The sequence below is a fragment of the Alosa pseudoharengus genome, unplaced genomic scaffold (genome assembly GCF_046254945.1).
Source record: "Alosa pseudoharengus isolate Yale_2024_CS ecotype anadromous, Long Island Sound unplaced genomic scaffold, YU_APseudo_1.1 YU_APseudo_1.1_scf_22, whole genome shotgun sequence".
In the NCBI taxonomy this organism is placed as follows: domain Eukaryota; kingdom Metazoa; phylum Chordata; class Actinopteri; order Clupeiformes; family Clupeidae; genus Alosa; species Alosa pseudoharengus.
This window is the reverse complement of record NW_027468680.1, coordinates 15143441-15287619: the sequence shown is the minus strand read 5'-3', so window position 1 is coordinate 15287619 and position 144179 is coordinate 15143441. Positions and strand designations below refer to the sequence as shown.

The window sequence follows — 144179 nt, the reverse complement described above, 5'->3', positions numbered from 1 at the left end:
GACAATTTCAGCTTTGATTTTGCAATCAAGTGTAGGCCTACGGCTAATGCCAAGCAAAGAACTTAAACCAATGTATTCAACTGACCACCTCATGTTAAACACATTTGATATCAATGATAATTTATTGTGGACTAAGAGAAAACATGGCTTTTATACTTTGTGTATGGCTGTGTGCACATTTTATTTGCACATTCATGCTTACAAAACGGTGTGCAGGTTCTTTGTATGTCCATCCATGTTTATTTTTGACCATGAACATTTTTTGGAATCGCACCTAGGTCTTGGGTGCAACAGGTTACACTACAGCATTAATTAGACATGTTCTTGTGCAATGCTGAAGAGTTGCTGAAATTCTGGTTTAAGCCCTACAGTTACACCTCTTAGGTTATAAATATGTACAACTACTGAGGAAAACATGGGTCTCTCAAACATCATAACACCTCCTCAAAACAAGTATCACTGGTATTATTTTAAAAGCATTAAAAGGAACATCAACTTCGTTTACATTTTTACTTTCAGTATTTTCACCAGAATAGAAAAGATCAGTGCTTATTGTTTTCACAGTAAGAGTCCTTTTGGCTAGGTTTCCAGATGCACATCCATTTTAATTTGCCACTTCTCTTTTCAAAGAAACCAACCTTGTGACTAACCACAACACAAGCTGTCAGGGCAATTGGGACAACTAATGAAACATTTTGAATACCCTGTTTATAGAAACAACACTTGACTAAGATAGAATGATACAGCTAATCCTCCTCATAGCTTCAGGTCTCATGAAGGTTTACACAATAGGCACCATTTTAGTCTCTGCAGCAGAAATGTGTCCAACTCTTGTGGTTTCCACACACAGCCTAAAATCAACAGCTGTGCCACTGCAAAAAGTGATATCTTACTAAGTGTTAAAAAAAAAATAGTATAAGCTAAAAAAAAAAAAATAGTATTGTTTTTAGCATATGGATAGTTTGAGCTTTATTGTAAGATTATTTGACTTAAAATAAGTCAAAATCTGTGCCATCTGTGACAAATTGTCTTAAATCTTATACATTTTCTCAATCCAATGGCAGATACATTTACTTGTTTTTATGTTTGAATTTAAGAATATTTTGACTTATTTTCAGTCAAATAGTCTTATAAAGGGTTTAAAGGACATATCTATTCGGACCATATGAAATCTATCAATCATTATCAACTATATGCTACAGATGTGGCCTAGAAGAAATCAGAATGAGAGACACCGAGATGTTGCTGTTGTACAATCAAGATTATGCATGGAAGCACAACACTCTCCTCACTCTTTCATACATGCTCAAGTAAAATGTTTGCACTCAAGGAACAGAATTTCCTAGGTTGAAGCCAACTTGCCATGTACCAGTTAATTTATAATTATGTAATTCATCTCCAAAATTATTTTATTCAGAGGTTGATTGTTAAACGATGTTCAATAGTTTTCTATCTGGCTTGCTCCATTTCATGATGGTCAAAAGTCATTCCCTGACCATTATAGGCAGAAGAATTCAAGGAATTACTTCTGCACCTTTCAACAGAGATAGAAAAAGAGAGAAAGGGAGGGTAGAAAGGAGTGAATGGTGTGTGTGAGAGAGAGAGAGAGAGAGAGCACGTGAGAGAGAAAGAGAGAGATCAGCCCTTTTCACCTATGACACACAACTATAGCCTTACAAAACATGATTACAGCACCATTACCTGCAATCAATATGGTCTTAAACCCCATTGCAATCAATTCTATGTGCTTCTGAAAGCCTCTGATAAGTGGCTGAAGTTTAGTCCTGGCATCCATCCCATAAATAGTGTAAACATTCAACCCGAGTCTCGATTCAAGGTGGTTTAAACTGCTTTAGAATGTGTCTTTTGTCAAATGTACTACTAACACATCTCACCACAATAGAGCCAACAGGTTACCTCTGAATTGGTCAATTCATGCTCTGTGCTTCTGCTGCTACAAGTGCCTGATTTTTCCTCTTGAAAGATTCAAGAAATAAAATGTATATCACTACATTGGCAACCTAGCTTTTGGCAGTTGAAATGTAGTCATGGCAATTGCTGCGCCTTGCTTTGGAAGTGATGGAACATGTTTTTGACACTGAGCTTTGCTGTTCAGGGTCCAGATGACTTGGGAAGGTCTTGGTTTTCAGCCAGGTGTAGTTTTTGTCTGTGTAAAGACCATTAAGGATGCTAACAAAGCAGTCACCACTTTAAGACACTCTAAGATCAAGAGGTTAAACAGTCAGCATTAGTGTGACAGAAAGCCAATTTTCCTATTGACTGCAGGATTGCATGGAGCAGAGGGCAGTTAAGGGAAAGGATACATTGAGCTGCTCAGTTCTTCTAGCTGCAAAGAGAGGAAAGGCAAAGTGTTACACAATGTTGTGGCTCATGTTACACACAGGGTTCCCACTCTATTCCATTTTCCCCTGACTTTCCCTGACTTACTATATAATTAATTGTACAATATACCAACCAATGATTTCAGTGCAGCTGCGTAGCGTTTAAGAATCTTTTACTTCTTTAGAGCGGGAGATAGATAAATGGGCATTGAATAAGCAAATTTGGGCTACTTAAGAAAAGCAGTAAAGCTAATAACCAGATATACTCCAATTCTTTGTGGAAATATTTGTATTAATGTATTAGTTTGGCAAGTAATTTTAAAACCGTTTCCCTGATATTCCATGACTTTGCCCCAAAAATTATAAAATTTCCTGACTTTCCATGTCTGGAATAGACTTTCAGAAATTCCATGACCCGTGGAAACCCTGTAGTATTTGTCAGCCACCTTCCTTTCACGTACATTGAGTTATGTTCTGCAGTTTAATTTACTTCCCGTCAAATTTATACTGTTTCAACTCCTAGTGTATTTATTTTTAAATATGTCCTATTATGTTGCGTGCATAGTAGAACAGTGCATGTGGACCCAACACCTGCTGTTGCTGTTCTAGAATTGGACTATTTGTCAGTTCACAAGGACAGAATGTATCCCAGGAATGAGGGGCTGTGCAGCTTTCACACAGCTCTGACACATGCCACACTGATCACCCACTTTGCCTCTTTCGCTCTCTCTCTCTCTCTCTCTCACACATAGACATACACAGAGATAACATAAAGACCATTTAGAGTACAGTAAGTAAGTTTGTTTCTTAATATGATAAACTTTGAATCAGAAAATAAATGGGTGAGTGTGTAACTAGCGATATGTAGGAATGGACAAGCTCCATCAGAGCAGGGAAGACACAACTCTTCCAAGAATACCTCTTCTCCTGGTGCTTCTGACACACACTTCCCCCTCTTCCGTCCTCCCACTTCACTTCCCTCTCTTCTCTTCTTCTACCACTTATCCTCTTTTCTTCTACTAGTACTTAATATACAGGCACTCCTATCCTCTAGCACTAGTATTGACAAATACAGCCATAACTCCTAGCTATATTCTCCTCTTCACTGTAGCTAAATGTTATTCTAACGCTGTAGCTGTAGCCTTTTAGTTTAAATTGCTTGAATGTTAATAGCATACATTTGATTACCGGTATATTGCTGTAGTGTAGCTCTGTAGCTTAAATCTAAAAATGCTTAAATGTTAATAGCCTAAATGTTATTCCACTGCAGTAAGTCGCTTTGGACAAATGCGTCCGCCAAATTAATAAATGTAAATGTGTGTCTGTATGCCAAACAGGCCACACTTGCTTGGAAAAAAATGTCTTAGTTCAGCATAAATCAACAATGTGTATAATGTGTGTGTCTGCATTACTGTATTGTGTGTGTATGTGTCCACTAATGCATTCTTACGTTGCAGAGCAGGTGTTCTAGGTTGCGGTCGGAGGCACATTTCCGCTGGTCCTCAGACAATTCCTCCACATGGCTGTCCAGGCTGAAGTGAAGGCGGGCCAGCTTCTCCTGCATCTCCCTGATGTGCTCCAACTGCTCAAACGAGCACACCTTCCCTGTGGGACCACACGAAATGGTGTAACCACCAGAGCACACAAATACACATATCTACAATACATGCACAGGACATATATATTATGCTAACCTGTAGGCTTCAATAAACACAAATACACATATCTACAATACATGCACAGAACATTATGCTAACCTGTAGGCTTCAATAAACACATACAAATTCCACCACAACACGAGTTGTAATGGTTGTTTGTGGAAAAATGCAGACACCAACACCCTGCCTCTACAAAAATGAACATCCAAACAATCACAAAAGATGAGATCAACACAAACAAATATAATCTAATTTATGTTGCAGAGAGCTCGATGTGGACTGCAAAGCCAAGCAACAGCCCAAATAGTGCACTCGCTGTTCAAGGACAAAGACCAGTTATACTAACTACATACAAAACATACAAATCATTGTACAAAATATACAAATCCTTGTCTTACCAAATGCCTGCAGTTTTCCCGAGTGAAAGTCATTGAGCAGATTAAGCAGTCCTCCTTCCATTTCTCTTACATCTGAGACATCCGTTAGGAATGAGTGTTGTAGTGGGGACGACTGAGTGACTTTACTGGGTCCCGCAGGCTGGGGGGCTCTGGGCTTCTCCTTATGGGGCCTGATAACATAACCAAAGCTATTTAAGCAACAAAAACTACTTTGCATGGCCAATTGGTTATTTTTTTAGCCTAATTGGTTTCCTCAAGGAGAGCGTTTTTTTATTTTCATGTACAAAAGCAGTCATAATTCTGTCATATTACATATTACTCTTATATACTCTTATGATTCAGACATAATTGTGTGACTGTGAGCAGTGATTCACTTCCATCGGTCATTTCAGTACACACACACACACACACAAAGCAACGCACCTGGGGTTCTTTGGCGGAACCAAAGGAACACTGAGGACCTCTTTGGACGGTTGGCCCACTGTCCCCACGGACCGCTTGAACTTGTTCCTGTTTTTGGGAGAGGGGGGCTGGGGCAGCCCCAAGGAGAAGGTGGCACTCTTGCTGGCTGGGAGGACGGAAAGTTTACGGGGGTTGATGGGAGGAGGGGGTGGCTGAGGTAGCGACACTTTGGGACTCCGCTTCTTCCGTTTGTCTTCCATGCTTGTGCTTTGTGTTGTCTGAGTAAATGTGTGTACGAGAGAAAAATAGTGACAAGAGAGGAAGAGACGGAGGGGTAGAGAGATGGTTCCAGCCGTCCACCAGCAGTGTTGGAAGGGCTTTCCTGAAACAACAAACACAGGAAGTAAGGCTGATCCTCTGATCCTTAGAGGTGTATTGTTCTGGGCATGTTATTTTGGTCGTGATTACAGGGTTTGGCTAGGCTATATGCATTAAGACCTTGTCTTCGATATAGACCAAGTTCCATCATTCTACCATTAGTGTAGACAGCAGATCAATGCTGCATTCTAAATTACGCATGAAATCAATATGCATCACAATTTCTAAGTTTAGAAGTTGGGCTCAGCATATACTCTCAATCCTTTCAAAACGTTTTAAGAACTTTATGCATAGTCCGTGTGCATGAACTCAGCTTCAGTTATGTCGCATCATGTGGGAAAACATTTTGTTGCTGCACCGCTGTGACAACTGACCGGGAGTCAGGGAATGACAATCTATCCATTTTAAACAATTAATTTTGTATAGTCTATCTGCATACAAAATGAATGCAAAGACAATTGCTTTAAATAAATAAAGATTCACTTAATTACTTTTTGCATCTGTTAACTACATGGGTGTAGCATATTTTGCGTTTCGCCAGAACAGCGAAATTAGTTATCTGGGTCAAATAACAGGATAGTGGAGGATTGTAGCAGCCCGGCATATGACGGACTCATCCAGCCACTTAATCACACTAGACGCATCTAGCAAACGCGCCATTACCGATGGAATATCCAAATGTTTTTTCAAACTGGATGATTTTCCAGTTTCAATAGATGACCACCGTGCACGAAGTGAGCAACAGTGAATTTGTAGATACGATTTGAGGCAGACGGATTGAAATCCTAGCTAAGTAAAAACAATAGCGTGCTTATAAAATGTTATGCACTATGCGCACGCCGCCATCAATTACCAATAAACAGACGAACATAAAATTCATTAAGCGCACTTACCTTAGTCCGCTACGTCGACTTCACGGGAAAATTAAGCTGCAGTCACGACTCCAAACCGTGGTGTCGATGGATATATTGAGTTTCCCATGGTCTGAACTCTTCTCCGAGGCAGGTTTCAGCAGTCAGTTATCACTTGGCGTTCCGCGCGCCTCTCCCCCACAAAGACTCTCTAGCTCGCCTACCATAGCGACCATAAATAATAACCCAGAGACCGTCATCATGGACAGCACAATCTCAGTCTTAAAGAGACAGGCTCTATTTTCCAAATGGTTTACAAATTTAATGCGAATTCAATTAAATGTAAAAATAGTCTTTTACACCGTGACTTGGGCGTCCATTAAAAGTCACGGCCTCATTAATGATTCTAAGAATAAAATTCAAAGGACAAGTCACTTTACTTGTGAACACCATTGTAGGGCCACTTATGATCAGTTACACTGAGACCTTCTGAATGGAACAGGAAGGCTGCCATCTGTGGGTAAATGTGATTTTTACACTGGTCTACTGAATTAATTATAGGGACTTCGAGAAACAGTAAAAGCAGTTAGCATCAAATATGCATATCACCCGTCAGACTACTATTAGAGCATCTGTTCAAATAGTGAAATCCCGTTGCAATAACAAATAAACAGACACTGTACACATAGAGGAATACAAAAATATCTTTCTGTTTTAATATGCAGATCAGAACAAAAACAAAATGCATTTGTAGAAAAAATAAAAAGCTCTCATGCATGCTGTTTTGTCTCTTTTCTTGTTGTGAAGACAGAACGATTGACTTGCTGAGTGAATAGCTGGCTTCACTAACTGACTTTCTGATCTGAGCTTGATGTGTATGAATACGCTTTCCCCAAAACTATTCTGTCACGTAGCAGTTTGAAGAAAGCGTAATAGTTGCTGAACAGGATGAGGGCTAATGATATTGTCTGGTGCCACTTCTCGGAGCACATTAGTGAGTAGAGCTGGTAAAATATCATGGATCCCTCTAGAATGATGAGGATATTTAATATTCGAAGGGGCTTGTTGAAGAAAAACTGTATGGAAAAAGAAAAAAAGAGAATGAAATGTTTGTTAATGCAAATACATTTGATATAAAACGATTAAAATCTAAAAATATTGTTTAAAAAAAGCAGCAACGCCAACAACAAAAAACATCCCAAGTTTGAACTAAAGGCAAGGCACACACTCATGACACCAAAACTAACCTGCATTATCTCTAGCATACCAAGGCGTTTCAAAAATGTTCAATATGGTCAGAAAAGTGTACTCACATAAAAGCGATAATGGGAAACGTCTGAGGGCACTGCTACATTGTAGTGGCCCATAGCTTTGTAGACGTTCTTGTTGTGTTTGACCAGAACCCCCTGTGGCCACATGTACTCCTCTGTCCAGCTGAGAACAGGAGATCATACATAGGAGGAGATGCGTTCAATTTCCACATATTTTCACAACATTCTCACAACAGGAGCACTCATTTAAATGACCACCAAACCATGAAGTTGGGCAACGAGCAAAACTGAACTAATTTGTTCATGACTTGGCAAAACCAATTTGCTAACCACAAATGCTCCCAAATGAAAACATGGTGGCCTTAGTTCATGTACAAGACACTTTACTTTTTGCCAAACTTGCAGTTTGCCCATCATTTCAATTAGGGCCCTATGAATATTATGAACAAGTATTTTTTAAGCAAAAAAAATAAAAAAATTATTAAATAATGGCACACACAAATGCATAAATCACATGGTGAAACTGCACTCCCCATGTCTTTCGTATGAGATTCCCCCCCCTTCCCCCAATCACTCACATGTGCTGCAGGACGTTGCTGCAGAGCGCAGGGTCCACCTTCTGCCAGCAGCCCAGGTGGGCGGCCGCTTTGTGCAGGAGGTCGCAGTAGCGGGGCGGCAGCAGGTGGCGCATGAGGATGACCGAGGTGCTGACCGACACAAGGATGAAGAGCTCACACGACCAGCGCTTGTCCACATACTGAGTACTCTGCAGGCAGGGGAAGACATACATTTACAAAAGATCTCGCTTTTCATTAACTGGAAACAAATATTTGTAGATCTCACAGACAAATTGGAGTGTTGGACAATGCCTACTAGACGTGCTCTGCATGTTTGTCAGAAACTGTTATATTGTATTTTTTATTTTTGCCTTTATTTGGACAGGACAGCAAAGAGTGACCAGAAGTAAGTGGGAGAGACGGGGTGGGAATCGGGAAATGACCGCAGGTCGGATTCCAACCTGGGTCCCCGTGGGCACTCGGACTAATGTGCCACAGCACCCCCCACTGTTGATGTTTGATAGTCCTCAGGTATGAAACCAGGTATAGTATAGGTATGAAACATCATGTACCTTTGCCTTTGGCAAGTCTTGGATTACAGATTGCAAACTAGTTTTATCTTGCAGATCATGGTTGCATTGTCTGTTTAATGGCTACACACTATACAGGTCTGAAAACTAACCTCCATGTATTTGTTGTAGCTGTAGGCACATGTGATGGGTAATCTCCTAATCTCTAGGTTGCCTTTTTAAGAAACGGGCTAAGGACCACAGATGGAAATTAGCCCATACAGACAATTCTGGCTTATTTACAGTACTTTTCTGTTGATCAATGAGCACTGTCCCTATCAAATAAATACATAAACAAACTAACAAACAAACAAATGAATTAATATCAGGTCAGCCAGTGTCAATAAGCCCGAGGCCAGGGAGCAGTTTATTTAGCTGCTTTGAACATAATTTACAACCGTGTTTACTTAAACCATCTCTTGACCCAGTCAAAGGATGTCTGTACCACAATGACCACAGCCAAATATGGAACACAGTGACACCAGGCTAACAGATTCGACCCACCTTGACAAACCATACGGGCACAAAGGCCACGTAGTAGGCACTGAGCATGGAGCTGACCAGCACCTCCTTCATCCGCCAGTTGAAGTCCACCTTCAGGTACTCCACCTCCTTGCGCACCAAGTCAGGGGACAGGCAGCAGGCGTGTGTGGGCATGACGGTCACGCCATACAGCTGGCTGGTGTGCTGCTTCCACGTCTCCTTCAGCACGGAGAGGTAGTCGCGCCCACGCGCCATGCTGCCCATCTCCTTGGCACCAATGCTGGTGATGGGCGAGAGGGGCCCGGCGCGGCTAAAGTCGCAGCTGATCCGGAAGAAGGGGATGTACATTCCAAATCTGCCAAGAGATGGGGTCATCGTTACTGTCTGTGTCTGTGTGTGTGTGCGTCCCTGTGTGTGTGTGTGCATGTGTGTGTCTCTGTGTGCGTGTGTGTCTCTGTGTGCGTGTGCATCTGAGTCTCTGTCTGCGCGTGTGTGTGTGTGTGTGTGTGTGTGCGTGTGTCTCTGTGTGTGTGTGTGTGTGTGTGTGTCTATGTACGTGTGTCTCTGTGTGTGTGTGTGCGTGTGTCTCTGTGTGTGTGTGTGTATGTGTGTGTGTCTCTGTGTGTGTGTGTGTGAGTGTGTGTGTGAGTGTGTGTGTGTGTGTGTGTGTGTGTCTGTGTGTGTGTGTGTGTGTGTGTGTGTGTGTGAGTCTCTGTGTGCACGTGCGCGTGCGTGTGTGTCTCTCTGTGTGTGTGTCTGTGTGTGTGTGTGTGTGTGTGTGTCTGTGTATCTGAGTCTCTGTGTGTGTGTCTGTGTGTGTGTCTGTGTGTGTGTCTGTGTTGAGAGACAGAAAGAAAGAGTGTCTGTTTGTGAGCCACAAAGAGAAAGGTGTCCTAGTGTCGTTTGAGTACTTACGGGTAACAAAGGAACAGTAGACTCAGCACTGAGTAGGTCCTGAAGAGGTGGATGAGGGAATGACAGAGGCTCCAGCCAGTCAGAGTGAGCACAGCGAAGCGAGCCGTCACCAGGAAGATGGAGTGAGGAAATGAGAGCTTCCCACTCTGAGACGCCTGGAGGGAAAACGAAGAAAGCCAAAGAAATGTCTCAACTGTCAACTGACGACTGGTTTCACCTTGCAGGGTCACATTTACAGTATACAGAAAATACAGGGAGGGGAAACAAGGGGTGGTGTGGGTGGGTGGGTTTCTCAGGCTTGGTATTCTGTTACTCAAACTCAAAGATCAAACACATGGATGTTACCCAACATTGACAAGAACAGAGTCCATACCTCCTTCACAATTGCTGCTATAAGTCTGCGTGCCAACACGATGATGGTAAATATCAACATGTTGTAGTCAATAAGATGGAAGTTCTAGAAGGGAACAAGGAAACAAAGTATTACAAGGAACAAAGTATTATGTGAAACACTCTCTTCAAAACAGAGGGTGTTGGTGCAGGCCTTATATGAAATGGTGTGTTTAAAGAGTATTACTGATTAAATGTAGCCTAGAAATCTAGACTCACCCTAGCGGCAGCAAATTACATTTGCTGCCAGGGCTAGATTAAAGGAATTATCCGGAGTAAAATGCACTTTAGATCAATTTACGGATGATTGGGAGTACACACGTTGAGTTGACATCAAAATCATGTAATTCGGATGTGTTTTGAGAAAGTTCGATTTTACCGTTTTTAGTCAAAACTCGTTAGCGTGGAAGCGAGAAGGGCATATTATTTCGCCGCTACAAAACGCTATTTTTATACCTCTTCTACAGTTCCAAACAACATTACACTTACGTGGTAGTGAGTAGAGGGTCCCTAAAGCCAAACCGAAGTATCCCTAGGTCTTTATGTGGTCGGATAGAGTCCAGAATGAATTTCATCAAGCCAGTACCTTTCCGGAAATGTTGCCATCTTTGTTGCTATCTTTGCTGCTATCTTTGCTGCCATCTTTAGGGGAAAGTCCGTAGGAGTCGATTGCCGAAATTCACAATTTCGTCGCCGTTTAAAAAAAAAAAAAAAAAAAAAAAAACATAGTCCAGTCCATACAACTTCATTTCAATTTTTTTTAAACGGCGACGAAATTGTGAATTTCCAGAGCGTGTTACTCCCATACTTGGCAATCGACTCCTACGGACTTTCCCCTAAAGATGGCAGCAAAGATGGCAACATTTCCGGAAAGGTACTGGCTTGATGAAATTCATTCTGGACTCTATCCGACCACATAAAGACCTAGGGATACTTCGGTTTGGCTTTAGGGACCCTCTACTCACAACCACGTAAGTGTAATGTTGTTTGGAACTGTAGAAGAGGTATAAAAATAGCGTTTTGTAGTGGCGAAATAATATGCCCTTCTCACTTCCACGCTAACAAGTTTTGACTAAAAACGGTAAAATCGAACTTTCTCAAAACACATCCGAATGACATGATTTTGATGTCAACTCAACGTGTGTACTCCCAATCATCCGTAAATTGATCTAAAGTGCATTTTACTGCATTTTACAACCATGAGGAGTAAAGGCCTAAAGGCCTAAATGCATCCACACAAACAGCACCAGACACCAGGCTTCACAGTTAATATAACAAGCAATAGGAACTCAAGCATTGAAGTATTTTGGCTAATGTTCATTTGGTAGGACTAGAGACAGTGCAGTGTGAAAGCAACAAAGCATTTGCTTTTGACAACCCATGACATTATATAACTGATTATTATGCTGCCATTCAGGTTCCGAGTGTACAACGCCCTGTGGGCCACTAGATCATCCGCCTTCAGGACACAGGTGCTACTCTGCATGCCTTGGCGTAGCAGCTTGTGGTGACAGACATACCCATGTTTAGTACCTAAACATAACTTATAATATTAAAAATTATAATACTAGATTTGTTATAGCCATCTATAGTCACCATGTGTGCAGTACCCAAATCCATATGTTTTGGCTCACCAGTGAGGTGTGGGAGGGTGGATGGTTTGGTGGGTACCACCATACTGTCTTGTAGATGTTTACATAGTGGACAAAGAGTGCGACGAGGTGGCAGAAGAACAGGTGGAGCTCAAAGAGCACATTCTTCTCCATGGAGAGTTCTGGAATCTTGCAGTGCTTCAGAGGGACAACTGTCTGGGCAGCCAGAGGAGGGCTGGACATGCCAGTGCCTGAGCCGTTCCTGAGGAGATGATGTGAACAGACCATTTAAATCATTACTTAAACTAGCAATGAAGAAAGCCTAATGGTTTGCTTCTAGAATTAGGTATACAGTAGTGACCTGATTTTCACAAAATGTATACACATTTTTGAGTGGCAAAATAGGACAGATGTTCAAACAAGCTAATATCTTGTCTTCGCTTTTTTAATGTCAATATAAGGTGGATGGTGGTTCAATGTTTGCCAGGGGCAGCATCTGCTCTTTGTCTCTCACTGTATGAGAGCATTTGCTTTACTCATTCTCTGGGTAAGAGGCCAAAGTCCATCAATTATACAGTGGGTTCAAAATACCAACTTTTTACTGATTCCCAGTGTGTCCTTCTAGAGGTTTAATGGCTCCCAATAAGGCTGATTTGTGTTTCATGTTCCAGTGTAGAACACTCAAACAAAAACATCTGCGAGCCAAGAGTACTCTGCGGAGGACGAAGCCATCATCTTGCTAACTGAAAGCCAGACACTCAATCTCTTACCTTGTCCGTGAACGCACCCCTGTAACTGGGGAGCTGGTGGAGTGACTTCCATTGCCGACAGACTGTTCACTGCCCAGTGGAGACCTGCAGTACGTGGTGCGGTTGGCTCCTCTCCGACCACCTGCCATTCCAGACAATCCTGCGGCTCCTCTTTGCCCTCTGATTGTGCAAGCCGTCTCTATCCTTGATGGTCACTGTTCACCTTCTGAGCTATGATTGCCTTGTCAGAGAAGAGGAAACTGCATAGAAAAAAAAATAGAAAACATACATTATGAATGAAGCGTACATGATGCATATCAGAGTTTGGGCTCAAGTCCACTTCCTCATAGATGTAAGATGCTAAACAGACAGTGTTTGACAGACAGTGACATAAAAGTGCTCAAAGAAATTCTGCTTCTTTTCAATTCAATCAACTGTAGAATTGTTTTCTCTCGCTTGTATTTAGTACATACACATCACAACTGGGGTGAAATACATGCACTATTATGAAACAAACTCAGATAAGATAAGACAGGTTAATAAAATGTCAGCAAATAGATCATGCTAATAAAGGCCATCTCTTCTCTGACAGGAAATCCCTTTAATCATCAATTAAATGTTTTGGTTCTATAACATATATTACACCCTTAATAAATAAACAAAATGGCATCACACTTATCTGGCCTCTGTTAACAATTATAAAATCCAGAAAGATCATATAATTGCTGAAGTGTAATGATAGGAAAGTAACAAGATCATACGAAATAGCCCTGTGCATTCTTTTTCATGCATCTTTGTTTTGGTTGGTTTAAATGCATTCTCTGAACCAAAATGCATCAAGCCCTTATCCTAAACGGAATCACAAAGTGCTTCTTACAACGCAATGCAAAACTTTTAACAAGACTTGTACTAGTTTTTGACTCTAAAATTCTCGAGTTTCATTTCAATTCAAACCTGCCACTGTAGACTACCACATGTCTGGTCCGCCATATGGACAAAACAGCTTGTTGCTACAGTGTTGCTAACACCATCAAGCAATCTGATCCTTCCAATCATTGTATTCAGTGCTGGCTTTACACACTTCAATAATACACTCCTGAGAATTATTGGAAGTTATATAATAACACTCAGAGACACACCCACCTAGTTCAAATGATCACTTGCCCAAGTTTACTCTGTTTTGTCTGCTGTAGGTGTTCTACTCATGAGGATGCATTTCAGCCCAGACGTATTCAGTAGGCCTGAATATCTATTCGCGTTACCCTTTAGAACTCTTCCACAGCTTTGCATCTCGTTTCAGGACGCGTCACAGCATCAGCAAACTAACATGATCTGTCAATAAAGGAAAGAAAAGCAAACTGGCGCTGTACCACATTATGCAATACTAAACCTGCTCTGACAACGTGTTATCTTGTCTACCAAAGTATCGAATGATTACAAATTAAAGGCATTCACACCAGCAAGTCTACAACTGACAACCCGTATGACAAGATAAATAGCCCACGGTCGTAAGAATGGGTCCTGAGTTTCCGAAGAGTTTAAGCTAACTTGTCTGGAAGGAATGTAAACCTCACGTTTGCTCACGTTAGGTTAGATTTTGCGGAAGCAACCAGAACGAATTGATTGCTAGCTACGCTAACTGCACTGTTTTTTACGCAGCGGTTATAATAATTTACTTTGACATGACTTTGTGTGAGGAAAATAATTTCCTGAAACATTTGCTTGCACAACAACCATATTTAATTAAGACAGCAAGACACATGTCCACAAAAAAACAAAAGACTGAGGCCTAAGTTTAACTAGCTAGTTAGCTAAACGGCTAACATTAGCCCCACATACCAAATCTTGAAAACGTCAATTAGCGAATGAATGCTTACCAGTTTCCACCTGGAGATTTTAACATCAAAAAATGGCAACAATGCATTAAGAGAAAACTATATTTGGCACCGTTTTGCGGTTTGGTTGAGCTCACTTATTATGAGAGGTGGGACTCATGATCTAAGTAAGATAGCAGTAGTCAGCTAACAGTTCGGTACTACAGATGTGTTGGGGTGGGAGGTGTCGCATAATTCATGAGGGAGGAGTGTAAGTTTTAAAGGGACAACCTCTTCAGACTTGGAAAAGCTTGCTTGACGATGAATAGTGCATGTTTTCATTCTGTCTGGTGATGTTGAAAGAGGGAGTGCTTTGCTTTAATCTGTGGTTTGTTTGCTTGCTTCCCAAGTAGGCTACATCTACAAATGGATTGTCAAGAGGAGAGTAGACCAAACCCAGAACATGTGATTGAATATGGAATGCATCATGTAGGCTAATACCATTGGCATACAGAAGTTCAATCACTGCTGTACACTGGCAGGATGATTGCTGCTCAGACACCATAATCAACTTGAGTGTAGGTAGGCCTAATTCAGTTAACTTCAAGTGCAGAGTTCCTGGACACCTCTCTGTCATTAGTAGGCCTACCTACACATTATGACTGGCCTAAGCCAAACAAACAGTTGATGTGTCCGTATGTAAATATGTATAAGTAAGTATAAGTATATATACTCTTTTGATCCCGTGAGGGAAATTTGGTCTCTGCATTTATCCCAATTCAGTGAGGTGAAGCACACACTAATCCCGGCACAGTGAGCTGCCTGCATCAACAGCGGCGCTCGGGGAGCAGTGAGGGGTTAGGTCCCTTGCTCAAGGGCACTTCAGCCGTGCCTACTGGTCGGGGTTCGAACCGTCAATTCCAACATTTGACCAGCAGAAGGCTGATTTAACTTTCTTCCAGACAAGCAATGGGACATTTTCATCATCAGAGCCAGAATCTGAGGCAAATAGCCATTATTTTGTAGATGGTGCAGGGGCTAGCCTGCACACTGCATTTTTACCTGTCTTGACGCATATACTTTGACGCATAACTGCTCTCAGCCAATCAATAGACTCTGCATGCCCAGACCACAATACTATGTTTTGCAAGAGCAACAAAGGCCATGTAGGCAAATCCTTAGCTCCGGTTGTCAGCATCAAAGCACAGCAGATCTGCAATTGTGCCAAACGATGATGTTATGAAGCATGACCCTAGATGTGCATATAACAGTTGACTGTGCAGAGGTTTCACTGCAAACCCAGCTCCAGGCGGGTCAAAAGCCAGAAAACAGACTGATGCTTTTGTAGTTTGGCCATTGGCATTAATTCAGATCAACCAAACAGCAATGGAGATTGTGAATTTAATGTAAAAAGCATGCCTTGTTCCTCATGGCATTCACCCAAAGTGAGACATGCTGTTTCAGAAACTTCTCTGTACTATTTTAATCCAAATGATCAACATTCTGCTGCTGCATTACTTGCTGTCTGACTTATGGCTTTTTTAACAGCAGCTCTTGGGCAATATGTGCTTATCTGTTGGGTCATTCCATGTCAAATCAGACAGAATCCAGGAGAATGGTTGCGTCATCATTGCAGATTTTGCACAAAGTTTGCCTAGATAATGTTTAGGTCCCAAAATGAATAAATGTTTGGGCATTAAAAATATGAGGATAAGATTACCAGACATCTTTTATAGACCTTGTTTTTGTAAGCCATTCATATACAGACCAGAGCGGTAGAGAAAACAGAGTGGCGACACTCCTATAAGAGACCGTGGAAATAGATGGCCACGTCAGTTTCCGGGTTATGGAAACAGTTTTGGAACTGAAAATTGCCAATCACTTGAGTTACCCAATTACGCCCTCCAGCATCCCACAATACATCCCACCCTTCTGCGATACAGTCATTCTGCACAGTTTTTTTTGGAAATGTTGATTGTGTGGCGGTGACATCAAAGAGTGTCACGGCTCTCTCTTTCTATGACTCTGATACAGACAAGGTTTGAACAAAATCTTAGATGCTGCAGCATCAATTTAATCTAATTGGACACAAAATAATCCTCATGCAATCAGCTGTGCTATCACAAGGCACAACTGAGCCCCTATGTGTATTATTTCACACCATTCCTGGAGGATATGAGTAACTTTTTCCATGAAGTAGTTAAATTCAACTTTGATATGTCCTTTTACAACTAAATGGTTATGAGATTTGCAGATGATCACATTTTGTTTTTATTTATGTCCCAACTTAACTGGAGAGCCGTGGCCTACTGGTTAGTGCTTCGGACTTTCGAACCCCGACCAGTAGGCGCTGAAGTGCCCTTGAGCAAGGCACCTAACCCTCACTGCTCTCCAGGCGCCACTGTTGTCGCAGGCAGCTCACTGCGCCGGGTGCTTCACCTCACTGTGTGTTCACTGTGTGCTGAGTGTGTTTCACTAATTCACGAATTGGGATAAATGCAGAGTATATACACTTCTTTGCAAATGGGGGTACTTATAGGGAAATGACAGAAAATCAAATACAAGCGGATTGAATTTGTGAGTCTGACAACATGTTGTTTCATTCCCTATAGTAGCCATTTTGTAAAATGCATTTTTTCATGAAATTGTCACTGGTGTTTCCATTACTTTTTCCTCATAAGTAACTTGTTATTGAGAAAGGAGCAAGGTAACGCCTGTGACATTATTACATGTGAACTTCAATGAATGCACACATAATATCTGTAATCTTTCAGATTTAATTTATGTGTATTTTTACAGCAAATTAGTTAAGTAATGTCAGGTCACTCTCAGCAGCTTCCTCTTCACCTGCCCTCACCAGAGACTTTCTAGACACAGCACTCAAAAAATCCTCAATAGAAATGCATGGGGTTAGTTTGTAACACCAATATGGGAGTTGTCTACACATAGCTCACCCCTTCCACGGCAATAAATTCGACATGTGAATACATTGTGCCAATCATGTGGTGTGTTGTGAATACATCGTGCCAATCATGTGCCGCTGGGTTGCTGTCGTAAAGCCTTGCACATGCGCATAAGTGCCCAAAAAGCATTACAATATGGCTGCAGAGTGTAGGGACTTGCCTGAAAGGACTTTGCCCTCACACACATGCCTGTGTGATGCCTGCCACATGACTGCGCAAGCTCCACCTGCATTGTCTACATCATGGGCAGCTCCAGCTGTCCTGCAGGATAACACCTCTTTCTCCAGTCACACTTTGAAATGACCCCTCCCCCACACCTCCTTCTCCATGACCCACGGTGGGGAAGTCTTAATAGGTGAAGGTACAGAGCACAGATGTATGCACAGCTAGAGAACCACAAGACTGTGCAGGTGAGCAGACTGTGCACTGTGAGGTGTCTGAGTTGGGTGAGCAGACATCTGCCCTGGTAAACAAAGGCCTTGTACAGATCGGAATGTATTTAACATGAGTCCTGACCATGAGTTGCATATGACTGAATGACATATCCATACACATTTGTATTTTTAAAATCACAAGAGAGCAATCTGAGAGCAATCTGGCCATAGACAGAGAATCTGCTGAGCTATACACAACGAATAAAAATGAGTGTCTTCATGATATCTAATGCCTGTTCTGGCATTGTTTTAGAACATATCAGGTTTAATGATAAACAATTAAACCCAGCACTACAAATCATCCTCAGAAAGGAAGATGCAGAAAAGGATAAATGTGGTTTGCCCCACCGACAATTACATTATATTGGCATAGCCATATCTATGCTGGTAAAAAAGAGACATGGTAGGTAGGGTATTTCAAGATAGAAAGAGCAGTAGTACATGGTAAACCTATGTGCCTTGTTTGCTTATAAGTGGGTGTAGAAAAGGAGTGTGTCATTAAACAACAACTGATACCCATACAAAAATGATAATGACCACGAGAATAGCCATGACAGCCCCCACAAGGTTTCATTCAAATAAATCCGACCCACTGTCTATGTCTGACACTCTGGTTTTAGATGGTTCTTAATAGCCCATTCAGGGTCCTCCCTGATAGCTGAAACTTGTTTTCTATGCACTGTCTGACCCAAATGACATTGTAACCCTAAAGGGTTTGCCCTGTCATTGTTCCTGTGATGAGCAGACCATTTGGCCTATTCAAGCCTGATAGCCCATTTCACACAACTGCATGACAAACCACATTTGTGAATGTTTTTCTTGAGAATACATTGTAGGCCTACATCTGCTCTGTATTGATATCCATATTTATTCTGTTTTCTTATATTATATTCTGTTACACTGAATACACTGTATCTATATTACTCTACTACTATTATAATATTAGGCCTACTGCTACATTGCACATTATCTGTACATGTTTTTCATACATTGTTCACATTACATAGCCATATTTATTCTGCTCTAAGGGAACTGCTAATACACTGCACATATTTACATTTAATTTATATATATATATATATTTATATATATATATTAATATATATACTACTAATAATAATATACTACTGCACTATATTTATTGAACTGTCTATGTCTGTCTAAATACTCTGTATCACATTGCACTTTTCTGCTTGTTTTGCACTTCTGCTGGTTAAACGCAAACTGCATTTTGTTATCTTTGTAATTAGTACTCTGCACAATGATAGGCCTACTAAAGTTGAATCTAATCTATTCATTTTGATATGTGCTTATTTCCTTTGAAATAGTTTTGAGTGAATTTCCTTATATGTCAAAACAGTGTCATTGGGAAGCAATAATGAAAATGCCACAAGAATTAACATCCACAACAGAAGACAGCAACCTCTTTGGGATAGACTAATAATATGGGGCCCTATGTATTTTTTTTACTGTAGGCCTTCGTGCTTGGACTCTCTTCTTAGATACTGGGTGAATAGAGTAAAATGTGTAACTAGAATATATCACTACAAAACGTGCCCAGTTGTTTACTCACATAAAGCAATCTGAACAATGGATAAATTCAGGTTCAAAATTATTGTTAGAATTTGAAAAAAAAAAAAAACAGGAATGAAGATGTAGGCTGAGTCTTCAAAAATTAAACAAAAATGACAGGAACCCCAAATCAGCCAAATTGCCAAGGTGATAATGGTAACTCAAGCTTGGACTTCTTGCGTGAGAGGCAGTGGCCATAGATATATACGCAGTAGTCAAGGCGACATCTAGTGTATATATCTGTGGGCAGTGGCTACCCTGGAAATCCAGAGTTCTCGCGATTTCCAGGCTAGATCACATGCTAACTAGGCCTAGGCTACACAAGGCTTCTTAACTGTCTTAAAGGCAGGAAACGCAAATCTACAAATAAAGTCACTGGAAACAAACTGTGTAGGCCTAGAACTACTACACTACAAAAGGAGAGGCAAAATTTACTTGCTTATTTTTTTTTCTTTATTTGAAGCACGCATGGTGCAGTGGGTAATAGATGAATAACATGACAACCTGTGATTTGCCACTTCTTGCAGCTGAGAGAAGCTGGCTTCTATTAAAAATGAACGATTTCCTGTATCTTTTGCAGCTCAAGTCGGCAGCGGTGTGTAGGGCTACGTATATGCTACGTACAGTAGGCCTAAACAGTAAAAGAAAAAAGACAGTATAAAACAGGTGACAGCCCACCGAGCCCACCCAGAGCCCGTCTACCCACCCAACGAGGATTTTTAAACTTTAGATGGGTGGAGCCAGAGGGGTGGAGCATGAAACGTGTGCCGTGACTTCACATCCGTCTAGGTTTTATATCTGGTCGGTCTTCGATCTCCAGCCTCTCAGAAAACTGCTATTAATGTTAACTTTCGGACGCGAAAACAAAACCTGAAAGTAGAGAGATATTTCAACATCAGTGATAGATAAAGACAAAGGACCAAGTTCGACCAGACGTGTGTATTATATTGTGCAGGGAAATTGATTTCGTTTCAGCAGACGTTAATACCAGATCAAAATGGATACCACACCAAAGGATAATCGCAAAGCTAAAAAGCCTAAAATGGAGGACGACAGCAAATATCTTCCAGAGCTTCTAGCTGAGAAAGATAGTCTTGATGCATCGTTTACTCACGCAATGAAGCTTCTAAATGAAGGTAATTTACAGTTAATTCACCGCCTTCTATCGACTTTGAAGCATGGCAAAGTAGGCCCAGTCGCATGGCAAATGCTAACGTTAGCGAGCTAACGATGGCCAGCTAGCTGCTACAAACGAAACCTGTTTTTGCGGCTATCCAAACTTGAATTCTAACCACGCGTTCATTAACGTTAGCATCCTTATGTGGCAATTTTGTATGTATGGAACAACGTCATGACTGTCGCAGTGGCTGTGAATGACTATGTTGTATGCTGTCCAAAGATTGTAGGCTAGATTATCGTTCCAATTGTTACATTTTAGCGCCAACCATTTGATAACGTTAGGTTTCGGTCTTGGCTTTTGTTGGAGCTAACGTTAGCTGCTACCGGATACGTTAGCGAGCTATCATTTCCTGAAGTGTGATGCGACTTTTGGTTGAGAATGTGTAAAATACCCATATTATATTGTTATAGTCCTATGACCGACATTAATGCAAGTAAAAAGCTGGCGTTTTTCGTTATGGCCTAGTTTTGTGTTGAGCCAGTGTTAATGAAAACACAGTCATTAGCGTTTGCTAAGATTACCCTTTGCTAAGATTAACATTTGTACATCTTCTGAATGGGTGCTAACGTTACATGTAGTTAACGTTAGCTTTTAATGCTTGTGTTAACTGTTAACGTTAACGTTAATTCCAAGGTCCTCTTTTTAAAGGTAATGTTACATTGCTAAAGTCAGCCTCCTAATGCCTTAATGCGGCCTCGTGCGCCACCTGGCCTGCTAAGGATAGTTGTATCGCGCATTTTTCTTTGTCCATAACGTACATCCTAGACATCATGTTTAATTAGTCTGAAGCATTCAATACAAGAGTAAACATTTTCGAAAATATCACGTTTTGGTACAAAAACGTTGCGATTTTATTTACTGTGACGATTGAAGACAATCGAAACATTTTTTTTTTATCATGATGCCACAGCTGGTACGTGGGGATGTAACGTGAAGACAATGAATGAATGGTCATTGGTATTCCTCTGGTCTTCTCATTTAAAACTCTGGTCTGCCCGTTTAAAAAAACATCAATGTTTGTAATTTTTTTATGTTTTATGGAAAATGTCGACTGCTTTGAGGTAATTAGTTACTGTTATGTACCCATTAATACCTTGATTGGATAATGCAAGAGTCCGCAAAAGAAAGGAGCATTAATTATTGTCGTTCATAAATTAAGCCAACAATGGTCTCTTCTACAGAAATTGAAAGGATCCAGAAAGGAGAACCCAAGAAAGAAGCAGAGACCTACTTGGACCTCTTCAGCACAAAGAATGTGAGGGTGAAGGAGAGGGTGTTGATTCCTGTAAAGCAGTACCCACGTGTAAGTGCATCTCAATTTCGGCCCAGTAGATAACTTTTTTTGAATTTGGTTTTTTTTTTGGTTGTAACTAAAGCCATAATATTACAGTGTGAGATTTGTCTTCTCATCCTCTTTTATCCTTTACCCCACCCAGTTTAACTTTGTTGGGAAGATCTTGGGACCACAGGGGAACACCATCAAACGACTACAGGAGGACACTGGGGCAAAGATATCTGTTCTGGGCAGAGGATCCATGAGAGATAAGAACAAGGTAAAGAATGCCTGTTTTGGTCTCTTTCTAAAACCTATGATGTATTTCCATACTGACTGTATAAAACCTTTTCATAAGGAACGGCCGTGGTTGTTAAATCATTGTGTTCTGACTCCCAGGAGGAAGAGCTTAGGAAGGGCGGAGAGCCCAAATATGCCCATCTGGCCATGGAGCTGCATGTGTTCATTGAGGTGTACGCTCCAATTCCTGAGGCATACCTGCGCATGGCCCATGCTATGGAGGAAGTGAAGAAGTTCTTGGTTCCTGTAAGTCTTAAAATATTTGTGCTATCTTACTTAACCTGTTATGTTTTTTTTGCTATGATCTGACATAACTGGTGACATTTTCTCTGATCAGGTTGATAATCTTGAGGACATCCACCAGGAGCCATACATGGACATAGGCGGCTACATTAATGGCTCTCAGGACCAAGGAGGCAGAGGCCGTGGCGGACCACCAGGCAGGGGGAGAGGAGCCCCACCACCCCCTATGTCTGTGCAAAGGTTGGTGTCAGACTCTGCCACTATTTCGACCATTTCTCACACTTAGAATCTTAATGAGTGTTAAGTCTCTTGCATTAACTCCCATCTCACACTTAACTTTAATGACGTATATTGTTTGTCCTTCACTTCCTTCCAGGGGTCGCGGCATGCCTCCACGTGGAGCAGGGCCCCGTGGTGGTGCACAGCGAGGAGGTCCTGGTCGAGGTGGAGCCGTGAGGGGGGCTCCCGCTGGCAGAGGTGGACCTCCACCTACTGCACCCCCAGGCAGAGGGGGCGCCGCCACACGGGCAAGGCCCTCTGCACCCCCTCCCCAGAGGATGCTGCCTTCCTCAGCACTCTCTCACCAGCACCACCAGCAACAGCACCAGCCTCAACATCAGCACCAGCATCCAGCAGCCCCAGAGTCCTATGAGGAATATGTGAGTTGTACTGTAACATGAAGATGAGTTGCTGTATTATAAGCATTGGAGTATCGTAATATGACCTAATTTGGCTGCTTTGTGCCATGGTTTCACCATATATATTTATTTGTTTATTATTAGTATTTTATTTATTTTTTTGCCTAAATGCGGTTCAAGGATTTATTGTTTAAGTTGGACATCTAGAGTTACATTTCAGTTTTAAAGCTGGTGGGTTTGGTAGATGTGTTGGTGTCCTTTGCCCCCTGGGTGGTTGCAGGGCTTAGTGTTCAGGCACCGTGCCTGAATTCAGGTGTGAGCTGGAATGCTTTAGATTTGAAAATGGGCAATGAGACTACAGTATATATGACATACTCATAAATGTCTGAACTTCACAGACTTTTTATTGCTTTAAGGAGAATTCCTGTGTGATATTGACCTAAACTGTGTTGAAACATGATACCGAGTGTGAACGTATGTCTCATAGCCCATCTCGGCTTGTCCCCTGCTTCTTAGCAGCAACTGGAATCCATGCATTTCCACGGAATTATTTTTGGAATCTGATCCCTTATCATACCTGTTCATTCTTACTCGTCGCTCGACTTATCGTGACTAAATTCAAGATGGCTGCAAACGCTAAATTTCGTGAAGATACTGTCTGTATAAATCGTCTTGTAAGTAAACTATCAGTGCTTTTTCAAAGTTATCAATGTCTCGTTTTAAATGTCAGGGCCCTCGGAAGTGTACCAATGAAGTGTGGAGATACATTGAGCCTCGTAAATGGTGTAAAACAGTGAGTTATTTGCATGGCTAGCCCGATGCCGAAGCGCCACCATTGAAAAAGCTGTTGGTAGCATCGGCTAACTAGCGCCAGATTTTGGAGTGCAGGGGACAAGCCGAGATGGGCTATGAGACATACGTTCACACTCGGTATCATGTTTCAACACACTTTAGGTCAATATCACACCGGAATTCTCCTTTAAGCCCTGTGGTTGTAAAAAGCGCTGATGGTAACATGCTTGCGGTTTCCTTTTTAGTCATACGATGAAACCTACCCCGAAGGCTCTTACGAAGGGTATGACTACAGCCACTACAGTCAGCCTCCCCAAGCGTAAGTTTCTGCTCCATCATTTTGTCCCTGCTATGTAATAGTTGCTTTCTGAGCTATTATTGTGAAAATGCAAATTGCATGTAACTGCAACACTGTTTATGTCTCCACAGAGAGACTGAATACTATGACTATGGGCATGGAGAAGCACAGGAGACGTATGAGTCCTATGGTATGGGTAAATGTAATTATCTGTTCCAAATATGTATATTCAATATAAAAAATCTTAAGTTCAGCTTTTATCTATGATCAGTGCTGTGTTTCAACTCTCTCTCTCTTCTCTCTCTTCTCTCTCTCTCTCTCTCTCTCTCTCTCTCTCTCTCTCTCTCTCTCTCTCTCTCTCTCTCTCTCTCTCTCTCTCTCACAGCTGAGGATGACTGGGGGGAAGGTGGATGGGCGGCAGGCCAGGGTGGTAAAGCAGCCGCTCCCCGACAGAATAAGAATGCCCCTCGGGCACATCCGTACGCACGGCCTTTCTGATCACTGAGCCAGTTTCCCGGGCAACCGCATCGAGTTCTAACTCCTTTTTAACGACTCAAAGTAATTTTTCACCTTTTCCATCCTCTTTTCTGTGCTTTTGATCGAGAGGAATACATGTCCCTGTAACTGTTAAAAGGGACTGTCATAGCCAGGACTGCACTGTTTGATTTTAATTAATTTAGTTGTCAACCCCCTGCTTGCCTTTTTTTTTTTTTTTATACTTCATCATCTGTATGGGTAAAATGGCCTGCTTGAAATGCCCTGTGAGCATTGTGGTTGGATTGTCAAGGTCACTTTGTGTTTGGTATTTTTATGATGTTTCCCCTTTTTAGGATTTTCCCCCCTTTTTTTATAATAAACACCACAAAACAAAAAAACAATCAAAAACATTTGCCGCCACTATATTTTATGATCAAAAACTGTAAATGGCTACAAAAAAGAAAGAAGACAACTCAGGATGAAGGAAAACTCAATATACTGCTGTCCATATAGCGATCATTCAAGTCGTTCAGTTCAATTTGAAATGTTTCAAAACCTGTATCTACTGAATGTTCTAACAATACAATTTTTTGTTTTCTCCAAACAAAAAAAAATCAAACTGTCCTTAATTAGCATAGAGCCTTTGTTAATGTCAGCCCAAGGTATGCAGGGCTTCTTATCTATGTAAAAATTTCAATAGATACACTTAATGAGGGATGTCTTTCTGACGCTTGAGTAGAATCTTCTCGGGCTCATCCAACTGAGACTGCAGCAGACCTAATAGCATGTATTCAGCATCTGGCTAATCTATAGATTGTCAACTGTACATAGCTTTTCCGTCTTTATTAAGCGTTGAGAAATACTTGTGTAAGCTTGTCTAAATAGGTGACTAAATATGACCTGTTTTGCTGCAGTATGTCAATAAACTAGTTCTTTTCCTTCGAACAAAGTTGGTATTTTTCTTTCACTTGTGACCTTTAAATGAAAATATATCGAACTAACCTAAAATGATGTTCAAAAGAAAAAACTGTTCTAGGTTTTTAAAATACAAACTTTGCATGCAGAATTGACATCCGAATGATGAGTCTTAACATTGTCTGTTCTCTTAAAAGAAAAATCAAATTAATTGTTAACTGTCCATAAATTGTGTATAAACCCTTATTGACTTGCATGTCAAAATTTTAAATGTATTGAGAAGAAATGTAATTTCTTTCTACAAAACAAAGTGTACATAGTTGCCGGAGGAGACAGTAGGACATCCCTTAAAAGATAAGATGTATTTTTATATTTTATTATGCACTTAGATTTTAATGTTCAAAGATGTGCTGGCTCTATGAGTCCTGATGACTGCAAAGATTTATAAAGGTTTATGCACAGTTTTCTGCAAATCCAAGTGCAAAAATGTCTGCTAGAACAGAGGCAGCCAAACAAATGTTTGTAAAGGTTTCTTTTTGTCTGAAAAAGTTTATGCATCTCCAAATAATTTCCAATTGCTCAAATGTTTTGTTTAGATAATGCCACAAAACTTGATTCTCACATGGTGTCATTAGGAGAGTAATCATGATCTCGCACCAAAGACCTGTATTTGCAGTGTGTGAGATTTTACTCCCCCTCTGTCGACGTAATTCAGACCTGCAGACTTGTACTTGAGTTTGATGCAAAGACTTGCTGGCTGCATTATAAAGTGCAAAGGAGAGGAGGCAAAAAACCTAGAACTCGCCGCAAACCAAAGGTAAACTAAACCCCAAATCTACCTCAGTAGTGCTTGCTGGCACTGTCTTTACATTCTTTGGTTCCCATACATGTAAGTATAAAAAAACACTAGTTTCTTGCACCATCAAAACTGTTGACATTAAGAGAGTGTAACATTAGCCAAAACAAAATTGCAACTAGAGTTCCAACTACAGTTAGAATGTACAAATTCAACTCTTGCTTGGAAAAAAAAAGTAGGTCAGTCATGACCAAATTTATAAAGATTAATGATAGTTACAGACTATATAGTTAACATTGTCAGGTTTTATTTATTATACATCAAACAATATTGGTTAATTAAAACAATTATTGCTTAAAACAAGTTGGATGTAGGTCGTTCCTGTAGCCTCTTGCAGCACATTCTAAGATGTATGGGCTATTGCTCATATATTTTGTGTTCTTTCTTTAGGGCTATCTGCAGGCAGTGAGCCGTAATTCTCAGCCAGGCCTCTGGATAACAGGCCACAGGTAGGTAGCAGGCAGGGGTTGGTATACTTTACCACCTCGTGATCTTTGAGGTAAGGTATGATTTGAGATGAATGGTGTTTGAATTGGTGGCAGATAGGTATGTGTGTAGCCAAGGGCAGAGGTTGTTTTTGTGGCCGGACTTTATATAGTGATTTCTTTAGCACAACCCCCAACTTGCACATTAAAATTGGCTAATGTACTGGCATGATATCAAATGTCAGGTCTTCCTCTTGTACACTGTTAGGCGATAGTATATGGTTTACCACAACGAACAACAGCCAAACTTTTTATTACCTTGTGGCTTGTCTCGATTTCTCCCTTTCAATTATTCCACAACAAGAAATTTGACAACATACATTTTATTGACATAACAGCGTTGCTTGCCATGTCATAGTTTGAATGGCACATACTACAACTCTTTTTGATTGTGAAGTCATGTCAGAGTGGTGAAATTCATGACTAACAGCTTGGTATAGAGCTCAACATTGACTACCTGCGGACTTGTTTCAGAAAGTATAAATCCCATTAATTTTCTCCATTGAGAATTTGATTATAACAGGGTTCCTACACAGTATGGAAAACCTGGAAAAGTATGGAATTTGATTTTAGTAATTTCCAGGTCTGGATAAGTATGGAAAAAAGAAACAAGGGTATGGAAATATATTTGTGTTTCCACACTATTGCATTTGCAGTACTAATCACTTCACTCAGGTCATAATGAACCATTCCTACTGTTGTGTAGCTTAACTGTCAGTCCCCATCGTCAAGATACAACTAAAAATGACCCAGCTAAATGGACTAATATTAAGTGTCATTTTTTAATTCACTTCAGTTGTTTAATACCTTTGTTTTCACCGAGTTATCCCAAACCAGAAGTGGCTGCAATGTCGAGAATATGGTCAGAAAAATCTACCGAAGTATGGAATTTTCAAATGCAAAATGTGTAGGAACCCTGTTATAAGCCATAATATCATAGCTGTCCAAGATGGACCTAAAACTAGCTATGTGACTGAACCTGAGGTAGTGAGAAGCATTGAGTGGCCATCCAATAAATGTTTGTCACCTTGAAAGTTGACTTTGCTGAATGCAAACAGGAAGTTGGTCATCTTTATCTTACATTCAAGTGGTAGCGCATTAAACAGTCAAACATTGGAAAATTGTTCACAATGGGATACAGTGGTTCCTTTGCTGCTTAGCTTGGCTTATTTTGCAGCTAGGTAACTGATGAATGTGGAGAAGTGTAATTTAGTCAAATGATGTAAAATCCGAAGTTGACAAAAGACCCAAGTTAAGAAAACCCGGAATAGTGAACCTGTCCGCAACTACACAATACAAATAGCCCATGCTTAATTGTTATGATTTTGAGGGGGTCCCCTGAAATCGTCCCCTCCTTAGAACCAAAATGTTTAAGAATCCTGGGCTTAACCAATGTCTTGATAATTATAAAATGACTTTAGCATGAAACTTTTTTGGGGGGTGGTATTGACATTAGGTATCAGGGGGATTCGACTTCATGTGGCCGCTTGCAGACGTCTGAAGCTGACTGCTTAATGTGATTATTTCTGTGATTCTGATACGTTTTCAACTATGACTGGTACATTTTCAACCAATCTCAAAAATAATCACATTTTGCAGTCAGCTTAAGGCGGCTGCAGGCGGTTACATGAAGTTGAATCCCCCTATTGTTATGCACACACCAGTAATAATATTGGGTTGAACAAGATATTTGATAGGACATTTAGTCTGTTAGTCAGTAGAGCTCAGAGACTGACCACTGAAGTTTTTGATGTAAAAATCCCTTTCGTTTTCTTAATTGAGAATTGAATTATAATGTATTAAATGTTAACCATCCCAGGTAGACTTACCATGAGCTTAAGGCCTGTGTGTGTGTGTGTGTGTGTATATATGTGTATATATATGTGGAATAATTAACTTCTCTTCCTTACCTTTTTAGAAGCAACCTGGTCCTCCAGTTGATATTCAATTGTATGCTTTTCATTTTGAGAATACACCAAGAAATTGCCTTTTTATTAAATAAATGACTAAATCGACTATTTTGTTGTGTGGCCCTTTTTTGCCTTGCTTAATTTCCAGTTTTCATGTCTTTAAGAGGATTTTATTGTGCATGTTATCTATTATGACTGTTATTGCCAAACCAAACTATGATATTGATATTTTATATCGTCATTATTGTGTATCTACAGGACTGCAAGACATCCCTTAAAGAAATGTCAGGTTTTTGGAGAACAGTTTGCAATTATTGGTTAAAGGTGGTGGCAAACCATTGGTGAACAGTTGGCACTAATGGCAAACTTCATTGTTGCCAGAACATTACTGGAAGTTTGCCTCTAGCGGCGAACAAACATCTGGCAATATTTTCTAGTTAACTGACACATCACCCACAAGTTTGCTGCAAATCTGCTGCAAGCATTTCATTTTTGTATTGGTTGTGGGACTGTACCCACTCTGGCTGTACCAATCTCCCTTGTATGTTGCGTCGAAATAGGCTACTTGGTGTACTTCAAGAAAATTAGTTGGCAATTTGCCTTGCATTGCATGAGAAGGTGTTGCTTTGTCTGTTTAAGTTTTAAATAGATCCAAATGCAGACATGTCGATAGATACTTTATTGATCCCCAAGGGGAAATTCAAGGTCTCAGTAGCATACAGACATCACACACAACATGCACTTACAGCAGAAATGGTAAATATAAGTATAAACATAACCAAACTCCACTGCACAATAGACCGTAGAAGATAAGAAATACTAAATATACTATATAGATGAAATAAAAAAAATCCACAGTGTGCTTGAGGGTGATCAAGCATGAGACACTTGCAGTGACAGGGCCGCTATTAATCCTCTGGAGAGTGGCAGAGGGTCGCATCGCGGTCTGGTCAGAGATCAGTGGATCTGTGCTCTCAACTAACGTTACTGCTGTCAACTCGCTGGGTGGTTCAGCATCATAGGTTGCAGTACGTTGAGAAAGCAGATGTGACATGGCCAGCAAAAAACAATTGAAACTGTTTGGCTTTTTCAAACGAAAGGCAAAGGGTAAGAATTCATGTTTGCAAACTGAAAAATAAGCTTAGTCCTGTCCGACCAACTCCATAAAGGCCAGCGAGCTATTTGTGTTTACATATCCTATCGCTAGCTGGCTAGCAAGCTATCATTAGTAAACACTAAGCAGGAGTCAAAATTAACTTTTTGAAATGTGAATATCTACAATTCACTATCTTGAATATCTTTACTGACAAATGAAGTGGCAAAATTCACCCACCATTCAATAGGTAATCCGTATTTTCTGTCTGAAATCTACCAACTTCAATATTTACCAGCATTTGTCTGGTGCAATTTTGAGCCCTGCTAGTAGGCTAAGCAAGCATTAGGCAACTGCAAGGCATCTGGTCAGGTTAATTGGCACGACACATTTCAGTGCTCGTTTTGAGAGAGAGAGAGAGAGAGAGATTTATTACACTCAGCTCTAAATAACTAAATTTAGCCAGAAGGGCTAAATGCTTTCCCCCCGTTGTTGAACATTTGTACTGACGAGGATGTTACAATCTCTAACACTATAGATGCTAGCAAAAAATTGCAGTTTTGATACACAGCAGGCCTGCAATGTAGGATTTTTTCGTAAGGGAGATGTTTTAACAGTGACAAACTATAAACCATTAAATATCTAGAGGGGGCTGAGACAGCTTTCATTCACCCTGTAATGCAGTGTTTTTCAACCTTTTTTGTGCCACGGCACACTTTTGACACTTAAAATGTCCCACGGCACACTAACATCCTGTGTGAAGAAAAAATAAACATACCATAGCCTAAAATTTCAAATAATACACAGATATGGCCTTATTATGGCTTCTATGCAAGACCTGCTCAATAAAACAAGCACCCTCTTTTTTATTTGTAGGTGACTATATCTAATTTAATTGTTGTTATGAACTGGATATGTGATGATTCTGTGAATACTGGATATGGGGCCCCCGTTGTACAATGCCTGCATACCACAAATAGTGCAATCATACAATCAATGAGAGCATGTGGTTATAAATTCTTTGAACAGTTGCTTTTTTGGACCAGTGAGTGACATTTGGGTAATTTTCTGCGGCACACCTGATGATCTCTCACGGCACACTAGTGTGCCCCGGCACAGTGGTTGAAAAACACTGCTGTAATGAGCCATTTAACCATCAAAGTGATTACAAAGCTGATGACATAAACATAAAACAGCATTAAAAAACCCAAGTTTCATGGGAATGAACATGTTCCATGGGAATGTGTTTAAATGTCCACTGAAATGTATGCAAATGCCCTATGCATAAGCAAAGCATTTGTAATTAGAGCTGAACATTGCAATCTCAAAAGTTACCGGTATTTGTATCCTGCAATGTAGTATGTTTTTGTTGGGTTTGCCACACACTGATCTGATTCCATGATTTTGTAGAGGGTAGCTGTTCTCTCTCTCTCTCTCTCTCTCTCTCTCTTTCTCTCTCTCTCTCTCTTTGTGTGTGCAATTCCATTTTAACATCAAACATTTTACTGTCTTTTTGGTAGATCTCTGGCATAGATCAAACAACAAAAGAGCAGTCAGATGATGGAGAGAGAAGGGAGATCAACAGAAGGAGGTGCAGAACATTTGCTTAATGATACATTACATGCAACCTCACACTTAAACGTGTATGTACCTAGTAATTCAATAATAAATACTTTGGGCAGTCTAATGTAGTCTGTTGTCTACTATAATAACACATTTTATGTACTGTATATATATACAAAAAATCCTCAGCTAATCTTTACATTTACATCCGGTCCAGCCGGGCTAAGCCCAGGTTGTCCTGAAAGTCTAGAAACGCCCCTGGTTAACCCGAGGTTTCCGTTAACCACACCCTTTATAAGTACCACCCCTCCACTAACAATTTCTCCCGAGACATGTCGGCGTACCTGGATGATCCATACGACATTGGAGCGCAAATCGTGAGGGACTCTCTTCGCAGAAAATATATATAGCCTACCCGGACGATATTCTCTATGAAGATATAGATTGTCAGCCGAGGGAATTCGTTATCTTTGTCAGATGATCTAGGAAAACGTCTCATAGCAATGCCCGTACGTGGACATTCATGTATTCAATCGGTGATGCAAGAATACTGTATGTCCTAAAATAAATCGGACATAGGCCTACAATAAATCGGACATAGGCCTACAGTATAGGCCTACCTTTTTCTTGTTAGCTGTAAAACAGAGGCCAAGTGAAGGCTATAAGCAAAGGCCTACATGTTTTCATAATTAAGAAATATTAATGCAAGCTATGACTATATAAACCACTATTCTGAATAATGTGTTTGTGTTTCATTTTCACCTGCTGCCATGTGCGTTTGGCAATGGTGTTGCATCTGAAATGTTCACACACTAAATCAGTCAATGGGGCTACTTAAACATTCAATTATCCTTATTACTGTAATCTATATGCCCACTTCTAAATTGTGTTGCATCTGTAGGCATTTCTATGAACTAAAAATAAGTAATTTAATTATTTCAACTCATTAAATACATTCCGCAAGCTATTAATCCTCTGTAGGCTATTTGAAGAACATGTGGAAATAAAACTTTACTTTTAGGCATTTAGGATCTGCAATACGTTGCCAACAGCCTTGCCAGCTTGCTTTGTTCACTGCCGACGTATTTGATTTTTGTCGTTGAGTGGGTTTTAATTCCTCATAACTTGTCATAAATAATTGTGTATTCCTCATCCGTAAAATAAGGTGAACGCGTCATCACTGAAAGTGGTGATTTGCGCTGCAACCCGCCCCTTTTATGTGAACGCGCACAAACTCCAATGAGGTTAACCCCGGCTCAACAAATCAACTTCATAATCAGCGTCGTAGTACCGATTAACACCACTAAAGATAACCAGGTTTTGTCAACCCCGGTTTAACAAAGTAACCCTGGGTTACATCTGGGTAGGTTAAGCTCCCTTCGTAGTACAGGCCCCTGGTCTCCAGGAAAGAACAGTTTATGTTTAACTTATCTAATTTTGTGTTGGTCATACTATAGAATGATATATTGCTCGTCTTTGTTGAATAAGACAGAAGATAAAGAGCTTAAAAATAATCGCATATCGCATCGCAATCGCAATATTGGTGAGAAAAATCGCAATTAGATTTTTTTCCAAAATCCCTAGTTAAAACATACTCACTAATCCTAAACAAACAACTGTATTTGCTTAAAATATAGTGTAAGATGCTTGTGAAAGAAAGATATGCAGCTTTTCAAGTGATAAAAAGGGCAAATTCCCAAGTTCACATTAAAACTGTTGGACATGAAAGGCCACATGGACTACAAACGAACTACAACGTGACGACAAAAGTGATGACGAGCCCCTAACTGGGCAACTCTGTTAGCAAAATCTAGCCCCAGTTTCCGACCTCTGACTCACACATTAAGTGATGTGAATGACGCGGAATGATGTTTTCACTCGGAGAAAGGTTTTTCCGAAGCCCATGAACGCTAGGGCAGTCAGTACTCAAACATGGAGAGGGTGAAGAGGCAGACAGACTATGCAGAGAAGTCTCTACCTCTTCCCTTTAGTGAAGCACTGAACAGTTCAATGGCCCTGGGGACAAATGACTTCCTCAGCCTTTCAGTTGTGCATGGCAGTGAGAAGTCTCCAGCTGATCAAGCTCTTTTGCTTTTTAATATTGCTGTAGAGTGGATGACATTCATTGTCCAAGATGTTGATCAGTTTGTTCAGGATCCTTTTGTCAGATATTGAAGTGATGCACTCCAGTTCAGCTCCCACTACAGAGCCAACTTTCCTTACCAGCCTGTCAAGATGCCCAGCATCATTCTTTGTGCTTCCTCCCCAGCATACCACTGCATAGAAGAGGACGCTGGCAACAACAGACTGGTAGAACATCCTGAGGAGCTTGCTGCACACATTGAAGGACCGCAGCCTCCTCAGGAAGTACAGCCTGCTCTGCCCTTTCTTGTAGAGTGCTTCAGTATTGGCTGACCAGTCCAGTTTATTGTCCAGGTGGCTTACCACCTCCACATTGACCCCATCAATGAAGACTGGTACCAGAGCAGGCTTAGACCTGCGGAAATCCACCACCATCTCCTTGGTCTTTGAAGTGTTGATTTGAAGGTGATTGCACAAAGTCCTCCACCAGGCTCCTGTACTCCTCCTCTTGCTCGTCCCTGATACACCCCACAATTGCAGTATCGTCAGAAAACTTCTGCATGTGGCATGACTCGGTGTTGTAGCAGAAGTCAGATGTGTACAGGGTGAACAGGACAGGAGAGGGCACAGTTCCCTGTGGAGCTCCGGTGCTGCTGATCAGTGTCAGAGTCAGTTCTTCAGTATGACGAACTGTGGTCGCTCGGTCAGGTAATCTGTAATCCAGGTTGTGAGCGTCCACACCCATCTGCAAGAGCTTGTCTCCCAGTCTGAGGGGTTGGATGGTGTTAAAAGCACTTGAGAAATCAAAGAACATGTTCTGCTATGTCTGATGGATAGAAATGTAGAAACGAAATATATGGGACATTGTAGAGAAACTTACATTTTCTGTCCTGGGATTGTTTCAATGAATGAAACTTGTGTAGGCCTAATCCAAAAAATTTGTAAATCTACTAGATTCATTTCCAAAATGAGTTCAGTAAAAGGATATGTAGCCTTATTCATTAGACTCATGTGTTTTTCTTTAATGAAAACACTATCTTGATTAAAAACAACTGTGCAGTAGCCTATGCTTTTCAAGTTACTCAGGCTAGAAACTCAGGCTGTGACATCATTTGACCAAGGTGATACTAAAATTGATCAAGGCCTCATTGAATTAGGCTATTTGATGTTAAACTGTTTTGCATGCTTTATTTCAGGGGGACGATGTAAAGGTTCAAGCCCAGTCACATTAAAATGTCTTGGAGAAAAATGAAATTTACTGAAAATGATATTAAAATCCCTGCTGACATGCAAACAGTTTTGATTCTGGCATGTTCCCAATCACAGGCAGAGAAATTGTCGTTAAAAAGCTGAAGCCCATTAGTCCCTATTAGTTATTTTCAAAAATTAGTTTTATTCATAAATAAAAACATCTCAGATGGCACAATAAATCTTTCTCCATATGACTCAATGTTCACGTTTATTAATAATTATAATAAAAAAAAAATCGTATTTTCACAATCAATGAAAATACGTTTCTGGCAGAAAGTCCCATATAGGGTTTGAGGTGCAACATTCTTTGACCTAGGCTAAAACCTAGGCTATGGATAAAAGTGCAAACATTATTTAGATCGTCATTTAATGTGGTTATCGCCAAAAAGAATAGCCTGGAAACCAGACTCTCTGACTTCGGAGTAGCCTACTGTAGGGAAAAGAAATCGAGCGGAAGTAGGCAGGCAGAGGCCAGGCTACAAAAAGAACTGACCTAGGCTATTTTTTCCCTGGGGCACACCTGCACCAAAGAACACGCCCAGGAGGCAACAGTCGCTAGATGATGCTGTGGCTTTCCACAGAGCCGCCAGGATGGATGAGACTACACTGTTCGGACAATAGAGCTGCATGCTCGAGTGCTCCCAGCGGCTCGCAGTCGCCGACAGTCGGACCACTGATCAGTGAGTCATACAAACGATGCCATTATTCCCAGACCCCATGTACGTTCCATAAATGCGCCGCATCATCAGTAGCATCTTAAAAATGATGTGCGAGTAAGCAGGACATCTAATTGTTCTAATTGCCTATGTCTCCATTCCGCCATCCTCCTATCGTTCCTTCCTCGTTTCCTTCACGAAAAAAATTAGAAGGAGGGGTTAGGACAGGAGGGAGGGAGGATAGTACCTACCGGAGTTTTTGGCGGCGTGGGGCAACACAATGTTGTAGCTTTGTATGTTTAATATCATGGTGGTGGTGTGCCGGGAGATGTTTTTCATAGGGTAGGTTACCGTCAGAGAAAAAAGTTTTGGAAACATTGCACACAACGGCATGGGGTACCGTGTAGGAGGAGTACTTGTGCTATGCCCACATCTCTCTCTCTTGGTAATTGCTGGTGAGTTTAAAATGCCCAACAAAACATTTCTTGCGTGCGTTGATACAGTTTTGAAGGATATGCCTACCGATGTTGAAAAATCCGAATAACATCTAAAGAAAATGCGCGGATATGCGTAAAAAAAAGTACATCTCCCCGGTGTGGGGTTTTTAAAAAACTCTTATATTTATTAAAGTTAACTGAACAAGAAGATAACTCGACTAAAGGTTTTGTGTTATGAATGGTGAATGTCCCCTTGCTTGCTAGCGTGGGGATAGCCTACCTGACCTGTTTCATAGCATTCAGTCTCTGCTTTGTTGTAATCACCAGAGGGGCATATCAGCGACTCGCATTGGATTTCTGCATTCTTGCTTGATATGCTACGTTTAAATTTAATTGAAGAGTAGGCTATGGTACATACTGTCAGGATTTGTTAAACGTATAGGTTAAAGTGAGATTATCTCTGCAAGAGAGGAGAGCTGACTTATCCTTGAATTCATCATAGGCCTACATTTTTGGCATAGGTGTGACACACACACACACTTTGTTCACCCACAGGGAGGAATATGGAACAAAAAATAACTGAATAATGCCTATTCCAACCAAACATTGGCCTGGCAATGGACTTGCATTGTGAAACAAAGTGCTTCACACCTTCCTTCATTGGTTTTATGTTAAACTTAAACATATTCCTGAAAACCCGTAGTATGCCTGCTTTAAAAATAGGATGAAAGGGAAAAACATCATTCCACCTAAGCTTTTAATAGTGTATAGTGAATATTATAATATGTTGGGCTATAATTATTGTGCAATAAGAAAAATTTAGGCTGCATGTGATATTTTTACAGATCAAAATGAATTACGCCTAACAGCTGTTTTGAGTTAAGGCTGTTTATTGTTAAGCTTATTGAATGACTTCCTGAGAGAAGACAAACCATTTTGTGGAATGATGCATCATATGAGATTTGCAACGATGTGAATCAAGTCTTTGGTAGCATAAGTGACCTGTCGTCAGTTTATTGCACATCATTTTAGATCATTTTTGAATAGCCACTGTGTTGGTGTGTTGTTGCAAAATCCATTGCATTGCACACATTGTTTTTTTTTTACAGGAAGCAAAGACCAGGAATATTAATCTGTTAAAAAATCGTGTGTTGACATTTTTCTCTTCAACCTCACACACTTGACATAAACTGAAGAATTTTTTTTAAGATTTAATTTAATTTAAATCACTGAACTAAGAGTTGCATAACCAACTACTGTACATCTTCATTGCATCGAGTCAACCAACTGCTGGTACTTATGAACAGATATTTCTGCCCAGAATGAATGAACTCATACAGTTCTTGTGAATGTTTGGGTTTTGCTACAGAAACTGCATGTTTGCATGCATGTTTTGCAATGTCACCCAACTAGTTTTCAATGGAGTTGAGGTCAGGGGATTGAGCTGGTCTCTACATGACCTCAATCCATTTAGTCTGGAACCAATATTTTACTCACTTGTGTTTGAAGTGGTTGTCTTGTTGAAACACTAATTTCAGGGGCATATGGCAACATGATCTCTTCAAGTATTTTGATGTATCAAACCCATGAGCCCTGTGGGGTACTACGAATCTCGATTAGTGGGTTAGCGAGGTATGTTGCGCTCAAAGCCAGGGTATGCTGTGACACGAAAGTGGATCTGTTTTAGCGTCGCTATATCACCATGGTATCTTTTGCTCGCAACTAAACCTGGGGGGGTATTCCATCAACCTCGCTAAAGGCCAAACCTGGCTTATTTCGATAAGTCTCGCTAATTTTAGTGAGAATTCCGTTCCATTAATGAGGTTAACGTGAGTCCCAGCTTGGTAACTATGGGAATTTATGCCACAGAACTAACCTGCTCCGTAGTAGGTTAACTTTCAAGCTAAATTTAGCTGTGTTGCAAAAAAAAAAACAATCAGTCGGAAAACAAGTCCAAAAAGATGGTTCCGTCAACTAGGGATCGACCGATATGGTTTTTTCAGGGCCATGACCGATATCAATTATTACCAAAACAGGAGGCCGATAACCGATATGTAAAACCGATATGTCAGTTGTCAAAAAGGGGGGTAGATAGTAAAGGCTATATGCTGCAAAAATTTAATTAAAAATCATTTAATTATGCAAACTTTTGTTTCTTCTTTTGATACACAATTGTTTATCAACTTGCATCACTTTGCAAGTGTAAATCCTGCGTATCATGTTAATCCAAGAGCTGAGTGATAGCAATTATTTTCATAGAGTAGGCCTACACAATGGGCTATGTGCTTGTTAAAGGACAATTCCGGCGCAAAATGAACCTGGGGGTTAATAACACATTTGTACGAGTTCGACCGTTCGCTGGGATTTATTTTCATGCTAGTCGAATGTGACCAGTTTTATTGCAAACCGCTAATTAGTGTTTAACGCTAGCCTTCGGGGCACACGTACAGTAGAAAGAAATCGCTATTTCTATACCACTAACAAGGCTCAAAATAGCACCACACTTACACAGTAGCATAATGAGGGTCTCTACATGTAAACCGAAGCATTGAGAACTTTGTAAGTGTACAGGCAGTTTATTAAAAAGAAACACATTACCGTTCACGTCTGGTTCACATACAGGCAGGCGCCTTGGGAAAACGAAACTCTGGGATGTGAAGTGAATCTCATGTGAAACGTTGTTGCTGAAAGAAAGGACTGTGCAAAAGAGAAGCACTGAACGCAACAGGAGACATAAGAGATGGCAGGCTATTTGAACGAATTTGAAGACATCGAGGATGAACCCTTATTGGACGTCGGAATATAGCCTACCAACGAAGAGCTGCGGAGCTCCGTGAAAGGGCTATGAGAGAGAGAGAGCTACCTGTAGTCAATGCTGCACACAGCCTCGCACTTCTAGAAACTGTAGGCTACCTGCGGACATTGTGAAGCTATAGCCACCGAAGAGGAGTGCCTGTGTTGCATGGAGTGGGACCTGTTGCGTCTTGACCCCCAAGAGACGCAGTGTTTTGTAGAGTCTGAAGATTCCCCCTCATTGATAAACAGGGCTGTAGTTGAAACTTTTTTCCATGTCCCGAAAAGAAATTGGAGGCGGCGATCCATACCAGAGAGACCAGATGGACATCCACTAAGTAAGTACACTATACAAGTTATGTTACATCGGAGCTTATTTCTGATAGGCCTATATTGAGCAAATTACATGATTTTAGTTCACATCGCCTGCCTGTATATGTGAACAACCAGACGTGAACGGTAATGTGTTTCTTTTTAATAAACTGCCTGTACACTTACAAAGTTCTCAATGCTTCGGTTTACATGTAGAGACCCTCATTATGCTACTGTTTAAGTGTGGTGCTATTTTGAGCCTTTTTAGTGGTATAGAAATAGCGATTTCTTTCTACTGTACGTGTGCCCCGAAGGCTAGCGTTAAAAGCTAATTAGCGGTTTGCAATAAAACTGGTCACATTCGACTAGCATGAAAATAAATCCCAGCGAACGGTCGAACTCGTACAAATGTGTTATTAACCCCCAGGTTCATTTTGCGCCGGAATTGTCCTTTAAGGGACCTGTCACAAAGAGGATGCTTTGCCATCGTGTGTGTGAGTGCACGAGAGAGGGAGAGGGAGAGGAAGAGGTGCATGCGTGATGGCAAGTGTTACGGTTGAATAGTTTAACAAAACAGTTTTAAAATAGTTCTTAGGCTATTCAAGCATGCAATTTGTGTCCATGTGTAGGCTATAAGGCTAAGCTACACTTTTGAGAGCCTAAAAGGCAAGTTAATAGCCAGCTCATGACGCGATTTTGTTCAGGTCGGATTAAATTACGGTTGGCCCTGGGTGCATGTAGTCTTTTCTGACAGTCCGTTTAATAAAGGAGCTATTAGACTTTTTGACGTTCGCTATCGCATAATTTAGGACTTGTCTGTACTATGTCCGCCGAGGTGTCCCGTTATTCACAATTAACGAACAAGGCGGAGGCAGAGAACTCCCGACGTGCAGCACCCAAATTTGTGGGCTAACTTAACCGCATCAGTAACGTGCATCAATCGGGAATTCGCTAAATGAAGTAAGTGGGTGCTTTACTTATTGATCCGGATCAAAGAGACAATAGCTTACAACGTGGTGTTTTTGTAACTTCGGTGTAGATGATTGTGATTCACTGCAACTTCAGCAATGTAGGCTACCTTCCTTACCTTCGAAAAATAGTTCCGTAGGCTACAGCTGAAGCCCAGTCTGCCTCAGTTCAGTCTTCGATCCTGATTGGCTGCATTCGTGCTAACTAACAAATCAGACGGTGTAGTGGGCGGGACAATGCTCTTGACCACAGAGTAGCAAATGCAGGGAGTGAGAGACGCTTTACAGACAAAATAGCGTGTTTCATTTTTTATCCATTTCAATATCGGCTTATCGGTGGAAAAAATGACCGATACCGATTATTATAAAAATGCTAAATATTGGCCCTAATAATCGGCCAGGCCGATAATTGGTCGATCCCTACCGTCAACCTGTGCTTTCGTCACCTGTAGCCTACAACTTCAAAAATAGAAGTAGGCCTAGAAATGTTTTTTCCGACAGCGTCACCAAGCATGGATTTACACACCTACTTGCTCCAAAGAATTTATGAAGATTATGCGACTTAAAATGTTTTAACTTCACGTGCGTGTGGTTCTAGGGATCTTGCTACTCTACGTAATCTACGTTCTGTGGTGGTGTAACGTGCAGCGAGACGACAAAGCAAAGGTGTTACATTCTTGCATGTTCACAGGTTCGCTTTCCATACAAAGTATTAAGGCTACATAGCTTATCACCTTGATAATGACATTTTTAGTTATACTCTTTAATGAAAGACATACTGTTGATAAAGGGTCATGCACATTTGGTAGGCTGTTCATTGACAGTAATATGCTTTGCCAGTGGGCTATATTATATCTGATGCAAGCCAAAGGATAATTCTGTAGCCTGGCCTATAGGCAGCTAATAATTAAAACTGCTTCATGTGTCGACGATTGTCCATGAATGTCAAATCAACTGTGTGCTACACAGATTAAATAATAGGCATGAATGACAAATTGAAAGCCATTGCATTTCAGATAATTATACAGTATTTCAAACACTTTGGGACTTATGGGAGACAATACAATTATGTTGATACTAATTTATTTTATGACCACCTACACCTAGATAATAATTTGGAGTGAACTCTTTTACAGTAATCTAAGAATGTAGGCTATAGATAGTTTTGAATATCCATATGCCAAAGTTGTTTTTAGTTTAAAATTTATTCATTCACTCGTTTTGTTCAAGCATAGACTGTATGACTGTAGGCTATAGAGTGAAGCTAATCAAACTTGCAATTTATTTCAAACCATTAGCATTGTTGTTTTAAATGTAGGCCTATGCTTTCATTATTCTCAAATTTCTGTAGGCAACTATCATTTTTTTTTTCTCTCGATGTTAAATTTGATGACTTTCTATGAAAATCCTGTAGATGGCGCTTGCCAAATCGAACAGAAATCATCTAGTATAGAGCTGGGAAGTCCCGCCCATCCGCTAAACCCCCAGTGGACCTCTAGATTGAAAAATCGTCAATGCAAGTGAATGTGAGAAAATTATTATTTTCTGGTCCCGTTTGAATTGCGCCATGAATGTGAACATATGTTGTCTGTGAATTTTTAATATAATTTTTCATGTTACGAGTTTGACAGTATATTATATGATTCTTCGGCTATCAGTTGTGGAAAAGACATAACGAAAAAGACTACATGTCGCCTGTGACGTGAGCTAGCTCTAATCGCTAACATTAGCTGAGATGCTAGTTTTTGTAACGGCAGGAATAAACACACATGGTAACAAAAATATTCGAAACATGTCTAGCTTCACTCAACACATTAACACTATGATACAGTGTGATTGTAAAGTTGTATGGTTCACTGTGTTCAAAGTCGATCTTAATAACCCTCTACATCTCGACCAACTGATGGTTGTTATGGGAAACTAGTTAGCTGTCGTCTAGCGGAAAGTTGTAGTCCACAAAGTGCTCTCACACAAAGTTTAACTGCATCAAACTTCTACCCGCTCAATTGTAGCATTCTTTACACGAAAATTTATATTAAAAATTTACAGACAACATATGTTCACATTCATGGCAAAATTCAAACGGGACCAGAAAATAATTATTTTCTCACATTCACTTGCATTAACAATTTTTCAATCTAGAGGTCCAGCGGGGATAGCGGAAAGGGCAAGACTTACCAGCTCAGACTAGTCCCGCCCACAGCCAAAATGCGGTTAGGTGCCGGATGTAAGATTTCATTTCATTTGTCCCATTGACGTTTGGAAAAATCCGTATCTAAAGAGTTTTACAGCATGTCTTAGGCTAACCAGCTACGGCATAACTCATAAGCATACAACATATCATTTCGAGTGAAAAAACGAAGAGAAAATCCAAAAAAAGTCAAAGGTACAACAAGACTATGTACATATTTTCATTTCCGAGCGAAGGAACTACTCATCCCATAAACCACCGCGCCTCACTGAATAATATAGGCAAAATCGGCGGGATTTATTTTGCCAATGAAACCATTTCCAACGGGCGACAGCATGCGAACCCTTTCCTCCAAACAGTGATTTTTATATAGTGAATGTGCAGTTAATATCAGTTATTTCAGGAGTAATCGTGTAAATAATAGTGTTTTGATATTGAATTTTATATTTATCATCGTGTATGTTATATCGTGTGTGTGTGAACGCGGTTAACATTAACGTTAGCAACATGGTGTGCCGTACCTGACTGTCATCCTATGCTGTCATCACTGCTCAGTCGGGCTGATGCATGGACCGGTGCATGGTCTGCTCTTGGACCACCATATTCAGTTTATTAATTTGCCGTGAATTATTACACAAAATGTTCATTAAATGCACGAAGAAGTATTTCTAGGTTAATGATTGATATGAATCATACAGTATGAAGGCTACAGTAGCCTAGCTAATGTTAACTAGCAGCATTAACCTCCCTGCTTAACTCACCACAACTTTGTAGGTCTTGTCCCTCATGCTGGCCCTTACAAAACCCACAAGCTGACTCTCGGACACACAACAGTCAATAATGTGACCCGATTTTCACCCCTTTGGACACTGACTAAAACATAATATATTTCATACCTGTGTTGCAGCATGTAGGCTAATGTTAGCTGCATTATGTAATGACATACAATCTCGGAAATGCTAAAGGTTAGCCGTCGGCTACCTGAAAAGTTTGAGTGTTTGAACTAACATTTACAGTGGTCTATTTGATAGTGTATTGGCCCTGACTAAGTTTGTGTGATGTATAAACCACAATCCTTGTTGATACAAGTACCAATATTCGTCAAGAAAGTTTTTAATCATATTAAGATTTTCGCCATAGGCAGTAAAATACTCCGCCATCTTTGTCAATAATTTTCGCTGAGAGTTTCAAACTATAGAGCATCACAGTCCCGCCCACAGGAGTTTCCGGAAGTAAGAATTTAATGCAATTTCTCCATTGACAATTCGGGTATAAGCCATAAAAACTTAACTGCACATGGTAGACTCAAAACCAGCTACGGCTGTACTAAGCGATTGTGTATGCTCATATAGACGCCAAAAGTTCACGGGGCACTAACCTTGTTTTGAGATAAATTTCTTTTATTCGCGATGTCTTAGATAAGTACTTCATCAGATCAACTTTATCAGCGAAAATTATTGACAAAGATGGCGGAGTCTTTTACTGCCTATGGCGAAATTCTTAATGTGAATAAAAACTTTCTAGACAAACATTGGTACTTGTATCAACAAGGATTGTGGTTTATATATCACACGAACTTAGTCAGGGCCAATACACCATCAAATAGAACACTGGAAATGCTAGTTTGAACACTTAACTTTTCAGTTTGCCGATAGGCTAATCATTAGCCTTTCAGACATTAGAATGTCATTATAATGCTGCTAACATTAGCCTACATGCTGCAACACAGGTATGAAATATATTATGTTTTAGTGACCTTGTTGTTTCTATGAATATGAATTGTTGTTTATATGAAACATCAACTTAGTCGAGGCATAAAAAGCCACTTTAAATCGGGTCACATTATTGACTGTTGTGTGTCGAGGGTCAGCTTGTGGGTTTTGTAAGGGCCAGCATGAGGGACAAGACCTATCAAACCTATGAAGTTGTGTGGTGAGTTTTGCAGGGAGGTTGGTAATGCTAGTTAACATTAGCTAGGCTACTGTAGCCTTCATACTGTACGAGCCATATCATCAATCATTAACCTAGAAATACTTCTTCGTACATTTAATGAACATTTTGTGTAATAATTCACAGCAAGTTAATAAACTGAATATGGTGGTCCAAGAGCAGACCATGCACCGGTCCATGCATCAGGATGGCAGTCAGATATGAAGCACTGCACAATGTTGCTAACGTTAACGTTAACCGGTTTCACACACACGATATAAAATACACGATGGTAAATATAACATTCAATACCAAAACACTATTGTTTACACGATTACTCCTGAAATAACTGCTGGAAAGGGTTCGCGTGCTGTCGCCGGTTGGAAATGATTTTGCGCTGGTTCGTGCTGCTTATATATTTTTCAGTGAGGCGCGGTGGTTTATGGGATCAGTAGTTCCTTCGCTCGGAAATAAAAATATGTACACAGTCTTTTTTTGGACTTTCTCTTCGTTTTTTCACTCGAAATTATATGTTGTATGCTTATGAGTTACGCCGTAGCTGATTAGCCTAAGACATGCTCTAAAACTCTTTAGATACGGATTTTTCCAAAACGTCAATGGGAGAAATGAATGGGAAATTTACTTCCGGAAACTAAGCTCTCTCGGAGGAGGGGCGGGACTGTGATGCTCTATGACCAGAGAATGTCTAATAAGGGGAGAACTGCCACTCTCGGAAAACTTCCGGTTTCTGAACTGGTTGCAGTTCCTCCTGTGGTTCCACATGAGGGCGCTCGTCCACGTGTGCAGAATGCATGGAGGTCTATACATGGGATTTCTATGGAACGTCACGAAAACATGCGTGCGCAACCAAGAGGCAGAAAGCACCATAGAACAGCTCAGAGCAATGCAAAAGAGCAAAATAATAAAATGAGTTTTTGTGCTGAAAACTGCACCAATTCCAAATCACGATGGTTAGAGAATGTTAAATATGTTCAATATCCCTAACGGAATGCATGTCTTCGCCAAAAATGACAAAATACGATGTTATATTAATAATCCAAATGAACGTCAAACTTTGAAATATAGTCTGAAATGAGATGTTATTATCATTGAGACAACAGGGGTATACAAAAAAATCCGATTGTAGCTTACAGCAGCCGACTATTTAGGTTAAGTTTATAACGTTGTGGACGGCCACCAAGCGTCTTCTGCCTCACGGCTGCGCGCGCATCTAGTTTTGTTGGTAAACGGGAAACCCGTGTATGGAGCTGTACCCCTCAAAATCCACTTTTCTTGGGTTATAATTTTTTTTCAAGTAATTTGAATATTGTATTCGAAAGGGGAGGCAAAGACAATACACTTGGTTGAGTATTATATTTTTTAAAGTCACTTAATTGTTCTAAAAAGCTGAAAATTCTAAAAATCTGAGATTTGTCAACGACAATCAGGTGAAAGAGACAAATTTAGCCGTCTAGCTCCATTGACTCCCATTCATTCTGCACTCATGGCGATCGCCCCCAGTGGAACTCTGGTGGAACTGCAACCAAAATTCGGTACAATGGGACTTAATACGGAGTGGCCAGGCTCTCCGTAGACGGGCTCTGCTATGACCAGAGAATGTCTAATAAGGGGAGAACCTCCACTCTCGGGAAACTTCCGGTTTCTGAACTGTTTGCAGTTCCTCTTCTGGTTCCACATGAGGGCGCTCACGAATAAGTGCAGAATGAATGGAGGTCTATGGAGCTGTACCCCTCAAATCCACTTTTCTCGGGATATAATTTTTTGCCCAGAAATTTGAATGTTGCATGCGAAAGAGGGTTCAGAGAAAATACAGACCGCTGAGTATTATATTTTTTGAGTCACTTATTTGTTCTAAAAAGCCTTTCAAAAGTGTCAATGACGTCATTCATTAGCAGAAAGCTAGTGTGTTGTGGGCAACAACGACCTAACCTGTAAGAAATCGAAAGGACGTAAGTACTATAATCCATATTGAGCTTGCAGAAACCACAATCAAATCTTCAATTTTTTAACGACAACCAGGTGAAAGAGACACATTTAGCCGTCTAGCTCCATAGACCCCCAGCGGAACTACAACAGATTGCAGGTACTATGGAGTTATAGGGAGTGATCCGGCTCTCCGTAAACGGGCTTTGCTATGACCATAACGGCCTTTCCACCAATCAGAGGCATCACTGTGGGATTGTGGGATTGTTCAGGATTGTGGGTAATGAAGTACTTATCCAAGAGATCGCGAATAAAAGGCATTTATCTCAAAACAAGGTTAGTGCCCCATGAACTCTTGGCGTTTATATGAGCATATACAATCGCTTAGTACAGCTGTAGCTGGTTTTAAGTCTACCACGTGCAGTTAAGTTTTTATGGCTTATACCGCAATTGTCAATGGAGAAATTGCATTGAATTTTTACTTCCGGCATCGGCTGTGGGCGGGACTGTGCAGCTCTATTGTCTTCATTTTACGACATATATCCTCTTTTTCGTCAATGTACTGTTTTGGTCTACTGTTCTACCTCGTGCACGAGAGATGAAGCTGAACTAAACCTCTCTTGAATAAACGAGGCCAAGATGCCGCTAACTTAAGTTAATGGAACGGCTTCAGCCCCAAGTGAAAGTCTACGCTAGTTCAAGCCAGGCTATTTCTGTTAAGCGCCGCCTTCATTAGCGAGGTTGATGGAATACCCCCCTGGTCGGGAGGAGGTTATGTGCTAAGTTATAGCTCAAATCGTGTAATCTACCGCCCACTGACCAATCAATTGTTATCCCATGTGTAGGATTCTGTCATATATCTTACAGGTGGAGCTCCGCCTCTACAAACATTTTGGGTCTCGAATGCGCTTTAATAGTGTTGTGCGTGCAAATATGCCACTATGGACGTGCATACCGTACAACAAATTATGACAATAGATTTGTGAAGCCTCGATATGTCTACATAGCCTAGATATGTCGAACGAGCTTCTTAGTATACCCCACTGGTATATGATAAACAGGTCTGATGAAAAACATCCCCATGATTTTTGCACCATCATGCTTCACAGTGTAGCCTACTGTGACTTGAATCTTGGGGTCATCTGACATACAGTTGGGTTAAAAAAAAAACTACAGAGGTACTAAATTATTAATCAAAAACAATTGTAGTAAAGTATTAGTTCAGATTGAAAGTGAAGTTAAATCTTGAAAATAAATCATCAGTTTATGTTAATAATTGGATTGATTTGTTTTCTAAAAAAAAGATTGCACACTTAATTCACTTTGTAATCACACTGCTATTTATTTGAACACAACTATACCTCCACTGATTTTGTGTGTGCTTGCCAGCCCTGTTCCTTTGCTTCTGCAACCAGTTCTGCATTCTTTAACTTGCACACAATCTTCCTTTCAAAGACTTCTGCCTTTCAAAGGCTGCATCGAATCTCAAGAGAATGGTTGACTAGTAGGTGATGCCTCATATTACACCACCATATCTAATCCCAAAGTAGTCATAACAATACACTTTGGAACCTATTGTTGCCTTACGATATCCAGGAGTTTCTCATCCCATGCTCTGCCCCATCTTCCTGTATTTCTTGTGTAACCTGATAATTTGTGTGGGTTTGCAGATATTTGCAGATTATATTTTATAAATATATTTTTTTTGGCCTTTTTATGCCTTTAATGATAGTGACAGTGGAGAGTGACCGGAAGCGAATGGGAGAGAGAGCAGGGGTGGGATCCGGAAAGGACCACGGGGCGGGAATCAAACCCGGGTCGCAGGCGTACGGTGCAGGTGCCCCAACCAGTTGCGCCACAGCTGGGGCCGGCCAAAACATATTTAAATGGACCACCTTTTGCTATGCTTATGGTGCACATTCATGAATTCACCATTGCATTATTTGGACATCTTTATGCAACCTCAAAACATTTGTTTTATTTGTATTAATGACACAAGAGACTCAGCCCTGTGTGAAGTCTTCTTTAACACATCCAAAAGATTTTCAATAGGGTTTAAGTGTGGTCTTTGAGATGGCAAAATGATTCCTCATCTCCCCTGAACCACTCTTTCACAGTTTGGGGCAGATGAATCCTGGCATTGTCATCCTTGAATCTGTACAATGTGATTAGAATTCATAGGATTACAATTAAACAGCTGTGTGGCCAAAAGAATACAACTTTGTACAGACGCTAATTGGAAAGATGGCCTTAATAAGCTAGGGAGGAGAAAGATTGGCCTGAGACCTTTACTAAGCATAATGATTTAGTATAGTACGCTGTGTTTGGAAAATATTTTTATGTGAAAATTGAAAGATTTTTTTGTCTTTTTTGTGTCTTTTTCACAATCTAATCTTTAGTGTTTTATCTGTATGTTTTAAAATAAGCGATTATATCTAGTTCGAAAAGTTATTTTCACATTTTCACAATTAATTCCACTGTTTGCACACAAAACCTCCAGTTAATGTAGAAAGGTTGTTGGTTCTAAAACAATATCCATAGTTGTCAAACTTTGAGTGTCTGAAAAGTGTAAAAACACCTCCTCCCTTGTTGCCTATGTCAAAAACTATTTCTTAATCTTTGCTTTTCTTGATGCTTTCCTTGACCTGACATGTCATTCTATAAGGTCCCACCTTTGAAGGTTTTAGAATATCTTATTAGCATAGATTTTAAAAAACATATTTAAGTTTCTGTAACACACAGTGCTCTGGCCATTAAATAGCCTTAGTTGCGGAAATGGCCTTAAATTAAACAAACAAACAAACAAACAAACAAACATGTCATTCTATTGTCTACCTTAAGAGAAATTTGTCTTGGAAATAACAACACAGCACATCACTAGGTGTCATAGGCAGAGTGCTACCGGGCCGCGCAGAACCCGTATGGAATGGGTAGTTAAGTAGCAGTAGGCAAAATGAACAAACAAAAGAATATAACTTACAAATTAATGAACAGACACACCATGGATGGCCCACGACAGCCTGAAATAATATAAAAAAAACAAATAACTCAAGGGAAAACATCGGTCAGACACTAAACCGTGTGCATTTGCTCTCTTTAAAAGCAACGGGTTATCCACAGACTTAAATAAAAGCTGTGTTCTTCCAGCGACAACAACCATAAGCACCCATGCGCCAAACAATTCAAATGACCTGCATTTATCCCAATCCGTGAATTAGTGAAACACACTGCACACAGTGACCACACAGTGAGGTGAAGCACACACTAATCTCGGCGCAGTGAGCTGCCTGCAACAACAGCGGCGCTCGGGGAGCAGTGAGGGGTTAGGTGCCTTGCTCAAGGGCACTTCAGCCATGGCCTACTGGTCGGGGTTCGAACCAGCAACCCTCCGGTTACAAGTACGAAGCGCTAACCAGTAGGCCACGGCTGCCCCCACAGTGATGTGAGCTATGGCTATGACTACCTTTAGCTGGTCTCCAACTTCAGGGTTACCTGGGAGTATGCCTTTTAAATGAGCCTGGGACAGCTGATCATGGCTAGAGTTGACACCATCTTGGTCACTGTGATGCTAAGCACTAGTCCTGGTGTGGACTATGGCTACCCTCAACGGGTTTCCAACTGCAGGGTTACCAAGGCCTGGCTCCCTCCCGATACCCCTATGAGACTGTGGAGCAGCCAATGCTGGTAGGCTGGATGAATCTTGACCGGTGGGAACAGGTTTAAGCTCGGAGCGATGCATGGTCTTAAGGGGGCCCTCTTCCCCATACTCCTGATCATATAGTGTGTGCCAATTCCATCCAGACACTACAATTTCATATTTGGTGGACGCCCATGTATCCTGGATTTTGTGGCGACCATGAAAATGCTTATTGCAAAAGACTAAAGTGCCAGGTGGTAATATGGGTACGGTGTTAGGACCACCATGCCTATGATATGCCGCAGCCTATTGTGTCTCCTAGCACTAGCATAGACAGAAGTCAGGTACTCTTGATATTGCACCACCCAATCAGTCGGTGTACTGTCCCCGTGGTCACCTCCAGTATTTCCAAGTTGGTGGTCGACTGGTAACTGTGGCTTCTGACCGAACATCAGCTCGTATGGGGAGTGCTGTGTGGACTGGTGCACGGTGGTATTATAGGCGAACAGGAGCTGAGGGAGCAACTGGGGCCATTTACTCTTCTTTTCAGGGGGTAAGGTCCTGAACAGGTCATGTGTCCTGTTGAAACTTTCACATTGACCGTTCCCCTCTGGATGATAAGCGGTGGTTCTACTCTTTGTTGTGCCGTACAGTAGATGTCACACAGGCGCTTCAACAGCTCCCCCTCAAAGCTGCGCCCCTGATCGGGGTGGATTGTCCTTGGCACGCCATACACATAGAACCATCTCTCAGTTAGAATCTTAGCTACGGTGGAAGCTCTCTGATCAGGGGTGGGAAAGGCCTGGGTAAACCTTGAGAAAACATCTGTGACTACCAGAACACCACTTTTGCACCTCATGCTGCATCTGGGGCCAGTAGCACCTTTGGCGTATCAGATCTGTGGTCCTGTCCCCACCCCGTGATGGCCATGGTTGTTGTGTAGGCTAGTGAGCACTTCAGCTCGCAACACCTAGGGCAGTAAAAGCTGCAGCACTGGATCCCTGGAAGGAGGAGCCTGGATCGCTCGGTACAAGTTCCCATCCACTTCCTATATCCGGAACCATTGCTTTATCAGCTGCTGGACTTCCCTTGGTTCACTCCTCCTGTCTTTATGGGTAGGTAGTCGTCCCTGTCGCCAAAACTACAGAAACCTGGAAATACAGGGATCAGTCCCTTGCAGGAATTTCAGGTCTCTATTAGGAGACGCTTGCAATGACTGAGGCAGGGACTGAGCCAGTGATTCTCTGTGCATAGTAAGGTAAGGTGCTCTCTGAGAGTGAGTGTCATGGTGATGGTGCAAATGAGTAAATCCAACAGTGCAACAGTGCAAGAACAAGTCTAGTCAAGAACAAGTCAAGAACAAAGTATACTTTTAAATGTGTTTAATACTTATTTCCCCCACTTAAGACCTATTACACATTCAGATGGGTTGTCAGATATTCCTCCCAACCTCCTGACATGTTCTGATTTTCTGCTTTTTTTTTTGTCTCAGCCTCCTTCAAGGTCCAGGTCCCATCAGAACCTTTGGTGGCAGTTAGAGGCAGCTATGCCGTCCTCAGCTGCTCCTTTCCTCCTGTGGCCCAACAAGGAATTCCACCAGGATTGCTGGTAACGTGGCAGCGGGTCGACGATTCAAGAGTTGTGCACAGTTTTTATTATGGCCGGAACCAACTGAGTCGTCAGAGTGTTGACTTCAAGAATCGGACCAGACTTTATGTGTCTGAACTGTGGACAGGGAACGCCTCTCTGAGAATCACAGATGTCCGAGCGCAGGACGCAGGACAGTACCTTTGCACAGTTAGTGATGACAGGGGAACCGATAAAGCAGAGATGAAGGTGGAGTATGCAGGTGAGGAATGGTATTGGCAAATATTTAATCTGCCCAAAACACAGACCTTCATAGGTTCATGGTATTACTTGATGAATGACAAACGGATAGAAAACTTGGACCAGTTGCAGAGTGTCCATATGCTTATCTGTCATCAGATACAGTGGGGGAAATATGTAGCCTGGAAGCCAGCCCTAACCTAGTCCACAACATTTGAGGTCGGGAATTTCGGTCTGAACTTGGCCCGTGTTATTTGTCCATTCAAGTCGTCCACCGAGCTGTTTTCAATAGTTCAAAGTTGCCAGGGTTTGCCCTCTGAAGCTCTACCGTGACTCGTCAGCTCGGTCAAACCCAGAGTACCACAAGTTTGAATTTCCAAGATGGCTGCGCCCATTAAAGTGATGGTTCGGAGTAATTTCACCCTAGGGTCCTTTGCACCATGACCCCGAGCCAAACACCCTCCCAGAACCTTTTTTCCCTTGGTCGAACCCTGGTCGAGTAGCGCTGTCAGAAACTAATGACATTCTGAAGTTGTGATGGAACCAACTTTTATCTCGTAAATTACCCCACTAATAATGCCCTGAATGGTACGAAACTTCTGCAGTAGTACAACTATGACCTTTAGTCCAATAACGAGGCATTAGAAAGTTTGTAAGTGCAACATGAGTTTATTTAAATAAGACTTATCTGCTTATCTGAATTATCTGCTAATATACCGCTGCGTCTATGTTTCTTCCGTGATTTGGGAAAAGCCCGTAAAAGTCCTTGCAGGAAGCGATTACATCAACGTTTTTTGGTATATCCAGTTTTTAATATTTTTTTTCCGAAGTGTTTACAACTTAGTGTTAACTAATAATTGTTGCAAACTGGACTAGGAACAAAAAAATAGTGTATTCCTGGATCTACATCCTTATGCATGCTTCCTGCCAGGACTTTTACGGGCTTTTCCCAAATCACGGAAGAAACGTCGACGCAGCGGTATAGTAGCAGATAATCAGGCAAGTCTTAGGGACTGTACGATATTTAGCGGGGGGGTGGGTGGCCGGTCGCCAGACGATCGGGTTAAAAATGTTCTGCCTGGCCCTCCCCCCTGGTCAATTTTTTTTTTCCAGGGGCCTCCCCCCGGCTCAAAAAAATTCTCCTAGGCCCTCCCCCCTACGTGAATCAAATAAAACTGGTCGAAAAATGACGTTTACAAGGTTAAAACGGCCAGCAAATGTCATAAGCACACATACACACACATGGGGCTACAAACCAGTGTTGCGCGGGTTTAGTCACAAGCGGCTCGCGGTCACCCGATATTTTAATCAACCCGACCGCAACTCGGACCGCGAATATTAATTAGGACAAAATTATACCCGACCCGCGATCCGACCCGCTTATTTACAAAATGTGTGCTTTTGGTTATAGCCTGCATGCAGTAGTCAATTTCTGTAAAACAAACTAATTTATTTGCGAAACTTTATGCAGTAGAACTACACGCAGGCATGCAGGACATAATGTTTGCGCAGGAGAGAGAATGAGAATAAGACGCACGCAACCACCAAGGATTAGAACACTAGGATAAGATTTGGCCATGGACATACTTCTTTCGAAAATAGAAATGGGGAGGCAAGGTAGGCAAGAGAGATACATTGCTGGTCAAAACGTTAGCGTAAGAACTGGTTTAAAATGCTGAATGAAGCACAAAGCTTTACTAAAGCACATCCACTGTTTAAAGTCACAAACACAACGAACTAAGGTAACTTTTATGCATGCGTGAACCTATACATACCAGTAGATATGGCTGTGTAGTCTGTGCCATCAGATTTAAGGCTGCCCGTTTCGGCTGTCATACTTTTAAATGGCTTCGCAAGAAGTAGGCCTACATAGACCATAACTTGTACTACTGTCATCTTCTTTAAGAACTTTTCCCAATATTTCCCATAGCCTACAGTATATCGCTTTTCCTGAAGGGGTGTCTTTATTATTTTAACTCGTGTCTTCAGCTTCTTTACTGTTGACTTACTGTATTGATGCTTTACTGTATTGATGCTAGCCTTCTCGTGATATTTTAAGTAGGCCTATTTGTAGAAAATATATATTTAATTAATTTTAACTGACCCGCCCACAAATGACCCGAATATCATTAAAATATTTGGTTTATGACTCATAACTGCGGGTGACCTGCAAGCTTACGAGGGGAGTTGTGGGAGATTCAGGTAGGGTTGCGACTTTTTGGACTCGCCCACTCTGTCAGAGAGACGTGAATCATGTTTTGGCCTACAAACCTTTTAAAATATCGAAAACGGATAATTGATCAGGGGGAAAAAATGGATCAGGAAAAAATAATTTTCCTTGGCCCTCCCCCCAGACCAAAAAAATTCTCCTGGGCCTTCCCCTAAGGCTTAAAAAATTATCTTAGGCCCTCCCCCCCCTGACGACCGGCCCTCCCCCCCCCCGGTAAATATTGTACAGTCCCTTATTTAAATAAACTCCTGGTGCACTTACAAACTTTCTAATGCCTCGTTATTGGACTAAAGGTCATAGTTGTACTACTGCAGAAGTTTCGTACCATTCAGGGCATTATTAGTGGGGTAATTTACGAGATAAAAGTTGGTTCCGTCACGACTGCAGAACACCAAGGGAAAAAAGGTTCTGGGAGGGTGTTTGGCTCGGGGTCATGGTGCAAAGGACCCTAGGGTGAAATTACTCCGAACCATCGCTTTAACAGTATATTCAAGCTGCTATAGCAGTTCTGTTGGATTTGTGTCACAATTTGATTGGTTGGCTGATTTTCACACAGGCATACAAGCTTGTCAATGGAGCAAGGCCAGACCGAATTTCCCGACCCCCAAATATTGTGGGCGGAGTTACATTCTGGCTGGCTTCCAGGCTAAATGTCTGGAAATTATGTGAATAGCCTCATTGGAAATATTTTTACTGGAAAAAATGTTGATGTGTTCAATACTCACAACCCATTTCTCCGACGCTCCATAGGCTAGTTCCGACCTCCAAAAAATTCCCATCAATGCAAATACTGTTCACAGTCCATATTATCAGTCCATATTAGAGGAAAGGTCTAACCTCAAAATCTTCATTGAGCCCCCTTGGGGCCAAAGTTCCCAGGTGGTAGATCGAGAAGGCCTCTCTTTTTAGAAGCTGGTTGTCTATGTCTCCTCTGCGGTATTGTTTGACTTGTTCTATCCCTATAAATCTCAAAGTTGAGAGTGGGTGTCCTGATTGGTTAAAGTGAACAGCCAGAGGGCTCTTTTCATTGTTGTTTCTGATATTATTTCTATGTTCACTTATTCTTATCTTCAGGGCTCGGCGTGTTTTGCCTACATAGGCTTTCCCACAGGGACATTTGATCAAATAAACCACATTGGTAGTGCTGCATGTGATTTTCCCTTTAACATGCAAGTTCTTTCCTGTTGTAGGGTGAGTGAAGGAGTGACATTTGTATGTGAAATTGTCACTAGTCCGACATCCCTTAGTTTTGAAAAAAATAAACCCTCTGCTCCGGGTGACATTGCTCCGGGTGACATCCCATTGTTCTGACCATATAGGCTAGGCTTTTGTGAATCACCTCCCATGCGTAATCTAAAATCTGAATCAACAATAACAAGTGAAATTACTTTTCTCTAGCTTATTAGCCTAACACATTTAAGTGTTTATCTTTGAAAAACTAAAATAAAAATGTAGGCTAGCCCGTCCAAAGTCCAACAGGGTAAAGTTATCTCAATTTTGGAGGTGAGTGTCGCTAAATAAGGTGCAGAGGCTAGGCTGAAGGCTATGCAGAACACAAGTCTCGAGTGCTTAGAGCGATTTCACATTTTAGAAGCATTTTTTTCTCTTTTTGTAATGCTATAGGCCTACTCAAGCCTACTGCATCATACTGCAGTGCTTAAAAAATGAAAATATGCTCCGCTTTCAAGGTGCCTTGATTTTACCATATTGCACAGCACTCATGTAGCCTCAAGGTTAGATGATCTAATCCAGGGGCGCCTGCAAGAATAAATATGGTACATTCTCTCTCCTGCTCAAACGAAAGGTGTGCGTGTGCATACAGTTTTGCATTAAGTTGATTTTGATAACGAGTTTACAAACTTTACAGAAAATTGTAAATAGCCTACTGTCATGCAGTTAATAGGATACTGTGTAGAGCTGAGAAGTTATGGTAGGCCAATTTGGTGTGAATACACACACACACAGGGGAAATTCTTTCTCGTTGTTGAGTAGACTATGCGCACGGCCGTGCACCTGCAGGCGCACCTGAGTTGATCAACAAATCATTAGGCCCTTTGAAGCCAACATTATGAGACTTTTAAATGTGTTAAACATTTAAATGTGTCGTCGGACTTGTGGGCTGTAGGACCAAAGGGAATTTTTCGGGTTATTGAGAGGTCGGAACAATGGACCGTTGAAGAAATGACATGGCACCATTTCCCCTACTATATTTCTGGTTAAACCTGAACAGAAAATTGCACAGACCTCTCTGAAGGGAGTGCCTTGTCACTGTTGTCTCTGATGAAACAAAGTCTTTTTCTGTAATGAGAAAATCTGGTCACAAAAAGCTCAGACCTTATTTGTGGGATGCACAATACTTCCCTGTAACTGTATACCTACCAAGGTATTCCTGCTGTGTGGGAACACAGTCTTTTGTATCTGCAAAACAATGATCACAAAGCAGGTGTAATGAGTACCTAAAAGGTGTGGTGTGTCGTTCATATAGCCTACTGTAAGCCCCTTTGGACAAAAGTGTCTGCCAAGTACCAGACACAAAAACATAAGCTAGCATGCTAACTGTTGTCTTTTAGCAATTTAGTTTAGTTGAGCTGTGAAAGCTTTTCATACATTTTCAGTATGGTCCAATCAGGACCACTAAACTACCACAGAATTACTAGTGTGCGGCTTGTTTTTTTTATGTACACCAAAATGATACTAACTAGCCTATAACGTCTCAGAAAGCTAAATTCCGGCAAATATCTGCTTTAATACAACATTTGTCCTTTTCAATGCAGTACAAATACTATAACACACTGTTGTTGTTTCATTGTGTTTGCATTTAAAAGCATTCTATTCTGAACCCCAGCTGATTATTGAAGTGGGCCTCCACAACTCAAGTGTCCAGTTTGAAACTGAGGGCTTCCCTAAAGCAGAGGTCCAGTGGTTGGGGCCACAAGAACAGGAGCTGGAACATCAGTCAGAGTTCAAATACGGGTATATCAACTTTATCTCCTCCCTTGAAAACGGTCTCTAAATTTGTGAGCCATTGTACGGTCTGTACAATGCCATCAATGGGGCATAATTGCATTTTTATTACAAACTTAAACAGGATTTTTAAACAGGTATGCACCAATGAAGTCACCACAATATATGTGCCTTTTAATTGGTGTCACAAACGATACATTGGAAATGTAATTGTATGTAATGAAATAAGTGTAATTGTTAGATTGTGTTACAGTTAAAGGACAGGGAAATATGGGTCTGTCTTCATCTTACATTTTCTGGGGATCAGTGCTGATATGGCATTGTTGAAATGAACATGAAGCAAATTGGTCACTTAAGCATCGGGAACTTGCTACTTTGTCTTGTTAACTGACCAATCAACTGTGCCTGATTTAAACAAAACTGATTATTAAAGGTATACTATGCAGGTTTAGGTATTTAGGTATTAGGTATTTTTTTAAAGTGTAGAGCTCCCTCTAGAGTCACGATGTATTTATATGTTACTCTGCTATTGTAAATAGCAAACTTCTCATGACTTATCCCCCCTGTACACAATGCAAATGCTTTTGTTGTGGAGGTGAAGGATTAACAACAGGCAAAAATGATTTCCAAAGAGCTATATCTACTGACAAGGTAATGTGTCACGATTCTCGCGAGATTTGTTGGGGCGTCGCTTTTGGAAGTTGCATGGCTGGTTTTCTCGGTAGAGACTCGTTATGTCTATGCTGTATAGCTATAGGTTTGTTTAAATTCGTTTACCATCAAATTGGCTTTGTAAAAGGTGAAAATCTGGCATAGTGTGCCTTTAAAGCAACACCAAAGAACTTTTCCTCTGTCGCACGCACTAGCCTATTTGTTTATCCAGCAGCTTTGCAAATAGCAATGTCCACAGACAAGGTAGAATACTGTATGTTGTATGATTTTATGAAAGTACGATGTATTGACATCAGATGCAAGTCAAATTTGTAGTTTCTCATGTCTCATTCCATCGAACTACAGATCCGCTACCCGATCCAGCAAACTTACATAGTGCGGTTATAGCCGATAGAGGGCCGCGAAGCGAATGCAGAAAGTGCCGTTCACCCTGTTACGAGTTGATGAACCACTGAAACGATTTTGGAAACATTATTTTAAGGTACAAAAAACTCTTTGGTGTTGCTTTAAAAATGGGTTATTCCATATCAATTTAACACAACATTTTCAAACAGTCAAACTGACAAACAGTCCCCCATATCGTGTGACTGTCATACAAAGATTTCAGCCTGGTGTCTTATTTTGTTGCAGAGAGAGGCCTTTTCAGTTATGGATAGACACACCATACCAGTATTTTATGTGTACCACTACCACTTAAAAGAAAATCCTCCTCTCAACGAAACCACATTTTCACTGAGAATGTAAACAGTAGGAAAGTATTGTGCAGATTTCTAATCTCACATTAGAATTACTGTTCTACCCTCCATTGTCCTGTAGATTGAAACAAAGCCTGATGATGATTTTTTGGCAGTTGAAAAAATGCATATTTTTGATCTTTGCATACAAAGTCAGTTGAGAATAAGACAAACTGTTTGTTGAGATAAGACAAACTAATGTCAATAGCTGATAGCTAACATGTTGCAGTTTATTTCCTCCCATACTGCCTTACATCACCTTTACCCTTTGCAGTGGTAAACCTGTTGTCATTTTCACTCCTGGCAGGGACGGTCTCTTCTATCTGACAACTTCTTATGTGGTCCAGAACTATAATAGATCAAATATCAGCCTGCGATTGTCAAATCAACTTTTGGACCAAGTACTGGTGAGGCAAATCCATTTCAGTCAGGGTATGTATTTTTCCAGTGATTTCTCTCTTTTGGTATATCTGTTAGGAAAGCTGGGTTTAACTTCTTTCTATCTGATAATGACTTACAGGAGTGACATACACTTTAAGCCTCAGAACTAGTATTCCCAGATATCCATCTCATTCTGAAACAGTCAAACCTTGATTGAAGCTCTCAGGACAAAAGAATGATTTGTGTAGGTGGATTGAATAGCCTACTTGTATTCAAAGTTCAGTACCTTTGACAGCACACTGACAAAGGCTTTTTTCCATGTTGCTTGGTGCCTTGGGATGTTTTGGGGAACCCGAGACAAGATCTATTTGACATGGGAGATACTATGATGTCACTGCCATGATGTTGTCAGCCTACTTCTATTTATGTGTTGCTGGGTGGCTAGGTGCATGTTACAACTTGTTTCTCTAGACTACAGTGGAAAAACTGTATAGTGTATGCAGTCATCATGCATCAAAATAAAGTGGTTACAGTGCTAGTTCACCTCCCATTGAAGATTTTAGAATATGCTTAGAACAAGCCAGATGATGATGATGATGATGATGATGATGATGATGATGATGATGATTAAACAGCATGTCACTAAGATACTGTCTAAAACAATTCAGAACAGATTTGGTGTCTGGGAGATGTTTGTCTGGGAAATGTAGCGTGCCAGATTTAAGTGTTTGTGACTTGACACAATGTCATGGTCTATGGTTACACTTAGGAATTATTGCGCTGTAATTACTGAAGATTTCTCAAGCTTGGGGGAGGACAGGTTATTATTATCCGCCTAAACAGGCCCATGATGTACATGTTTTGATTTTTAAAGAACACCACTTTGCTTGTTACAGTGCATGGCTCCACTGACACCAGGATGGACATCACTATCGCTCTCTCATGCATTTGTGTTATCCTTGGCCTTGTGTGTACTGCCTTGTTATTTCATATTTATAAAAATCACACAAAACATATACTATAGAGGCAGTCAGTAAAGGGCATACCTCTGCCAAAGCCAAACAGTCCCCTTTATTTCAATGTCATTGCAATAAATATGCCAGATTTTTACAGATTTTTTCATTTGTACTAGATTTTCATCCATGTCCATTTCTTGTATGGTTGAATCTATTTGTTAGTTTGTGATACAAAAACTGTGTATTTCCTTAACTTGGTGGTGGGTGATGCTTTTCATGAAGATTTTTGTATTATTCCCTGGGAAATTAACAAAAATGTAGAATGCCTCCACATGAAACCCTATACCATTCCCTTTATGTCCTTAAAATGGTTTAGCTGTATCTCATAGCTTCATTTAGTATTCATAGAGCTTATTAGCTTCTGGCAACAATATTACTCCTAGGGTTGACCTGATTGCTTCCTTAGATTTGTAACATAGGAAAGTGGAGATACTCAGCCATGGCCTTGAGTGCTTATTTACTCATGGATCATATAAAATCACCATATGGACGTGTTTTAACCAGGTTAGAAAGTTTATTTTCATCAGAGGATGATCTTAAACAAAAAAATGTCATCCCTGGTCTCAGTGGCGGATCCTCATATGGGCAAGCTTGCTGCTGAGAGGGTCTCACACACAGAAGTTGAGAAGGGAAAGGAGGAGGGGGCAGGGGATTCACCTCACTGTCACCCCACTGGGTGGGGGATTCACCATATGTGGGTGGTGATGGTGGTTGCCCAGGGCGTCATACAAGTTAGGACCGCCACTGGTCTCATCCTACCATGCCAGCCAGATGTTTTTGCACAATTCTCCTAACAAACCACCTGAACCAAACGACTACACAGATCTATGACCAAATCAAAACTCAGGTTATGTACAGGGCCAAATGACGCATCATGTAGCCTTATGCACTGAACCCTATTCACACGGGTATAGAGAAAAATCAAACTGATAATAGAAAGCCTCCGAGCAGTCACGCTGGATTATTGCTCACGCTTTTGTTCCGTGGAGCATGATGAATCTTGTCTGGTTGCGGCTTCCTAACAACTGAGGTGATTTATTGCGGTCACTGATTAGATTCATCAGATTGCAGGTTTTTGTGTGTGCGATTACAGTGCTGCGCATGGTATTTCTCCTTTGTCCATGTCTATACATATGAATAAGGATATGAAATCAAGACTGTTAAGAGGTTTATTGCCGTTTGTAATATACACCTTCAAGGGACAACTGAAACTATGACTCAAGAAGTATAAAATACTGTCACACATTTCAGGAGAATAACTGATCTTCTCCGGCTCGGATGCCTTTCACAGCAGACCAAATTCAAAGTCCCTTTGAATTTAAACCCAGGATGGATAGTATTTCTTTTTGTCTTGAATATTTAAAGTTTAAACTGTAATGACATTTCTCACATACAGGTGCATCTCAAAAAATTAGAATGTCGTGGAAAAGTTCTCCTGGTCAGATTTTTTTTTTCTTTTCAAAAGGTAGACATTTCTGTATTATAAAGAAAGGAAAAACCATACCTCTTGTGGAAACCATGTTTGCAAAGTCAGATTAAACTTGTGTATGACAAACAAATCTTATAAGTAATGCCTGTTTTTCTTTTCTTTCTTTCTTTTTTTTACAAAGTAAGAAGTAAATGTGTGTTTGGAGTTTCTTGGTTGCTGACTGTATATATGGTAAAAGGAAAGCGAATGTTTTACTAGTTATATAAATGATTTTAATAAATATTGATCAGTGTACAAATCAATGTCAGTATATACATAGCATACACATGGTCTTAATGAGAATATTGTACCAAAGGTACAAAATAATGATTATATATATGTCCAATGTCCAATCAAGTGCATGGCATGGAAACCATGTTTACTAAGTTAACTCTTTTCCTTCACAAACACAAGTAAGATGTGAATAGATGTGTTTGGGTTTTCTTGTTGGTTGTCGGCTTAAATTTTCCATCCTCAGATGTCAATAATGACAAAGATCTCTGGCTTGTCTTTGTCGTGTATTTGCATAGCTGAATACGTGATCGCCTTGACCTCAGTTCCCTGGCAGGGAAAATTCAAAGATTAACATGTTTAGTCAATTAAAATGAGAGATTAATGTTAGGACATGTCCATTTAAAGATAACACCAGCAGAAACCTGAAACATCTGAATGAGTTCATTTAGTGTGAAGTATCTTCAGGATGATGGTTCTGGCACTCACACAAAGGACAAGGTGTTCTTTTGAAACTAAATATTTAACTCTCTCATGACCAATACAGTAGTCAAACAAACACTGGATATAGAAAAAATTCATCTACATGGAGTCCTTATTCCAGTGCAAGTCCAAGTAAAACCTGTCAGATTCACTTATATCTCCTGTTGTTCATTCTCACAAATCAAAATACCTTTTCCTCAAAATCATACATCTAACTACCAAGCATATAGCTATATAGCCACTTTGAATGGGGTCTGGGAAAACTCAATTGGAGAATGTTTCCGATCGCAGCATCCTAATGAGTGTAGACTTGGCGTTATTTTTGTATTATACTTGTATAATACTTTGTATTATACTCCACTACTACTAACATTTGCAAACTGATAAAAAAAAACACATTGGTAGTAAGGAAACACCTTTGATGTACAAATGTACACGCTTTTATGGCTGCAATTCTTTGATGTTGGCTGACATTGCTACTACCGTTGTATTGTCATTTAGCTCTACCACTGCCACTGCCTGTTTCTAAACTGTAGCGTCATCCCCACGGGTCACTGAATTGCTCAACACCCTGGTGGCTGATGGAAACGTTGACACATTGAGTGTTCCCAGACCGATATCTCGGTGAAAGAAAATAAGCCAATATACAGGCGGGTGGAGCCAGGCAGGCTAGTAAGAATATCCACAGCTGACGATAAAACCAAACCAGATCATGTCTAAATCTGCAATAGTTGTAGGAAGCAAGAAAACAAGTCCTGTTTTATTTATCATCTTGGGGAAAATAACACAGCAGACAACATTATTATCTAACCCTAGATTTACTTTGGTGTTGTACATGTACTAATGTTGCACAGAAGTGTTATGGCTACATGAACACAGAAACTAGTATTAGTTCTTAGTAACATAACCATCACCTTTGTGTTCATTAATAAAATAAGCTGCCATTTGTTTGCTAACTTTGTCCTCAGAAAGACAAGACCTTTCTGTAATCTATTGTTGCAGCAATGATGTCACTTGCAAATCAAAGCAAAGTCAAAACAAAGAGTGGGAGTAGCAGGCGTCAGTGGTATGAGCCATCTGCTATTCCAGCCACTGTACAAACAGTCATTTAGCTGGGTGTGGGTGAGGTCAGACATGGTTAGTATTTATCTTAGATGTATTTAAAAGACGTATTTACTTAGCGTATTTTGTAATTTGTTTTGCAGGATTGGAATGCAGAATGCAGTTTGTAACAAAATACTTTGAGGGATTATATTTAAGGTATTTCAAATAAATACTTTCAAGAAAAATCTGTCATTTGTTTTTTCTCAAATAAGCCAAATTTCATCACTCAGTTCAATATACTACCTATAACCATGACAATGGGTTATGCTTATCATAGTCACTTGATGGTCTTTTGGGCCCCCACCGTTGACTTTAAGGCACCTTCATGAGCCAGTATTTGTAGTTTGTAAACAAAATAGTTTTTGATATATTTGTTCCCACCTCTGGGTGAGGTGGGTATTTGGAAAGATCAACGCAATACTGATGAGAACTAGTGTCAGTTCACCTCATACATCACTAGCAAGATTTGAATTTGTATCTGTTGCCTTGATTTAATTTTAATTTAATTTAATTTAATTTTATAACTTTTGACAGCTCAAAACACCATTATGAACAGGGCCCTGGTTAAGAGGTATGCAGCTCACCTGTGGATGTTTGGGTAGACTGAACTCTTCTCCCCACCTATAGAGAGAAAACCGGAATGCATGGAAGTCACAACACAATGCAAAAGACTTAAAGTTATTGTGTTGAATCAACACTAAATGTTACACTACAGTACCTAATGTGCCATCTCGGAGCTTTTAATCTAAAAGATGTCTGGAAGAGGGTATGACCGGAATGGAAGGAATACACACATGACGCCAAAAGCAAGAGCCAAGTCAAACTTAAGCTAAATATAACTGAACAATTGTGGCTTTCATATTTCAACCAACACTTAGCTAAACAATGTTGCAAATCATGGTTGGCAAATTAGTGAGTTCAATTAAATATCCGTGCCAACGACAGCGTGATAGATGTTCTTGCGGCATGTTGGATCATTTCAACAAGAATTCGTTAGAACAGGGAACCCTTTGTATGAGTATTTGCACTGAGTCACCATAATGCAAGTCTCCACTGTTTAAGAGGGGTGTGTATGCTAAGCAAACCAAAAGCGGATATGTGCTTTCATTGCTTCTGTGGTCATTAAAAATGGTTTGAGTGATAATGTGAAAACTCACCCAATTGATCGGATTCTGAAACGTATTCTGTCAATGTGCAGGACTTTTACTTCCTACAAAGAAATGTTGAATGTAAATAGAACAATTAAAAAACAGTTTAGATATCAAATTAACAGAATATTTACACATGCACTTGGTAGGTTAAAAGGGGATCTCTCCATGATTTTTCAACCTAGACCCTCTATTTAGTTGAAAATCCTGGAGTTCTCTTTTAAGACTTTTCAAAATATCTTGTTCATGAGGTAAGTATCCTTCCTTATCGCCTTATATTATTCGCTTTGGACAAAAGAGTCTGCTAAATTCCATAACCATCTCATGAAAACACCACAAAGCCTGTTATGTCTTAAATAAATCATCTCATGCAACCTACGTAAGATCAAATGGTGTCGTATATCATACAAACAGCCCTGCGGCATTCAAGATAAAAAAAATGTATGAGACAATACCCTTGGAATGAAGAAAAGATCTGCACTAAATTTATACAGCCAGTCGTCTAAGAAATGGAATAGAAGTGACTCCATGTCTTCCCCTGTGAGGAGAGATGACAGCAGTGTTATGGCTTTTGTTAAAGTAATGTAAACCACCCTGTAAAATGTGTAATGTGATGACTGATGTATGTTGTCTTTTATGGTAATTATGGGTATGCTGCTGATGTCTTCTTACATATGCTCTTTGTAATTATGAGGATAAATGAAGGGCTCATTGACACTAGACCCTTTGATCCAGACCTGAATTTGTTTGGATTGTGTTGGTTTTTGTTGGTTCGCTTAATTTTGGTAATGTGAATGCAGTCTACTGAACTCAGGTGCGGGCCCGAGACCGGACCAGATTCCGCCAGAAAACGGTGGTCTGGTAGCCTGGGAGTTTTCATTTGCTCTGCAGGTCAGTCTGGAAAGGAGGCCATTGACACCAAAGATTCTAGAGTGCTCCGCAAATGGACTCGAGTCACAAACTAAAATGTAATGTCAATAGAGACCAGCTGGGGCAGGGCTAGAGGGAAGTAATTGCACTCATGATCAGTCCAGTTAAACAGATCAAATTTTAAGGCAACCCTAAGACTATTATCTATCAAACAGTTGATAGAGTTGACTTCGCACACGTACATCAATGTTTTTTATTACAGGTTTACTACAATATCTGCATTTTTTTCCCCAAACACAAAGAAACAGTCAACCAACAAATCTATTTCTGTCTATGCATTTTATCTAAAAGAACAGGGCACCCTCTAGTGGGTCAAAACCAGTCTCCAGCGTTTTGAAGTCAGTCTCACCTTCTGACTCTACTTCCACCGTATCAATAGGCTCTACGGTCTCTGTGTCGGTCATATAACCAAACATCGCCATGGCACACTGCTCAAACGCCTCCTCCAGGGAATCACCCCAGGAGTGGAGTCTGGGAAACAGAGAACACCAAGTGTCACCTTCTGGTGGCTATATTACAAGGACCCAATTAAAACTTTCAACCAGAGTTACTTACTGTACATCTGCAGTGTGATCCAAATCTGCAAAACACACAAGAAGTGTTGAATTAGCTGTGATTTCCACATACTTCTTTATGTCTAATGTTTTATTAAAGTTTTTTTTTATATATATATTTTTTTTTGGCCTTTTGCCTTTATATCGACAGGGCAATGGAGAGAGATAGGAAGTGGATGGGAGAGAGAGAGATAGGAGGGATAGAGACATGACCACAGGCCAAAATCGAACCTGGGTTCCCATGGGCATTGAGACCCAAATGTGGTATGGTGCTGCCGCTTGCGCCACAGTTGTGAGTGGGGATTAGCTATGAATGGTGAATGTTCCATGTCCATCCCATTTCCAATGTTCTAAAAGATACCTGACTGTACTTGTTTTCATGATATTTAGTCTCTGCTTTATTGTAATCGCCACAGGGGCATAGGGCAAAGTCCTGTGTGTAAACTCACTTCCTGGATCAGAATCTACATACAAGAGAGACGCAACACTGTTACAGACTGCCACTGCCACTCAGCTGTAACTGGAGAATTGTGTCTTTCGAGCTATACTGTCATTGTTTCTAATAAATATACACACTGTTCTGAAACACACCACGTGAAACCCAACAGATCCAAAACTTGGCTAACTAGCAATCGCTAGCATAAGTTAGCTTTCAGTAGATGATACACAGCCTCTCAGCATTACTCACATTCATATTTCTTATTGATAGCTGGGTATTTGGACTTGATTGCTATTTGCTCTTCGGTGAGATCCAGTTGACGATCATCCATTGTAAAGTATTTCCATAGAGTATTTCACTTCGTAAATGTTACAAGCAGAGAAGTTTGCCTTCTTCTTCTCTGAGATTTTACGACAGCCTGCATCCTGATAGTTGCATTACTGCCATCTTCTGGACACTGCTATTAAACCATGTTTATTAGGCCTAAGCCAGTATCCTTAAGAAATTTAAAAAGCCAACATTTCCCCTTTCCACTTGACCCAATTTCTAAAATACTTTTAACTGAAAGGCTCTTACAAGTGTGCCTTCTCAAAACACAGTGGCTGTTTTAACTGCAGGAGTAGGCCTAGTCAGTAGGGCCTACTAGCCTACATGATGTCTAAGAGGTTATACCTGTTTTTGTCAGTTTTCAAAGTAGGCTAAAAGTCACTCTTCCTAGGCTACAACAGTGGCATCAGAACCCATTAGAAATTCTCTGGTGGCATGCTGTAGCCTATCTGTATAGCGCGCCGTGCCAGTACCTTTATACGGCTCTGGCGTATGCTAACAACTCACTTCTTAGGTCTAATGGTCTAATGTATTGTTTTTGATTAAACCTAATTCAGTGACTTTTATCCTTTATTTATGGTGGACAAAGAATATGTACCAAGATAAATAAGAAGACCAGTGGTCATTTTGGGCATGATATTTACATTAATCTGTTTTTAAGGTAAATAATAGTAGCCTTTAGCCTAGAAATCTAGACGCACCCTAGCGGGTCTGGCTCGTTAGGCTAAGTAGCCTTGGGATCACATGCAATATGCATCTTCAAATAGGCTACCCTACAATATTTTTTTATCCTAAGTAAAAGTATGTCAACAATAAAAATCAGATATTGCTTTGTCATAGATGCATGTGGTTTGTGTAGGGAGAAAAAAATACTGTACTGTTGTTGGGGGCTCGTGCCACTCGCCTACAGTCCTGCGACACAGTCCTGTACAACTAACCAACCCTAACCCTAATCCATGGGACAGTAGCCCGGGACAGTAGGCAAGTGGCACAGGACAGTATATGACATTAGGAAAGTGGCGGGACAATAGACAAGTGGGACACACCACCAAGACTACAGTACTGCTACTGCAAATTAACTGCAGTAGCAGTACTGGCAATGGTGCCAGCCAGATTATATCTCAGACAGATTAATGAGTCTATCCCAGCATAGGATGTTGGACAGGTTTACAGACCTGTGGGGAGTGGTTTCTGGTGATGTCATATGGAAAGCAATTCTTATGACAATGAATGAATGAATTTGTTTATTGTATATGAATTAATTTGTATGTTTATTGTCATTATACACAGGTACAACTAAATTATGTGTAGCCTTGCTCAGTTCAGTTTAAATGTGATGAACAGCATGACTGTTGTAGACAAATACTATAGGCCTATTTGAATCTGTTCACAAATTTGAAAAAAGTCAGAATAATTTGTTTAGGGAAAGAATGTTGTGGTTCATCTCTCATTTTGATTTAGATTGCTATAGCTACATCAGACAAGTGAGGTTGATTTAATGCACATTCAGACACGTTCTTTTAAACATGCCTTTACAATGACATAATCACTGTGGGCCTAGACACCTATCATACATAGAATCACTTCAATCAAACTTTCAGAAGTGCTCAGCATTATAATCATAGCATATTTCAATATGTATATTTTAGATTATAATCTTTTGCCAAAATGTGTTTGGCAGGGTCAGCAGAGTATACATGATCAACAATAGACTATTTAACATATATGTTGAAATATCACTGCAAACATACAGATGATCATATATGTTGATTACATGATAATAACTGGCTCCTGGGTAAATTGATCTTCCAATAGTGACTGCTCACAAGTCTTCTCCTCCACCACTGGCCATGTCTGTATGCTCACTGATGCTAATGCTACACCTGTGTAGAAAATATAGCATTGTTTATTACAAATGCAAGGGGGAAGAAAGGTCTTCGTTTTCAAATCTGTAAGAACTACATAGACAAAGTCATGTCTTTGAATTCAGAATTACACAAAATAATGTGAAAGGAAAACTGAAAGTATTTTTTCATTTCTGAACCTTTCAGAATGCATCTAAGATATAAGCAACACAAAGTCACATGTTTGCCTACCCTCACTCCTCCACAGGGATGAGCATCTCTAACTATCATGAAGTAGTACATGCATGATAATACGATTGCTCTTGTCTGTATAATGTGAGGTCTAGTGAAAGTAGTGGATACCCATAAGACTGAAGCTTCAGTAGAAGGCTGTTCTTGAGCTGCTTCAGCTCTGCATTGGCCATCCTCTGCATCTGCAGATCAGCCTTCAGCTCTCTCATAGTCTCCTCCAGATAAAAGATGCTCTCCTGAGTAAAAGTTTAAAGATTAAGAATATTCATTCATTCGTTCATTCATTCATTCATTCATTCAATCAGTCAGTTAATCGGTCAGACAATCAGTCAGTCATATATTGATGCATTCATTGATATTCTTTCAACAATGCTAAAAGATTTGATTTTGAGTGGTTTTGCTTGACATTTCCGGCCCCTTCCTCTGTCCTACTGCACCCCCCCCTCTCTCTCTCCTCATACCTTGTATTGTGTGGCACTCTCCTCCCTCTCCCGCTCCATCAGTGCAATCTTCTGCTCCAGGCATTTCCTTTGCAGCGTGAGCTTGTGCACCTCCTCCTGTAGGGGTAGGAGACGAGTCCTCAGCTCCTCCGTGAGCTCCCTGCTCCTCCTCAGCACCTCCTCTGCAGTCTGTCTGCGTCTCAGCAGGGCCAGCACACGAGGCTCATACCTGTGGCACACACACACACACACACACACACACACACACACACACACAAACACCAAACACATACAAATACTGTATAGTGACTATAATTAGAAGTAAATAGTGACTGCAGTTGGCAAGAATTCTTTGATCATATTCACTGAAACCGACACTACAGAACAACATCAATCTGCCGGTTTTAGAAAAAAACCCGCACTTCTACCTCCACCTAGAGCCTGTTATTTGTTTTGCAAAAATCCACAGCTCCCGGTTCTTCTGGTCCAATCAGAGCAGGGCTGTGTGAGATCTGACTGTCAATCACAGTCTGGTGCAGTCTGGTGCTCACTGATGAGCACAAACTCGATGAGAGGGTGCTCGGTGGTAGTGGGGGAGGGGCATGAGAGTTGTAAACATTCACCATTTTGGCTAAGTCCCCTCAATCTGTCAGACTTGCCAACTGCAGCTTTAATTAGAATTATAAATGTCTGTTGTATGGCAGTTAAGAAAACATTCCCTCTGCATCTATGTTTTCTCCATGATGTACAATATTCTATGGAGAACTCTCTTTTTGTAGGTTGGCTCCACAGTTATAGGTTACACCTAAACTTGACCTAACCTATTTGCACTTTTTTTCAAAATACCAATAAGTACTACCAATCCTCCAGCATCTTCATACTGCCGCACGTGTAGCGACTGAGGTCAGCAGAGAAGCGTCGACAGTGAGAAAGGTCACTCATGGTATGACGGCGTCGGCGTTTCTTTAGATTGTTTTGCTGACTATCCATTTGTTTTTTGTGGTCCTCCCGAAGCTGGGCCACCTCCTGTAAATGATCCAGGACCTGGGACTGGAGCTCCTCCTAGTGGCGAGATAAGGTAAAAACCAATCATAATCTCTACCAAGAAGCAATGACTGTTTTTTCTTTGTGTGTGTGAAAGAAAGTAAATGTCTAAAACACATTTTTGTGTCAGATCAGCTACACTTAACACTTATGGATTCAAATAATTATACACGTGGCACTCCAACATGTGGAGTTAATAATAATAATACATTTTATTTGTATTGCACCAAATATTAAGCAATCTCAAAGTGCTACAGAGTTGAAGAAATATACAAATACTAATGTGAAAAACACACATCTACAGTTTATGATGCAACATAGAGTACGAAGGCACTAAAAGGGTTCTTATGCAAGCTAAGTTATTGCGTTGTATGGTTGCATACTTGAGGACTTTGGTGTGTATGTGTGGTATATGGTATCCCTGTACCTGCATAGCTGGAATTCACTTTTTTAATCTGTGTGTGAGCTGTGTGCTACAGCACCTGCTCTAACTTACCTGCATGATGACAGACTGAGCCACCTCATACTGCAGTGCCGACAGATCGATCCACCTGGCTCTGGATGCTGTGCCTGGTCACGTTGAGCAGCTTCCGCTTCACCTGCCTCACGTCCTCCTGCCGCCACAACAGCTGCAGCTGTGCCCGCGTCAGCCGCCCGTACGCCTGAGCCAGCTCCGCCCGCACCGCCCGCACCGCCTCCATCATGGGCTGCTCCAGCTGCAGCAGCTCGTGCACCAGCGCCTCCCGCCGGCGCTCCAGGACACCCACCTCCTCCAGGCACGTCCCGAAACGAGCAGCCACCTTCTCCTCCACCGCCCACTGTGGTGGAGGGGATGTTTGCACAGGCAGCGGCGCAAAGCAAAGCGGAGAGATTTGCATTGCCAGAGAAGCACAAGACTGCGCAGGTGTAAGGGGAGGTGTCTGGGTCAGGTGAGGAGCAGACACCTGACCAGGTATAGAAAGGACTGCCTGGGGAGGTTGGGACACAATTTCTGTTGGAGGGGCCTGATGAACTTCTGTCTGTCCACAGGCATTTACAGTTAAAGAAGCAGAAGTCTGTGCCTGGATGGTAAACACGCCTGTTAAGGGAGGAGATGGAGAACGTGAGCACTGCATAGGGAGCTGAGGAGTCAGGTGCTCACTGAGAGAGGCTAAGGTTTGAGCAGCGACACAGGAAGAGGTTTGCATGGGTCCTGGGGCAGATGGCTCCATACTAGCTGGAGCCGAAGCCTGTGCAGACAGTGGAGCTGACGTGACACGAGACGTCTGCACAGGGGATGGAGAACACATCTCCACAAACAGAGGGTGCACCGAGTCTGTGATGTGGACGTGCACCTGTTTGTCCTCTGTGATGCCCACTGGGTTCCCTGTCCAGGGATAGTCTGATGCTACTCCTTGAGTTGGCTGAGGCTCTCCCTCAAGCTCACCCCCCACAGAGGGCATATATGCTTTTGCCTCTTGCTCCAGACATCCATCAGGGGTAATTGCTGTCTCCGTCGTCTCCATTTAGTGGCGAGCTTGGAGGTAGCTAGAGGAAAGACTGAATATGTAGCTACATAGTCCTTTTTTCAGGATCATTACAATTTCACAAAGGTAAATCTTTTAACCTAGTGTCAACCTAGTATGCATGATTATTAGTATGTGACTCTATCAAAGAAAACAATAACTGTTAAACTCATAAAAATAAAAACATCCAACCACCCTTCATGTTATCCCAGAAAACAGTCACTAATAACACCAGGTGAGGACAAAAAAATGCATACACGCATCAACCAAATCAATTGTGCTACAAAAGCATCCAAATGTCATTCATATTAAGCCCTTTGTTGTGACGTTAGCATGACACACACACACTCACCCTTGCCAACTTTGTTCTTTTGTTAGTTTCCAATAGCCTCACTTCCTGATTACGTTTCCAGTTAAATCCTCTGGTATGTCCGAACAATCTTAAAGAAGTGTCTGTGTCGATACAGAAACTGCAAGACGGAGATAGAGAGAGAGGGAGAGAGTTATCCCACCCCCTGTTTGTCTCCAGGAAAACAGAAAAACTGTTTGTGTGTATAAATAAATAGTGAGGGAGGGGTAGACATTCTATCCTCCACCACTGGGGAGGGCTCTTGTATTTCCTCTCTCTCTGTGTCTGCACAGCTCCCTCTGTGTCATTTCATCATATCTTTCCTGTTTTCCTTTTACTTTATTCTTTATTTTACTTCTTGCATAACCTGAATATCTCTCTTTGCATACTTTCACTTCTCCTTTTCTTTTGCTCTCTCCCGTGCTTTCACTCACTAAGTCAGTCATGAGGAGGTCATGGTGAGTGTCAGAGAGGGGGGGGGGGGGGAGATGAGGATTGCTGTCCGAGTGCCATGGTATTTTTGGACTTATTTATAGTCATGTGGGTGAGAGTCTGGTCCCAGGAAACCTGTCTGTGTCTCGCAGAAAGATTCGCCCTCACAAGAATATACCAAAGCCAAGACGAAAACAAACAGGCCCTGTAAGTCAGACGCAGGGTAGCACAAGTTAGATCAAAGAGACTGTGGCAATGGAATGCATACAGAATAACAGTCTAATACCACACATACATAATTAACCATGTGATTAACATGACTTTATCCAATATGATATTGGGCTACTGAGACTTCATTACCATACACACAATCATGTCAATTACCTAGTCTCTCTCTCTCTCTCTCTCTCTCTCTCACACACACACACACACACACACACACACACACACACACACACACATACATACACGTCATAACTTTGATGTGCCAAATAAAAAACAGAGCAATGGTCAGTTAAAGTCAAATCACTTGGTGGACGACACCACTCTGAATTGATTTCAGAGACGTCCTCTGCGCGGCGCTGAAGTGCAATACTAGGCTACATCACAAGAATACGGATAGGGAAACACTCCCCCGCACCGCACCTCACCTGTGTGCATATAGCTCCAGGTAAATAGTTTAGCATTGCTTCACTCAGCAGGAAGCATGTGAAAATCAGGATGTGGATTAAATCTAGCGCATCAGTGTCCGCGTGAATGTTCTCCAGCCGCATGGGAATTTAGGAGAAACAAACTTTTCTTTCGCGTAAATGGAGCTTCTGACGGAATGGTTCACCTGAGGAATCTGACGGAACATTAAGAAAACTTCAAAGATACTGCGTATCGAAGATCATGCAGATGGATTATAATTAGTTTAGAATGCAAACAATATATCCGAGATACAAGGCGGAACGAAACTAACTTTTGAGGTATGTAAAGATGCTATTTAAAGGCTTGGGAATATCTAGGCACGAAAGATTGGCAATGTCTAGAATAACCGAAAATAATCATGAATAATAGTTTTGATGTGACTGATGTTTTTAAGTAGAATTCCACCGCAACGTCCGAGTTTAAACCCTATATATCTATGGTTTACCAATCTTTACGTCACACCATCCTGTGCTGCAAAAAGACAGGAAAAGATGATTATGCCAAACTCCTTGATAATAGCCTTTCAGTGTTGATGGGCACTATTGTTTGTTTAAGCGACAAACGATACATTTTATTTAAGGCTAGTAGCATCTTACTTAATAAAAAGCAAGACCAGGAACAAGGATTCGGTGATGACTGGACTCTGCAAGCAGAGTTTCCTGTCTCTGTGTTTCCAGAATTTACCCTGAAGGCTTGGGTAGGTATAGGCTACCTTCTGTGGGACCCAGACATAGGATATTGATTAGGGGAAATATTGTTTTGGGAGAATAGGCAGTCTTCCCCACTGCTTAACACTGTGTGCTGGGATTATTTATCCAACCAGGGCACTGATTGTACATTAACCTACGAGATATCTCCGGTGATTTCTGAGTGTGTCCAGGCTACTCAAATATCTCCCTGATTCCCATACTGGACTTTGATCTCCATGGTTCGAAAATGTCAGTTTAAACAACGATTGTCAGGACAACAACCCCCCCCCACGGACTCACACTATACACATTTAAATGGTGTAGCCTAGTATCGTCCATGACTTCGAAGTATGCGAAGGTTACTGTCATAACCTATCATACTGGTCATTCCAGAAAGATGGGCCAAAGCTTTGTATTTGGCTACTGTGCCACTGGACCATGGGGGACTGGAGAAGAATGGGTGTGTCAACTCTTTGTCTTAAACATGGAGATGAGAGGGATGCGAGATCAGGCTACATGTGACTAATCAATTTGACTAAACAGACTAATGAATTGCTGAGGGGGGGGCACATGGCTTAAGCATAAGATGGCATAAGAGTAAGTAAATGTGAATATCCTGATCAAGGCTGTCTGTAACCCATGAGTAGCCTACTGTTTGTTAAGGGTGTGTCTACCATACCGTACCAATCATTCTGCCATGCAAGGGCTTGTTTCCGTGGAGATTCCTTGTGAGTTATATAATCTCAGGTGCTTGACAGATCTTTGCGGGGGCTGGCACCACCAGCACACATTCCCTCTCTCTCTCTCTCTCTCTCTCTCTCTTACACACACTCACTCACACACACACCCACTCTCTTTCTCCTTCAGACACACACACACAGACTCACACACACCTGTTCACATTCACACTCTTTGCATCCACACATCTGGTCGAGTTCACATGCACTTGATCATGGATATTATACAGTTCTTCCCATATCCCATGACACACAAACACACACACACACACACACACACACACACACACACACACTGCCAATATATAGACTGCCAGGCCCTCCAACTTAATCAGCAAACTTGCATCACAGATCAAGCTGCAGGGCAACAGGAAGAGTCCCGTAGAGCTGAGGGAGGGAGTGGTAGAGTCACACTGTGGGCGGTGATGTGTCTGTGCCTGTCACAGGACGTTCACCTCCATTGCCGTAATCCCCATTGTTAGTGCTAAGCGTGCTACTGTGCAAGAAGCACCTGAAATGGGCGAAATGGCTTTGAAGGGAACACAAACAGCTTGATTAGGTCATCCAATCCATCAGTACATCTTTTAATACAGTAAATACTTAATAAACATCCATACTTGCTGGTCAAGTTATAGTTAGGCAGTCTATTGTGTGATACAAAAGTGTGTTTTAGTGCTTCCACACATGGATGTTCTGAGAGACCAAAATTGTTAAACATAACCAGAGCTAAACTTACAGCATTACTTTGCACTTTGCAGTCTTTAATAGTTTTGTAACGGCGATGCAGTTGGGTCGGTGTGTGTTTGTGTGTGTGTGTGTGTGTGTGTGTGTGTGTGACCGTGTGTGTGTGTCTTGATACACACTTCATATGAAAAGCCCATTCCTGGTTAGGATATTGGCTTGCTTACTTTTCTCCCCTTTTGTTTGCCTGTGCCCAGAGTGTTGGACACACCCAGGTGAGGAGGCCAGGTTCACACATCCATTCTTCCATTCTCCTGCTTTCCTCTCAGGCCTCAGGCAGCTCACTGTAGGGCTGACAAGAAGTCAAGCTGCAAATATTGCGTCGTCACTATTACCACATGCAACACCACAAGATTATTGAATGTTACATAAACATTTCTGGTTATTTCACTGGAGAGACTGGTTGTAGCCTAGAAATCTAGACGCGCCCCTAGCGGCAGAAAATGTGGGTCTGGCTCGTCAGGCTAGACTGGTTGCAGAGTTAGCTGAATCTGAACATGTCAGAGTAACACAATGTATGAATTCGCCTCTTGGTCAATTTTCAACATACTGTGTACTCATTTTAGAAAAGATGTAGAATACCAAGGCACTCATCTTCTTTGTAGTTAAAATGCTTTTATTTTAATGGGCACAACATAATTAAAACACTTGTGTTTTAATTATGTTGTGCCCATTAAAATAAAAGCATTTTAACTACAAAGAAGATGAGTGCCATGGTATTCTACAACTTTTCTAAAATGAACTAAGCCTGTCACCAAAGAGCACCACCTTTACTAAGTTTTGACAAAGTTCCTGGTAGCACTCCAACTGGACTTGATACTGTGTACTCAATTTGTATAAAACTGCCAAAAGAGTCATGTTACTACTTGTGACAACAATGTTGCATACTGCAAAATCCGGCATTCTGGGCACACATCCGCAATGTCAGAGTGTCCAATGTTCTCCACATCCTGAGTCAGTGTAGCATCAAAATTATTTTATAATTTATAATTTTACTGCATTTCGTTGTCTCTGTACTTGTACTCTGCACAATGACAATAAAGTTGAATCTAATCTAATCTAATCTAATCTAATCTAATGTTATGTATAATGAAGCTGTTATTTTAAGGTAAAATGACTACATTGTAGTTCAACCCAACAATACCCAGAAATTGAGGATCCATACTTGAACTGACAGTCGAAAGCTTCCCCTTTGACACCATTTGGTGCATTATAGCAGATCAAAAAAGGCAGATCTGTGCACCTGGACTTTAATTAATGGGGCTACGGCATGGCAACTTCTCCACACACTGCCCAAACCCATGGCAGGTGTGAGCTGAGCCTTGGTTTTGTCCTTCTGCACCACAATCCTATTTTAAAGAGTCAGCGGGAGGTGGTGTCGTTAACTGCTCTGTTTTGATCTGAATCTTTAATGTTTTTCATTTTCATGGGGATTGTGAGGAAGGTGGATTTCTGTGGCATTTGTTTAGTCGATGTGTCTGTCTGTGTGACAATGGCATGTAGAAAAAGCAAGTTCAACATTCATTGTACAATGACGACTACATCTACAATGAAATGGAAATCAATGGAAACACATTTTATGTACAAAGCCCACACACACACACACACACACACACACACACACACACACATTGTCATCCTTATACCCTGAACACATGCTTTGCTTCAGTACAACCCACATCCTCTGTAAATCTCAGATCCGCTCTCAAGAGGACCCTGGGAGCATTTAGGCAGTCATGCTGAAACTTGTCTCCGCTCTGCTTAGCCAGTGAGGACAGAAGCCTGTGAGCCATCGGATTTAAAAAAAAAAAAAGTTTTGCCAGCTTGGATCATCACGATGAATATGTGTGTGCTGCCACTTTAAAATTTCAGCAAAGTTGAAGGTGTGTGTGTGTGTGTGTGTGTGTGTGTGTGTGTGTGTGTGTGTGTGTGTGTGTGTGTGTGTGTGTGTGTGTGTGTGCTGAGGGGAAGGTGAATGTTATGGATAAATCCTCTCACACACTCTTCAAACAAAGGCCAGTGTTCCTGTGCCGCACCCCTCTCGCAGTGTATGTGATTTCTCCCTAAGGGTAGGAACACACACACAGAGAGAGAGAGAGAGAGCCTCCTCTTGAGGCTCTCTCAAACTTTTGAATAAGGTTGTGTGAGTGTGTGTGTCTGTGCGTTTGAACATTGTGCATGTGTCTAGGTGTGTGAAATATTTAGTTTCTCTGTTAGACAGCAGAGGCAAACATGGGAGAGACAAACCTGCCTCTCAACATCAGCTGTAGTCATCTTTAAGAGCAGAGTCATAAGCCCTGAGCTACACAAGCTCATTAGGACTGGGACTATGTCTTCATGTCTTATAGACATGTGTCTGTTGGCTGGGTCTGTTTATAGAAACAAAAACAGAAATAGCATGTGCTTTTTCCATAAAGTTTACTTTTGCCTCTCTCTCACTCAATCTTTGTCTCTTAAAGGAGGTGATAATTGGTGCTAACCGTGAGACTGTCTTCCAACATCTTGTAAAGGCTTTTAAAACATCAATTAAGATAAAAAAAAAAGCCTTAATCAGCACAAGTTAAAAGAATAGCAAGTCATTCCACGAAACCTATCAATACCTTAAACTAATTAGCCTTAAACCAATCTCGTTCAGTTTAGTGTTTCCCATACATTGACTTATTTGTGGCGGCCCATCACAATATCAACATTGACCACCACACAATGATTTTCCATGTTGTACTATTTCAATTGGATGGAATTCTGTCATTGTAAAGCTATGTGCACCTTTGCACAGCCTCTCCTTGTGTCTCTGTCTCTCAACGAATCTACATGCACGTTTAAAGACAACGTTAACAATCCTGGAAGGCATAGAAGATGACTAGCTAAATTGTGCTTAAATCTGGTTAGCATCATAACCCTGCTACACTAATTTGTTAAAAACTTTTGCATTCAAGTTAATTCTGCAATCCTACCACCACAAATAGAATTAAATTATGTGGGAAACACTGCAGTTAGTCGATATTATTCATTGTGGTATGAGAATATTGCAAAATGTTATAACTGAGGACCATATTGAATATTGGTATAAGATATATATAATTTTGGATTTAATGTTTATATTCTTTCTCTTTTACTGTCTCTCTTCGTGTCCCACATTCTTCATTACTATCTGCCTTGATATTGGGTTTTGGTTGTTGACCGTCATTTCTTTTTTCATTGCAGAAGTATACTGTGCACTGCTGCACTGTATTTTGCTGCAACCAGTGTAATGTATATTGTGCTTTCATGGCCGTTATGGTATTCTGAGGTTTGGAGTAGTTTAGCTGAGAGGCCTTAGCCGAGTTATTCTACAGGTTAACTAAACATGTTGTGTTGAGTCATACAAAACTGTAAGCTTCTAGAATTGGTCTTGTTTGTTTTATGTAGGAGTGTGATAATTACATGGGTTGTGTGTGTGTGTGTGAGAGAGTGCATGCATGCATTAAAGACCATGCATAACTGTTTAATTTTCACCAGCTTGCTGATCATTCCACCCTCTTTCCAAACAAGCCTTTTCTCACACCTCCAGGGCTGTTTGGCGAGCTACTGAGTCTACTGCTCCACCTATCTCCACCTATCAAGAGACAGACGGCAAAGAGATTAAAGCCATCCTTACACCAGAAGACTTTGACAAGATTTGGGAAAAGACTTTTGAAAGATTGTAGTCTTTTGAGTAAAGCTTAAATTGGGGGCATTAGCTAAAAAACTCATCTTTCCCAAATCTTGTCAAGTCTTCTGATGTATGTCTAGCATTACTAGCATAAAAGGGGGAGAGACAAGGGGACAGGGGTCATTCTTTGTCAAATCAGGCAGAATCCAGAAAAATGGTGGCTGCGCAATTTTCCCAAGATTTTCCCTGCGCAACATTCCCAAGCTGGCTTTGCTTAAAGTTTGTCTAATGTTTTGGTCCCAAAGATCCAATGTTTTCACTGTGCTTGGATTTTTACACTCTTAAAAATTCTTTATCTTGCGAGCTATGTTTGAACATTAATATATTAAAAAATATTATTAGCCTTTCCAACTTTGTAGGATGGAAGACCTTCTCAATATGACTGGACCATTGATGAGTCCTCAGACACATGATTTGCAAAAAAAACAACCTTATCTGATTTGACACCGAATGACCCAGAGGGAAAACAGTAGAGTGAGTGATGCAGAGAACAGTCGAGAGTAGGGATGTAACGGTATGCTCACCTCACGATTCATTACGATTTACAATTTTAAGTTCATTATATGATGTTTTAACAGTACACAACCTGCAGACAAATTGGGCTAAAAAAATATTCCTTTATTTATATAATCTGAGAGGAACACAAGGTCTGAACTCGTTGAAATCAAAAGCAGATCACGTCCTGTTTAACATCACAATTAATTTTTTATGCCAACCGGTTGTAATCTTCACACATTTGTAACGATTTTTAGCCGATTCACGATGCATTGTTACTTCCCAAGACGAGAGACATGGTCTAGCATCAGTCAAAAGGGCTCTATGAGGAGGCTGTGCTGCATTTGGCTGTGTGTGTGATTGTTTGTTTGTTTGTTTGAATGTATGTATGTATGCATGTTGGCTTGTCCCCACATGGAAGTGAATCTGTTTCTCTCTCTTTGCTGCATGTTTGTTTTCAAATGACACAACAAAGGGCAATGAGTGGGATGTGGTTTTGTGTGACAACTCTGGTGTCCTTTTCCACATAACCACAGTGTTTTGGTAGAGTTACATTTGTACATTTGCAGGACATGTGTAGTGGACAGGAGTTTTCTGTATGTGGGTGCTGTGTAATGTGCTATGTCTGGGGGCGTGCAGTAGTGGTGGGCGAGGCTGCTACAGCATGACTACAGGCTCTGGAATGAAGGTGTGGAGCCAGAACTAGACAAGGGAGAGAGAGGAAGTTGGGTTGAGAGGCAGGAATCAGGCTGGGATATGTACTCTGCTGACACACTTGCTATATCGGCTAAGAGGCAGTGAGGCTGTGCCCACACAGGAGCCGCACTCTTATTGGTGTGCTGCCCTGTCACGCATGTCCTGTGATGCTCAAAAACACTGTGATTAACTAAATAGCAGGATGCTCCGTGGGGTAATATGTACTCTTGCACTGATGAATGGGCTAACAACCAGAATGTGGGCACTTTCTGTTTGTTGTGAAAACAGAAATGGCAAGGTAATTATGCCTTTGGAGATAAATTGCCTACTTTTACCCAATTCTGCAGGGTGTTGGTGTAAACTATGAGGGGAAGGGGGTGCTGGTCCGGAGTGCATTTTTTCTTTCTCTCTCTCTCTCTCACCTCTGGTCTGCCTCTAATCTTTTCCAGTCTGTTGTCTCCCTCCCTCCGTGCCGACAGAGGACAGCTGGAGGAGTGCACAAGGGCGGTGTTACAAACGGACTGTGTGTGTGTGTGTGTGTGTGTGTGTGTGTGTGTGTGTGTGTGTGAGAGATCAAGAGAGTAAATCTTTGTGTGGGGTTCAGGAGTTCTAGAAAGATAAAGACACAGGGTGGATGAGCAGGTCTTTTCAGGCCCGTGATGAAAAATGTCACGGAATGCTCTTTCAAGTGAGTCAGTGAGGGCGAGACCAAAGTTTCACCGTGTTTACATTTCTTCATGGTCCCATTGGCTTTGCTGGTACAGCTTGTCCTCCAACAGCAGCAGAAGCCTGGGTTCAATTCCCTATCAGTGCAAATACTGATTGTAATGTATGCTCTTGCTGTACAAAAAGTCCAGCTGGATATCAAACATCACAGTGACCAAGTAGTTTGTCTTGTTCTTTTCCCCCCCTTTCCTTTGCAGGGCGCTCCCCCCCCCCCCCCAACAAGAGGCCAGATGTCGGGCCGCGAGAGGGAGCACGAGATCGACCAGGTGGGCAACCTGGTGCCCCGTGACGTGGTCGAGGTCCTGGCGCGGGAGCGGCACAGCAGCAGGGGCAAGCGGCGGAGGAGGCGTGGCGGTTCTATCCGGCGGGCCTTCAGCTGGCTGAGGAGAGGCAAGAAGGCCAAGAACGCCCAGGGCACCTCGCGGCACAGCCAGGACCTGCTGAGCACTGGCACGCCCGTACTCGTGCCAAAACCCAGCCCCAAAGCAGGTAAACAGAGAGACTTGTCCTGTCCAAAACCCCAGAGTGGTCAGTAGCTTATGGTTTATAGTTTCTCACGGCCAGGTGAGATTTCTCGCCAGATCTGTCACTGCACAACTGCAGAGTGGTTTATTGAGGCTTTGGCAGTGGATTGTGACAAAAGGTCTTAGTTCATTGAACACTGTCATGTTGTATGTTAGTGGTAGTCTACCATTAGCAGTGTGTTAACCCACTCAATATTACAGGTACATTCCACAGTGTCTGTGCTGAACCATTAAGCTGCCTAAGTATGTAGCTGTGTCTACACAAAAGGTTGTACGTCCTGCTGTAGTCACTGTAGCAGGATGCATAATTTACCTTCTGGCATGGGGGCACTGAGAGCAACAGTGCTCCCTGCCTTTGATGTATTGTGGAAACTTAAAGGAAGTGAAACACCCATTCCATTGGAATAAATGACACTATGACACGTGAGAATAATTGTGAAGAACAATATACCAGCAGACTTTTTAGTTGTAGAGCTAACCTTGGTTTGGCCACAACATTCCCAAGTAACTTTCAAAGAAATAGGACTGCACGTTGAGTGGATGATATATTTTACCCTGCGGTAGAGTACATACACACACACACACACAAACACACACACACACACAGACACACACCCACACCCACACCCAGATTCTTTTCTCTTGGCTGCCTATGTAAAGGCTGTGGTGTTTTCTGTCTGTTTATCAGACTGTGCTAGTGCACACAGGGCACTAATTGTTCTTGTTGCAGCACAGAACACACCCATAGCATGTGCTACCATGTCGGTGTAAGTGAAGTGTTTGTGTACGAGTGTTTGAAAGGGATGGGGAATTCACAAGGATTTAATCCTAGTTACTGTCTCATTGCAGTCTTGAAAGAGTCTCAGGCGTACACAGCGTAGAGACTCACTCCAGTACTTTTGTAAAGATTATGGAGTTTGTATAAGCCCATAATAGTCTATCTCTATCTTCCTCTTTCTTTCTCTCTCTCTCTCTCTCTCTCTCTCTCTCTCTCTCTCTCTCTCTCTCTCTCATTAGAGACTTGAGGAGTTGATAAGGAATTTCTCCTCTGCCAAGGTCACTGCAGTGATGGTCTGTGAGGGGGAGTAGGGAGAGAGAGAGAGAGAGGGAGAGAGAGCGAGTGAGCGAGTCAGAGTGAATAAACTAGGCTCCTGTAAACCAGAAAGAGGCCAATGACCTTCTATCTCCACTTGCTTGCTTATTGTACTCTCTCACATGTTAGTTGGTTTCTATATTCTGTGAAAGTCCTTGGTGCTGGTTCTTCTGTTACTGTGTTGCTCTGCAGTGTGTTCTGAGGCTACATGTCCCATTAGCTATGATGTAATGTGTTTTATTTGAGTGTTTTTGAAGATTTGTATATGTTTTCAACTCAGTTTCCAGAAGAAGAACCCAAGGTTGTTCATTACTGTCAGGAATGGCATTCTGTCTTTCATTTTTTTACGAGGTTCTTTCGGCTGCTAAGTTAAGTCAACAAGTTTGTTGCACCATTGAGTTCCAGGATTCCCCCCCAGCATTCTTCCACTAAAATCAATAGTGGTGTTGCACAGAAAAACTCTACCATGCTACTCAGGTTAGCACAGGATTCTCTGACATAGTTCCATTGAGACCTAGACAGATTCTGCTCTGGGACCCTATTGGATTTCACCAAGTGTTCCAAGGGCTCTTACCTAAGAGCGTCTATCTATATAATGTTTCTGTGTCATTTTGGCCATTTCGTTGATGATCAGACTTAGCAAGACGGCACCCCTCTGGAGAGTTTTACTCGTGCTGTAACTTTTTATTTGTTGAAGGCATTTCACAGCTATCAACTGTTGAATTGATACCTCAGATTGGCACATTCACAGCTCTTGGAAAGGGGCAGATTGAGAGGCTTGACCGTTTCATGGAAGTAATTAATGCAATCATTTTTGTTTTCTCAGAAAACCACTTCATGGGAAAAAAGTAGCTTCCTACTGTGGCTATCTTTTGTTCTAACTTTGACTGCAAACATTTCAAACAAATTGATTTCAACAATGTATCCTTGTAGATTTAAGACCTTGTCCCACTGGCTTACAAATCCAGTATGGGCTGGTATGAACAAGGCATGCCTCATAGAGAAGAAACCAACCTATCCCATTCAGGTACAGCCATAAACCTGCTGAGTGAGGTTCGCTAGTATGCTAGCAGAGATGTCTTAAAGCAAAATGGGTATCATCTTAGCTGTACATGCTCCCTTATCATGAGCATGTCTGCCAAGTTTTGAGTGTACGCGTGCATGTAGCCGTCTGGCGTTCCCTGAAAACCCATGGAAACCCCTCCCTTTAGCAAGTCCTTGTGTACGCCTACATGAAAATCCTCTGCCCTTGGCTAATTGCAGGTTGTGATTTACAACCTTCAATGGTGGGGGATGCTGGATGTGTACTGTGTACACAGATCAACCCAATCACAGCTGTTGCCATTCAAGCATATTATTGTAATGGCATAAGTGTGTAGGCAGTGTCAGTGTTGTGCCCTCGTGCCCTGTGTTTATATTGCCTTAATGGCACCATTACTACTAAGGCAGGGCCAAGTGAATGGTCCATTTTGTTTGCAGACCTGAGATGTGGTTTCCCAGTGTCACTACCCCATAGGCCCAGATAATACATCGACTATCATCATTTATTATTTATTTATTTATTTATTTATTTATGAGGAACCCCCAAGGCCCAGATGGGCATAATCTTATCTCATCCCTGGGAAGAAATGGCTGCTGGGTTTGGCTTGATGCCTTAGTTAAAGCTGCAGTTGGCAAGATTTTTTTGATCATACTGTATTCACTGAAACCGACACTATGCTCCGACAGAACAAGATAAATCAGGCAGTTTTAGAAAAAAAACCTGCACTTCTACCTCCACCTAGAGCCTGTTATTTTTTTTGCAAAAATCCACAGCTCCTGGTTCTTCTGGTCCAGTCAGAGCAGGGCTGTGTGAGATCTGACTGTCAATCACAGTCTGGTGCACACTGACAAGCACAAACTCGATGAGAGGGTGCTCGGTGGTAGTGGGGATAGCTATTAATCATGATTTTTTATAACAATATAAATTGCACGTTGAGACAATATGGTTTTACTTATAGCTTGGCATATTTTTCCTTTTTTGTTTACTCTTCTGTGTTGTTACATTTGATATTTGAGACATTTTTTAACTGGCCCATCTTGTATTCTGTGGTGGATCCTAACTTAATCACAGTTTAAATATTCAGCCACATAGACTGTGGTATAACAACTTGGTACTGTCTCTGTGTTTTAGTTTGACTTCTTTTCTCCTGAGGAAAGGGGAGAGTACTGACTGACTGTTTTTATGAAAGAAGTGCTAATGAGGATCATGATGCAGTTTGGCTCTAAGTTAATCTGTTCTGTTGAAGGAAAGAATGAGGCAATAATGAGCTGTGTAGCCGTCATGGGACTGAGGCGATGACAGGCAAGCAGGAGACATTACAGCAGTTGCAGAAAAAAGAAAGTGGTGGAGCCTTGAAATGAGCTCCAAAAAGAAAAGAAAGAAGAATGAAAATGACAGGGGAAAAGAGAAGGCGAGGAAGGAAGAGAAAGTTTGGGTCAGCATGGCACCTGTGTCTGGTCACTCCCATTACCTCTCTCCTCCTTGCCTTGTCTCATTCAGATTCTTCACATTCCAGAGTAGTTCTGCCAAGGTCTTCCAAAGCTCTCTCACTCTCTCTCTCTCTGTCTGTGTGTGTGTGTGTGTGTGTGTGTCAGAGAGAGAGCAAAAAGAGAGTTTAAACAACCTGTGGTCATGTGTAAGGCAAGGCCATTTTATTTATAGCGCATTTCGTACACAAAGGCAATTCAATGTGCTTTACACCATCAGAGTCAGATATGAAGATATGAAATATCAGATAATAAGTAAAAGCATGATAATGGAAAATCAAGTAAAGATAGTCAAGTCTAAAAAACAATCAGCAAAATAAATAAGATAAATAAAAAGTAAAAAAAACACTGTGTACACAAAGAACAAGGTCCACTCTATTTTTTCCTTCATTTAGTTTTGCCGGAGAGCACTTGAAGCAGAAGTGGAAGTTGACACTTAAGGAAGACTGTTAGGTGACCCTTTTCCACAGTTCTACTTCTGTAACAATGTGGCAGCTTGTTTTTGGATCCCCATTTACCAAAGCAAGGAAATGGCAGCGCTCTCTGATGTTTTTAAATATTTCCAGGCAGCACCTAATGATCCATGCTACTAATTCAAGGGTGAGAAACTGTGATGAATAAACCAATAGGTGTTGACAGGAGCTGTTGATATGAGTCAGTCCCTTACACCTACAGAGCAAAGTGTGTTATTGAGTATGAGGGTCTCGAATACAAACCAATGATGCGTGCAGGCCTGTGGAGGGTGGGCATATGGTGCATGCATGAGTTCAGTTGGAGTTTATATTGTGTTTCTCCCAAATGTACCATGGTATGTACATTCCTGCAGGGAATAAGTGTTTCTCAACTGTATTTTAATATTTCTGAATGTAATGTAATTTACAACCGGAAACCGTCTTAGAATCAGCCCATTTTTTCAAGACATGAAGAGTAATGATCAAATGAGAACATTCATCAGTTGTATCAGATAAGTCCCTCACTTGCCAAGTGGGCTACACCCACATTTTTATGCGCTTGTGGCTGTAGGCCATGTTCCATGTTTCTGTTGTAGACCTACAACATGAGTCTGCAATAAGGTTCTATGAGGGTTTCTGGTGCTAATAGGACTTAAAGGAAAACTCACATATTTTTCACATAGATCTCTGTTTCTCAAGGTTACCGAGTACGGTCGGTACGGGGAAAAAATGCCCCCAGAGTTTAGCACTGTAGCTGCCTGGCTGCACTAGCTGTTAGCTGCCACCACTCGAGCTAGGTAGCACCGATTGTTTTCATACCGACAGTACTCTGTGACCTCGAGTTCTCCTTTAAGTATCTACTCATGGCATATTAGAAGCAAAAATTAAAGAACCGAAATGCAGAGCTAAGGGGTCAGATATCCTGGGGTTAGGATTAGAGGTTAGGATTAGGGTTAGGGTTCATGTGTCATGACAGTGTCATGTGTTCATGACAGTTTCATGGCACTCTTATGTCGATACTGTCAAGTAAAGTGTTACCGAATATTGTTATTTGACTTCTATATATGATACCCATGCATTATGGTTAATTTCTGAGTTTCCAACATTTGCTATCTCAAAAAAGCCACTCTTAAACATTGCTCAGGTTGGAGTTGAGGGAATTTCAAATCGGGAAAAGTTTTTGAAAGACGTGGATGATGTGTTTCAAGCACACTTACCACACCTTGAGGCACCTGACATATTCACCCGAGGTCATGCAGTTTAAAATAATTTGTCTGTAGTTTGTAAAATTGATTTGCTGAAATGTAGAAGTCTGCTTCTAGAAAACCAAATAGGAGCCACCTTCAGCACTTTGGCAGGAATTTGTTACAAACACTTGACTGTTTTTCATCTTCCAGCTGACCCTGAACTGCTACAAGGCCCAATGCAGGTCCCCTGTCCTGTGTGTGTGTGTGTCAGGCTTGTGGAATGTCTTGTAATGGTGTGAAATCTTTTGTGAAAAAGCTTCCACATTGACTCCACAGGCTCCCAGCTTCCTCTCTCAAAAACTAAAGTTATTTTTGTGTGAGCTGAAACAAGGATGCCTTCATGAAATGTTATTTCCTCAAGGCAGTTTGAAATATTTCCTAGGGGCTTCATTTCTCAGTGACGCGGTGTCTTTGGCAGTCATTACTACCATGGAAATTATGGAAAAATACACTGTGTCATCCACAGCCATTGCAAGCTGAATCCATATCTGCTAAGGTGTGGAGATGACTATAAATTATATCACATTCTGTTAGATCATTTCCTTGAAATGGAATTTACAGATTCTTCTTGTCCGGAACAAGGATTTTGTCAACATGTAGCTGTCATCTTAAGCTGTACTCTGTAGTCTATAATGAACAAGACTATGATGCAGACCTACATATTTTTTAATACTCCAGAAACATTATTAAAAGATGAACCAGACTTGAAGAGTATTATCTGTAATAGAATGTCTACATATGCCTAATATCACCCATGTTCATACTTCCACATTCTTCCCCACCATAGTCTGGGAAGAACATTATTTGTATAGCTTGGTATCTTAAGGATATTTTATATCGACTGTTTGATATTCCATGTGACGCATCTCATTACAGATAGTCGAGCACCAGTGAGGTGCCCGCCCTTCTGTGAGATGATCTTTGAGTCTGTAATGTTCATATTGAGTTACATCCAATTCATTTTTTTTTGTTAATTGTGGTAAACTTGGGATGGGTATTCCCAGGGGGCATTTATAGCCATAATTATGTCTGAAAAAATGGCATATTCGTTTACTGGAAAGTCATACGAATGATACAATAGCACATCACGCATGCTTAGAATCGATCGTTCTCTGGAGGGTGTAGGTTGTCTCTTGGATTGTTGTGGCTTCTGGCCTCATTGCCAGAACACGCCAATGGTGTGGATATCACCTCACGTCTTTGCAGTTTCATGGCTCTAGTGACGGTGTCTGCCTGTTGATGTGTTTGGCATGAGGTTCATTGTGGAATCACTGAGACAGTTGTGCCTCACTTCAGAGTTCAGATGGATGCACATGTACAGGATAGCCATAGGCTTTTAGGGTGTATGTCACTGGCTGTAATCCATTGGAAAAAAAGGGAGGCTGAAAAGCAAAAGAAACCTCCTGCCAAAACAGTGTAGCACCCCCTTATGGTTATCTTTGTCTCTACATTTGTTTTTTCTTCTTTCTCTGGCTGATCTGTGCATTTTGCTTGGTAGCTAAGTGAGTCATCGTTAAAGCATCGCCCTATTCACCCCCCCCCCCCCTGAAGTTTACTCAGGAACATGTTGAGCCACTGCACTCCACTTCCGCTGAGCTGGCAGTCCAGTCTGCTGATTCACGTCGCCTGCTCGGACAGACGGCCTCCATTCTAATCTCTCCTGTGAACACTGCCCCTGCCCCCCCCCACACACACACCACTGACCCCTGCCATCACAAACATCAAGGTCTAAAGGGCTTACAAGCAAACAGCGCAGGGATAGCAGGGTCCACTCTCAGGTCAGCTTTGTTGGTCAAAGATGGATGACCTCATGACTCTGTCTGTGTGTGTGTTGAGGGTGTTGTTGTTTATCTGGAGATAGTCTCTGGCTTTTGAAGGTCCGACACTGGAAGTAAGATGTAACTAATCCCTGCGTGGTGCTCAATTGCAAGACGCTGGTGTTGACGAGACTGGGCATGTGTTGTAGTGAAAGTTAAGGAACGAAACCGAGAGCATGTGCCACTGCTGCCATAGTTATTTGGTATTTGTATTTGTATTTGTGTTTGTATTTGTATTTGTGTTAATGAGTCATATGTGCTCTGGGTCCGCTCATGACTTACTCCTGAAGAATGGTGACATTGAAAACAATAATAAAATGGATAAAATAATTCTACAGATGGTCTTTACGTGAGCCAAGTCTTATTATTATTATTATTATTATTATTATTATTTGACTCAGTATGGATCCTCAGGTTATGACGATTAAACCTTTAAAAGGTTATATCTTTAAACGTTACATTGATCTTCTCATTGTGTTCTTTGTGTGTGTGTGTGTGTGTGTGTGTGTGTGTGTGTGTGTGTGTGTGTGTGTGTGTGGCTGAACGTCTCCCATCAGACCTTGCAAGCTAGTATTCCTGCCCAGCGTGTTCGAGCAAGTTGGAATAGTTTACATTCTCCTCCTTGCTGCCTAGCAGACTTTCCTCTAAAAGGTTACAAGACATCAAGCTTCTCTCAACCCTCTGATTGACACAACCCCTTCTGAGACTACTCAGAACCCCCCCCCCCCCTCCCCCCAAAGAGAAACAAACTGCCAAGCAAGATGAGCTAACGGCCTCTTTCTCAGAGAATCATTTAGCAGTTTCCTAAGTCTACATTCTTTGTGTGAGCTCAAGCTGGTCACAGTGAATTTTTAGCTGCTGTAAATGACTTGCACTACATGTTTTTTACGGTCACCCCTAACGTCAAATCATGAGGATGAAAATTAGAGGCTTGTTTTCCCCGCATGGTGTAGCTGTATAGCTTTCCCTGTCTGTGATGATGTTGTTGTGTGTCTACACCACAACAGAAACGTTGTATGTAATACATTTAGACAACATCTTGTAGGACTGAACTGACGTAATTTTGTGTGTTGTTGTACTATTGTTATTCTACTGAGGAAATCACCAGAGGAGAACCTGTCTGATTTGATCTCTTGAGCAACCCTCTCCGCTAGTCTGGTTGGTTGACCTATTTTCAGCAATGCCCTTAAATCCACTCGATGGCACCAGTAGCATGCATCTCAAAAGTGTGTGTGTGTGTGTGTGTGTGTGTGTGTGTGTGTGTGTGTGTGTGTGTGTGTGTGTGTTAGTGCTTAGCTTTTGTTGTGTCTCTGTCGTGTGCCCAACAAAGGGAAACAAGGGCAAGTCAGGACAAAAACTTCCTGATGTGTGTGTGTCTGTTTTTGCCATGAAAGGTACCTGAGTAATCATGTCGGCTGAAGGTTAAAGTGGGTCTAGTTGTACATATTGTACCATATCACCGACGTCATATCCTTTTCTGTGAATCAGTGGTGTCGTTATCTTTTCCATTTGTCTGATTTTTAACATTGTTCAGTTTGGTCCATACATACCACAAAACAAAACAGTACTTTGAGAACTTTGCATCTGGTTTCTCAGACGGAGTGATGAAATTTATTGGTATATGTTTACCTTCTTTAGTCCACTACTGATGCTGAGTGTTTGGGAGATTGGGAGCTTGCTGATCTAATAGTAATGCAATAGAATTACTGGCTGACTGCATGTACTCATGATGCCTCCTTCTGGTTCTGGACTGGTATTGCCCTGCTTTGGGACTTTTCACAGGACTGTATGATGTGCACTATAGTCATTATAGTGAATGTTGTAGTACAGATGATCGTAGATGAGTATTCTAGTACTTGAGGGGGGACATTATTATGAGTTTGTGTTTTTAACCATGGTCATGGTGGTAAGTTCATTTGAATGAATTTGACTTAATGACACTGTGAGGGAAAAAGGCTGATCCTAAATGTGGGTGCTCTCTTTGAGTTGCTTCAAGGCTTCGTTACCAAACACTGGCTTGCATGATTGCATTGAATTAAATTGACACGCCTGCCTAAAGCAAATGTTTGGAGTATGAGACATGGAACCTGGTGAGACTGTGCAAATAGCTCAACTGATGGATGACTTTCAAGATGGAGCAATGCCCTTTGCATTTTCAGAAGGTCTGAATATTTGTGAGTGAGGGAAGACAGAGTTGAGAGTAATTGGTGAAGTAATTAGTTAAGAGATCAAAGACAAGGCAGGAGATGACCGGACTGTGTTTTGGAGTTGGATCGTTGGAGTTTTGGATGGTGATGGGGCCAAACAATACAGGTCATTATTTTATCCTTGTAATCCACTAACCGGTGCATACTTATGCATACTCCTGGGCGGCTTTGAAATGATTGGATTCTGGGTGTGTTTGTCTTTGAAGGGCATCTGGTCTGTGAACTCTGTTGGAAGCCATGTTCGATCATCTTGCCAAAAAGTCCACCCTACCGTAGCCTTATCCGGGGTTATGCAACTCTTCAAAGCCATAGCCACATGCCACTCCAAAGCCAATGAAATGGTATGCGAATGTCCCATGCAAAAATCACCGCTCCATTCACATACGGTACGCAAATACTTGCATCAAAGATAAGAAGCAGCATTCATAAAAGCTCTCAGTGTAGCAGAGCAGTTCTGGAGTCAGTGTGGAAAAGATCTCAAAATTCAAGTGTCAAGTATGCAGTGACTAGTGTGAGAACGTTTCTGCGTCAAGTCTTTTGCTATTGGTTTTAACTAAACCATAGACTAAACGTGAGTTAGAGTTAGTAATTGTTTCTTGTGCCAATCTAAATCTGTCCTCACCTAGAACAATCCATTGTACTGTACCTGAAGGGGGTGGCTTTTGCTGTAAATTAGTTGTACAGTTTTCTTGGGGCTCTTTTAGTTTCTTTTTTATCGGATTTCCTAAAATGATGAGAGAATCACGTCAACATGAGGAAATGTGCTGCCATATTGGATATTATTCATGGTTTCAGCCATAGCAGGAATGGCAACGAAAACACTGGAAGCGGTGAGAGGAAATATCAGGTTCATGAAAGGGTAGATATGTCAAACACAGAGACTGCAGGAAGTTGATTCTGAATGAGGGAACGACACACAACTATTTGTTACAGCTTGACCAAACACAGGGAAAAGGTTTTGGTAAACATATTTATTTTCCCACGTTGAGTCTCACAATGTAGGATTGTTCACAGTAATGTGGTTAGGCAACATGGTTGAGCAACGCAGCTGACAGCTCGAGTGATGGTTCAGATGAGCTCATATATGCCACCTTGTGGCAGGACAGGTTATCAGAAACTGTATACAATATAAGTGCTGTTTGGAATGGTGAAGAGAGATCAGTTAGTCAGTTACTCTTGCTACATTTGTTGTTATTCCCAACCATTTAGACCACAATCTGTAAATATGACTAACCCATTCCAGAGGCAAAACAACATTTAAAGTGTGTGGCCTCCCAGCAGGAGTAATCTCAGCAGCATACCAATGGTGTCTAATCTGAGGGTGATTTACAAGTCAGAGGTCACCTTTAAATATGTGAGGGGAGAGGATGAAGACCAAATAAAAATTAAAATGAGATGAAGAGTGTGTGTGTGTGTGCGCGCGCGCCTGCTTTTTGTGGATTAAGCTGTAGAGAATGTCGGTGATGATGGCATGAGGGATTCCCGGGGGAGTGGTGGGGTGCGTCATTATCAAGATGGGCTTTGTGTGCCAGTGAGGGGCAAATAAAGGAGGGAGGGAGGGGGGTTCATGTATTAGAGGCGGGGAGGGGGGGGTAATTATGTGACTGTGTTAGTAGGGTATTAGTCGCTGTGTGTGTGTGTGTGTGAGGGAGAGATGAGTGGAATCTGGCGGAAGTGGATTAGTGGCCATGGCCACATAATGTGAAGGCTGGTTGGTTGGTTGCTCCTGTCTGCATGGATACAGCATTGTCAACAACAAAAACAACAACATCAGCCGCCAAAGCAACAAAAACAGAAACATCTGCAGCAGTAGACGTCATCTCATCTCTCAAGACCACAGATGTGTTTAAGGGTTTTAATGATTTGTTGCCAGATCTGTAATCACTTTTATTAGTGAAACGGCTTTGTGAAGGTGTGTTTCACTGGATTGTACTGAATGAAGACACTTTCACCCTTTCTTCTGGAGTCAAGATCTATTTTGTGCTTTGCCCTCTCCTTTCAGAGGCATTTTTAAGTCCAGTTCGGAAGAGTGTTTTGTTGTTTGGACAGGGATGGCATTATAGTTCAAACATGGTTGTTCTTCTGCGTAAAGACGTGTTATGTTTGCGGTCAATCTTTGGGAAGAAAAGTGCAAGGAACAAAGACTTCAGCCTGTCTCCTGCTTCTAGAAGATGTGAGTTTACACAAATACCCTTGGTTGAAAAGGACAGGTTAGACATCGACAAATTATAATTGTATTTATTGTACAGTTAGATTGATGGATTTATTGATGTGTTGATGCTATTGATTGATTGGTTGATTGATTGATTGATTGACCGACCGTAGTAAGTATCTAATTAAGTAAAGATTTTTGGATTTGGTAATTTTATTTACACTACAAATTGTCACTTTGTTTTTGTGGTATTCCAATTTATACTTTTGTCGGTTTGTAGAGGAGGTTAGAGTTTGTTATTCTTAATACTGTAGAAATGTTAAATAGGTCTATTCCTGGCTTGCTCGAACTCATGCCATATTTTTAGCAAAATGTTGAATAAGTTATCTCATACCTGTTAGTGGTTTGTAGGTTAATACCTTCTATGCTGGTATCTGTGGTTCCAAACCAGATTAAGGACAATGCTTTGTAGCTTTAAATGCACACAAGGAGGTCTAGTCTTATTTAACTTACTAACCCTACTCAATCGGGTGAATCCATTACATAAGAAGTGAACGCATGACTCCAACAGCATAGTGTCACTTATGCAGTGGTCTTAGGGTCTTAGAATTCTATATGTAAATTGCAACTAATGACAGATTAGACTGCAGTTGCACATTTTAACTGGAGTCAGTGAGCGTCACAGTTAGGGTTGTACAAGTAATTAAATAGTGGACTAACTGATTTCAGTATAACACTCCAAATATCAATAACACCATTTGGTTACTATGTACGTGCACAGAATCATGGAAAAATGGGATAATATGTTCAAATGGGATAATGTTCAAATGATTGACAAAAAACAAAAACATTTCATTTGTGGACATTGTAGACGTATACTCACAGTAGTTTGGTATTCACTTCTGTAGAGAGATGCCCATTTGTACACTTGAAATAAAGAGTTTAATGGCTTACCTAATAGATTTTCCTTTTGTTAGAGCCATTATGTCTACCCTTCGCAATTAATTGAGTAGCCTAAACATTCAAACAGTGGTGTAGGCCTAGTCTAGTTAGCTTAGTGGATATATTTTGATGTAGTAGTTAGCTGTAGTGGATATACTGATCAACCCCAAATGTTAATATGTATCCTTGCCTATTTTAAGTGGGTATAGTGAGATAGTGATGCTTTTAAGTGGGTATACTGCGTAGTCCTGCGAATCACATAGACTACACCACTGCATTCAAATACAGTCAAACATAGTTTATGTACCCTGCTACTCACAAACTTTGCTAAATCCTATGATTTTCTGCAGCACTAAAACATCTGTCTGTTGGACAATGAGCTGGTCCATAAGCTGTCTTTACCCTGTTATGAAAGACCAATAATGCTCTATTAAAGTATACCCCTTTCTCTCACACAGCTTCTAAAGAAGAGGATGTCCGTGTCTTGGTCCCCCAAATCTTCCAGGAAAATGTGTTTCTGGAGGGCAGCCGTCACAAGTATGTGGAGGACGTCCACTCCGAGGCTCAACAGGGGCTTAAGCTGAAACAACTGGAAGGTAACTGCTGAGTCGCCTGTAGTCATGTTGTAGACGTGCCCATCCTGGGTGACTCGTATAAGTCTCTAAACAAAGAAGTATGTGTTGTGTTGAAAACTGGAATGGAAACTGACAAGACGTGTCGGTCTGAGCCTTGACTTGTGAGGGGCAGTTTAAATTCGTCTTGGAGGCTGTTTGAGCTGTTAAAGACTAATTGTGTTTTTCCTATATTCCTGGTCTTGTCAACCTTCAGCATGTCTATAATATTGAGAGCTTTGAATGAATATGGCATTGAGCTATGAGTTCATTGAAAAAGTAAATGTTTTATTTTGGTAAATTGATATCAGACCAATAGGTAGATAGTAAGATAATAAAAAAGGCAGTTAATTCAGTTAAACTTTCCAACTGATTTGCCAGTAGCTTCATGCATTTCTGGTGTAGATTCTAAATGTGTCTCCCTTTTGTGACAGATAACAACATAGAAACTGACTATCAAGATAATCAAAGTGTAATTGTAAGTATGAACATCACAACTCTTTTCATTGTACTTCATATCACAGTATACTTTGGAGTATATGTTTGTGAACTAAACATGCCCCATTTATATCTGTCAGTTTTATCTTTCGTGTCTATTTTGATGTATATTCTTAATATTTTGCCACAGTGTTGACCAGGTTTACATTTCACTGCTAGTTTTATACTACTATAACTGTGAATGTGACAAATACATCTCTCTTGAATCTTTAATCTTATATTGTGGGGATTTGTTGCCCTTGGCAGAGTGGTGTAACCTCTCAGAATGAGATGGGCAGCTGCAGTGAAAGGAGGAGATCAATCGGATCAGAGAGCACAGCGACTGACTGCATGTCGACAGTTTCTACACAGTCTATCTCCTCACGATCCACACGGTCAGCACTCTCTCGCCAAGGTAACAGCTACATCAGCAGAGACTTGGTTCGCTCAAAAGCCCTTTAACATCTTTGCACACAGAAATCGTGTCAAAGATTTATGTATTATAACTACAGTATTTCAAAGGTGTTCAGAAGTTCAGTATGAAAATCATTTACATGTCATTTAAAAACTTTGTGTGTTGTGAAATCAAGTTGAAGAATGGTACACAGTTGCGCTATCTGATGAAATGTTATTGATGTTATTGATGGGCTTTCAAAGGGTCCACATTCACACCCCTTAACCAAGGGAAAAAGGAGAGGACAAGAGGGCGGAGGAAACATAGGAGGAGCACAGTGGTGGGAATACCACGGCATGTCCAGAAAGAACTAGGTAGAGTATATTATATTATATTATATTATATACATCACACACCAATACACACACACACACACACACACACACACATCACACACCAATAATATCAGTCAATGGTCATTATCAAAACTTCTCCTTGCACTTTTGATGGTGCAGTGACAGTTACATTAATTTATTAATTAATATATTAATGTCAAATAAATTACATTAATGCTATTTAATCTCCAAACGGTCTGAACACTTCAACTTACAGTATAGATGTGAGAGAATTTGATATGCTTTGTTATGCTTACTCAGTGGTCTGTATATATTTGTACTCCACAGGGCTGGATCGAGCAGCATGGACAGCGTACCAGAGATCACAAGAGCCCGTACCCAGCAACGACATCACAGGCATAGCGGCCGTCATACCAAGCGCAGCATCAGCTGTTGATGGGACTGTGTCAGCGCAGCAGAAGGCACCCTGCCAGCCAGAGGCAAGGCCTAAAGATGACCTGGCACTCATCCAGAGCGTGTTGCCCCAGAGCTACTTAGCCGAGAGGCCCAAGTCTGTGGCGGTGCCCTGGATGACAACAGCCGAGACAGGGGGAGTCCCTCAACACCCGCCCAGCCCTGTGATGTACATCTCCCCCCAGGGCACGTACCTGTCCAAGATCATCCCCAACGCAGTGCTGCCTCCTTCGGTGGACGTGGTGGAGATCAACCGCAACAGGAGTCGCAACAGCGTGCGGACCGTCAGCAAATGCAGCCTGGCGTCTGCCAGCCCGGCTCCCTCTCGCTCCTCCTCACGCGCCTCCTCCTCTCGCGCCTCCTCCCGACGCCCCACGCTCAGCTCCGTGAGCTCCGGCTGGAGCCGCTCCGACTCCTCGGAGACGCTCGTGTCCGACTCCTCCACCATCTCCAGCAGCAGCACGGCGCGCGCCTCCAGCAGCGGGCAAGACAGCGTGGTGGAGGCGAGGCAGGTCAAGGTGAACCCGAGGCCCAACGGCCAGGTGAAGGTGATGGAGGCGAGAGACCAGACCACTGGTCAGTTCATGCGGAGTTTGTCTGTGATGAAGAGGGCTAAGAAGCCACCACCGCCTAGTCGATCCTACTCTCTGCACAAAGACAAGATGAAGCGTCGGTCCAGGGACTTGGCTGAGGTAGATATTTCTGGAGTGAAGCCAAAAGGTGGGAGGGAGAAAGCTTCTGGAGGAAGTGCAGGATATTCTGCTGACGAGTCCGCGCAGGAGGAATCTTTCAGCTCTGGGGCGCCGAGCCCTCCTCAGACTCAACAGCAGGCGACCAGAGAGGGTGCAAATGTAGTTCACTCCTCACCTCTGCATCCACTTACAATTAAGAATGGACTCAAGAGAAATTTGTCTCCCTCCAGTGGCTATTCAAGCCATAATGGAACGCCCCACACCACAGGGGCCAGTCTTCCCTATGCAGCTAAGAGTGAGCTGGCGGCTGTGTCCTCCAACCACACCAAGCCTGCTGTCCTGGCCCTGAAGTCCCTGTTCGAAATTCCACAGCCACCGAAAGTGACTGCACCCCCACCTCCCCCTCCTGAAACATGGGCTCACAATCAACGCACATTTGTCCTTCTGTGTGGCCCTGGACCAGCAAACATCAAGTTTGCCACTCCCCCCAATAGACTGCAGACACAGCATGGGGAAGGTGAGGTTCCCTCAGCTGAAACCCCCTCTAGTTTATCAGTCACACAACAGAAACACACTACCACAGTTATGGCAGAGCAGGACTCTCCATCCATGAACAAAAAGCCTAGTCCATTACCACATAATCTAAATCTAATGCAGAAGCTACAGAAAGTCCAGCAAAGTCCATTGATGAATAGGGCACAGGCGAAGCAGGTAGATGCCCCAACAGGTCCACTTTCTCCCCCGCTTCCTCCCCCTCCTCCTCCACTGGAGATCGCCTTAGACTGCTCTTTGACCACGCTGGTTGAGGTAGACCTGCCGCCTCCCCCACCTCTCTTCTCACCCGTGTTGCCTAATGCGTCTGCAAAAACGTGCCAGGGGATACCAGCAGGGATCCCCCCTCCTCCACAGCAGCCTCCTCCACCCCCACCTCAACATCCCCCACCTCCTCCACCCGTGGTGGCACCTACACCCAAGAAAGATGGGTCTCCTGCCTCTCAGGCTCCTGCCCAGCCCAACGTCCCCAAGGCTCCCCCGCTGCCAGTAAACTTTAAGACACAGGCTTCTCTGAGAAAAGTTCCGCCTCCACAGAAAAAGGACCCTCCTGCAACTTCTGATGACTCCTCCTCTCCTGTGGTTACCCCATCCATCTTGCAGAAGGTCAGACTCCGGTCCATAAAATCCACCCCCAAACCAGAGCAAAATGCCACCAAGTCGACTGTAGAACAGACAGACCAAAAACCTGCAGTGAGTCAAGTTCCACCACCAAAACCAATCAGAAGATCGCTGCTTTTGGCAGAACCACCGCCCGATGTTGCCGCCCTCATTGCAGATGAACCAAAGTCCCTACCAGATACGACTGAACAAATGTCTAAAACTGAAGCAACTCCCAATAGTGCTAATTCAGAAAGCACAGTTTTGAACTCTCAATCAGAACAACCTTCTGTAACATCTCAACTCGATTCATCAATTTCTGTATCACAACCAGAAGCTACTGATTTGAAATCACTGCCAGAACCCATTGCCTCGACACCCCAAGCAGAGACCAGTGAACTACCATCTCAACCTGAGCCACCGATTCCAGATTCTAAACCAGAGCAATCAAATACTCAGTTAGAACAATCTATATCCATTTCTGACTCGCAACCTGCTATAAAGAGTAAAACTGAACCTTCCGTTTTAAAATCTGAAGAAAAACAATCTGAATCAAAGCCTGAGCTGGTTTCAACAGTTGTAATTTCTGAACCAGAACAAACTACAGAAGTTTCAAAAACTCCAGAACCAGAACATGAGACTTCAGATGTGGCTCCAGAATTAGTGGTTCCAAATTCTAAAGTACAAGAAGCTACACCGGAGTTTAAACCAGAGGCAGAAGCTCCAGTGGCACAAACGGAACAAACACTCTCACCGCCTGAAACAGATTCTGTTATTCCAAAATCAGAACCAGAGCCAGAACAAACTTCTGAAATATCTCAATCACTACCGGATGTACCACCTCCAATATCGGAACCTGATACTACAAAACCTGATCCAGAATCCAGTTTGTCAGTGGCTCAAGCAGAGGACACCATGTCAAAAACGGACGTTGAACCAGCTGTCTTAACTGATGCACCTGCATCAGATGCTGCAGAATCAAAAGCTGAAGCGCCTCCAGTGACTTCAAAATCAGAACCAGAGCCAGCAGTTCCAAAGTCCGAAGTTTTATCAGCAACAACAGAATCAAATCCTGGACCTGACCCAACTGTGTCAAAATCTGAATCAAAATCAGTATCCACTGTTGCAGTGTCACAGTCAACAGCAACAGCAACAGCAACAGCAACAACGACAACGACAACTGCCTCTACCAACAAGTCCCTACCAACAATTACCATTTCAACATCTCAGGCAGCCAGCACTGCACCAAAACCTCAAACACACACACCCCCTTCATCAACGTCCCCAACCAGCAAGTCTTCCCCCATGTCTATGAACCCTTCCATGAGACTCCAGGAGGCCATTCGCCAGAGGGCAGCCGCTAGGTCGGCTAACGATGGCCCTGCCAAGCGCCTCAGTGTGCATTCCCCTCCTGCCACAGCAGGGGGCAGTCCTCTCAAGTCTCCCACCAGCACAGCCAGCTTCATTTTCTCCAAGAGCCCCAAGAAGGTGGTCATTGATACACCAACATCTCCTGAGGTCCAGTCCAGCCTGAGAAAGACTCTGCAAACAGAGCTGACCGCTGTGTCCAGCCAGTCTAATCAGGGCGATGGGCAAAAAAAGGTCCCCCCACCTGTTGCTAGCAAGCCCAGAGGCAAGAGTCAGAGTTCCAGAAATGGGTTGCCCAATCCGTCCACTGAAGAAGCTGTTACTTCAGACGTGCAAACTGCTGGCCAGAGTGCACAGTCAGAGGACACCAGAAGTAAGAGACAATTAATTAGTAACATGAACTTACAATGAATTACTAGTAAAAGTATTAAATGATTTAGTGATATAATGATATAAAATGATTAATTAAACAAAGTGTTTGTTGAAAATGTACAGTGTCAGTGTACAGTGTCACTCAATACAGTATGTAGCTTTTCCACGCCTGTTGTGTTTGATCATGATAATATCATGAGGGTATTATCTGCTTTGCACTGACCACTTTCTTTTGTATCTGTAGATGCAGCGTAAGGAGTGTGGACTTGTCAGAGAGCTGCCCATCATTGTTACCTGACCATGCTACAATCAACCAGTGAAAGTTGGGTGCCGTTTTTATGCTATGCATATCGTTTAAATACTTGCTAGGTCATGAGATGTTTTCAATATGCTTTTGTAATGATTTAAATACATAAGGCTCTTCTGTCCATTGTTTGACCCAAATAATCTGGACTACTAGAAGGTGACAAGAGGGAATGGAGTTACATCTTGATGATTTTGAGTGAGAAGTGCTGTCAAGTTTGTTCTCTTATCACAATATATATATTATCTAAATATTAAATTCAAATGTTTCTTTAATATATAAAGAGTCACTTTTAATATGCACTATACTCGCTACATTCATTTTACACAAAATGTAATATTTTTGTTGAAGTTGCAATGTTAACAAAAAAGGTAAAATGATCATAACCTGTTCTAAGTTATTTTCTTTTCCATGTTGAAAACTGCGCTATGGATAGATTTTTTTCTGTTGCATTAAGTTTTGTCTTTTCATTATAGTTCAGTGTCTGAATTCATTTAAAAAGCCAACTCTTTAGAGGAACAGGCTGCTTGTTTGAATACAGTTCTGTTCCGTTTGAAATTAAAGGTCAAACAATTTTTTAAATCATGTCACTGACAAATGTCCAACCTAATTAAATAAGCGTTCTCTTGTTCTAAATATGTTTAATGCCTAAGTTGATGCATGATTGTTATTGCTCATCATAATAAAATGTATACAAGTCAAATTTGCAAAGTGACTTATTTTGGACTAGCTTGTCATTCACAAGTAAACAGCCAGTCAGTTCAGACGGTTCTGCACTCAAGACTCCATGTTTGATAATAGTTAAGAAGGTAGGCCTGTGAAATGTGGTTGATTGCAATAGAGGATTTTCCAGTCTTGTTACTTGAAGAGAGCATCTCCAATCAGTGCATCCAAGATGAGGATCTGTTTACTTTTCAATCCTAAATGTCAACATGGTCTCTACATTGAAGTAGATGCTTTATATTTCAACACCCATCCCCCTAACTAGGGATGAGGATAAAATATGATAGGATGATTAAAAGCTGGATCAACTCTGACTCCTGTTTGCACAAACAAAGAAATACCTGATAACATTGCATTTTTCCATAGCTGTCACTTTTTGTAACTTTGGCAGAAAACTTTTTCTTTACAAGGAGAGTAGCTATGAGTGTTCAATCTGCCTCATTGTTTCATGAGTCTGTGTGTGCGTGTGTATGTGTGTGAGTGAGTGAGTGAGAAAGAGGCTTCTCTGATTGATATAAAAGGATTCTGGTTTTGTCAACCTGGCAACTGAAGACTTGTTTCTGCCATGACCCATGGGTTGTTTCATGTGACCAGAGACTGCTTCATGCAGTGACATACAGTACATTTGCCAGGGATGTAATGAGTATAGGGTGTCATGGCAAGGAAACACCTTTGATGTACAAATGTACACGCTTTTATGGCTGCAATTCTTTGATGTTGGCTGACATTGCTACTACCGTTGTATTGTCATTTAGCTCTACCACTGCCACTGCCTGTTTCTAAACTGTAGCGTCATCCCCACGGGTCACTGAATTGCTCAACACCCTGGTGGCTGATGAAAACCGTTGACACAATATACAGGCGGAGCCAGGCAGGCAAGTGAGAATATCCACAGCTGACGATAAAACCAAACCAGATCATGTCTAAATCTGCAATAGTTATAGGAAGCAAGAAAAAAAGTGGCATCAGTGGTATGAGCCATCTGCTATTCCAGCCACTGTCATTTAGCTGGGTGTGGGTGAGGTCAGACATGGTTAATATTTTACTTAGATGTATTTAAAATACGTCTTTAATTACTTTAGCATATTTTGTAATTTGTTTTGCAGGATTGGAAAAAATCAAATGTAGTTTGTAACAAAATACTTTGAGGGATTGTATTTAAGGTATTTCAAATACTTAAAGAGAAATCTGTCATTTTGTTTTTTCTCAAATAAGCCAAATTTCATCACTCCAGTTCAATACACTACCTATTACCATGACAATAGGTTATGCTTATCATAGTCACTTGATGGTCTTTTGGGCCCCCACCGTTGACTTTAAGGCACCTTCATGAGCCAGTATTTGTAGTTTGTAAACAAAATAGTTTTTGATATATTTGTGCCCACCTCTGGATGAGGTGGGTATTTGGAAAGATATTTGGAAAGATCAACACATCAACGCAATACTGATGAGAACTAGTGTCAGTTCACCTCATACATCAATATTTGAATTTGTATCTGTTTCCTTGATTTAATTTTAATTTTATTTTATTTTATAACTTTTGACAGCTCAAAACACCATTCTGAACAGGGCCCTGGTTAAGAGGTATGCAGCTCACCTGTGGATGTTTGGGTAGACTGAACTCTTCTCCCCACCTATAGAGAGAAAACAGGAATGCATGGAAGTCACAACACAATGCAAAAGACTTGAAGTTATTGTGTTGAATCAACGCTAAATGTTATACTACAGTAGGCCTACCTAATGTCCCATCGCGGAGCTTTTAATCTAAAAGATGTCTGGAAGAGTGTATGACCGGAATGGAAGTACACATGACGCCAAAAGCAAGAGCCAAGTCAAACTTAAGCTAAATATAACTGAATGGTGGCTTTCATATTTCAACCAACACTTAGCTAAACAATGTTGCAAATCATGGTTGGCAAATTAATGAGTTAAATTAAATATCCATGCCAACGACAGCGTGATGGATGTCCTTGCTGCATGTTGGATAATTTCAACGAGAACCATTTGTTAGAACAGGGAACCCTTTGTATTTGCACTGAATCACCATAATGCAAGTCTCCACTGTTTAAGAGGGGTGTGTATGCTAAGCAAACCAAAAGCGGATATGTGTTTCCATTGCTTCTGTGGTCATTAAAAATGGTTTGAGTGATAATGTGAAAACTCACCCAATGGATCGGATTCTGAAGCGCATTCTGTCAACGTGCAGGACTTACTTCCTACAAAGAAGGCTTTGTGGTGTTTTGAGATGGTTATGGAATTTAGCAGACTCTTTTGTCTAAAGCGAATAATATAAGGCGATAAGGAAGGATACTTACCTCATGAACAAGATATTTTGAAAAGTCTTAAAAGAAAACTCCAGGATTTTCAACTAAATAGAGGGTCTAGGTTGAAAAATCATGGAGAGATCCCCTTTTAACCTACCAAGTGCATGTGTAAATATTCTGTTAATTTGATATCTAAACTGTTTTTTAATTGTTCTAACATTCAACATTTCTTTGTAGGAAGTAAAAGTCCTGCACATTGCCAGAATGCGCTTCAGAATCCGATCGTGCTTATTCCTACCTGTTTGACCCGACCTGTTCAACCGTACAACGACCATCTTCCCGCTCCTGGTAACCAGACCTGTTTTCACTGTTTTCAAGATTTCTGTATCTTCGCTTCTGTGCCTCTACCCCTCTCAGAACACTCTGCCTGTGCCTGCCAACCCCAGCCCCAGCCTGTGCCGGTGTCTGCTGCTGCTCGCTCCACTCAGCCTCTCACAGACCCCACTCCAGCCACTGGGGTCTCTCGCTCCACTCAGCCTCTCACAGACCCCACTCCAGCCACTGGGGTCTCTCGCTCCACTCAGCCTCTCACTCTCCACTTCCCCTTTCCCCTCATTTAATAAAGATAACCTTCTGGTGTTCGTGAAACGCATCTGGTTCTCCTGTCTCGTACTTGACAAGGCTGAGACAAAAAAAAGCCATCAGAACATGTCAGGAGGGTGGTAGGAATATCTGACAACCCATCTGAATGTGTAATAGGTCTTAAAATACAGTGGGGGAAATAAGTATTAAACACATAAAAAAAAACACTAAGTATACTTCCAGTGACGCTATTTGCATGACATTTAACCAGACATTAGTATTAATTCAGGTAATCCACCCATATAAAAAATCCAAACATTAAAGTCCATTAGTAGAGTTATGTGTAATAAAGTCGAATGACACAGGGAAAAAAGTATTCCCTGATTCTACTGATATTTCTTAAATACTTTGTGGAAAAGCCTTTATTTGTAATGACAGCTAGGCTACAAGACATTTCCTGTATAACGAAACTAATCAGTCCAGTATTCAAGTGTCATTTTGGCCCATTCTTCTAAACAGATAGTCTTCAAATCTTGAAGATTCCAGGGGTCACTCTTGTAAATCCTGATCTTTAGTTAACTTCCAGAACTGTTCAATTGAATTTAAGTCAGGGCCTTGATTTTCTTTCCCTTGAAATCTGCAAACATCAGCGTTGGTATGGTATTTTAGGGTGATGTACGGTGTGTGTAGTATTACATCCAAAAAGTTCAATTTTGCTCTCGCCTGCCCAGACTAAATTCTCTCAGTATTTCATAGGTTAGCTTAAGGGGCATTCTGTGACACAACCCTGTGAGTTGTCATCATCATATCATATGTCTCCACCGTGACGAGATGACACCAGGGTGACACTCAGCAATGCGCACAATTACTTATCAAAACCAATGAAAAGACCTTAAAGTGAGGGACGAAGAGAAACTGTTGGCCAATGTGTGCATTCATCCTGAATTCTACTAATACACTCTTGCCAGTGGAATTTAGGCAAAGACCCCGCACTGTTTTTTTTTTCCAGCGACCTTGTTGGTCAACTCTCTTCCACTCCAGAGCAGTCAACAGACAGAGGGATATTTCACAAAGGCAGAATTATGAAATCCAAGATAAGAAATAAAGCGAGGCTTGTCATACCATTGATGCACATATGACTAGGGGGTTTTGCTCACCTGTCTTTTTGTCTATCCTCCCTCCAGTCTTAGCCCCTCCTTCTAATTAATTTTGTGAAGGAACGATGTGAACGTGTATTAACTTTGTATAGTCTAATGGCGTGTCGTCCATTATGCCTTACATAATGCATGAGTGCATGGGGAAGCATTTTCCATTCTGGCCACTTGCAGATCATATCCAAACACGTCTTCAGTTAAATGTTTTAGGATAATGAAGATGCTGTGAAGCCCATCTGTTTACTTTTGTTTCCACTGCCCCATCAATAATCAAATAATATCCAAAAAGCCAGCATTGTCAGATGTTTCATATTTTAAAACTCAATTCCACAACTAAAGTGAAACAAGAAATTGGTATAAGTTCCTGCTCCTGGTTGCTAAGGCATGTAAACAAGAGACATAAAGAGAGGCGTTGTTATGAGAGATGTGTCCTGGATTTTACGTCATGTGTCTTTGCAGATGGTTTTGTCTAGATGCAATCACATGTATGTGCTGATTAACCCTTTGTTGGTCTGCTCAATGTTTGCTAGAGCACCTTTTCACGCATCATATTTTGTTAAAAACCAAACTGCCTTTGATTTAACCTCATGTAGCCTTTTCTACAACTCATTTGCTACATGTTAAGCACAAAAAATGCTGGGTAGACTTATTTTTTAGGCCACATTTCATGCATGGTTGAAAAATGTGAGCTTTCATGAATTCAGTAATCACATTTGTAACCACATATAGGCCTACTATATTTTCAGTTCAGCATTATGTTATTGGAGGTAAAAAAACAGAATGTGGTGATTTGAAAGTCAGGTAAACCCAAAAGAAAAAATGCAAAGGTGGGCGGGGAAGCGTCATGACGCTGACACAGATAGGCTATCTGTCGTATGCCAAGGAATTGAAGTGCATGCACGTAACCATCGTCTCGATCACGGAACGCCGATATTTTAGAAACAAACAGACAAAGTTAACTGAAACTTTATTTTAAGTTAGGCCTAGTTTGTAGAGACGGAAGTGTGAAAATGCACTTCAAACTTACGTAGATTGTTCAAGGTCTCTACCACTCTGCCGCTTATCGTTAAAGCTTACAACTACGGCAAGTCTGTCTCTTGTTTCTGTGCCTTTTGTTATTTGTTTGTTTGTTTGTGTCTTGTGTGTGAAGCACTTTTGTTGCACTTTGTGCATAGAACAAATGCTCTTCATGTATGTCTGTAAGCACTTTGTGCTCAATGCTTGAAAAGTGCTATATAAATAAATATTATTATTATTATTATTATTATTATTATTATTGAAATATTAGAGTTCAATTTTTCATCTCAATATTCTTTTCAACAGATTTCAAGGTCACAGTTCCAAGTTCCTTGGTGGTCACTCATGGTGAGCCTGTGGTCTTGCCCTGCAGTTTCTCCGTTGGAAACGCCCAGCAGTCAGAAGGCATTGTTATCACTTGGCAACGTGGACTTGAAGTGGTTCACAGTTTTTATTACAATCGGGACCAGCTCAAGCGCCAGAGCACTATGCCAAACCGACCCACCTGTACCACTCAGAGATGCAGAAGGGCAATGCATCTCTCAGACTGGAGAATATCACCATGATGTAGAGGAATAATACGTCTGCTCTGTGTGTGACAGGTAAATATTAAATACACTGCCAAACGGTAGGTTTCATGCAAAAGGCGTTGCTATCACTTCTCAGCACCTAATTGAAGTTGTTCACCTCGTGACCAGCTTAAACGCCTGAGCCCACATTATATGCCAAGCGGACTAATTAATTCATACAGGGTTGTGGTTAGTATGTTTATCTTTATTGTTTTATTCTGTTAAATTGTATTTAGTATTTTACTAATATTGGATTTTAGGCTATATTATAATAATGAATAACAAAGATTGTAATAATATTATTATTAATTATTATTATTAGGGCTGTCAAAATAACTGATTAATTTCGATTAATTATTTTGAGATCTATTCCGTATGACCTTTGACCCCGAGCCGTTCTAGTCAGTAAAAATTAGACTATAAAATGAAGGAGAGAGAAGAAAACCTGGATGGATCATTGATTGGAACATTTTACTTTTAAAAAACGGCCTGATGGTGTTGATAAAAAATAAAGTGTTAATAAAATCCTCTGCAATGTCTGCAGCAAGGAATTTGCATATCACCGGAGTTCATCAACTCTATAGTCGCACATCAATGCAAAGAAATAAGTGTTGACATTGAGGGGAGTGTTTATTTATTACCCTTATTCAGAGTGTCTATTCATACCCCTGGTACAAATAGCCTTGGCCAAAAAACTGGGCTGTTCACACCCTGTTACATAACAACAAAAACATGTTGCTCGCGTGCCCAAAAAACATGGCCGACATTCGTTTTTTCGTCAGCAGAAAGTGAAGAATTCTGAACGGTTTCAGCACTAATATCTGTTCAAATTAAAGTTGAAATGGAAAAGTTGTGTTTTATTTTCATAATCTTTGTTCAGTGAACACATACAACCATCAGTTTGTTAGCTAACAGAAATTTCGTGAATATGACGTTCAGGCCTATAAACTCTAAGTTTACTTGCAAATCATAACTCCCATCGAAGCAGATAGTGCAGTGGTCACAGGCAAGGTCTTACACGCGGGAGACCGGGGTTCGATTCCCGTGTGATGCGTTTTGGCGGAGTGAGTGTGCATGTGTACCAACGTCTCTGGAGAGAAGGCGCGCAATTTGAATAAGAAATCGGTTCTCAAACGGAAGTTTTGATTGCAACAATTAGCTAGTTCATGCACCAGGGTGTAAATAGCATGCAGTACTATAAACACCTGGCTACGAATAGCATCCACTTCTAACTGCACATTGATGCAAACAGCATACCTTATACAGAGTGATTACACAGCTGAGCTATTCACACTTTGTTATGTAACATCAAAAAAAACATGTTGCTTGTTTAAAAAAAAAAAATATTATTACATTGTGTGATCAATATGGTACTACTAGGTATGTACTAATAGAACACATTGCTGTGTGCACCGGGGTACGAATAGCATACATTGATATTTGTACCAGACGAGGTACTAATAGAACACATTGCTGTGTGCACCGGGGTACGAATAGCATACATTGATATTTGTACCAGACCGGGTACTAATAGGACACATTGCTGTGTGCACCTGGGTACGAATAGCATACATTGATATTTGTACTAGACGGGGTACTAATAGGACACATTGCTGTGTGCACCTGGGTACGAATAGCATACATTGATATTTGTACTAGACGGGGTACTAATAGGACACATTGCTGTGTGCACCGGGGTACGAATAGAATTCACTTCTTATTGCACCAGGGTACGAATAGCATACACTGCTAATTGTACCAGGGGTGCAAATAGCCTTACCCTTATTTATTTTCATTGTGTCCCCTATCTGTGGCCTGAAATGCCTGGTATGTGAAAAAAAAACTCATTCCCGAAGCACTTTTGAATTTATTTCCTCAGCATATTAGGTCATATCATAGATTATTATGGCAATTATTTGAACACTGAAAATAATAATAAAAGAGTTTTTGAACTTTAATGTCACTAATGCTGATTATTCAATGATTCATTTGAATTTAAATATATAAAATACTTTCACAGCAAAAATTATATATGCGATTAATTTAGATTAATTAATCACAGAGTATGTAATTAATTAGATTAATTTTTTTAATCGATTGACAGCCCTAATTATTATTATTATTATTAATAATAATAATAATTACACTCGGGAGGAGCGTAACGGAATTTGCCACGCCTCCTTCTTCAATCAGTCAGGTTATTTATTCGCAGTCTACCTGCCGAAGTTGCAGCATCGGTGTTACTCCGCTCGCAACCCACCACCTCCCCTTACGCCTCCAGTCTTCCATAGTTAAAGAATAAGGGGGTGTATGGCGGAATCCTGCCCGACTCCTGTCTGCGCAGTCGACTCCGGCACGATTCCGCGAAGCCTTTCAGGACCATGGCCAGAGACCTCGCCAAACATGCTTTTCTATTATGCTTTTTTATGTCTTCATGCAAATTTAGGAATGTGAACTAGTGAATTACTATTCTCCGTATTATAGTCTGACCAACATTTTGATTTGTTTCCTGTTAAATTTAAGTATTATATTGTTTTGTATTTGTATGTCGCTTTGGACAAAAGCGTATCTATAACCATAATCATATTATTTAGGCTTTATGGCTTTACTTTGTTAATTTAAATAAATGGTAATTTAATGTTGATTGCTGATTGTAATGTTGATTGTAAGTTGCTTTGGATAAAAGCAAATATCATTTTATTATTCATCATGGCACTTATGCATAGTGAAATGGTTGCATCTCAACTTTTATTTAATAATGAAATTATACACTGGAGAAGACGGAAAAAAAAGTTACCATGAGAAAATTGTGGCATGAGGGCTTGTTGTAAGATCTATGTGTCACACGGTCAACGTGTGAGACACGCCCTGATGTGTACTACCATTATCTGGAAAGCTCTGAAGTGAAGTGAAGAAATGACTAGCTAAATTAAGTTCAATTTAAACAGAGGCAGTAGGAGCAAAAACTGTACTGTACTGTTGGTGGCGTACGCCACTCTCCTACTGTTCCGTGCCACTCCCCTACTGTGACAGTGGCGTTGTACAGTGGGCAAGTGATATGGGACAGTTAGGGGAGTGACGCGTGCCACCCACAACAGTACAGTTTATGCTTCTACTGCTACTGTATGAAAACCAACCTCGTCGTCTGTACAATCAATGACTGGTGCCGAATTGTGTTCTCCATTGTCTGCTAGGCCTCAGATATCAGGTCTCTGCACTGATTGGGTGTTCACTGCTTTTTACATAAACAGTAATTAGGGAGTATGCACAATTCTCGGAGAATATATATATATATATAGAATACCCGGGCAACACCCAGGCAATTGGGGCAATCAAATAGTGTTTTGCCATTGAGATCAAATACATAGGAGTTACATTGTTTGTACAGCCTAGGGTTTATTTTGGGACTAAACAGCCCAGCAAAAATGTTTCGGTTTAGTGAATGATCCATGAACATTCCCAGTAAAGGATTCATTTTGTGTAATCTTCAGCAAAGCTTTATGGAACTTTCATTAGGGGGACCAAAATGACATTAAAGGGACACCAGGCAAGCCTGATGCTTTTTCTCTACGAAACTCCCCCTTCGCTCGGTCTGAAGCTTTTTTCCTTTTCTTTGCATCTTCCATCAAGGGTTTTCGCTGCTTTTTCGCTGGCTCTGCCATTATACACAGGTATGCAACAATCGCTAGCATTTAGTTAGCCTGCCTCTGTGCTGTGGATGCAGGATGTAATTGATCCTGCTTCGGTTGGCAGGTAAGATACACTGAACTTGCAAGCGGGATATTTTTCCTACAGGCAGTAGGGGCGGGCGAGAGAGTCTTCATTCGCCCTGTAATGAGTCATTTAACCATATACCGATTTACGAAGATGAGTAATTAACACGAAAACGTTGCCTGGTGTCCCTTTAATCTGAGTAGATTGGAGTGGTCATTGTTCTGACGTATGTACAGCCTGAAGCATGTTATTTTTGTCCATATGCCAAGTTTCAGCAGTATGTTGCATTGCATCGCCGGCAGATTTAGGATTGACTAGAAGTGTTATTGTCGCCAGAAAAATCTTTAATGTCGCTAGGTTAACAGAACTGTACAAACAAACAAACAAACAAAGTGTAAATTGACTTCACTTCTCTCCATTTAAGTTGTATCTATTTCTTATACTGTCTATAGTCGTAGCCAGTTAACATGGAAGTCAGAAGATCGGCCTGCCTGCATTGCTGATAGGCTACAAGTGCAGTAATTAGAGATGAGCCCAAGTTTGTTGACTAAGCACTTCAGAAATGGTGGTGTCATTTGTGATATATAAATAGATTTTTTTTTTGTTCATTTAGAAATAATACTTCTGTTTCTGCAGTGTGTTTACTGGCTGCAGACCTGACCCTGGTGGTGGTGTCAGCAGAACGTCGCACAATACCATGCAAGGCACAATCAGTACAAGGAGTGCAGTATCTCAAAATCAGCTGGCAAAAGGTTTGTATGCAGTGGCAATACACACATTATTCCATGGTCCTGAGATTTTAAAACTGTTTGGACTATTTTGTCTCAATTCTTGCTGTAGCATACTATGGGTAGCATTTGAGAGTTTGAGAAGTGTAGAAAAGACAGCGACCTCATTTGTGGATTCGGAAGACATTCCGGGTTCATCTCAAATTGTGTCTCACAGAACCTTCTCAAATAGCACAATATACACATTCAATTTCCCCTTCACACTCATGTAACATCCTGTTACTCTCATGTTCACACTGCATTCTGCCTCTCACATGCCATTTATGTAATGCAGGTTGCAAGTTTACACAGAAAGAACACAGTAGGACTGGAATATTTTCACCTTTGATGAGATGCCTGAGTAATTTAATGATTTATTTATCATTTCATTTCATATCATTTAAAAAATATATACGGTGGTTGTGTGTTGGAGCCAACTGGTTGGTGTGGTGGGTTAGCAGAAAATTAGAAGACCAATAAGAGGACCAATAAAGGGTCATTTCAAATGAAGAATTGATAGGGAATGTGTTGCCTCATCCAATTAGCCATTAGCCAACCAAGATACATTTGTGTGTGTGTGTGTGTGTGTGTGTGTGTGTGTGTGTGTGTGCGTGTGTATTAGGTCAGTGGATCTGTGAAGGAATGGCTTGTTATAAAGAACCTACATGACAATCACACAACAATCCCGCGAGGTGCTAACTATTCATATGAGGTGGGGGAGGACTTTTCTTTGCTCCTGCCTGAATCAGCCATGGCAGACTGTGGTACTTAACAGTGCACCCTCTGGCCACCTCAGGGTCACTATATTCCAGAGGGAAAATATGACTACAACCCACCAGGTCAGTATGGCTCCAAACTTCAGATTGGCCTGTATTGTTATTCGTTGGCCTTATTTATGCTCCATCTAACATATTACAGATTGCATTTCACCCATGGAGGCTTTAACAACGGAGTCCACTCCTGTGACCCATTCCAACTGGACACACATGGCCAGAGGTCACATACGTTGGGGAGTTTTTCTAGCACTTATCCTCAGTGCAGCAGGAGTCGTGTGTTTGTACAGAATATATAAAACCTGAAGTGGAAGAACCTGTTTGAGGTAAACTCTGTAAGGCAAAGTGTGGGGCGGAGAGACATGACCGGCGGTGTCAGCAGCTTATTCTCCCCACATGGCGTCAGTTATGCTTGATGAGACAAGCGCAGTGAAATTGAAAACTAACCCCATCCAACAACACAGTTGCAAGACATACAGTATGCAACATTTTCAGGTGATCTTGAAGAGCAACTCCTAGAAAAATGCAGACACATTTTGCATTACGAGTGGACGAAATACTGATATTCCGCTATTTACCAGGCGGATATATGAAATGAACAGTTTTTATTTTGAGTGCGGATATGCTTTCCTGCAAGTACGTCCAGAACGAGCTAAAATATCAAAATTGTTTGGGCTTTAGCTCGAATGATGCACAGACCATGGCAAGGAAAAGAAAAGCACTGCAGGCACTGATCAAGCAGGTTGCACCAGATGTGCAATGAAGGTACTGTTTTATTGATAGGGCAGCTCAGCCCGAACTAAACAAGATTTTGACAGAGGTTGTGAGTGTGGTCAATTTTGTCAAAACCTGACCCGAAACCTGAAAGTGTGACCGTTCTCTGCACTTTGTGAGGAAATGATGCTGTTTCACAATGAGGCAATGTGGCTCTCCCGAGGTAAAGTGTTGTCACGCATGTGAGCTCAGAGCGGAGATTTGGCTCTTTTTAGAGGAGGACTATGTATGTATGAGGCTACATGCAAGTTCAGTGATGAGCAATTTCTGATGAAACAGGCCTACATCAGTGATGCATTTGGAAAGCTCAATTAATTAAATCTTCATTTTCAAGGCAGAGACAAGGACCTACCTCAGAGACAAGATCACTGCATTCACCTGAAATTTTGAAGTATGGGGCAGAGGCTTCGATCAAGGAAATCCTGGTGTCTTTGAGAATCTGAGTGAAGGTGCTGAAATCTGATTCTGGAGCCACCCTAGTGAGCCCATGTATTAAGCAGCACATCTCTTCCGTCATTGGATTATTTCAAAAATAGTTCAAAAGAACATTGCTCAGTATGACTGAGTTATGGATCCATTCAATGCAGCAGGTTGGTATTTTGGCATTTTATGTCATTGACTGGGTATAACTATTACCCTCATATATTGTAAATACATTTTGTTGATGTTTTATGCCACTTACTGACTATGGATTGTTGTGTTTTTGTTTAATATATATATAATAACAAATAAAGTATTTATTTATTTATATTCTATCTGCAGCACCTGCCGATTTTAACTCTGCACTGATCTTAAACTGAACAAGACCATGCCTTGCACAAATGAATGAAGAGTGAACTCTGAAGTATATGTGTATAAGTATGCTAATGTTAAGAACAAGGAGTTAAACTGAAAACAGTATAACTTGCGATTGCCATTTTGAACATCAGACACTGAATTTAGCAGTTATTTTAGCATATCGAATTTAGCATATAATGATATGATGATTTCATGTGTCTGATATCATCTGAGCGCATCTCTAGGACTCCCCTCCCTGCATTATGTATACATCAGCTGATGCAAGAATAGAGCCATTAAAATGATAAAGGACTCTACCTATCCCAGTAGCTGCATGTTCAGGTTGTTGAAATCGGGCAAGCGTTTCGAGTCCCCCTCTGACACACTCCCAAATGTACCACTAGGTGACAGCAGAGTAATGAGATGCATTTTAAAAGGCAATACATCCAGTTAGTGTGAAGGCTTGTAGTCATCTAGTACATCGAAGATGTGGATGTTGAGAGTTGGAATTGGAACTTATGATTTTTATATTCATAAGTGGTTTATGTCCTGATGTTTCTGTTTTGTGTTCTTCAACATATGAGATGTCTGAGATTTCATTCCATTCCTGTACCGTCCCTGCCTACATCTGTGTGTGATTATGTGTTTAGAGATAAGAGGGAATATTATAATTTTGCAGTGTTTCACTGTTACCATCGACATATAGAATTTCATTGAAATGGAAAGATACGCCAGAATATTTAATTTAAATTAATTAAAAAGATTATGGATTATTGGTTGAAAGTTTCTCTCAAAAGGTCTTTTACTGAGAGTTTAATCTTACTGCCAGTGGTATCATAGAGTACATGCAGTGTATCAAAAATTACCAGCACAGTGTTTTTAGATGGTCACCTCTACCTGGTACTCAAGCACTTTCTCAAATGTTCTAGAGCCCACTATTTTCTTTGTTCCGTTGACTTATTGAAAACATAACTGTACTTGAGCCTGTATCAGCATGTTCCAAGCTGTCAAAAAGCATTCAGTCATTACACTTTAATACAAAGAAAGTGAAAGTATAAGCCTCATACACCCAGGTGTAAAGTCCATGGTTATCTCTGAACAAGACGGAAATGATTCAGTGAATGAATATAACGCTGACAATAAGCTTAACTAATAACATATAGTAGTTTATTTTCTAAAGCAGTGGGAGGTTTACAGAGACTTTGTATTTTGTCATCTTGTATCTCTTGACTTTGAATATGACCAGAAGGACTTCTAAACATAAATAGTTTATACATTACATAGTCAGTACAGCAGAGTGGGTTGAATTATGATTTCGAAAAGTAGCAGCAGGAGGTGAGGGGTGACAGAGAACACTTTCAGTTTGCGAATAACATCATCTTTGTTATACACATTTCTGGACTCATCACTGGGAAGTGGTGTCACCATGACTGGGAAAATTTAAGCCTGTATCAACAGTTGACATAAGGGTTTATGTAAACAATGAACTCTAGAACACACTAGAAGTTTCACTGGCAATGTGACTTAGCCTCATGATGGGAACTTGACTTAGGCCTAATTTAGTCAGCATGACCAAAGATGAAATGTAGCCTACAAATTAATAGGCTACACAGACCAGAATTACAGGGTGAATGTGGCAATAAAGTGTGGAAAGATAGGCCAAAATATTTTTTGTCATCTCATCGATAGGTTATCATATTTGGATAGGGCAAGCAAGCTACCTATCTTAAATACATTAGGGCCTACTGAAACAGAAGCAATTCTATATTTACGAGTTTTAGCCTATTTTATTTACAGTAGGCTAGGCTATGTATAATAGGCTACAAACTGACTATATTGCTGATAGGCTACATAAAACATCTTTTAATTCCTTTTATGAGTACATGACAATAACAAATTCTTAAGAACAAGGTAGTCAGCGGGTATAGGCTATCGGGAAATGGGATTCGGAAAATGGTCTTGATAAGATTTCCAGGGAAACCACTTCCCAGCAGTTGCGCGAAATGGGGATCGAGTCCTGTCTGCAAGCGTGTCGTCGACGTATTGATGAGCGTAGCCTACGTAGCAACCGGCCAACAGCAGCAATAAATAACAGGCGCACACCTGATAAAAGGTTCTCTGGAAAGCTGAAAAACGCTAAAAATGTAGGCCTACCTGAAATGGTCATAAGGGGTTGAGGATCATGAAAACTTGCCCAAAATTTACATTCCTAACTCTAGGAACCAAGATCTTAGCATGTGGTGAAATTCTGAGCTATGGCCATAGACTTCAATGGAACAGTCTCTGCCTCTGTTCTGATAAAGGGGTTTTGACCCCCCCTCCCCCCCTCCCGTGTGATCCGGGTTCCCGGAAGCGGCTGCTGATATCTTGCTATGCTCCGTCATGTTCCTGTTACAAGCCTTGTAAACCCATATTTAGCAGCAAAAAGGACATAAACAACATATCAAATGTTGAAAATAAAATAAAAAATACTATTTCATGGAAAATAGCCTAGCCTAAGATAATTTTGAATTTCATGCCAACATTTTTCAAAAAAAGTTGGGACAAGGAATGTTTACCAATGTGCTGCTTCACCTCCTTCATTTAACACAATTCTGTAAATGTTTAGAAGATAAGACCAGTTTGATAGATTTTAAATGTGGTCCCATTTCTTTTTCAGCTCTGTCCTAGTTTGCAAAGATTCCTCTGGATTCTGGAGTATTTTTATGTAGGCCTACTGATGAACTCCCCAAATACTTCACAATTTAATGTTAAGAAGCATTAAAATTACATTGTTTCATCATTTGTCCACACAGGTTTACAGAGTGATGAATACCCCTACATCTTTACTTCTGAGACTCTGCCTCTCTGGGATGCTCTTTTTCATACTCAATCATGTTGCCAGTTACCCTAATTAGTTGTGAAACATTCCTCCTTTTGTTGTCTTTATCATTACACAACTTTTCCAGCATTTTGTTACCTTCGTCCCAACTTTTTTTGAAACGTGTTGCTGGTATCAAATTCAAAATGAACATATATTTTCCATGAAAATATACCTAAAACGTCTTGTAGGGGGAAACTTTCTCTGCTTTAACTGAAATTGGGGTCAGGTTATAATCCTTATAACATCCTAATCTACAGGAGAAATGTCAGAAGTCCCCAATCAGTTGAAACTGTTCTGTATTTGGAGCAAATTCTTACCTGCACTCGATGTTTGGATGTTGGCTTTCAAGGCAGGTAATGATAGGCTACTCATTATAATGCAGGGGATTGGGGAGGAATTTTCCTGCATGGCCACTTGCAGAGATCATATCCAAACACATCTTGAGTGAAATGTTACAGGAGGATGAAGATGCTGTGAAGCCCATTGCCCTATCAATCATCAAATAATACCCAAAAAAAGCCAGCATTGTCAGATGTTTCATATTTCAAAACTCAATTCCACAACTAAAGTGGAACAAGAAATTGGTATCGGTTCCTGTCTGCTCCTGGTTGCTAAGCCATGAGACAACAGAGAGGCGTGGCTGTGAGAGATGTGTCCCGCATTTTACGTCATGGTGTGTCTTGGAATGCAGATTCTAGATGCAATCTCGCTTATGTATCTGCTAGTTAACCCTTTGTTGGTCTGCTCAACTGTTTGCTAGAGCACCTTTTCACCCATCATATTTTGTTAAAAACCAAACTGCCTTTGATTTAACCGCATGTAGCCTTTTCTACAACTCAGTTGCTACATATTAAGCACAAAAAAATGCTGGGTAGCCTTATTTTTTTAGGCCACATTTCAGTATGCATTATTGAAAATGTGAGCTTTCATGAATTCAGTAATCACATTTGTAACCACATATACTATATTTTCAAATTACAAAAAAACCAGAATGTGATGATTTGAAAATCATGAGAATATAGAGAATAGACATTTCAGCTTCATTTTGGAGAAATCTTATAGTGTTTTGATGGCAGCAACATGTTCCAAAAATAAACCACATTGACAATCAGGAAACAATCTGTGTAGGCCTACCTTTGCTGTACATAAATTTGCACATTCTTCTGACTGCAATCTCCGATGTTAGCTGGTGTTGCTACTAGGCCTACCACAGCCGCTTTGGATTTCGAAACTATAGCATCATCCCCTCTCGTCGCTGATTGGCCTATCCATTCTGGGGTCTGCTAGAAATATTACTATGGTGTTCCAGACTAGTATCTCTCTGAAAGGAGATCTAGGTGGGCAGGGCCAGGCTGTATCGCTATCCCAAAATCGATAAACTGGAAGAAGATGTGGGCTGGGTTTAAGGTGTAATTGATCATTTTGGTTGTATGGTTACAGGTGTGTAGGCTACAGAGAGTGGACAGGAGCAAGGTCACAACCTGGATCAAGATATTTTTTGTCTGGTGTGCCAAAATAATTTTAAAAGATTGTCCTGAGAATAAAGGCAGTGGCAGCAACAGACAAACTTAAACACTCTTGCTGGACAGGAATGGAAGTGTGCTCATGGGATGATTGCATGTTTCTGATTACAGAATCCTGGGACAGACCTATTCTCGCAGCCACTTTGTCACAATGGCCACATTTATTAGTGACTTCAGTTTTTTTGTATTTTCAAAAAATATTGTTATATATATATATATGTTTTGGCACAGAAGACGGTGAGAATATTGGCATCTGACTGCAATTGCCATTTATATACCTTAACAACGAATAAAACAAAAACACATCATTCCATGACGATGTAATATTTGTAAGTTGCTAGGCTGGAAAAAAGGCAAGGGTGGGCGGGGAATCAGGCGCCATGACGCTGACCCATATATCAGGCTGTCCGACTGTCAAGTATGGTGTGAAGCAGTAGAAGAGTAGACACGTAGGTGTAACCATCGTCTCGATCACGGAACACTGATATTTTAGCAACAAACGTTATTTTAAGTTAGACCTATTTTGAAGAGACGGAAGTGTGAAATGCACTTCAAACTTACGTGGATTGTTCAAGGTCTCTACCTCTCTCTGCTTATCGTTAAAGCTTACAACTACGGTAAGTCAGTCTCTTGTTTCGTGCCTTTTGAACAAACAAAATAGAACAATTGTTTATTTTACACCGAGTGATTTGTTTCAGTTCTGTTGCCAATATTAGCCTTTTACTAATTTTGGAATTTAGGCTATTATCAATAATATTAGTAGGCTATGTTGGCTAAATGACTTAGGCTAGCCTACTTTAAACTGTTAATTTTTAATGTTAATGTGTTTATTGATGTCATTGTAAGTTGCTTTGGGCAAGCATGCATCTAGAACCATTAACATGAATTCGGCTATAGACAAACTTTCAAAATTAAGCTTCTGGGAGTGGTTTAATATAGGGCCTAGGGCCTAATGTACTGTAGGCCTACATTACAATACCCATGATTCCACTGGGTGAAAAGGCTCTGTATCAGCGAATATTCATATATTTCCTGATATGTGTAATGAGGTCATTACTTAGACAATAGAAATATTAGACTTCAATTTCTCATCTCAATAATCTTTTCAACAGAATTCAAGGTCATAGTTCCAAGTTCCCTGGTGGTCACTCTTGGTGAGCCTGTGGTCTTGCCCTGCAGTTTCTCCGTGGGGAACTCCTGGCAGCCAGAAGGCATTGTTATCACTTGGCAACGTGGACTTGAAGTGGTTCACAGTTTTTATTACAATCGTGACCAGCTCAAGCGCCAGAGCCCACACTATGCCAAACGGACCCACCTGTACCACTCAGAGATGCAGAAGGGCAACGCATCTCTCAGGCTGGAGAATGTCACCATGGACGACGTAGGGGAATACGTCTGCTCAGTGAGTTCACAGCTGGGCAGTGAGAAGAAGAGCTTCCCCTTAAAAGTGGCAGGTAAATACAATAAACACACTCTCCAGATATGGGTACATGGGACAGGGGTGGGATTCCTACTGCACATTATATGAAGTTTGTAAACTGTTATGTTGTATGTTACTGTTATGTTTGTTACTTTTATTGAAATTATTGATAATTTAATTGAAAGTTTGAAATGAATTACTTGAATTGAAGTGACTTCAAAAGCTGTACTTATAGTATTGACCATTTATAACATCAGTAGTAATACTTCCATGGTGTCCAGTGGCCTCATGGCCATTCTAGTTGATGTACGTGCAAATATGACGACAGTGACATGATGGTCCCAATCAGAGTGAATCAAGAGTTTAATCTTGTGTCTCTCCGTTTCAGCACCATATTCAGAGCCAGTGCTGCAGTTCTCTGTTCGTTCTGGAAGTGTGAAGCTACTCCTAACTGCAGGCGGAGGATTCCCAGCTCCCACCTTGCACTGGCTGCGAGACCATGAAGACCTCACCAACAGCACAGAGACAGATGTCACACAGGATACACTGTCAGGACTTTATGCAGTGTCCAGTTCTTTGACTCTCAAAGGGAACTCCAATGCCACCCTCACATTTATACTGAAGAATGAGGATCTCATGCAGGAGATCAGGAGGAACATCAGTCTGTTATCTGGTAGGTAGAGTGAATTCCAAAATACATGTTACATGTTAACTGTAAACACTAGGATATCTGGGAGGTGATGTAAAAGCAGGAAGTTAGCACCTTTTGGGAAGTTAAATATCTTGTTCCACCTGGGAATGATTAGTTAAAGAGACCTTGATAAAAAAATATTGATTAACTAGATTGAGACTAAATTTACAGCATGTGATTTTATGATGACATTACATTGCTCAGAAATATGCAGTTATAAACTATTCCATATTTCCTCCTGTCTTTTTAACAGAATATGAAGAAGATACTTCCAACCGCAGTCATGGTTTTCAGCGGCAGAGAGAGTTCATTCTCCTTCCTATACTACTTGCATTTTTCTTCCTGGCTATTCTTGGATTATTTCTGTTAAAGCCAAACAGAACTAAAGAAATCTTCCTCAAGACAGAAACATGTATTTGTCATGGAGGCACAACATGAAGAACTTCAAACCCCTACAAAGGACTAGATGCTATGCAGCTTAATAGTTTATATTTATATTTAAATTATTAGTAGACACTTTTGTCCAAAACAACATACGTTATATTTTAACCAAGGACCAAACTAAACAAGCTAAAGAGGTAGCTCACCCCTACATTCAGCATTCCCAGAGAAACTCCACACAGGGTTTTGTTTTTGTTTGGGGGACAGGCTGCCCCCACTTTGTTTCCAGTTTTTGGAGCATGGGCTGCCTACAGAGACAGAGGTTTTTTACAGTGTACTCATTGAATGGGCAGCTAGTGGATCAAGAGGAGATGACTACTGAATGTAACAATGTTATGGGCTTGAAATGATTCTGCATTTCTTACTGAACAGGAGGGTATTCCATCAACGCTGCTAATAAAAGCGGCGCTTAACCGAAATAGCCTGGCTTGAACTAGCGTAGACTTTCACTTGAGGCTTAAGCTGTTCCATTAACTCAAGTTAGCAGCATCTTGCCTTAGTTCATTCAAGCAAGGCTTAGGTCAGCTTGCATTTCTGTTTGAGTACGAGTAAAAAAGTATCCCAAAACAGTAGATTGACGAAAAGAAGATATGTTGTAAAAGTAAGGGAAAACTAAAGGATTTCAATTCGATTTACAAGGGAACATCACAAAAAATAAAAACAAGAAATAGTGGTAGTAGGCTATAACTTGCAGAAGGATGAAAGCATACATTTATGTTTGGGAATTTGTGATTGGGAATTAACTCCAAGCTTTAAAGTTAGCCTCCTACGGAGCAGGCTAGTTCATAGGCATATATTCAGATACTGAGCTAGAATTTCTGTAAGCCACACTAATGGAACAGAACTCTCACTTAAATTAGTGAGACTAATCGAAATAAGCCTGGATTTGCCTTTAGCTTGCTTGATGGAATACCCTCCAGGAGACTTCCTGACAGGTAATTCTTTCATATTATCACAAGTATTAGTGTATATTCATTTCAACACAATGATGTAACAACATTGAAAAAAAAGTATTTGCTACAAAGGGCATAGACATAGCTTCTTGCTTATAATGTGAAGTGAAAAAACTTTCTACAGAGAAAATTAATTCTGTTTTACTGAAAAACACTAAAATATGCCACATTTGTATCTGTCTGGTACAGTATTTATTTTCATACTTCATTGTAAAATTGGTATTTTTTACATTTACATTAAATGTTTTATATACATTGGTGTCAAGCCGGTTGTTTTCTATATTCAAATGAGTGATGACTGCTTATGGACCTTTCAAAAACATTTTAATTTAATCTAGTTGCTTTGTTATGGATTTTCCACCTTGTGTAGATCATACATAGTTAATTGTTTACATAATGTATTGGCTATATAATATGATGCAAATAGGAGTACACTTTTTAATTTTCTTTTATTAAAGGTGCTCTAAGCGATGCTGGGTAATGTCACTTCTATTGACGTTCAAACAAAACAGAGAGCTAGCTCGATACTTCCTCCTCCCCCTCCCTCCCGTGCAATTGAAACTCTCCTAAATGAGCATGTCATCTGTGATTTGCTGGCACAGTTTGTTATGTTTTTATGGGCTAGGTTTGCCCAGGCTGTTTTTGTTGCCGTTTCTGGAGCCTGGGCTGTCCACAGAGATTGCGTATTTTTTACAGTGTATTTAAGACACAGGCAGCTAGCGGATGGTGAAGTGATGTTTGCTGTAAGTGACAAAAAATGTTTTAGCCAAAAAAACGTGTGGCATCGCTTAGAGCACCTTTAACTAGATGTACCGCATAGCGGTACAAAATATGACCGCTGCTCAGTCCTGTACATCCGTTCCGCGAAAATAAATCACACTTCAATTTGTCTCCATATTTTACTCCATCCCCCACTCTTGAAACTTTTGTGTATGCTTGTTTGGCATGCCTGAGTGTGTGTGTGCGGCTGCACAGAAAGTAGCCTACTGGTGCTGAAAAGGTGAATAGATTGTAGAATAGCCAAAGAAGATGTAGCATTGTTATAAAACCTTTAAAATCTCTAAACAATTCCAGGTAGGGCAGTTCATCACAGTTCATCCATTAAGGTCACGTACACCTGTAGGCTACATTGTATTTGGGAAAAGCAAAAGGTATCAGCATAATGTTATTTATTTATTTATTTATGTATTTATTTATAAACAAAAACATATCTGTCAGTTCCATGCCGTTTTCAACAGCTAGGCTATCAAAAACAAAAGGTCATTTTTGGATGGATGAATTTTTTTTGAATGTTTCTTCTTCTACATAAGATTTTAGTCATCTTTAGTTCATGTAATACTTTATTGTCAATGCACAAATTAAGTAACAGTAGTCTGAAACGTTATTGTTAATGCACAAATTAAGTAGGCCTAACAGTAGTCTGAAACGAAATGCTGTTTTACATCTAAACAGTGGTGCAAATAACAGACATGTCCAAATGGGCCTTGATGAAATGCGTCGCTACACTGTTCATACACATTTCAACGGGCCAAAGTTGAAGAGCTGTTGTCCGTTATTGTTCGTGCAAATATAGGCTGATTCATGTTCCCTTGCATTGTGTAAATGAGGTCCATGGCTAGTCTGGCTTTCACCAGACCAAGCTCAATCTTTTAAGAAATCAAAAAATAAATAGCGGGCAGATCAGGCTGGGTTCACCCAGCCTAGTCCATAGGCACCCGATATTGTTTAATTTTCCGATTGAGATATCCACGCTCTGGCTATTCTAAATGCAAAAATGCATCAGGGAGTTATGACAAAACTGTAACTAACAAACTAGATCCTAATAGAAAGCTGTTAGCTTCCCTAACCCAGTGTTTCCCAAAGTCTGGGTCGCGACCCACGGGTGGGTCGCAGGAGATTTTATTTGGGTCGCCAGCACAATTTATGTTGTGTTATAGGCCTAACTGATACCATTTGTCATTTGATACCAGGAAAGCTAACAGTTTTCTATTAGGATGTAGATTGTTAACTACCACAGTCACGGTTTTGTCATAAAAGCTCATGAAACTGGCGCATGAAACTGGGGGACGAACGCATCGCAGAGGGGGTGCCTGAGCATGGATATCTACCTCTCAAAATGAAACCGTTCTGTGGGGGGCCTGCCATGTACCTCGCAGTTGCAAACTGCAAGGGACATGAATCCGCCTATTTGCAACATTAATAGATACCAGTTCCTCAACTTTACCGATTAAAATCTAGTGACCGTGCTGTCAACTAAAGCAGACATCCATAGACCGGACATAAGGCCATTCAATTTGCATAGTTTTGATTGCAGATGCAATCTTTAAAGTTAATAGCAACCTCCTCACATTCTTATTTCTGATTTAAAATTCACAACAGTGCATTAATCTTAGTTTACAATTTAAATGGGCATTTTAAACACTATTCCTCTCGTTTTCTACCTCGCAATATTGCGCAAACGCCTCTTGTTCTGATATAACGACTATACAATACAATATAATACAACAATACAATATAACGACTTGAGTTATTTGCTGTTTACATTGGAATTGACGTCCACAGTGTTATGGACCCATTTGTCTGCAACGCAATGTAGCCTACAACATTTTTTTTTTTTAGAAATACAGGAACAGCTTACTATGCTGACGAATGACGACTGCGCAACATGCGAGAATTTCCCCTACTCTCGGATGCGCATTAAAACGTATTTTCAGTAGTCATTTCCAACTTTTCACGCTGATGGTGCTCAAAATGCAACACAACCGTGTTCAAAGCAGAGATCCTATAGCAATGTATGGTTGGGGGAGGCATAGAAAAGTTGGAGAACCTGTGGCCTTAAACAATATTGGTGGTTGCAGGGTAGATTTGAAGTGAAATGGGTCGCGATGGTCTGTCATTTTTAAAAAGTGGGTCGCCAGAAAATAAGTTTGGGAAACACTGCCCTAACCTACAGGTAGGCTTATAAGGTAGGCCTATTTACAACATAAATCGTCAATAGGCTATGCTGGCGACACAAATAAAATCTCCTTTGGAAACCAATGGCTTAGCCTACGCCTTACAGTATCAAGCGGACTTAGGGCCCTATCATGACATTCTAAAGTGCATCGTCACTCGTCAAAAGTCTATTCAAATTTAGTAGGATGTCCAGTTCACATTGGGAGGGGTTTCGTTCTCAAAAGTGGAGCGCATGGCGTAACAAGGTGTTCCTATGTCTTTTAATCAGTCATATGGGTGTATTTGGGGCGTAACATCATTTTAAACCAATGAGAATGACATCTGTCATTCCCTTTAACGGCGCAATGCGCGATATGTCAAATAAATGCATCGGTATTTTGGCATTCAACGGCGCATTTGAAGGAGGCTGCTTGCGAGACCGTATGGAATAGTCATTCTTAAACCATGCTTTACTAAAACCTAGCATAGCCTTCACGCATTTGCACTCGTCTATTATTTGAACTCATTGGCAAAGTGAAACTAACTTCACCAAGGAGTCAGTCAACGACAAGACAGTTATATGCAGTTACTTTCACTATTGACTGACAATGGGTTACCATCGAAAACATAGGCTGGAAAAAGCAACACTTACCCTAATGTTGCTCAAATGACTGAATAAAACAACATTTATCCTGCAGAGGAGTTGCTTATATCTTGTGACAGTGCGTCTTCAGCTGTGCTCCATACGTGTCTCTCGCCTCTCCCCTAATCACTTTTAACCGTCATTACCAATTTGCAAATGATGGTGAATAACTACTCATCATGAGATGTACAGTATTTCGTAATATCTTTATTGGGGGCCAAGCAGCGAAGCTGCGAAGGCACCCATTGTGTTTCTATGATTTCTTATTATTATTTAACATCTTTCTTCCCGAATGGGAGTCTATGGCAGCCCATAGAACCGTCTGGTAAAAAGTTGTGAAATTTGGCACACCGATTGGGGACAGTCCCATGTTTAAGTTCACCAAGTTTCATGTCAGCAGCTTGAGCACTCTAGCGCCACCAACAGGCCAAAGTTAGACATGCGTTCACGCACGTAACTTTTGACCCGTATGCCCGATTGTCAAAAATGAGGTATCGTTGGAATCCTTGGACCAAGCCGAGTTCAACGCACCCTATGACGTCATTTTCCGCCATGATGGATTTTCCGCCATATTGGATTTTAGTGAAAGTGAAACTAATCTTTCACAGGTCACAAATTTTGTCCGATCGTCACCAAACTAGACACACATGATCTTCAGGCCATGCCTCATTAACGCATTGCTTTTTGTCTTCGGAACTAAAACCGTTCGCGCGTACCAGCCAATCAAAATTTGCGGCAAAGCCGCCAAACAGGAAGTGAGCTCATATCTCAGCAACCCATAAATCTATCATAACCAAACTTAGTACATGGACTCAGTACCCAATTAGGGGGACGCTCAAGAAATCTGGTGACCTTTGACCTCTAGGGGGCGCTGTAATTAAGAAACATGCCTTTTGGCCTGTAGCTGCTGTTGTGCTTAGAATTAAAACGCACTAGTGGTGTCTGGTAATACTGTTGGAGGTCCTTAGGCCGACCCAAGCCAACTTGTGATGTCATCATAATTGATTCGGCCGCCATATTGGATTTAATCAAAAACACGTACAAGTTCTCGCAGGTCACAAATTTTAGCGGATCCTCACCAAAATTGGCAGAGACCATCTTCAGACCATAACCTATCAATATATTGCTTTCTGGAACAATTGACAAAAGCATTCGCCCGTAACAGCCAATCGAAATTGGTGGCGAAGCCGCCAAACAGGAAGTGAGCTCATATCTCAGCAACCCTGCCATGTATCATAACCAAACTTACTACATGGATTCATGACCCCATTAGGAGGACGCTCAAAAACTTTGGTGACCTTTGACCTGTAGGGGGTGCTGCAATTAGCAATATTGCATTTTGATCTGTAGTTGCCAATGTGTTTTATTGATGTTTTACTTTTTGATGTGAAACTGATGACAACATGTTCCATCCAGTTCATTCTAATGCGTGCGTGCATGCAAGGGCGGGGCAGGACGGGGTGGGACGGGCAGGGGTGATTAGGTGAGGGGGGCTGGCTGGCGGAGGCGGTGGCAATACTCAGCCCTGTTTCAGCCCTACAAAATCAGCTATGTTTTGATGTGACACTAGTTGAAAGTGTTGATCGCGGGTGTTTGCTGAGTTCTATCTTGTCGCCGTGGCTACTCCGGCCTATACTGCTTGGCCCCCTCATTGCTGCTTGCAGCTATATTTCTAATTATGTTTCCCATTGTAATCGTGCAATTTGTAATGCTTTGCATGGACGTGCGCTGGTGTGCGTTCATGAATGATAGAAGGATGGTGCGTGCACCTGCCAATATGACTGTTGACATGCGCTCTTAAAATAGCATATGAACAACTCGCCATTGACTTCTGACCAGGGCCCACTTCCCCGAAAGCATCTTAAGCCTAAGAGCGTCGTAAAGTCCCTCTTACGAACATCTTAAGATTTGCCGACTGTTTCCCGAAACCATCGTAGCTTAAGAGCATCGTGAAAACACTCGTAGATCTACGAGTGCTCCAGAGTACTCGTTACCGGCTAAGAGCGTCTTAACAGTAGGCCTAGGCTACTTCTCACTGAGGTCACCAACAGGACATACAGAGGAATTACAACTTAGAATACATAATCCAATTTACGTTCCCATTCTTTATTGTGTTTACCTGTGATGAATCAGATTTTAGCGTGCAAAATAGCCTACATTTAATGGTCATAATAATGTGATGAAAAGCGGACAAAAATGCAATCAAGTTATGAAACGAGACGTTGCCAGAATAGTTTGACATTATCTTTGCTAAGTGAATATTTTATTAGGCCTATGAGGTAAAAAGCAGAGAAAGCAACATGTGGTTTATTCTGTAGCCTACTGCATCAAAATCTAAGCCTACACATTTCCTCTCTTTCTTACTCGACTTTTTTCTTATCTTCAAACGTGTTCTTAAGTGGCACTGCGAAAAATTATTGCATGGTGCAACAATCTAATCTTAAAATAATTACAATTATTTATGTCTCTGTGTGGTATATAACCTACTTGGGATGCTTACATGCAGATGTTAAAGTGTTTCTATTTTCGTATTGATGTGAATTAATGTGTAGATCCGAAGTTTAAATGGTAGGCATATAGCTGTGACGTGCAGTCACCTGACATCACCGTCAAATCAGAGGATATTTCAGAACTATTAACATGGACAGCTCCCCTTAAGAGCATCTTAAGAGCAGTGCACGCGCGTTCACGCTACGAGCATGTTCGGGAAACAGTCGGAAAAACCAAACGAACGATCGTAAGATGAATCGTAGAAAACCCTCTTAAGAGCGTGTCTCCGTCGTTATCGGGGAAGTGGGCCCAGGGCCCACTTCCCCGAAAGCATCTTAAGCCTAAGAGCGTCGTAAAGTCCCTCTTACGAATGTCTTAAGATTTGCCGACTGTTTCCCGAAACCATCGTAGCTTAAGAGCGTCGTGAAAACACTCGTAGATCTACGAGTGCTCCAGAGTACTCGTTACCGGCTAAGAGCGTCTTAACAGTACTTCTCACTGAGGTCACCAACAGGACATACAAAGGAATTACAATTTAGAATACATAATCCAACTTACGTTCCCATTCTTTATTGTGTTTACCTGTGATGAATCAGATTTTAGCGTGCAAAATAGCCTATTTAATGGTCATAATAATGTGATGAAAAGCGGACAAAAATGCAATCAAGTTATGAAACGAGACGTTGCCAGAATAGTTTGACATTATCTTTGCTAAGTGAATATTTTATTAGGCCTATGAGGTAAAAAGCAGAGAAAGCTACATGTGGTTTAGTCTGTAGGCTATAGCCTACTGCATCAAAATCTAAGCCTACTGTACACATTTCCTCTCTTTCTTACTCGACTTCTTTCTTATCTTTAAACGTGTTCTTAAGTGACACCGCGAAAATTATTGCATGGTGCAACAATCTAATCTTAAAATAATTACAATTATTTATGTCCCTGTGTGGTATATAACCTACTTGGGATGCTTACATGCAGATGTCAAAGTGTTTCTATTTTCGTATTGATGTGAATTAATGTGTAGATCCGAAGTTTAAATGGTAGGCCTATAGCTGTGACGTGCAGTCACCTGACATCACCGTCAAATCACGTCAAATTAGAGGATATTTCAGAACTATTAACGTGGACAGCTCCCCTTAAGAGCGTCTTAAGAGAAGTGCACGCGCGTTCACGCTACGAGCATGTTCGGGAAACAGTCGGAAAAAACAAACGAACGATCGTAAGATGAATCGTAGAAAACCCTCTTAAGAGCGTGTCTCCGTCGTTATCGGGGAAGTGGGCCCAGGTTTAAGTGGTGTATAATAGCGATTTTTAGACAATACGCCAGGTTCCTCCCTAGGTTGTTAATTGCCACACCCCTGGGCGCAATGCTTAAAAAATAAACGTGCAAAATAACGAATTCAACTTCGCGCCGGTGAATAACGAACTTTACGCCATGCGCTGGTGACCCAAAATACAGCCCAAAATATAGCCCTTAAACTGCCATATCGTGGCGAAAAGTTGTAATAAAATTCACGCAGCTCCATGAGTCAATGAAAGCGCGAATGAAGTAGGCTAGCCACTTCTAAATGGGACCCACTACACAGTGTGTTGCTAAAGCAGCCATAATGAAATGAAGGTGTCATTGTTTGGATACTTCACACACACGTGCTTTTTAATTTCACAGACTACAACTACCAAGCTGGAATCAAATCACATCGATTCCCCTCTCACACACACCCTACACGCACTTAAAACAAAATAAACAGGCGTCTCAGTCTCACGCATGTATAGGCAAAACTGTATCAGACCGGTGTAACGTTGGTAAATCTTCCATTGCACTGAATGATTTTTGTAGCACGTGCAACAAATGACAGTCGAAAGATACAATTACAGTGCTGCTATCAATTTGCTTGGTATAACCGCATTTATAGTTTTCTACAAATGCAATCAATCAAATTGGCCTCCATCACTCAACCAACGCTAACGGTAACATTACCTAGGTCCTTATTGATATTATAAGATTAACGCACCTGCAGTAAAAACCAAGCATGTCCGATAAACATCCTCAGATTTATTTCGGCTTCAAGAAGAAATGGGAATTACATTTCATGTGAACATCATCCTATCCTTATTCAGTGTTGGGCAAGTTACTTCAAAAGTGTAATGCATTATTTATAACTTGTTACAGTCATCTCAAAGTAATTTGTTAGATTATAATATTACTGTCTTTGAATTGTAAGGCATTACACTACGTTTACATTACTTCACCAAAATAACAGGAAATATGGATTTGGTGTTCTCAATAGATCTTCATGTGTTCAATGCAGCTCATTACATGGCAGGAGGTGATGTGGTATGGCATAATGACTGAGATAGGCTTAAGGCTAATAAAAGAACAATATAATGGATGCAGTAGGGGAGAGCGGGGTTAGATGTCACACTTTTTACTTAAAATTAGTTTCCACAAAAACCGTGTCCTGCACAAATTCCCTTTCAGGACACAAAGGAAGCCTCATGTGTTAGGTACAAATGGAGGGACCTTGATCTGCTTGAATCCAGTCAGTTAGAAGGATGTGGGCAGTCAAATGCACCTTGCGCAAATGTGACAACCATCCCCATCACGGGGTAGGTTGTCACACGCTATGGGGTTAGTTGTCCCAATGTTATTCCAATGGGATAAAAATGAAAAATTGATACATTCTTAAAAATAATGTAAAAAGTTTAATTTCATTGAAATGCAAAACTACATACATCTTATGCGTTGAGAACATGAACAGGAAACATCAGGTATGTTCTTTTCATTAGTATTTTATGTTTTAAGTTGTTTTTTAGACTATTTAGATTAAATCCCTATTGAAACCAAGGTAATATGATGATATAATGAAATACTGAAGAGTCCATAGGCCAACATGTGACAACTAACCCCACAAAAAATGTGACAACCAACCCCAACTGACATTGCTAGCTCTTTTGATGGCCAGCAGCCACATGTTTTAGAGTAGCTATGATGAAAGGTAACTGAATTGTAGCTCTCTCTTTATACTTCTAAATGGTACTAATTATTTTATTGTCAACCCATTGTGTAATGAGTTAGAAGAAAAAGACTGAATGTCTCAAAATTTACTTTTAGACATGAAAAACAGTTAAAGTTGTCTCACATCAAGGTAATAAATCTTTCATTTTAAATTCCAACGTAGATGACCTCTGACACTAATTCTGATCATTTCTGTATTAACAGTTTTGACCAGTGCCCTTGAGTGGCTGAGATCTAACACATGTGACAACTTACCCGTGTGACATCTAACCAAGGGGGCAGGCGAATTCCCGGAAGTAGAAGCATCGATGTAGCGGTGGTTATCAACTCTCTGCTAACCCCATAGAACGCCCATCCATTTAGGATTTTTTTGAACTCCCATAACTTCATATAACATATATCATGTGCCGATATTTTAGCTTCTATGTTATCTACATAAACAATAAAAGGCAAAACAAGACTCGACTACCTCGTACGTAACGTTAGGTTCCCGTAAGAAGAATGTTTAGCATGTCCGGTTGAAGGGAAGCTAACGCACTGAAGGGAGATAACCGTATTGTTTGGATAAGAAGCGTAGTCCTAACCTGGCCCTAGCCAGATGAATGTCGTTCCGCTAGCTCCGCCTAGCTTCACTCACATCCATCTGGAACCTCTTCCATTGAGAGTGATTTCTCCAACCAACTTTATGGTTTAGCCAATCAGGACGCAGGGCGGGAGTTTCATAGATGTGACATAGCGTAGAAGCGACTGTGAGACTGTTATCAGCGTCACGGGTTGGCTTCGATGAGAGTGGTTGAAGTAGCACGTCAATAGATGACGGACAAGTGGCTTATTCAATGATATGCAAGCATTTTTTGATTAGGTCCAGCCTTCTGAAACGACATTTCAATGGATCGGTTCCAGATGGATGAGTGGAGCTAGCGGAACGACATTCATCTGGCTAGGGCCAGGTTAGCGTAGTCCAGCCAGCACGGAAACTCGTGAACAAAGCTATGTAGCCTACAATAGCATTGTAGCCTATGTTAAGGTAAAGCATAGAGGCAAGTAAACCTAATGGAAAAACAGTAGTTTTACCGTTAGGTAGTCTAACGATAATCATTTCAGAGGTTTTCGATGGATTGACGTAGGTCAGAAAAGTGGAAAGAAGATTAGCCTCAAGGCTATAACTTTTTTGTTTTGTTTTACCATGACTGTTTTTGAAGATGATCATGTGTGGTAGTTTCAACATTAACACGACTTGATATCACTTGTGAGGATGATATTAATAATAATACATAAATAAATGTTTAACTTTGATGACTTCGAAGGCGAAGGAAGTGTGAGAAGAATTTCTGTGTAGCCTATCTATCATATGAGTTACAAGATTCAGTTCGATGGCTAACGTCACGAAGTTAAGTGCGAGTCTGCGCAGTACTGGGGGGACCAACTGAAAAATGACTCAGTACCCTCCCATTGAGAACGACGGAGTCTGTTCGTCCATTTCTTTTACTGTCTATGCATCTAACCCCGCTCTCCCCTAATGGCTCATGGGACAATGTAGGTAGGCCCCAAAGGCCAAAGGTCACTCACAACTTAATATAGTAAAATATAGCCATAGTGAAATTGTATGTTGACTTTAAATGGTTCTCATCATTGCTGGTTGCCTTTCCTTCCACGTACAGTGGTGTAGACTTAATGCAAATAGTTTGAGAATAATGGCTACGATCTTTGTCTGTAAAAGCAACATTTTAGTTATTCTCACTGCTTGAAATGAGAAGTATAGCCTAACCATGTTAGATATGTTGCATGAATGGCAGAGATAACTCAAATTATGAAGGTATATTGGGTGCAAAAGTGGCGAGCACATTTAACTGCAGATTTTGCATGTGCACACTAAAGTCGTAAATGTGTAACAGTAAAGTTGAAGTTGTACATATTTTTTTATATCTTGTTAACACAAAATAGGGGCTACGGGTTCACAAATCCTTTTTACAGGTACACAAATCCTATCCTGTGAGTCACAACTTTCAAGAGTCATGCACTCGACACCTTTGCTCCAAACGTTGCAGCGCAGTTGGTGCGAAACACATTTGCACATCCGTGTTTCATAATCTGAGAACATGCACAACATTCGTGCATTTGTAAATCCAAATGTGAACTAATGCATCCGAAGTTGTGCATCTGTGAAATAATTTCTCATTAATAAAATTCTACAGATCGCTTTGATTTTCTTGCACGACTCAAGTCAATTGATACAAGTGCTCGAATCTGCTTCTACGAGTGACGAGTGACTTTTGCTCCTGGCTAGGTGATATAATAGGAGCAAAAAGATTTGTATGTGTGCACGTCGAGCGAATCGATCGAGAAAACAAGGCGGCCGGATCTGGATCCTGGATCGCGCTCAGACTACCATTGCCTGCTCATAAGGTAAGTAACATGATAATAATATGAAGAAAGTTATCTTGTTTGTTGGTTTACATTATCATGACAGCTATGTTTAGCTTAGCTTACCTGCTTGCTAAATCCTCCAGTACCAGATCAAGCTAGCTAGCTATCGCTAGATAAATAACTAGTTTAGAAGTACAGAAATATAACACTGCCCGTCCAAAATCGTTAGGACACATAATCTGACACAATCGTTCAATTTTCGAACACACCGCAACAAACATTTTTTCATTGCTTTGTGCAAAGAAAAACTATAAATCGTGTGATAAGGAAACATGCTGAGGTTACTTACTTTATGAGCAGGCAATGGTAGTCTGAGCGCGATCCAGGATCCAGATGGCCGCCTTGTTTTCTCGATCGATTCGCTCGACGTGCACACATACAAATCTTTTTGCTCCTATTATATCACCAGAGAATGTCTAATAAGAGGAGAACCTTCACTCTCGGAACTCTTCCGGTGTGGTACTGCATCTAGGGGCGCTCACGGGCGAGTCCAGAATGAATGGAGGTCTATGGAGCTGTACCCCTCAAAATCCACTTTTCTCGGGATATAATTTTTTTTTCAAGAAAGGGGAGGCAAAGACAATACACTTGGTTGAGTATTATATTTTTTAAAGTCACTTAATTGTTCTAAAAAGTCTTTCAAACGTGCCAATGACGTCATTCATTAGCATGATCATAGCATAGCATAGCATCAATGCTAGCGTGTTATGGGCAACAACGACCCAACCTGTAAGAAAACGAAAGGACATGACTCCCGGATTATTTCACTTTTTATTGAAAATCCATATCCATTTTGCGAAAAATAAAATAAAATCTGAGGGTTTCAGTTGTTAAATAGGTGAAAACAACAAATGTAGCCATGTAGCTCCATAGGACCCCATGTATTTTGGACTCGCCCGCGATCGCCATCTAGGTGAACTCTGGTGAACTGCAGCCAAATTCGGTTTGTATGGGATTAATAGAGAGTGGGGAGGCTCTCCTTAGAAGGGCTCTGATATCACCTAGCCAGGAGCAAAAGTCACTCGTCACTCGTAGAAGCAGATTTGAGCACTTGTATCAATTGACTTGTAGTCGTGCAAGAAAATCAAAGCGATCTGTAGAATTTTATTAATGAGAAATTATTTCACAGATGCACAACTTTGGATGCATTAGTTCACATTTGGTTTTACAAATGCACGAATGTTGTGCATGTTCTCAGATTATGAAACACGGATGTGCAAATGTGTTTCGCACCAACTGCGCTGCAACGTTTGGAGCAAAAGTGTCGAGTGCATGACTCTTGAAAGTTGTGACTCACAGGATAGGATTTGTGTACCTGTAAAAAGGATTTGTGAACCCGTAGCCCCTATTTTGTGTTAACAAGATATAAAAAAATATGTACAACTTCAACTTTACTGTTACACATTTACGACTTTAGTCTGCACATGCAAAATCTGCAGTTAAATGTGCTCGCCACTTTTGCACCCAATATACCTTCATACAAATTCCCTTTCTACAGTCATCTAAACAAGGCAATCAAATTCCAGGACCAGCATAGATGACTTTTTTAATTCTTGGATAATCTTCTCTGGTGCCAATTGAGCATTTCTCAATTTTGGATTAAAAAGCAAAGTAACTTCAGTTACTGAGAATTGTACCGAGTAAAATATTACTGAAATTGTATTGGTAATGCCTTACATTACTGCATTACAGCAAAAAGCAATGCATTACTGTAATTACATTACTTTTTTAATGCATTACTCCCAACACTGTCCTTATTAGACGTTCTCTGCGGTAAACTAGTCCTTGTAGGAAGCGTCCATTGTTTTTCCAACCCACTTTTAACTTCCAACAAAATTACGTTTCACTACAACGATGCGCCATCTAGTGGACAAACGACTACTTATCGCCAATACTGGAAATGCAGCCATGATGATGATGATGAATATTTATTTTGGCTTTCTTTTAATGCTACTAAATTTGTAATTATGTATCGGCCGTTCTAATACCGATAGTATGTGGGTGCCTGTGTGTGTGTGCATGTGTATATGTGTGCACCGCCATCTACAGGCCAATGAGTGTACAGTCACTAAATGTACACAAAACCTAATTTTTTTAGACCCCCCCATGGATGAAATTCTACGAAACTTTGCATACCCCCAGAGAATGCCAGGTCAATCATACACATAAAATTTGGTGCAGTTCCGAACATCTTAACTGAAGATAGGGGCGATTAAAGCAGAATAATATTGCATTTTCATTTTTTACCGGGGAGGTGCAAATCACAAATGAGTGATTATGGGCCAGATTGATGTGGGCCCTTGAGACCAACATACCATAAAAGATTTTTCATCCTCAGTGCCACGGTTCAGGTAGTTATTTAGAAGAAACTGGGTATCGTTGACCAAAAATTCAGGAAGTAGATGACGGGAAAAAAAAAAAAAAAAAAAAACTTTGACAATCCCTATATGACCGCTTCGCTAGCTTCGCTAGCGGCGGTCATAATAATATGGCTGTTCAAATTAGAGTAAACACTGATTCAACAAAGAGTTGACATACAAATGCGGGAAGAGCACTTTGTTGTGTGTCCTCAGTTACCTCAGTCTGAGACAACTTTGTTTGAAGAATGTTAATTACAATAATCATCATTAACTCAGCGTAAGAGGACAGTATCTATTGTGTTTGCTGTCATTAGTGTCAGGACCACTGGGCTCGTACAGCGGTAGTGACATGAAGGGAGACCACACCGATGCTACAATTTAACAATAAAGGTTTATTAAATAAATAAAGGAAAATCAGTGAATGTAATGATTAACAAAATGTGTAGTGTTCATCAGTATATGAAGGGTAGTGTAAGCAAAAGGTATGTGCGGAGCGAGACTGTAGCCAGCCGCGCAGACGGACGGCCGGAACAGGAGAGAGAGAGTGAGCAGACAGGAAGGCCTCTTTTACAGTTTTTTCTGAATGCTTAAACACATTTTTTGTAACTATGGCTTTTTTTGCAAAACTCTACACACAAATGGCAAAACCACTCACTGAGTTCGCAAAACTAAAAGCACAAACACTGCTTTGCACTCAGTTTGCAATTTTGTAACACACACTTTGCACAACTGTAGGCACAATGGCTATTATTTACACTATTTTGCCAACTCTTTGGCACACTTTCCCATGTGAAAACTGTTTTAGATAATTAGTTCACTTTGCAATCAGCCTAAGCACTATAAATAAGCCACAGGTAATGTACAATGGGTACAATGGAGTGAGCAGGAAGAGTGAGAAGAGAAAGAAATAGCCCTTTTACAGACAAAAAAACAGTCTACATGTGGGGATATTGTCATGTCAGGCCTGGATACGTCATTCCAGAATATATTTTTCCCGGTGCCTCGGACTAGGACATTGCATGTGATGTAGACAGAATTTTGAGAGAGACGACCCGATGTAGACTGATTTGTTTTGTCTCAGTGAAATGCTATTTTGTGTTTTGACTTGGAAAAACACACTTGTGTTTGTTTTGATGTGTGTAAATAAACACTAATACTTGAAGTTTGGATCCCTGTATGTTTACAGAACTATGACAAAAGTATGACCTCAAACTGACATAGTCTACCTTGTGCACAGAGAAAGCAAAAGCCAGATGTGTTTTTTATTCATACCATCAGTGTGTTGTTGGCACATTGTGTGCTTACTATTGTGATGGCTTGTGTTTACTGTTAGATACGAAAACACCATTTTTACGAAGGTGTGAAGAGTTAAGCAAGGTGTGTTAGCTTTTGCAAGAGAACTACAATGTTTTGCTGATTGGGTGAGAGGTTTTGCCATTTGTGTGTAGAGTTTTGCAAAAAAAGCCATAGTGACAAAAAATGTGCTTACAGTTTTTTTCAACTGCTTACACACTAAATCTTTGCTTGTCACACAATTTTCTAAACATGTCCTCCAAACATCATAACCCGACACCAAATCTGCAAAACCATACACTAATTCTCAGTGTTTGACTCAGTTTTCAATTGACTAAAACACATTTTGCAAAACACCACACACAATTTTCTACCTAACACACAAAAATCTAACAGGAAGTAACTTGATTTCGTTCTTCAAACACAACCCATCAAAATGCCACACTAAATCACCAGTGCTTCACTCTTTCTCTTCACATGTGCAAACACTCTTTACTTTACTGAACACCATCCAATCATTGCCTTAGTATAGGTCTATGAATAGATATACTCTCTATATAGGTATAGACCCTTTCAATCTGCTCCTAGAGGATTTCCGGTTGAAATATTTAGAACCAATGCAGATACTTGAAAATTACAGTAATCAGACTTTAGCTTACAGTAATGTTCTACAAAAAGTTGACTTTACTGTATGTAAAATGTGTCTTTTTACTCTATTTTGTCCCCATGTTACAGTACCATTAGCTCAATACATTTTTCTGTGCCTCCAGAAATGCCTTAGGAACGCTGTAGAATTGTTTGTTTCTGCAGTTGAAAGGGTCTATAGGCCTATGAATACATACTGTACACGACACCCCCCCCTCCCACACCCACACACACACACACACACACACTTGTCTTTACAAAAAAACAAAATCAGTGTTTTCAAAACTCTATGTACATCTGGTGGTGACTGTATTCTTCAGCAAATTATTTGGGAAAAATCACTATTTTTGGTTTCAATATTGCTTGCATTTTTACTGTGTATTTCAACTTCTTTGAAATACACAGTAAAAATGTTGATACCGTAACTTTCACTCTTGTATGGAAATACATATAGAAAGCCTAAGACAGAAGAGCTTTAGGTTTTGAGCAACAGTGTGTATATGATGTATCCAAAATGTCATATTATGACAAAAGTGTTTGTAATGTGAGGCGAATGTTTGCTTTAAACATGTGTTTTTGACATTTTGAATGTTGTGTGTCATTTTGCTGGAGATTTGAGGCATTTTGCATTTTGTGTGAGCAGTTGTGGGTTTTGTGTGTGGAGTTTTGAAAAATAGACACAGAGTTTTGAAAACGTGTGTAAACAATTGTAAAAAACTGTAAGCAATCAGAAAAAACTGTAATAGGCCTCGTAGGCATCAATTACTCTGCACGGCCAGGTAACAGCTCCACCTGTAGGTCTGGGACAGACAGACAGACAGCAGCCATAAGACAGACAGACAAAAGGGCGGGCCGCACCACAGCACGGCAAAGCCGGGCGTGACATTAGTCATCTAGGTATCAGTCAGGTAACGATACATTACATGTAATATGGACAAAACACCCCTAAATTGTCCTGTTAATTTCACAACACCAATCTAGCACTAATTGAATGCTTTCCCCACAGCTCAACATACTGAATTTGAATCATAAGGCACAGTAACTGAATTGTTACCTTATAAATAAGATAGAGCTGTATTAAACTATATGCCATTTCAATGTTGTATTTAGTGCATAATGGCTTGTAATGTTGAAGATCTGCTGCAACCATTCACATTGGCTATTGTTGTTTCTTGCATCACAGTAGCTATTTTTTTTGTCTGTATGAGATTTGTGTGATGTCTTAGTGCACAATACAGTGGAGAAATGTGGCATGTCTCTGCTAAAACCTGCTGCACTGTTTGAAATACAATATGCATTTTTAATTTTGTTTGGAATAAAAGTTTGAAAAGTTTTTATGTTTGCAAAATAGATGAGTGTTTGCATTTTGTGTACTATGAATGCAAAATATGGGGACAATAAGACTTTGTCTAGAAAATTCATGTGAGTAATCATGAAACTTTAAAGCGGAATGTTTCACTGATATCTTATCATCGGCTACAGTCATCTAGGCAGCATGGGAAAACACAGGCTAACAGTCATCATAAAAAGACACAATGGCATGCATTGTTGTGAGTGTGAGAAATAAATGGATGAATTATTCACAGGTTGTATTTCACTGACCTCATTCACTCTCCCATGGCAGTCATAATTTCACACAAATAGTTTTATCTGATCACACTGATTAAAATGTCTCGTCCACCTGGCTCAATTTCACCATGTCTCCTGGTGAATGGACCATGCACAGAAGGCTCCACCACTCTAGTTCATCCAAAACAAACCAGAAAAGGGACTCAAAGTGCTAAATACCGGAATTATCCTTTAAGATAGCTCATTTATTTCCGGTGGAGCATAAGCTGTGTAGTAACGGCATCTTCTGTTATTCTGCTCCTTACACGTTCACTCCGTACTAATATCTTGTTTGCCCAATAATAAAAAATTTGACAAACAAATAAATCCTTGTACAACCACAAATCAGAAAAAGTTGGGACGTTGTGTAAAATAGAAATAAAAACAGAATGTGATATTCGAATTTCTTAAACCCATTGACAACATCAAATGTTGAAAATTAATAGTTTGACTATCATATATGTTCATTTTGAATTTGATGCCAACAACATGTTTTAAAAAAGGATGTAATGGGGGCATGTTTACCACTGTGCTGCTTCACCTCTTCATTTAAAACATTCTGTAAATATTTAGGAAAAGCTAGACTTTTGAGAATGAAATGTTGTCCCATTCCTGCCTCCTATAGGATTTCAACAGTATGGGTTATTTTTAATCATGTTCTTCATTCCATGATGCACCTAATTTGACATGTCTGGACTGCAGACAGGCCATTTTAGCACCTGGACTCTTCCTCTATGGAGAAATACTGCTTAAATATGTGCAGGATTCATTATTTTCCTGAAATATTGAAGGTCTTCCCCGAAAAAGACATTGCCTCGATAGCAGTGTATGTTGCTCAAAACCTGTATACATCATCGGAATTGATTGTGCCTGGCCAGATGTGCAAGATGCCCATGCTGTAGGTAATGCACCTCCACACCATCATAATCTACAAGGGCGTAACCCACCATCCTTCTTTTCAACGAAGAAGAAATCTGCTGACACTGGCGATATGGATAGTCAAATGAAGCCTTGTCTCAGAGCCAGGCTCGGCGCTAGAGAGCAACAGGTGGGGTGAGGCCATGAGCACAGGGGGGGGGGATTATGCGAGTTCTAAGCCGCATAATCAGCATTTTAACATAAAATAAAGATTTTCTTGTGCTTATTTTCCCCTAAATTGGGTTGATTTCAAAAGTAATTACTAAAACCAAATAAAAGTGTTCTCTAAATACATATTTAATACGTATTTAAAAGGAACATGATTACAGTTAACATGTAATAAACTCGGCAATTCTAATCAAAACACAACCATACTTTTATTGCTAACTGAGCCACTCGTGGTGTTTAATGCATTTCATCACAATACGAGTTGCACAGATAACCTTCAACTCATAATATATCCTACAGTACATTTGACTAGATAGCAGGAATAAGCCTGATGCAGAACTGCATGCATGTAGGCTACCGTCAGCAACAACCGACAAGTAAAAAACATTTTACTTCTAGTAACGCTGGATTTGGTATATGTGCTTGCCTCCATACTAGAGCTTGATAATGTGCTCTTCTAATATGCCATTGATCAGCATCACTTGTTGGTGGTAGAGCCTCCGATCCCTGACATCTAGAAAACAGAGTGGCTCTGGCATAGTGTTGTCACGATGCCAAAATTATGACGATACAATACCTGCCATAAATATCTTGATACTCGATACTGAAATGATATCCAAATCCTAAAATATCTGGAAAAGAAAGGACGCAGGCCTCCTCCAAGTGTATTGAGTCAAATGTGTTGAATTTGGTGCACTTATGATCAATTCTGGGTTTTAAACTTCTAAACTTCCTACATAATTATTATTTTTGTAGTCAGTAAAATAGTAGTTTGTGTGTGATTAAGTCCTTTATTGTTTGTTATAGCTTATTTATATTGTGTGGTGTTTTGGCAATAAATTACCTTTAAATAACCAAAGTAGGCTAGATCAAGGTCAGTGTTCAAATTACTGCATGCAAATCACTTAATGCTGTGCAGAAGAGCCTAAACTTTAGGCCATGTGATGTAGGCTACCCTAGGCCCGTGTTTATGGGATTTCTTTGACAGTGCAAAGGGAAAAAAGTGATAGTCTTCTTTGCTCCCAGTGTAATTTGTGTACGTTTCAACCACTCAGGTCTTAATCAGATAGTCCTACACCATTATCTGTTGCAATAACTGTGTGCATTCCTACATTAGGTCTATTTCTTTGATAGTTAACATCATTTGCTACCACATAACAAATGCCAAATAACAATACAAAAGTTTCTTACAAACTTTCCTGCATACTTCTTAAATGTGCTGCAGTCAGATGGGTGTCCTAAAGACATAACTAGATCTTGAGCATCTATACCCGTGTTGAATGAACAGTTTTTGCAGTGATCACTACTGGACATTCCACATTGCTAGACAGCACTTGAGTGAGGATAGACTTATTTCCACTTCACAAATAACCATCGCTATCTGCAATAGCTACAGTACAGGGACATTAATCAGTAGCTGAGGATTTGTCCTAGGTCCACTTCCCTTTCAGCATCATATGCAGTAATGATGCACTGGAGAATGTTTCTTTTTGTTGCACTATAAAGGATATCTTATCTACATTTTTTGCAAATAATGCAATCTCCATAGCACTCTTCAGCACTCCTCAAACATGCACACTCTTCCATTTTTCTGCATGGCTGGAATTTGAATGATAGGAAAGAGCACCAGGGAGATTTTTAACTAGGCAAGCACAGTCGCCTTTACAGTAAAAAAAAAAATACAGTGTAAATCCTCTGTAAAGACTGACAACTGTTCATAATAGTTAGTGACAAAGTACTTTCTACAGAAAAATGAGCAGTCACCTAATATTCTATCAATTTATTATCAAGGAATCTATTTTGTTTCTAAACGTCATACATTATTTCAATTTATATTTAAATTTTAGCTTATTTTCATTTGCTACTTGAGGGTCATTGGGGTAATTCCTGTCCTGTCCTACAACATATCTGATACATAAAGAGTATATTAATGCCTTATTTTTTTAAAATTCATGATATCTGATGGCAAAACCAAAAAGTATGTGAATTATGCTATTTATGCTAATTAGCAAGCTTAAAACTCAAAATTGAGCTTGGTAAACAAAATATTTTAATTCATCACCCTCAAATTGTGTGAAATAGCCCCTTTACCGACTTTTCCTCAAATTTGCCAACAGGACTTTTTATGAACATTTGTTAGCTATCTGCTCTCCCTCTAATAATAAAGAGCATCCTTCGAGCCTTTTGGATAACTGAAACAATATGATCATGGGGGAAAATAGTGCAAGAACATAGAGGTCATAGCCTATAGCATTTAATAGACTAGCACACAGCGTTTACAGTTTTTCTCAGTCGCTTTGGTACATTTCTCAGATCAGAATTGAAATTCTCAAAACTACCTGTTCAATCTTCACATCATTGTGTCACTTGTGCACATCAGAAAAGCTGTTTCTCATTTCTTTGAACAAGTTGCAAATGCTTTGGTACATCCATGCAAATGATTATGTACTTCTCTGCGGTTTCCTACATTATCAATTGCTTATGTCATGTTGATCAAAATGTATTATAATGGGTCTCTGTTGAATACAGAGCCGTACAGTAACGGAGTACATTTACTTGAGTACAGTACTTGAGTATTTTTGAGGGATCTGTACTTTACTCGAGTATCATTTGACCATGGAGTTGACTTTGGCGGAAAGCTGAAGGTGATTGCTGATAGGCTGTCCCAATCAGTGGCGCCTGCACAATCCAATCACGTTTGAGAGGGAAACAACAAATTGAGGGTTTCCGAGATTTTTGCTTTTTCCTTTTTTTTAGAAGAAGTAACGGGTACTCACGGCTATGGATAGAAATGTAGTGGAGTAAAGAGTACAATATTTGCCTCTCAAATGTACTTGAGTAAAGTCATCAGTACTCCCCAAAAATGATACTCGAGTAGAGTACAGATCCCTCAAAACTGTACTCGGAGACCCTCAATTTGTTGTTTCCCTCTCAAACGTGATTGGATTGTGATGATTGGGACAGCCTATCAGCAATCACCTTCAGCTTTCCGCCAAAGTCAAGTCCATGGTCAGATTTAGATAAGAAACGAAACCATGGACGAAACAATGGATGAAGACGCAGCAGGTCCATCCCAGGAATGTGTCAACCTGTGGCCCCACCTCGCTAGACTATTTAAATTTTCTGAACAAGTTAATGATAATTTTCGCTTCAAGTGTTTTAATTACAAAATAGTATTTTGTATTTGAAATACGTATTTTAAATACAGGTATTAGAAATACTGCCCATCCATGGCAACATAGTAAAAAGATGAAAATTACTTGATTTTACTTTCAATTCCTTTTACATTCTCCAAGGTATTAACATTAAACATTTTCATAACTCCATGTAGGACGATTCTGTACATAAATGTAAGCACTGTGGCAGTAGTAGGCTAAGGCAATATTTAGAAAATGTAGGCTACTCTTGTACTCTTGATACTCAAGTACTTTTAAAAACAAGTACTTCAGTACTTTTCTTTAAGTAGACATCTGACTGTTGTATTTTTACTTGTACTTGAGTAAAATTTAGCAAAGGGTATCTGTACTTTTACTCAAGTAATGAAGCTGTGTATACTGTCCGCCTCTGACTGCTATCCTATTTGCATAAATTTCCAGGGACAGGAAATGGCCTCTCATGAAGTATCTTCGTAATCAACCATCTTTGATCCAGTCCTCTGTCTTTCTGTTGATTGGTCTGTGTATTTCTACCCTCCTGTTTCTCTGTGCTTTGTCGGATCGTCTCTCTGTTTTGTCTGGTCAAAGTCGTGTGTGCGTGGGGGTTGATATAGAGCACAACAACGCAATCGTGCCTGGGTATGTAGTGTGAGTGCAGACCAGTAGGGAACTGTACACCGGCACGGTACAAGTGAACCATGCCCAGTGTGAGTACGCACTCAGCAGGCCTACCATGACCCTTCCCTTTCCCAAAGTCCAACTCCTTCCTGTTTCTGGCATTGATCAATAATTAGTGATGTAATCAGTGGCTTTTCCTTTTCTACAGAACTAAAGATCTCCTCCATCTCTGGCTCAGACACTCCCTCTAAAACTAGTGGTTCAGGAAAGGCAAGATTTGGCATGGTATCGGAAACTGTGACATCATAATACTTTTCCACCTTTTCATCCGTCCTTGTGACCTCACCTCAAACCAGATATCACCATAAGTGGATGTGTTGTGCAGTTGGTAACGCTAATTTTAACAGAGGGAAACTGAGATAAAATGGTCCACTGCTCACAGAACCAGTTGAATGAAAAGTATCTTGCCAACAAAAAAAGGGGGGAAGTAGCCAGCAGGCTTGGAATGTAAACACATGTGACTTTGTTGGATTTCCTAAGCTTCCTGGAGATTTTAAAATGTATTCTGAGATGGCATTGAGGAAATACTTTGACTACCCTCTCACTCTTACTCACGAAGCAACAGATTTCTGTGTGCCATGGTTCTCAAAGTGCTGTGAGGCCCCACTGGGAAACAGGTGGGGCATGAAGGACTGGAAGAATTTGGTCTTTCTTGTGCCAATCTTTATGAATGCTTTTCTTATTGACAATAAAGAACATAGAAAAACAAACACATACAAACAATGGAATCATTACTAGACCAACATGTAAATTAAAGTAACATCAGATCCAGGGTACTGGGAGGAAAATGTAACATGGAACCACATAATGCAAAAATAAAATGTTAACATCATTAGGCTACCATTTTGTTGGAGCGATATGACTGGAATCAAGCATAGCTATACTTTGAAGGTGCTTCTACAAACAGCTAGTGTTTAGGCCTGAAGTGAAGCCAAAATGCCCCAGAATGCCCTTTGTGTTGCCAAGATATCCATGAAATATTTTATCAGGACATCAGGATCAATGATGACTATGATGATGAAAACTAATTGCACAATCTGTCCAAGAGGTCGGGATCGAGCATAGAAATGCTCTCATGCAAGCATCTCTGACTAAGAGATGGAAGTTCATCTAAACCAACTGTCTGTGGTTTGCCACTTTAATGGCTTAATCGTGGGTATCTCTGTGACCAACTGATTAGGGACCAAATGGTGGCTGGATCAATCTATGATAGATCAATTTCACAGTGTCCAGGTGTCTGGCCTCGTTGATGTTAATGATGCCTTAATTGGCAGGGTAAAACATCTTCCTGCTTGTG

General features: G+C 40.8%; 6 protein-coding genes, 1 long non-coding RNA gene and 1 pseudogene across 12 annotated transcripts; 4 read left to right on the top strand and 4 right to left on the bottom strand.

Moving 5' to 3' along the window:
- Window positions 1-217: 217 nt before the first annotated feature.
- Window positions 218-6219, bottom strand: ccdc28b (coiled-coil domain containing 28B). The gene is made up of 6 exons (XM_076300708.1): window positions 6072-6219; window positions 4822-5182; window positions 4399-4568; window positions 3793-3947; window positions 2325-2347; window positions 218-2167 (listed from the first exon to the last, which is right to left on the bottom strand). The coding sequence occupies exons 2-6, from the start codon at window positions 5058-5060 to the stop codon at window positions 2113-2115; spliced, it is 642 nt and encodes a 213-aa protein (XP_076156823.1). The 5' UTR covers window positions 5061-5182; window positions 6072-6219; the 3' UTR covers window positions 218-2112.
- Window positions 6220-6720: 501 nt separating this feature from the next.
- On the bottom strand, window positions 6721-14588 carry tmem39b (transmembrane protein 39B). 2 transcript variants are annotated; one of them, XM_076300704.1, is made up of 10 exons: window positions 14433-14588; window positions 13699-13887; window positions 12577-12815; window positions 11849-12068; window positions 10198-10281; window positions 9825-9979; window positions 8931-9264; window positions 7879-8066; window positions 7343-7463; window positions 6721-7105 (listed from the first exon to the last, which is right to left on the bottom strand). In XM_076300704.1, exons 3-10 carry the CDS (start codon window positions 12702-12704, stop codon window positions 6875-6877), a joined length of 1461 nt encoding a protein of 486 aa, XP_076156819.1. In that variant the 5' UTR covers window positions 12705-12815; window positions 13699-13887; window positions 14433-14588; the 3' UTR covers window positions 6721-6874. The 2 variants fall into 2 exon arrangements, with proteins under 2 accessions (XP_076156819.1, XP_076156822.1); XM_076300707.1 differs by lacking the exon at window positions 13699-13887.
- Window positions 14589-20112: 5524 nt separating this feature from the next.
- khdrbs1a (KH domain containing, RNA binding, signal transduction associated 1a) lies at window positions 20113-28810 on the top strand. 3 transcript variants are annotated; one of them, XR_012990470.1, is made up of 10 exons: window positions 20113-20474; window positions 21700-21821; window positions 21955-22071; window positions 22191-22337; window positions 22429-22574; window positions 22711-22993; window positions 24010-24083; window positions 24194-24264; window positions 24448-24620; window positions 26701-28810. XR_012990470.1 is itself a non-coding variant. In XM_076300703.1 (9 exons), exons 1-9 carry the CDS (start codon window positions 20336-20338, stop codon window positions 24558-24560), a joined length of 1200 nt encoding a protein of 399 aa, XP_076156818.1. In that variant the 5' UTR covers window positions 20113-20335; the 3' UTR covers window positions 24561-25488. The 3 variants fall into 3 exon arrangements, 2 of the variants coding, with proteins under 2 accessions (XP_076156818.1, XP_076156817.1); XM_076300703.1 differs by lacking the exon at window positions 26701-28810 and having other exon boundaries at window positions 24194-24252; window positions 24448-25488; XM_076300702.1 differs by lacking the exon at window positions 26701-28810 and having other exon boundaries at window positions 24448-25488.
- A 20646-nt stretch (window positions 28811-49456) lies between these two features.
- On the top strand, window positions 49457-60286 carry LOC143139556 (butyrophilin subfamily 1 member A1-like). Its single transcript, XM_076300134.1, has 5 exons — window positions 49457-49508; window positions 51054-51410; window positions 56444-56591; window positions 58296-58420; window positions 59266-60286. The coding sequence occupies exons 1-5, from the start codon at window positions 49457-49459 to the stop codon at window positions 59391-59393; spliced, it is 810 nt and encodes a 269-aa protein (XP_076156249.1). The 3' UTR covers window positions 59394-60286.
- A 777-nt stretch (window positions 60287-61063) lies between these two features.
- On the bottom strand, window positions 61064-66186 carry zbtb8os (zinc finger and BTB domain containing 8 opposite strand). The gene is made up of 7 exons (XM_076300701.1): window positions 65992-66186; window positions 65305-65329; window positions 65099-65220; window positions 64275-64357; window positions 63829-63881; window positions 63256-63292; window positions 61064-61414 (listed from the first exon to the last, which is right to left on the bottom strand). The coding sequence occupies exons 1-7, from the start codon at window positions 66071-66073 to the stop codon at window positions 61328-61330; spliced, it is 489 nt and encodes a 162-aa protein (XP_076156816.1). The 5' UTR covers window positions 66074-66186; the 3' UTR covers window positions 61064-61327.
- Window positions 66187-67335: 1149 nt separating this feature from the next.
- On the bottom strand, window positions 67336-71708 carry LOC143139555 (syncoilin-like; annotated as a pseudogene).
- An 863-nt stretch (window positions 71709-72571) lies between these two features.
- On the top strand, window positions 72572-100245 carry LOC143139883 (uncharacterized). The gene is made up of 8 exons (XM_076300700.1): window positions 72572-72903; window positions 80598-80889; window positions 93822-93959; window positions 94409-94452; window positions 94719-94866; window positions 95109-95219; window positions 95529-99239; window positions 99483-100245. The coding sequence occupies exons 2-8, from the start codon at window positions 80631-80633 to the stop codon at window positions 99491-99493; spliced, it is 4422 nt and encodes a 1473-aa protein (XP_076156815.1). The 5' UTR covers window positions 72572-72903; window positions 80598-80630; the 3' UTR covers window positions 99494-100245.
- Window positions 100246-105594: 5349 nt separating this feature from the next.
- On the top strand, window positions 105595-113439 carry LOC143139300 (uncharacterized). 3 transcript variants are annotated; one of them, XR_012990373.1, is made up of 4 exons: window positions 105595-105884; window positions 110202-110317; window positions 110955-111171; window positions 111251-112627. It is a non-coding gene; the product is annotated as an uncharacterized LOC143139300 (long non-coding RNA). The 3 variants fall into 3 exon arrangements; XR_012990374.1 differs by lacking the exon at window positions 105595-105884 and adding an exon at window positions 112642-113439 and having other exon boundaries at window positions 109869-110317; window positions 111251-112469; XR_012990372.1 differs by lacking the exon at window positions 105595-105884 and having other exon boundaries at window positions 109873-110317.
- Window positions 113440-144179: the final 30740 nt, after the last annotated feature.

Excerpts from the sequence above, each read along its gene's own strand:
- ccdc28b (XM_076300708.1), bottom strand. The coding sequence starts at position 5,060 with ATGGAAGACAAACGGAAGAAGCGGAGTCCCAAAGTGTCGCTACCTCAG. Across the intron at positions 3,948-4,398 it reads GGGAAAACTGCAGGCATTTG|GGAAGGTGTGCTCGTTTGAG; the intron begins GTAAGACAAGGA and ends GTGGTCCCACAG. Across the intron at positions 2,168-2,324 it reads GAAGAACTGAGCAGCTCAAT|ACAAAAACTACACCTGGCTG; the intron begins GTATCCTTTCCC and ends GTCTTTACACAG.
- zbtb8os (XM_076300701.1), bottom strand. The coding sequence starts at position 66,073 with ATGGATGATCGTCAACTGGATCTCACCGAAGAGCAAATAGCAATCAAG. Across the intron at positions 63,293-63,828 it reads TTCAGAATCCGATCAATTGG|GTGGGGAGAAGAGTTCAGTC; the intron begins GTGAGTTTTCAC and ends TTCTCTCTATAG. Across the intron at positions 61,415-63,255 it reads GTCTACCCAAACATCCACAG|GGAACTGAGGTCAAGGCGAT; the intron begins GTGAGCTGCATA and ends TTTCCCTGCCAG.
- khdrbs1a (XM_076300702.1), top strand. The coding sequence starts at position 20,336 with ATGGATACCACACCAAAGGATAATCGCAAAGCTAAAAAGCCTAAAATG. Across the intron at positions 22,575-22,710 it reads CCCCCTATGTCTGTGCAAAG|GGGTCGCGGCATGCCTCCAC; the intron begins GTTGGTGTCAGA and ends ACTTCCTTCCAG. Across the intron at positions 24,084-24,193 it reads TACAGTCAGCCTCCCCAAGC|AGAGACTGAATACTATGACT; the intron begins GTAAGTTTCTGC and ends ATGTCTCCACAG.
- tmem39b (XM_076300704.1), bottom strand. The coding sequence starts at position 12,704 with ATGGCAGGTGGTCGGAGAGGAGCCAACCGCACCACGTACTGCAGGTCT. Across the intron at positions 9,980-10,197 it reads TAGCAGCAATTGTGAAGGAG|GCGTCTCAGAGTGGGAAGCT; the intron begins GTATGGACTCTG and ends TTTTCCCTCCAG. Across the intron at positions 9,265-9,824 it reads CTACTGTTCCTTTGTTACCC|ATTTGGAATGTACATCCCCT; the intron begins GTAAGTACTCAA and ends ATCTCTTGGCAG.
- LOC143139556 (XM_076300134.1), top strand. The coding sequence starts at position 49,457 with ATGGCTAGAGTTGACACCATCTTGGTCACTGTGATGCTAAGCACTAGT. Across the intron at positions 49,509-51,053 it reads GATGCTAAGCACTAGTCCTG|CCTCCTTCAAGGTCCAGGTC; the intron begins GTGTGGACTATG and ends TTTTTGTCTCAG. Across the intron at positions 51,411-56,443 it reads GATGAAGGTGGAGTATGCAG|CATTCTATTCTGAACCCCAG; the intron begins GTGAGGAATGGT and ends TGCATTTAAAAG.
- LOC143139883 (XM_076300700.1), top strand. The coding sequence starts at position 80,631 with ATGTCGGGCCGCGAGAGGGAGCACGAGATCGACCAGGTGGGCAACCTG. Across the intron at positions 93,960-94,408 it reads TAAGCTGAAACAACTGGAAG|ATAACAACATAGAAACTGAC; the intron begins GTAACTGCTGAG and ends CTTTTGTGACAG. Across the intron at positions 95,220-95,528 it reads GCATGTCCAGAAAGAACTAG|GGCTGGATCGAGCAGCATGG; the intron begins GTAGAGTATATT and ends TGTACTCCACAG.